Genomic DNA, 121896 nt, shown 5'->3' on the forward strand with positions numbered 1-121896 from the left:
TTTCCTCACACGTACTAGTAACTGTAATCAAAACTAGTGCGTGGTTAGGATACTCTTGGTACGTAGCACGCTTAGGTGCAACTTCCTGGTACAACCCTTCTGTGTTATGTTAGGAGCAGGGACTTGAAGTTCAGGTTTTATAGTAAAGTGTACAAATGTAGCCTGACCAGATGCAGAGCTGGAAGTATGCACAAATCTGCCATATCCCATAGCTACTGTACTATTATCCCATAAAACCTTACCATAGTCTGAAAAGTACAGTAAGCATCTGTGGCTTTATTTTTAATAAAGAAACAGTTAAAACATTTCTGACCTAGATCATTGATAATAACTTCATGCAGGTGAATCCATATTGTTTAACAACCTGTTATGAATATGAGGGTTTGAGTGACCTCCATGTTTCTACTTGAATTTTCCTGATAGGAGTGAGTCATAACAGGTGTGTTAGATGAAAGTGTGATGGGTTTTCAAGTCCCTTTTGAAGCAGCTGTGCTGACAGTGTACACATTACACAGCAAAACACTGTTAGTCAAATGGGTAGGGTATGTTTAAACTAGCTACGCTGAAAGAGGTTACAGAAAATACATCTTCCGCATTCATTTACGTGGGTGTGATTTGATATTGCTGTCACTGTTATACACAGATTCTGATAATCTCATGATGTTTTTGAATGGAAAAGTTTAACTAAAGCACCACTTGCTATGTGCAGTGCACTGAGAATGCCGTTATTGCTGAGAGAATAAAGTTTTTTTCATTTTTTTTTCTGCATCTCCTATGCTTTTTTGTCATAATAATGGCAGCAGCCACCTTGCAGTATTAAGGTAGTGTTTACCTTCACATGATACTCAGACTTTGTCCTTCCTTTTGTAAATGTTTATTATCTCTGACGCACAACAGTCTTGCCTTGCTAGTATTGAAGGTTTTCAGTGCCACAACACACACAGTTGTAACTTGAACAGTTCTTTCCCTGGGACTGTATGGAGCCTAACTGATAGATTTTAAAATGATTGCAGGATAAGCTATTTGTCTAACTGAGTGGCATTTTTACTTACTGTTAGCCTTGTTTCTGAACTCTGCAGTGATTTTGAATACATCACTCAAACCAGTCATAATACAATGATCTTTTAGCATGCCTAACATTGTGGCATGCTGGCAATAGATTTTTCTTCTAGTTACAACTTTGAATTTTATGTTGCTTAAGATACCTATGGATGTGGTAGATCAGGCACCCTACAGAATTAAATTGAAATGCAACCCAGGCTTTAGATTGTACAATCTGATGAATGTGTGTGTGTTTTATCCCTGTTGTTAAACGTGCTTTGTTGGACTGACAAGTAGTTTTACCACACAAATAAAAGAACTAGTTGCTTTCATTGCCAGGTACAGTACAGAGAGTTGTTCAGGTTAGCAGATTACAGCAGACAAGTGGACAGTACTGGGTGTTGTTCTCTATGTAATCATTCATTTATGTCACTGTCTGCCAACAGTGTGTGGGTTTCTACAGACCACGATGAAATCGAGAAGGTTGCAAAGCAGTTTGGCGCCCAAGTTCATCGTCGAAGCCCTGAAGTATCTCAAGACTCCTCTACTTCTCTAGAAGCTATCAGAGAGTTTCTTAATCATCATCAGGGTAAATCAGTAATGAAACATGCGGAGCTTTTATGTTGTAGCCCTGTAAGGATGATGCACTTAGTATTTAGAAAAATAAGTAAATCCTGTAGTAAGTTGAAGCTGGAAAGATTCTCCTTTTGCGGCATCCACTCATACCACATTTTGGGGTTGTATGTATTAAAATACTCATTGTTTCATAAATGTTTCTTTATTTTTCTTTAGAGGTTGATATTGTAGGAAATATTCAAGCAACATCTCCCTGTTTACATCCCAGTGATCTTATAAAAGTGGCAGATCTGATCCAGAAAGAGGGCTTTGATTCTGTCTTCTCTGTTGTGAGACGGCATCAATTTAGATGGAGCGAGGTAAAAAAAGGAGGTAATATTTATCTGTTTCTGGTTACAGTTGAATAAGTAAAACTTTGATTAATTTTAAGCGTTTAATGTTTGTACCTATGACATTTATATCTGGAAGGGCCTTTAGAGACATAGGCTGTCTTCTTTGGAAGGTTAAGATCACTTAAGATTCCTCTTAAGTAGTGCTGTTTTAATATTACTGATCATTGCTCAGACAATCTTAAGATGCTGAAAATGAAAATACTATTATCCTGTCTAGGCTCAAAAAATAACTTCCCTAAACTTTACATGTCAACATCTGCTTGGTGGGTGTTGATGTTTTTGTGGACATGACTCTGACGTCCTGTCTTAACTAGGGAACTGTTTAGTCTTACTGTGTAATAGCTAATAAGTAGCAAATAACGTGAGCTAAATCTTAGTCAAGACCGGATGGCAACCTCATAGCTTGGAGGCTTAGGGTTGTTTTCAGCCTGCTAAATTGTCAGCTGACTCAAGTGAGATTGCAAACTGCCTTTGATTCATAAGGAATGAAGTCAAGTAGCTTATACAGAAATTACTGTTTTTCCTAGACAAAATATTCTTCTTTCCAAGGTGACTCAGGACTGAACTTTACTTAAAAAGCTTATATGTTATCATAGCTAGATAAGTATCTTCTGTGCTTGTACTAAGAACTATTCCCTACATTGCTTCTGTTTCTGTGATTAAAGTAGAAATTTTTGCTTCCTTTTTTTTTTTTTTTTTCACAAAATGATTAGTTCAGATATTGTCACATTTTTATTTTCTAAAAATAAATATGTTACTCAGATACTAATGTTATTCTGTTGATATCTAAAATGTTTCAGATGTAATTTTTTGTGAGTTCACAAAGTGTCATGCTGTAAAAGAAAATGCGAAGTAGATGAATGTTGATACCGGAGGTATGTTGGAATAAAAATTTGGCCTTTGTTTAGAATAAACAGATAACATGAACACACTCCTTTTTCCTCATAAGAGGAGGAAAATTTATTGATAAATGTGTAAGAGGAATATCAAAATCATGGATAGAAGTGTAGGATTCGGTGGTTTGTATTTTAGATGACTAGGTGAAAGTCCACTTCATGTCTTGAGATGCTAGATGGACATCTGAAAATCTAAATCTCATTTGGATGTACCATGTGGCTTTGAAATGATGGTGTGCCACCACTTCTCCATAGGTATTTGGTAACCTGTATCGACCTCTGTAAATAACATCTATCCTCAAATTGTTACAATAAAAAAGCCTGGACACCTACCTAAAAGAGCAAATTGCTCTTTAGTGCAAAAAGATACCTGAAGTCTTTTAATGTAGCAAAAGATTTACTCAACTGCAAAGCATACATATGCGGAGAACAAGCTAAAAATTTTGAAAACATTCACAGCTTAAGGGTAAAAGCAGCTTGCCTTTCAGGAACACAGTGTTTCAGGTAACACCAATTTGCCTGAGTAGAATCTAGTTTAGTATTGTGCTCTTCTCAGACTAATTTAAAATACTGATTGTACCTCTTACTGTGTATTTCTGTTGTTCTTTCAGCATTGAGGTTTAATATTCATGTACCCTGAAAGACACAGATGTCTTCCCCTGCTTAGGAATGTTAACTTCATTAAGCACGAAGTTGTATTTATTGAACACTAAGTTCATATATATGGAAGTTTCAGGATGTTTTGGGTTTTTGAGAATACCCTCTAACTTCTTCATGGGATAATGAGACCCAATGAATTTTAGCTGCTTTGTGCATGTGAATTGGGGTGGCTTAAAAACAGAAGTCTCTGGTTGCTGGTTCAGTTTCTGCTAACAGTATGAGATCTTACAGGATCTTGCTTGTTCAAAGGCACTGCTTGAACATATTCATTTTTAGAAAATAAAAATGTGACAGTATCTGAACTAATCATTTTGTGAAAAAAATCAGTGTGGACACTGATTAAACCATATAAGAATGGTTAATATTATGTATATCTCTAAATAAGAAGTATTTTGGGGAAGTACCGAGATATTTCCACAGGCAAGATTTCTTCTATGCTCTTTTTTCACCTTTCAGATTTCAAGATGGTCCTATCAGCTCTCCGTTCTTTTAGGGTGTTTTGTTTTTTAGGTGTATGTAGCTGAATGTTTTTTTTGTGTGTTTAGCCTCTAAACCCCTTCCTATTGTGTACTAGAAAGTAGATTATGGAAGGGATATGGTATTTCCTTCACACTAGCAGGAACACTCTAGAAGAATATCCCCCTACTACTTTCAGAAATCAGTTTTAGGAGATGATAACATCTCAGGATTTTTTTTTTATTATTATTTTTATGTTGGAAAGTAGAACGTTATTTTGCTCTGCTAGAAATGCAGGACAGTTCTCCACTTCGTTACCCACAGTTCCAAAAAAGAGCAAGCAATTCAGTGATTCTTTATAAAGCTAAAAAATTAGAGATAATAATGAAAGAAGATGGTGACTGAACTGTGTCCTTAATTTTTCAACAGAAAGCTGTGTTACAGAAAGTTATTAAGTGATTTTGAACAGGGATTCTGGAAAACTTATTTTGGCATTTCTGTCTGTTAACAGAAAATAAAATGACAGAGCCCCAAAACCTGAATCCAGCAAAACGGTACCGGAGGCAAGATTGGCCTGGGGAGCTGTATGAAAATGGATCATTTTATTTTGCAAAGAGGCATTTGATTGAGAAGGGCTACTTGCAGGTTAGTGCTTCTGTTTTTTTTTTACAGCTGTTTGAAAAAATGTATCTTCTACTCTTGTCACGGAGTGTTTTGAATTCAATGATGTGTTTCAGTTTCTGATGCTATCAGTATCTACTAACTGCACTTTGACTTTAGGACAGCATATTATTTGTAATTTAAGAGGGCTGGTTGTAGTTAGGGCTGTACCAGTTACAGCCTCCTTCACAACAAATTTGTACAAATAATATTGAACCGTATATACTTATAAGCCTAAAAACCTGAGTTTCAAGTAGATTTATTGCTATGTAAGTGCATACCTTATAATTCAGTTTAGCGTTACTGAGGGTATAAAACTAACCTGCAGTGCCACAGGCTTCTCATAGAATCTATAAACTTGCATTCTTGTCAAGTTTAGACATTTTGCCTTATGCCTATTTTGTGCTGTAGTTTAAACAGTCTTTTTCCCTTTCCTGATGTTTGCGTCCTTGTGTAGTAATACAGAGCGAGCATATTTACTTCAGCTTTAATTTTGTTTGTCTATAAAAATAGTCTCTTAACTTTCTCATGCAAGATAAGTTTGCTGTCTTACAGATAATTTCCAGTATTTGTCATCACAACTGGAAAAAAGCCTAATGTAGGTATTTCCACTTTTGTGATATGAATACCTTACTAGTTATGTCAGAATACTAGATTCTTAGCTCTTTTGCAGATACATTACTAATCTAGAGGTAATAGCTTTAGTTTTCTATGCTTTGGATAGACACATGCAGCACTGGATAGTGCTGTGTGGACTTGCAGGCATTGATGCAAAGTTGTACAGTTGTGCTGAATTACACATTTTTTGAAAGTTGGACACTAACTCTCTGAGGATCAGGGCATCAGGGCTTTTAGTTTTTTTTTAAATTACACTGGGTTTTGGTGGATGTTTTTCCAGTTGAGATGAAGTCTTTGCATAGACAGAAAGCAAAAAATAAACATACTTGTATTGATTCAGTGCTAAGGTATTACTGCTTTACTGCATTAAAAGACCTATTGAATCAGTATGACCTAATGAATACTAGCCTAGTTGCACACTTCCTCTAGTTGTGCAAGGAAGATATTAACTGTGGCTTATATAAAGTTTCAAATGCTTGGTTCTGTGTAGCTGACAAAATACTGTTGTTGATGGCTCTCTAGCTTCTAAGCTAGTCAGCATGACTTCCATGTAACCAACTTTCATTACATGATACTAAATTGTAGAGTTTTGTAGCTTTATTAACCCAAGCAGAAAATTGTAATAGGTTCTATTTTATCTAGGGTGGTAAAATGGCCTACTATGAAATGCGTGCTGAGCATAGTGTGGATATTGATATAGACATTGACTGGCCTATTGCAGAGCAAAGAGTACTGAGGTAAAAGCAAGTCTCGTTCCTTCATTTCTTTAATATTGGTCGTTGTTTCAAAGAATGATCATGAGAATTCATAAAGTAGGTTTTTTTAATTGCGATTTCAGAAATTAATCAAAATCAAATATAATTGAATAATTTAATTCCATCCATCATTTTTCCTTTCTTTCTTGAAATCATTTGAATTACCTTTGCACTGTTTGTATGTGTTTCTTGTTTGCTAGTTCATGTAAGTTCAGCCTGCTTTAAGGGATTGTGAGCCTCACTATACCATAGCAATGTGTTAGTATCATTTCTGGCCTTTTTAGCTGAGTTGTCTTAGGTTTCCACAGTCTAGATTATGCTTACTAATTCACATGACTAAGAGTGCTCCAGGTAGAAGGCATGAGTTGATTACATTTTGCCTGCTGCCTTTGCAGATACTGTGTATCTCTACAAAGAAATAGCAGCTGTGAATGGGATGTGTTTATTGTACCTTTTTCATCCTTTACTCCGTTTTATTTTTTCTTGCCATAAGTGTTAATAGAACATAAGCTTTTATGCTAGGGAAATGAATGCCTAATTTTTAAGTGGGTAATATAACTGAGCTGTCTTAGATGGCTTTATATTTTTTTCATTGAAGGAGAATCTACTTGCAGAGTGAAGGCAATGAGAAAAGGCATTAGGGGGAAAAAAATAGAATTTCAAAGCTAATTCTTCTGTGTGAAGGTCACAATTGTATTTGAAATGTTTGTTTTCTGAGTGTGCAAAAACTTCCATCTAAAAAGATAACTTCTTTGTCTAGCTTTGGGTATTTTGGCAAGGAACCATTAAAAGAAGTGAAGCTATTGGTTTGCAGTATTGATGGATGCCTGACAAATGGTCGCATTTATGTCACAGAAGATCAGAAGGAAATGGTATCCTACGATTATAGAGATATTGTTGGTATCAATCTGCTAAAGAAAAGGGGAATCGAGGTAAGTGTTGTTCTAAAGCATGACACTTTATTTATGATGTGATCAAGCAGTATGATACACTGGTTCAGGGTTGGGGCAAACACTGTTTTCAGATTCTGTAGAGTAAAATAAACGTATTCTGATAAACTGATCCATTTCATTCATATCAGCTATGGCATCTTTCTCTTTTTGTCCTGGAAAAATGTGGAAAGAAATTTGTATGGTGTTTTGCTAGCACCAGTCATATTGTGTGCTCTTTAGTCTACGTACCCATTAGCTAGCAGTCAGTTTCTTGTTTATTGTGACATGTCTCTGCTGTATAAATTGTATGTTTTTCCAACAGCTTTACGAAGCAGGAATAGGTTGTTATCTCTTAGCGACCTAAGAAGGATACCCAGGCAAATTACTTGGTTTATCCTAGATGAGCCATTTTTATGGCAGAGGGAAAAATTTGCTCTGTATAAGTACATTAAAGGAGGCTGTAGCGAGGTGGGGGTTGGCCTGTTCTCCCATGTGCCTGGTGACAGGACGAGGGGGAATGGGCTAAAGTTACGCCAGGGGAGTTTTAGGTTGGATGTTAGGAAGAATTTCTTTACTGAAAGGGTTGTGAGGCACTGGAACGGGCTGCCCAGGGAGGTGGTGGAGTCACCATCCCTGGAAGTCTTCAAAAGACGTTTAGATGTAGAACTTAGGGATATGGTTTAGTGGGGACTGTTAGTGTTAGGTTAGAGGTTGGACTCGATGATCTTGAGGTCTCTTCCAACCTAGAAATTCTGTGATTCTGTGATTCTGTGAAATTAAACCCCAATTGCTTTTGTCCACATAGTTGCTTTAACCATAACTTATGTGCTCCTAAGTTGTAAGTCAAATGAAAAAAATAACACATACTGTAATATGAATGCTTTCCTGAATTATTATTATTACTAAATTCTGCTGAACAGACTATTTGCTTGCATTGTGTAAAATTAGCCTTCCTGTTATTTTCTCTTTGTGCTGCTGCTTTTGGTATAGCTAGAAGAATTTCTTAGAGTAAGAACTAAATCTTGGGGTAAGAACTAAGTACAGATTTCGGCTTCCTTCAGAGAGATGGGCATGGATAAGACAAAGATAGTTAAACCCTGAGTAGTTTGTTGAAGATTCATTTTGGTTTTCTGTTGTTGTAACAGGTTAGGCAAGATGTTCCTGATATATTTAGGTGCAGCTGGTGCTGCCTTGGGGTAGTGGAATGAAGCATGTGTTTTTTCAAAACTTCAGCTTTGTTTTATGTGAGGCAGAAGGGAGGAGGCTTGTAATGTTTGTTTTGTTGCCTCTGGGTGCCCTTTCTCATACTTATGTGACTTGGAATTTATTATTACAAACCTCTTGGGCTTTGTGCTGCACTTGCTGTATTTCTAGTGCATGGTTCTGGTGTACTCTTGCTTTGTGCACTGCTCCTGTTCATTCTGTGCTTAATGCCAAATCCTTGTTAGCATTTAACAGCAATAAACAACAAGAAAGATAAGCTTGTCCACAGCTTGGGCAAAAAGCTTGGAGTAGTTGTGTCTGAAATCCTTAAAAATCCTGATGCAGTAATCTGGTTTTAGCCTACATTGTACATCATTTCTAAATTTAAAATTTGGAATGAACTTCCAGAGATTAATGTGCCATGCCACTTCTGTCTGTTTAGTGGTCTCTTGACACTCTGAAGTCCTACTGTAACTAATGTGGTAACATTATTAGGCAGAGGAATCAGGAAAAACACTTAAAAATATTCTACTTCTACAAAAACTGCTGAAACTTTCCTTGGAAATTCTTTTATTCCCTGCTTTGGCTTAGGTTAGATGTTACTGCATTAGACGGTGAGCGTGGCACTGTACCATGATTTCCAGTATTTTTATTTAGTACATGTTGCTTTTAAAAAGATAAATGTAAACTTCTGTTTTGTGCTCAAGCTCAAGGAAGCCTACAGTTTGTTTCGCTTTCCCAAAGCAACTTGTATTTCAAGACTGTAATGTGTTTTTTGGACACAAATCACTTCCACTCTGAGTTCTGAACGAAGAAACCAGTCATGCAACACTCTTCTGATATCTAAGAAAGCCTACATCTGAAACTTCTAGTCTCTTTTTGTAAATCAACATAAATGGCTTTTTTCCCTTGTATATAGAATTAAAATTTATTCTAACTTTATTTAATAGGTTCGACTCATCTCTGAAAGAGATTGTTCAAAAACCCTGCCAGCCATGCAGCTGGAATGTGTAGCAGAAGTTAATGCAACAGATAAATTACAAGTCCTGGAAGACTGGCGAAAATACATTGGCTTGAGCTGGAAAGAAGTTGCTTACTTAGGTCAGTTTCTTTTTTTCTTGTTTTCTTTTTTCTTTGGTAGTAAAATTTCATGTAGCGTACACATGCAAACTTCGTAGCACTGCTCATCTTCAAAATCACTTTGTCCATTGCTAATACACTAAACATAGTGGGATTAGAGTGCAAATTACAATACAAAACCACCAAAAGCAAATACCTATTTGAAGTCCTGTTGGGGTACAATCTAAATATTAAATGCAATAATGAATCACTGTCTACTTTTGCAAGTAATGTTTTACCTCTTTTTGTAGTGTGATTTAGAAAATCTTTTGATATTGAACAAGTAAACAGTTGTGGTTCACGCTTTTGAATTCCTTCTGGTTCATTTCAGATTAATATTGTAGAGTTATATTCTGAAATATAAACAAAAATCAGAATTAAAACTGAAAGCTATCTAATGTACAAAATTACATTTTAGTGATAACTTAAGTGCTGCAAATGCTTACTTAGCTGCTCAAATAATTTCACTCACCTTAGTAGTACCATTCTTTTGCCTGAATATTATGTGTAAAGTATGATCAGTGTCTACATATCACTGGGATTTTCTAAGAATACATATGCAAAGTGCTGTTGAGCTTCTCAGATGAAAATTGTGGCAAGAATAGAAATTCTGAAAACTACTAATAAGTATTTTGAAAAATGATGGTTTGGCTCATTTTTCTCCTTTTGTGGTATTTTTATATCTGTCATTTTTTCTCAACAGGAAATGAAGAGTCTGATGTGGAATGCCTGAAGAAAGCTGGCATGAGTGGTGTGCCTGCTGATGCTTGTGCAGTTGCTCAGAAGGCTGCTGGTTACATTTGTAAAAGCAGTGGTGGTTGTGGAGCTGTCCGAGAGTTTGCAGAACACATATTCCTGTTGTTAGAAAAAGTGAACTCTGCAAGAAAGCAAATGGAAGATGTGAATTCAGCAGGAGAGGATACAGGGGGAAAATGAGAGCAGCAGAAGTGGAAATAAGGAATTACTTAAAAAATAACACTGCAGTCGTTCTACCCCACTTTTCATCTTCTCCATTTCCCCCTCAGTAAGCCTGAATCCCAACGGATGGCTGCCTTTCAAATTTTACACGGTAGTAGAGTTAAAAAGATGTTTCCCTCAAATTAAAGATCCCATTCTGATTAAGTGCTAGTATCCGTGATTGTATTCATGATTATTTTAAAAGCCAGTTAAGTGCAATTGAAAATACTAGAAAAAGTGGTGTCTTGTAAACCTACTCTAAATCATTACACTTGTCCTAAAGGAATGATGTATCTTTATTTCATAATACAAATATTTTCAGGGAATAATGATTTTTTATGATTTGTGGATATGTAATTCAGACTTCAAAAAAATTTGTTCTGCCAGTTGTGCAGTTATTTACATTTCCTCTATCTTCAATATGATATTGTGGTTGTGTGCTAGCTTTTCATGAGACACATCTTTAGGAAGGAAGAGTTTTAGTATATGCTGGAGAAGTTGGGTGTAAAATAACTACCAAACATTTTCCTATATTTTGAAAAGCTTAGTTACTGTAAAGCCAGCTAATACTAACACTAACTAACAAAAGCATTTAAGCATGTGTTCAATTTTGAGCTAAGTAATTAAGCAGCATTTGGAATTATGCCATCTTAACCTTTGAATCTGTTTATATTGGGTTTTATTTAAGTGCTTAAATTAACATACCTAAATGCTTTGCCAAATTTAGAAGTAAATCTCCCATTTACTTTGAAATCTTTCCTTTGCAGAAACTGTTTCTTTCTATGAAGTCTGTATTACAATCACTAATGAGTTAAAAGAAAAAAAAAAGTAAAGAAAATGTTCTTTAATGTTTATTGTATGGAAAAGGAATGGCCGTGGAAGAAAAAATCATAGCTGACATTTCCACAAATATTTATATAAAATATGTATTCAGACTATTTTTAGCATGTTAATTTAAAATTGGTGTATATGTGTATTTGTATTTATGTAAAATACAATTTTTCCTGTTTTGATTTGAAGAACTGTAAACATTTGTATAACTGACACTAAAAATATGCGTCTGTTTTCAATCCTAGTATTTACCAGTGAGTCAGGCTCAGCCTTGAGTTATACTAAAAAATAAAATAAAAATAAAATGGCACTGGCACACAGGCAGTTATTACAGAGATGAATGATAATGGTTTGTCATTTTATTTTATGACTCTTAACATGAAATTCTCTGAATCTCTTCCCATTATAACATCTACTGTTTTACTGCTCTCTGATTAACTTTGTGTTGACTTCCCTTTACAAAGCAAAGTTTTAAATTTGAAATTATTTTACTGCCTTTAGTAGTAAGGTTAACAGGTGAACAGTTGAAGGTGAATTAGCTGCACTAATCCCCTCTTAAATTATTGTTCAAATATTTCTTTCATTGAGGTTTTAGGGCTCTGCATGAGATGAATTCTGTGGATAACAACAGCTATTTTGGACAGAACTATGAACTTTGTTATAGGTAGATAAATCATTTTAGTCATATAAACTATGTGATAAATTGCAGAAGTCCAGATTGTTTGAACAATTCAGCTTTAATAACATCTTTTAAAATTAGCCAAGTTTTTAGTTACTTCACCTTCTCACAGTCAAGTAACAACTTGCAAACTTTGGTTTGAGGAACAATTTCCTGTGGATAGGCAGGCTTAGAGAAATTGTGATGAACTTGATTTCTATTCTTTTTATGTTAGAAAAAGCAAAAATATGAGTAAATGCAACTCTAATAGAAATATGAGCTATCGATACTATTGCCAGGGTTACTGTTTGAATCAGGAACTCCTTAATGGTTCAGCTACTTGCTGAATGTATTGCAAATGCGGTGGGTATACCCCAAACCTCTACATGTATCAAAAAGAAATGCAGAAACTTTAATGTGAGTGTTCATAAGGGGCAGAAAGAAAGGGTAGCTGATACATGTTTTCACTTAGACAAATTCTTGTTAGAAAAATCTGGTATAATCTTACGTCAGATGTGTCAAACGACAATGAATGATAAACTCTGCAGACAGTGCAAAATATAGGCTGTCTGAGGATATGGGAAATTCACAATCTATTGCCTGAAAGATTCATTTTTGTATTGCTCACACTGCAAGGGAAATCCTGACTATAAAGCTACAGTATCTTGAGGGATGCCTCCATTGCTCCTCGTGATTTTATAAAAGCTCTTCAATCATATGGAGGATCTTCCCAACCTGGTACGCCCCTCTGATTATTATCCTCTTTTGATAGTCCAGGCAGGCAGTGACACCATTGAAGAGAGAAGCCTGAAGGCTATCAAAAGAGACTTTAGGGGACTGGGACGGTTAGTGGACGGAGTGGAAGTACAGGTGGTGTTTTCATCCATCCCTACGGTGGCAGGGAGAGGTACGGAGAGGACACGGAAAGCACACCTGTTAAACACGTGACTCTGGGGCTGGTGCCAACGAAGAAATCTTGGGTTTTTTGACCATGGGGCAATTTACTCAGCACCCGGCCTGATGGCAGTAGACGGGACCATATCCTTTAGGGGAAAAAGGATCCTGGGCCAGGAGCTGGCGGGGCTCATTGAGAGGGCTTTAAACTAGGTAAGAAGGGGGATGGGGCTGAAGCAAGGATTGTTGGGGCTGTGCCAGGGGGAACAATGGCAAGGCCGGAGGATAAGGTAAAGGCCCAGCTGAAGTGCATCTACACCAATGCACGCAGCATGGTTAACAAACAGGAGGAGCTGGAAGCCATCGTGCAGCGGGCAGGCTACGACTTGGTTGCCATCACGGAGACATGGTGGGACCACTCTCATGACTGGAGTGCTGCGATGCCTGGCTATAAGCTCTTCAGAAGGGACAGACAGCACAGAAGGGGTGGTGGTGTGGCTCTCTATATTAGAGAGTCTTTTGATGTTGTAGAACTCGAGGCTAGGAATGACAAGGTCGAGTCCCTTTGCGTTAGGATCGGCAGGGACAACAAGGCTAGTGTCCTGGTCGGGGTCTGCTATAGACCACCGAAACAGGATGAGGAGACGGATGAGGAGTTCTACAGGCAGCTGACAGAAGTTGCGAAATCTTCAGCGCTTGTACTTGTGGGGGACTTCAACTTCCCTGACATATCCTGGAAGCACAACACAGCCCAGAGAAAGCAGTCCAGGAGGTTTCTGGAGAAAGTGGAAGATAGCTTCCTGATGCAGCTGATTAGTGAACCTACCAGGGGTGGTGCCCTGCTAGACCTTCTCTTCACAAACAGAGAAGGACTGGTGGAGGATGTGATTGTCGGGAGCTGTCTTGGGCAGAGTGACCATGAAATGGTGGAGTTCTCTATTCTTGGCGAGGCCAGGAAGGGGACCAGTAAAACCACTGTATTGGACTTTCGGAGGGCTGACTTTGGGCTGCTCAGGACACTAGTTGGTGGAGTTCCTTGGGAGGCGGTTCTAAAGGGCAGAGGGGTCCAGGAAGGCTGGGAGCTCTTCAAGAGGCAAATCCTAATGGCACAGGAGCGGTCTGTCCCCATGTGCCCAAAGATGAGCCAGCGGGGAAGAAGACCAGCCTGGCTCAACAGAGAATTGTGGCTTGAGCTAAGGAGAAAAAAGAGGGTTTATAATCTTTGGAAAAGTGGGCAGGCCACTAGGGAGGACTATAAGGATGTAGCGAGGCTATGCAGGGACAAAATTAGGAAGGCCAAAGCTCATCTGGAGCTCAATCTGGCTACTGCCGTTAAAGATAACAAAAAACGTTTTTATAAATACACCAGCACAAAAAGAAGGACTAAGGAGAATCTCCATCCTTTACTGGATGTGGGGGGAAACTTAGTTACAAGAGATGAGGAAAAGGCAGAGGTGCTTAATGCCTTCTTTGCCTCAGTCTTTAGCGTCAATACCGGTTGTTCTCTGGATACCCAGTACCCTGAGCTGGTGGAAGGGGATGGGGAGCAGGATGTGGCCCTCACCATCCACTAAGAACTGGTTGGTGACCTGCTACGGCACTTGGATGTGCACAAGTCGACGGTGCCAGATGGGATCCACCCAAGGGTACTGAGAGAACTGGCAGAGGAGCTGGCCAAGCCCCTATCCATCATTTATCAGCAGTCCTGGCTATCGGGGGAGGTCCCAGTTGACTGGCGGCTAGCAAATGTGATGCCCATCTACAAGAAGGGCCGGAGGGCTGACCCGGGGAACTACAGGCCTGTCAGTTTGACCTCAGTGCCAGGGAAGCTCATGGAGCAGATCCTCTTGAGAGTCATCATGCGGCACTTGCAGGGCCACCAGGCGATCAGGCCCAGTCAGCATGGGTTTATGGAAGGCAGATCCTGCTTGACGAACCTGATCTCCTTCTATGACAAAGTGATGCGCTGGGTGGACGAGGGAAAGACTGTGGATGTGGTCTACCTTGACTTCAGCAAGGCTTTTGACACTGTCTCCCACAGCATTCTCCTCAAGAAACTGGCTGCTCTTGGCTTGGACTGGCGCACGCTTCGTTGGGTTAGAAACTGGCTGGATAGCCGGGCCCAAAGAGTCGTGGTAAATGGAGTCAAGTCCAGTTGGAGGCCAGTCACTAGTGGCGTCCCCCAGGGCTCGGTGCTGGGGCCGGTCCTCTTTAACATCTTCATCAATGATCTGGACGAGGGCATTGAGTGCACCCCCAGTAAGTTTGCAGATGACACCAAGCTATGCGCATGTGTCGATCTGCTCAAGGGTAGGAAAGCTCTGCAGGAGGATCTGGGTAGGCTGCACCGATGGGCTGAGGTCAACTGCATGAAGTTCAACAAGGCCAAGTGCCGGGTCCTGCACCTGGGGCGCAATAACCCCAAGCACAGCTACAGGCTGGGAGATGAGTGGTTGGAGAGCTGCCAGGCAGAGAAGGACCTGGGAGTGATGGTGGACAGTCGGCTGAATATGAGCCAGCAGTGTGCTCAGGTGGCCAAGAAGGCCAACAGCATCCTGGCTTGTATCAGAAACAGTGTGACCAGCAGGGCTAGGGAGGTGATCGTCCCCCTGTACTCGGCTCTGGTGAGGCCGCACCTCGAGTACTGTGTTCAGTTTTGGGCCCCTCGCTACAAGAAGGACATCGAGGTGCTTGAGCGGGTCCAGAGAAGGGCGACGAAGCTGGTGAGGGGCCTGGAGAACAAGTCCTACGAGGAGCGGCTGAAGGAGCTGGGCTTGTTCAGCCTGGAGAAGAGGAGGCTCAGGGGCGACCTTATCGCTCTCTACAGATACCTTAAAGGAGGCTGTAGTGAGGTGGGGGTTGGTCTGTTCTCCCATGTGCCTGGTGACAGGATGAGGGGGAATGGGCTTAAGTTGCGCCAGGGATGTTTTAGGTTAGATGTTAGGAAGAGCTTCTTTACTGAAAGGGTTGTGAGGCACTGGAACAGGCTGCCCAGGGAAGTGGTGGAGTCACCATCCCTGGAAGTCTTTAAAAGACGTTTAGATGTAGAGCTTAGGGATATGGTTTAGTGGGGACTGTTAGTGTTAGGTTAGAGGTTGGACTCGATGATCTTGAGGTCTCTTCCAACCTAGAAATTCTGTGATTCTGTGATTCTGTGATTTAATGGTCACAGAGGGGCAGAGGCAATGACGATGAATGTAACAGTCACCATAAAGGTTAAAGGTGAAATCCTGGATCCTGGGCAAGTTGACAAGTGTAGTATCTATCTTGCCAAATATTGTTTTACTACATATCTGGCACCACAATTGCCCTTCACTAAAGGTGTGTAGTTCACTCAGACAAATTTCAGTGGTCATTTGTCATTTTTGTTATAGTGGGCTAACTTGGGAATAATGATGCTCGGTCATTCATAGAACTTGAAAAAATGTGCAGATTTGTTTCTCAAGGTTTTTTTTTGTGTTTCTTTCTTTCTTTTTTTTTTTTTTTTAACAGCCTGTTATGAAAATATTTCCCAAAAAGCTAATGTGGGCTGTTTATCATAATTTTCTGAGACTGAAAAAGGAAAACTACATAATTTACATTAAGCTATCTTAAAATATAGCTGGTTAACTGAAATTTGCAATAATCATTTTTCTTTAACCTTTTAGGTAGAGAATGGTTATGGAGTGATTTGTCATGCACTTGCATATGGTAAATGGTATGCTTCCAAGTTCCTGTGCCATGTGAATGGAATATTTCCCATGAACGTAGACAGATGTAATAAATGCCTAAGTTACTCATTAAGGTGCACAATCAGTTGCCCGATGTCTTGCCCTGATCTGCTGTTGGAGACAGATCTTCAGTGTTTGTGTGTGTGTGGTTATCCCCTGTTAAATAAATTTCTCCTTCGCTTGCATGTGTTTCCTATTTTCAAGTAGTCCAAGGTCAGATCTTGACATTGCAGTGTGATTTGTGCCTGTGTCTGTGAAAGGTTAGATTCATTCTTTCCAGTTTTCTGATCTGTCAGAGTTAGCCTGGTATTTCCACGTCAGGATCATCTTGTAAATTGAGCAGAATGTACTGAGGATTTGCTGACAGGATGTTCTCAGAGAAAATTCCCGTTTTAAGTATGTCTCAAGACCTCTGCTGTTCTTGACTGTTTGGTGGCTCTTGTCAAGAGTATTGAGAAGAGGGGAAAAGGCTGGATGGTAACATGTTGTCATTATGTTTGTTAATCTCTGCAGAAGGGGTATGAGTTAAACCTTCACCTACTTCTGGCTCCGTTACGTCATTTTTACCTGATCTGTTCAATATATGTTTCTGTGCCATTTCCTGTATGGTGATCCAATGTGTTCTGACTTTAGTTCATTTCAGGTTGATATGAATCTCATAAAACTTGGCCTTGTGAGTTCTGAGGTACTTTATAATGCTTGGTGATTTTATGTTCTTAATGCTTTTAAGCACATATTAGTTAACTTGCATTTTCAGTGTCCAGCTGAGAAGGCTTTTTCAAAAAATTTGTATTTTCAATTAATATTCTCTAAAAACATAAATTCTTATTTCCAGAAATACTCCAAATTAGTCTAGTTACAATGCATTATGCCCATCATGAGTAATTATCCTAAACGTCAATGTTACAAGAGCAATAATAAAATATGTCCAGTGGAACAAAATCACTCTATTATGCATGAACCCATTGCATAAATGAGCTAAAACAACTTGTCAGTAACACACTTGTCTGAAAATTTGTTGAACAGTGGTTTTGGTTCTCCTTGCTCTTGGATGGGTTTGTCTATCCCCGTTTGTCATCCTAGGTATATTTATATATGTGGGCAACCTAAATAAGGTTGCCACTATCTTATTTTTGCAGAAGGAAGGATTTTGGGTTTGTTTATATGAAAATGTGTTAAAAGGAATGAGCAGTGAGCAATAAAGAGGGATGATACCAAGTTATTCAAGTTAGTAAAGAGCAGGATGATGAAAATGAATAGATAAATATAATGGAATAGCTGGTAGAAAAACAATCCTAATTTCATGTATAAAAATATCCATTTATATGGAGGGGTTATGATCAAAGAAAATACCTATTGGTTAGAAGTGTATTACTAACAGATAAAAAGCAACCAGGTTTTGGGAGTGATTAGGAAAATGGCATAGTACAAAAAGGACAAGAGTCGTTATTCCACTGTATTAATCAGTGATTTTTATGTATCTTGACTACTGGGTGTTTTGTTTCTTACATATTAAAAAAGCTGTAAAACTCTAAAGGCTTGTAGGAGGATAAGACAGGTGGTGAAAGGAATAAATCAGCTTTTGTGTGAGCAATAGCCAAGTAAGAATTCTTCATTTTGGAAGGATGACTGAAGAGAGTTGTGTTACATATCCATAAAATTAAGAGGAACAGGGAGCTAGGAAAAGACAACTGAAGAAATGAGCAATGACCAAAAGCAGATGTCAAAGGAATATAAATTTGCCATGTTGTGTTTGACAACTCTTTCCTGTTTTCCTGTGACCGCCAAACATCTATGACTCATGGATTTCTGAGGCTGAATGTGGCTTTCAGAGATTTAGTAAGCCTTGGCACACTTAAAACAGCCTTTGTCCATGTGTTCCATGGGTTTGACACCTGTTATGTTTCCTCTGGTTCTGAACCTTGTTTCTTTGTGTGGAAGATTCCCAAGTGCATTTTTATGCTTAATTCACAATATGTATCCATGGTTCATTCTAAAATAACTGTGTATCTCCAACACAGTAAAGAACAAAACATGGCATTGCTATTACTATCAGGAATTCATCATTTAATCGGCAAAACAACTCACTGAAAATAAGGCAAAAAAGAGCACAGAAACTACGTAAGAACATAATGACATCATCTAAATTGGGATCCATCAGTCACAGATACTCATGGTAAATTGCATATGGAATTTTCAAACAAAATGCAATTGGAGGTTTGAATAATATTCAGGTGAGTATCATGTGCTTGTCCTGTTTATTCACGCACTCTTGCAGGCAAATTTTTGGTCTAAATTCTGGTCTACATGTACATCTGAGCTAGTGTGCTTACTCTTACACTGATGGTACATGTGGAGATAGTGAAAGGTTTTGTCCTCAGAGAAACTAAGGTTGTTGTTGCACAACCATTTTTCATTGACTGTACAGACCATTAAAAAGTTTGATAACTCTTATTTCCCACCTTTTTTTCTTTATTACATCTTGTTCACATCAACACAGTGTCAACTTGGAAGGAACTGTAAAGAACAACAAGCTAGCTGTATCTGTGCTTTGAAGTGTATCTGTACTGCAGTTTACTGATGCATCTGCCAAGAAGCAGGGAAACTCGCTCTAGACTGCTTCAGCTAAACTGCTGTCTGAGCTTGGATAGCAGTGATATGTGAGCTAGCTTTATACTGCACTTCATTCACCTGCTGATGAGTCCTTGTCATGGTTTTGGCAGGGACAGGGTTAATTTTCTTCATAGAGGCTTACACAATGCTGTGTTTCGGATTTGTGATGAAAATGGTGCTGATAATGGGAATGTTTCAGCTGCTACAGAGCAGGGCTCACACAGAGCCAAGGCCTTTTCAGCTCCTTGTGCTGCCCTGCCGGTGGGGAGGCTGGGGGTGCACAAGATGCTGGCAGGGGGCACAGCCACCACAGGTGTCCCAACTGGCCAGAGGGACATCGCACTCAGCAATAAAACTGGTATAAAGAAGGAGAAAGGAGGGGGGACATGCAGGGTGATGGGGCTTGTCTTCCCCAGGGACTGATCTGCATGCTGAGCCCTGCTCTCCTGGAGGAGGCTGAACTCCCGCCTGCCCATGAGAAGCAGCAACCCAATCCCTTGCTTTGCTTTGCTGGTGTGCCTGGCTTGTTCTTTGCCCAGTGAGCTGTCTTTATCTCAGCCCAGGAATTCTCATACTTTCACCTCTCCAATTCTCTCTCCATCCCACCTGGGGAGAATGAGCGAGAGGCTGGATTGTGCTCAGCTGCCTGCTGGGGTTAAACCACAACAGTCCTGCTATGGCATTTTTTCCTATTGTAATGTAGGTAAATCCTTAATTTAGCTGGTAGGCAATGCTGTAAACTGATTAAATTCCTCACGCCTCCTAAAAAGACGTAGACAAGTAACTGTAGTTTGAGCAGCATACTGATACCTGCTGGCTCTTGGATTAGGTCTAAGTAGTTTACCAAGGTCATAAATGACAAACAACAGACCCCAGTTGTCCTTTTTTTGTAAGGAAAGGTCTTGCAGACAGAAAAGTAAAATCTACTTTTATTGCTCCTGGCCATTAATATTTGCTTACACATCTGCAGTGTGTCATCCCCCCACCATTCCTTCTTTGTGTCTGCTCATAAATTCTCAGTGGTGCAGTCTGGTCATCCCCAGATCCTGGCAGATGCTGGCAATCAGAAACGAAGGACGTTTTAAAACGCTGTGCACAAGGACTGTCATTAGGTACCTGGAAAACAGGCCTCTTCCCTTCAAGCCACTGCCTGATTCTCTTCACAGCCCATTTCTGCTTTTGACCTTCAGAACATCCTGTGAAAATGAATGCCCATTTCTGGTGCAGAGCTTCGCAGCTCAGACACTGCAGTCAGTGTACATGTACGTATATGAGGAACAAACATTTATGTTCCTTGCTGCTTCCCTCTTTACCAGCAGAGAGCAGACAGGTCTCTGGCACTCTGGGTTTGCAGTCGGTTCCCAAGACCACCATTTCTCCACTTAGCGTTGGCCCGTGGGACCGATTTCGCCAGAATCCAAAAAGAGGCATGGCAATGCAATTTGTGCCTTCATGCTTTTCCGTCGCTGTTTCTCACTTAAGCAGCTGTCAGAGGTTCTTGCTCGCTCTCTGTCTGGGCCACAAGGTGCCGCCACTCCTCTATGCTTGGCCTGGTGGAAGCGGCTTCCTAGGGAGCCACACAGCCCCGCCATGTTTCACTCTTCTGTAGTACAGTTCGTCCACTGCGGCATGCAGGACAGGCAAACAGATTCAGGGGAAAAAGAGGACTTTTTCTATCTTCTATCAAAGTTAATAGAAAAGTTACCGCAGAATCACCTCTCGTGGTTGCTGGTCTCTTCAAAAATGAAGCCAATTGTGGTCACCTGTGAGGCTGGAACTGGTGGGAGTGACACAGCCACTTACAGTCCTTTTCTCCCCCCTCTGAACATCATCTTGCAGCAATCACCTTCACCCCCACAAGCCTTTCTGTCAGGCTTAATTCCTCCCTTCCCGTTCCCACTGGGTCTTTAAAGCACGAGCACCACTGACTCTTTGCAATTTGTGACTCTCTCCTCTCTGGTCGGCTGGCAGTGAAGAAAACCCCATGGAAATTCCTCATGGTCCTCAATGTTTTCTATTCTAGGTGACAGATGAATACATGTAAGCCCTCATGTTGATCTCCTGAGTACATCTGCTGTATTTAGACCAAGTGCACAAACCCACCAACTGATCTCCAGCCCTTCTCTCCACAGCCGCTCTTCCCATTCAATCCCCCACCTTTCCTCAGGCAAACTTGCCTTTTGTACAGGATGTTCCTGAAGCTATTCCAAGAGATTCCTCACCACACAGTTTTCCTCCAAGAAACTGCTTTAGGCATCAAACTCCTCGTATCAGATCTAATGTGAATGAAAGTCAGGCTGCTAGGGTATTTGCCTTTTCTTCTCCAGCACAAACATCTCTTTTTGAGAACTACCTTAAAAGTTGATTGTGTGATGTTTCTGGGGAAAATGTCTTTGAAGCAAAGCATGGAATCCATGTGTTCTTTTCCTTCTTAAATATTTTAGTCATTCAAATACTCTTGCTCTCATTTTCACCTGACCCAAAGGCCATGTAAGTCTGGGTAGCAAGCAAAGCAGGCTAACTTTGACACGAGCAGGTAGAATCCTCACAACCCAGCTCTGATGGCATAAATTTTTAATGCTGTCCTCACTAATTAAATCAGTCTCGAGAATCAGTCTTCTCTGGTGAAATATATTACCTGAATAGGAAGCAATGTTGTACCCATTTACTGTAACAGAGATTGCACAGGGTTTTGTTTCTTCCAGATCCGGTATTGCTGCAGTCTAGGTACATTTTGGACCAGTATTTTCCTATTTCTCTCTTTTTCCAAAAGTTTTAAATTACATAGGGGAAAAGAAAGAAAGAAAGGAGGAGAGGAGAGGAGAGGAGAGGAGAGGAGAGGAGAGGAGAGGAGAGGAGAGGAGAGGAGAGGAGAGGAGAGGAGAGGAGAGGAGAGGAGAGGAGAGGAGAGGAGAGGAGAGGAGAGGAGAGGAGAGGAGAGGAGAGGAGAGGAGAGGAGAGGAGAGGAGAGGAGAGGAGAGGAGAGGAGAGGAGAGGAGAGGAGAGGAGAGGAGAGGAGAGGAGAGGAGAGGAGAGGAGAGGAGAGGAGAGGAAGGCAAGCAGGAAGGAAGGAAGGAAGGAAGGCAGAAAGAAAAGAAAGAAAGAAAGAAAGAAAGAAAGAAAGAAAGAAAGAAAGAAAGAAAGAAAGAAAGAAAGAAAGAAAGAAAGAAAGAAAGAAAGAAAGAAAGAAAGAAAGAAAGAAAGAAAGAAAGAAAGAAAGAAAGAAAGAAAGAAAGAAAGAAAGAAAGAAAGAAAGAAAGAAAGAAAGAAAGAAAGAAAGAAAGAAAGAAAGAAAGAAAGAAAGAAAGAAAGAAAGAAAGAAAGAAAGAAAGAAAGAAAGAAAGAAAAAGAAATGGAAGAGAAAATTTTTATAACATCTTGCTATGGAAGTTTTGAAGATTTTAGAACATCTCCACAGCTGGCAAAAATGCCCTGTGGAACCAGATTGATGATTCCTTGAAAAATTCAGTTTGAATCTCTCTTGATGGTGGTGGGATGCTACAGCCATAGGAAGAGGAGTGGGAATAGCAACACAGTCGGAAGAGCAAGAAGAAAGAGAATGTAAGAAATGGTAGGCATAGCAACTGCTGGCAGACCCTGGTTGCCAGTAGCTACCAAGACATGCCCCCATCCTTCGGTAAGTGCCTAGCCTAATATTCCAGACCTCTGACATAGGCCAGCTATAAGAAGGACACCTGAAAGGCATCCACGGACAACAATGATTCGTGGCATTTTAGAGTGCGAGAGACTTTAGTGTCAGAGGAGCAAAGGTACAAAATCAAGCGTCTGGTTTCCAAAAGGGTGATTTGCATAAAACAGTGCTCAGAGCAGCATCTCCCTTGATTTGGGCTGAATTGCTAAATGGCAAGAGACTGCTGTTGCATAGGCTTTTCTCTTACTTATGTACTCAGCATGTAACTTCCTGTATCATTTGTGCAGATGCACAAACAGTTGGCATTGATGTCAGCTTGCAGCAGTAAGATATTAAACAAAAGGGCTGTGTAGCTAGTATGGCTGGAGAGAGCACCTATATTCACTACCAATAAGGTCATATCATGTCTTTTCAGAAACAGCTCACCCAGAGGATGAGCTTGCCTTACAGATATGTGCCTGCAAAACACACAGGAATCACAGCAGAGTAACAGTGCTTGTCTGCATTAGTTTATTTTCAGTCAGTTTTTGCTGTTTTTTCTGCCTGTTGATGTGTTGTAATTATGTGGTTGGGAAAAACAAGTTTGAGAGAAGAGTACTTAATGCTAGCCTGCAAGGCAATTTGAAGGTGTGGACAGAAAACACATCATGCAGTAAATCAGAAGAAATATCTTCACTGCATTCTTAGAACAGTCCCTAGGATGTGAACACGGACAGCTAGTTCTTAGAAAACCTGTCTTATCAGAGCAGGGTAAATATGTCTTACTCAGATTAAACTGTCTCCAAGTACTAGTTTATTTGCTACACTGGAACTGTTGAATTCTATTGCACAAGGACTGTGAAGTTAAATGGAAACTCAAAACACTGGAAATAGGAATTTTGCAGGGAGAAAGTCGAATGAAAAAAACTTCTATAGTTTCCCAACATATGGTACAGAAATCTGAAAGAATATATATCACTTACATTTAAAACACAAGTATTATACAGTACAACCCAGAAATAAATTACAAACAAAACCTATGCATTGTGAAAGAAGGAAAGGAAAAGAAAGAAGGGAAAGAAAGAAAGAAAGAAAGAAAGAAAGAAAGAAAGAAAGAAAGAAAGAAAGAAAGAAAGAAAGAAAGAAAGAAAGAAAGAAAGAAAGAAAGAAAGAAAGAAAGAAAGAAAGAAAGAGAGAGAAAGAGAGAAAGAAAGAGAGAAAGAGAGAAAGAGAGAAAGAAAGAGAGAAAGAAAGAGAGAAAGAAAGAAAGAAAGAAAGAAAGAAAGAAAGAAAGAAAGAAAGAAAGAAAGAAAGAAAGAAAGAAAGAAAGAAAGAAAGAAAGAAAGAAAGAAAGAAAGAAAGAAAAGAAAGTTAGTTTTACAAACAAACCTCACTGCAAATCTTCAAATGTACTGCTACAGTTTTCAATTTCAGTATCGATAATAAAGTCTGATAAGACAGGTGCTTTCCAAATCATGGTAGATGAGAATGGGTTGAGTCTAAAGTCAAGTCTTTGGTCATTTTGTTATGATGTGTTTTTAGATTTTTTAAATATACAGTTTATTAGTGGATTTATTTTTTTTTCTTAACATGTTATCATAGAAAGGTTTGAGTTGGAAGGGGCCTTAAAGATCATCCAGTTCCAACCCCCCTGCCACGGGCAGGGATGCCACCAACTAGACCAGGTTGCCCAAAGCCCCATCCAGCCTGATGTTGAACACCTCCAGAGATGGGGCATTCACAGCTGGGCAACCTGTGTCTGTGCCTCTCCACCTTCTGAGTGAAGAAAACATCTCAGGTAAGAACATTTTAGGTAAAATTCCTAAACCAGATCTAAGAATTCCATTCATGTCACTCTAGAGCAAAATAAAATAAAAAATAAATAAATGATAAAGTAGATTTGGTTGTAGAAAAATTAGTCTGACACTTAATTGTAAAACAACATAAATCTGCCCTCTGATATTGGAGTTCAGTCCTGTCCTCAAATCTCCATCTTACAATCCTTCTTCACACTTCTACTGCTTGACTAGGTGAAAAGTAAGGCTGATAACTGAGGTAAATTTATGTAAACATGCTAAATGAACGTGATCAGTCAGTGCTGCTTCCATCTTCAAGGCATCAGTTCCAAGAGCAGCGCTGAACTTTTTTTAACTTTTACAGTCTATTAGCCCCATCCACAATTTCCCACCAGTTGCTCTCTCTGTATTTGTAATTTGATAATTGAGTATTGTTCTGCCCATGGAATCAGAATTCATAGGTGAGTCTTTTTGCCATTTTGCTGAGCTTCATTTTCTCATTAAATATTTCCTCAAACTTTAAATTCTGTTTTGGAGTGAAATGGTTCTTCCAATCACCAACAGTACCTAGAAGAGCAGGGGCAGAAAAATAAGATTGAGGCTAGCAATATATAGTGCTGAAAACATTTTAAAGGCAGACTAGTTTTATTAATGCTGCAGATGGCATAAATTATTACTGTGTCATCAACCATAGTCTCAGTAATAGCTCATAATCATTTTCCCAGTCTGGTGAGACTCTGATGGAAACAGCTGAATCATCATCCATAAAGGCTATTAACGCCTCAGACTGTTTCTCATTGTGTGTCACCTGACAATGCCAACAACACTAAGTGGTACATGAAGAGTAGCAGGTTTCCAAGATGGAAATAGAGCTCTTGGTCATCTTGGCGGAGAGGCATCTTGCCTCACCTTAGGTGTTTACAGTTAAAGGTCTCCATTTAAGCTCTTTCAAAGTCAGTAGAAGGAAATGTTTGCTTCCTGGCTGAAATTCATCTAATCATAGTCAGTATCTAAAACTCATCAAATGAGTTGTGCCGAAAAGGCAGCTACGTCTCTCTACCAAGTAAAGACGACTCATAAAAAAGGAAAGCAGAGTGACTTGATCACATGAATTGCACCCTCACACCTGCTCCTAATTTTTAGGGCTTTCTACAGATGAGATGTCCCACCACTTAAGAGGTCAGTTAACTACTTCTTGGTGACCATGCACATTTGTGTTCTGTTGAATGTGTTTATACAAGTGTTTCAACAGTTTTCCATCTCATCAGAAGTTTGAACAAACATGATTTTTGTTTGTTTGTTTGTTTGTTTGTTTTTAAACTGGTATATTTAAATGAGAAATGCTCAAAATTTCCCCTCACGTGCACCCTCTAAAGAAGTGTGCATCATCTCAAGGCAGTTGACTAAATAGTATTCAGGATAGCAAGGAAAAGAAAAGAAAGCCTGAATAATAATAATAATAATTATATATATGTATATGCATATACACAAAAGTCAAGCTGATTGAAATTTGCTAAAACCTCTGGATTTGCATAGAAACTACTTGGAAATAAAAATGTTGAAATTATTCAAGTTTTTCAACATAGATTTGTCAAAAGTCACTGACTTAGAAAGCTATATATGTTTTTGTTGTTGCAGGTTTTGTTTGTTTGTTTGTTTTGTTTTGTTTTTTCTGACATTGTATTCTGGCATTTACTTCAGCTCATTGGTAAAAACATTCTGCTGAATTAGTGAAATGTAGTTTCCCTATTTATAATTGAGAACAAGTTTTTCTTAATTGAAATGACCCTAATTTTTGAATTGTCAATGATTGTTCAAAAAATAATTAAAAATAATGAAAATCCATCTAAACATGTTGGCTTTGATTTAGTTATTATTCTAATCTGAAGAAGCTTCTGAAACATCAGTAGCAAGAAAGCAGCTCCTTGAGGTATTTTTAAGTCACATTCAAGCTAAGTCCTGTTGAAGATTTTAGTGCAGATTCCAGTTTGGCCAAGGCCTTAAGGCGACCTCTTAGGTCACCCGGTGGTTGAGTCATCCATTCTTTTGTTGTCGTGGTCAGCATATTTCTTTTTGGGAACATTTCAGTAAGATAACAGGGAGTACAGAGGATAAAGGCTACCAGCAGACTTCTTCAGAAGGAATGTGTCTAGCTCTTTTCCATTCTTGCAAACTAAATGACCTTCACTAGTGATTTGAGAGGAGACTCTGGGGCTTGTGAGAGACTGAGTGTAAACTTTTAGATACAAATAGGCAGATAAACAGCAATGTTTCATGAAGCTTTCCTTGCAGCTGCAAAGCTCATATGGAACAACAGTTAAACTGTTTAAGACTCTCATGTTTTTCTAGCACATGCATACATTTGCAACCAGAGAACTTGGAAAGTGGTTTTTAAGGGGGCTTCAGATTGGAAAATCCTGTTACTGCTTCCTAGGGTGGACCCAAAACATCATCCGAGGCAGGGAGAGACCCAGGCTGCTGCTTCTAAAAAGGTTGTGGTTGGTGCTACCATATTAAGCTAGGAACACTGAATTTACCTTTTCTGAAAATCAGCTTCCTGTTGGATGTCAGGGCACAGACGGTGTGACTGGGGTCACTGTTTTCTTTTTCAGTGTCGTTTTTCATCTCTGAGAAGGATGACTTCTTGCAGATGTCTTGAATATCATCATCACTGATGTCTATGTCCAGGAACACACTGATTTCCTTCACAGTCTTGGGGAGATCCTGAGATACAAGAATAATATATTTTTTATTTAATTTCTGAGCTGATTATAAGATTTTCAGTTGATATGGAAATTATTATTTTTATTACTTAACAGGTTTGTCCCATTTATTTGCTTTCTAGCAAAGCTAAACAAGTCTTTGGACTGTATACATGACAGATACAGTAAACCTGATTCCCCTCTTATTCATACTCACATAAATGAGTAAATGTGCAATCATATAGAATTACATGGCAAGGTAAACTCCCAGTTTGTTCTGTTTCTCAGAATGATTTCACTGGGAACAGAAATACTCAAAGCTCAGTCCCTGTGTAAGGAGCTTATTTTGTTGGAGGTGCCATATCTAGAGATCTCACAAGTGATTCCAGATTCAAAATGGGCTTGGAATTCCTCATAGTGGAATTGCCAAAAATAAACAGAACTATTTTAATGGAAACACTGGAAAAAAAAAAAAAAGTGTTTGCTTCATAACAAAATAATAATAATAATAATTCTCTGAAAGCTAAAGTATATTTGATACTAGAGGTTTTGTTGTTGTCTAAGAATAGCAAAGCTGTTTCTGCATAATAATTTTCCTTTGTCAAATTTTTTTTTCCTACCTCCACACCCGCCTCTAATTTTCTTCTTTACTGGGCACACTGTTCCCACTGACCATGTCTAGTGCTGTTGCTTTATATCATTTTCTGAAAATTTCACCTGAGATGTCAGGTATAACAGGTTAATGTGTGGAACTCAACAGATGTTCTTGGTTAATTTTTCTATAGGACCAAGGACCAGGAATTTAAAATTCTTTCTGTGGCTGGGGAAAATCAAGTAATATATATCCCACTCCTGCATCTATGAAATGCAATACTCACACGATTTAAGACTTGCATAACTTGTGTAGTCTGAATTATTTAAGTAACGTGTTTCAAGACAAAAAGTCCTATGCAAATATAAAATATGCCCATTCACATTCACATTTTCTTATTTGTCCCTCTTCATTAGAATTTGCTACTTGATATTTTAATTATGTCAATTTAAAAGTAAAACATTCTGAAATAAGAACAGAGAGCATATTTACCTTCTTCATGTCTTCATAGAACAAAAACAGGATATTTTTGTCATTTTTATGTTCTTCCCAACTTAGGAAATGATCAAACCAAGATCCACAGACAACTGAAAAGAAAACCCATATAAATTCATATAAATTTGGTTCATAAATAACTCTGTATCTCACACATTTAGGGGAATGATCCCTTCTTGATATGTACCCCACATTCCTCTAAATCTGATTCAATTCTCTCCATGAAGTGATTCAAGTTTACTATCCAAAAATTTTATCATTCCTGTTGGACTTTGTTTTTGTAAAAAAGATGCAGGTACTTTTCTGAGATATAATTCTCTAGTGGAAACAGTCTCCAAATCTAGGAATAGGCCAGTAAAGAAAGAAAATGTATGGGCACAATGAGATCTGAGTATCTGAGCAAGTATCTGCATGTTCATGGTCACAGACATAAAGACTAGGAAAATAAACTAGGAAATAAATGTATCGTAAATATAAATATCACACTAGGGAATAAAATAAGGAGTTTGTTAAATGGCGCACACTATTGCTAGTTCTATTTTGGCTCAGTAGAGGAGAAATTTATATACTTTAAAAAGTCAAGGAAGAGTTGATTAAATGAATAAGTTACTATAGAAATACATCATGCAGCCAACTACATGGATAATGTACAGTTTTACATGTATAATTGACTCATAGCACTTCTTTTGTCTAAATGCTCCTTCTGCTGAACTACAGGAGGACAGATAAACTTGAGTTTTATTTTAGAAGAAAAACAGTTCTGACCCTTCTGGTTGAAAGACAAGATTGACAGCTGAGTTGAAAGAGTCCTACAAGCCATTAAGAAAGGGATAGACAGAGCAGTCACATCCACCCTTCTCCATAACTTTGACCTTGCTTTATGCTGCTACCAGAAAGGTATAATATTTTAATGTTGTAAAGAGAATCATTTTGGTTATAAACCTCAGGATGTATTTTAGGTATTTTGCTGAATGCTCCAGCCCATAGCCACCTCCTACACATAAAATGCTATCTAACTGCAGGGCACATACGCACCACAGTGTCCAACTAAAGTCTGCTTAGCCACACCAGGGACATGGCCAACAAATGCACCTGCTTTCCCCCAGCCCGCATCTGTGCAAGAAATGGACAGATCTCCAGAATTCCACTGTCTACACATAAATTTGGAGTTTCCACTGCTTTTCTTTCCTGTTTCTAGCAGGGAAAGAACATATTCATCAAGGTAGGTATCCAAAGAACCTATTTTTTTTTTCATTTAAAATAAAAATTAAAATTGAAAAATAAAAATTGGAAAAAAAAAAGACAAAAAAAAAAAAAAAAAGACAGTGATAACAGTGACGTCTTTTAGGTCCTGTAAGCTCTTAGGTTAGATCATCATTGTCTCAGCTCTCCCCAGGTCCTTTAGTTTTTCTCTCTGTGGGTTCTTGCTATATGAGTGAGCAATCCTATTTCCAATAGCTGAAAGTCAGTGACCCTTTTGGCTCTGGGGTATAGCAAACAGTCTTGGAGACTCTAGTGACAGCATAAGTTGTGTCTGGGTGTCCTTGCCTTTGTTCACAACTGAAATAACTATGCAAGAGTACTAAAGGATCTAAATCAAGCAGCACAAGCATCACACATTTCTATTAAGAGCAAAAATGGCAACCTCTCTCCCAGTATCACCTATCAGATAAATTTCTGCTGTAACCAAAATAATTTCCTTATGCCATGCATAAGCATGCAGGAAACAGCAGAAGGCTACTAATTTATAGACAAATGGGAGATGTTTTAAAATTTGAGACAGTCCTCTTTTCTGTTTTCACTGCTGAATGTTCAGAGGTGTTACTAAACAAGCCAATATCCTGCACATCACTTATGCATGTGCCTTAGGGCTTCTCTGAATGAGGAACACAAGATCTACAAGGCAGAAGAAAATTCAAACTGACTTCTAGATCTTTGATGTAAGCTCATGGTGACTGCACTGTTACTTTTCTTTCAAATTTTTCAAGGCCATCTATCATTGTTGCTGTTATCATCATTGTGGTTGTATAGCAGGAACAAGTCCTCAAAGGAGTAATAAAGCACTAAAAATGGGAGTGGATACCTGGAACACAGTCCTCCTGTCAGCTTCCAAGCCACCACTGTCATTCACACAAATCTCACTCATGTCCTTGGTCTTTGGACGCCACAACTAAGACAACAATCAGGCAGAGTGTGTGCAAGGGCACTTAGTGTGTGCAGGGGCACTTTGTGAAAGCACCTAGACTTCCTTTGAAGGGCCACACAAGGCTACTTTCAAGATCAGAAAAGGCAGTAAGCCTGCAAGTGTGGCTCTCCGTGCAGCCTGGGGACGGTCTTTCTGTGTGCTGCCCACCTTTCAGCAGGGCAGTGGAGCTCTGCTCTCTGGACACATTCAGATAGTGTCTACCCCACCAGACAGCCTACCAAGGACAGGAGGTGGCTGCAGTGATCCCAGCTGCTTTTTTGTCTGCTTGGAAGGAGCTGTGTGTACATTCCTTTGCTATCAAGGCTTAAACACGAGTTCTTGGTGTGAAGCAGACTATTAGCATGGCTCATGAGGCAAGGTCGGAAATGTTTTAACACAGGGAAATCTGCATCATAACCAACCAATTGTTGGGGTTTTCAGAGTATGTGTGGGAAGAGATGAAACCTGCAACTTGGCGATGAGAGTATGACTTTAACAGGTGTGTCAGAGGACAGCAACCTGCAACCTGCAGTTGTGCTGAAAGAATACAACCACTTGTCAAAATATCTCCTCACAGGGCTGAAGACAGCCAATTATTTGTTCTTGTTTGGTATAGCATTAGAATTTACCTTGAAAAAATAAAAAATCTAAGGCTATATAAATGAGGAGTTCAACAAGGAGTTTTCACACAGTTTGCATTTGTTAACACCTTCTGTGCATGATCAGATAATGCAAGCTGCAGGGAAAAACATAGCACTTATCCTTACCGTCTCCTTCTAAGAACAAGTCAAAGAAAGCAGTCCAGGTATCAACAGTGGGAAGGTGTGGATTCTCTTTGTAGTAATGATACATGGAAACTGCAGTATCTTTTGGATTTCTGCTGATGTAGATCATCTGTAAATGAAGATGATGTGGTTATTAGTGATAATGTTATTCCTTTATTTTAGAGGAGCTGTGTGCATAAATGTGGCATTTTCATAGGCAGTTTGCAGTGTCAAAACCCTTTCCTTTAGGATTCTTCCATTGGACACCACGTCATAAATACAGAAATGCATTTGTCCCTTTTTAGGCAGAAGAGAGCAGTAGTCAGCAAACAAAACCTTGTGGGCAGAGGTGTGTTTCCTACAGATGGGTAATGTTTACATTTTGTGAAAGAGACAGGTTCACTTTAACTCATGAGTTAAACTACCTCATATATGAAACTGTTTCCTTAACATTCACAGGACAGATGCATATGTTAATCTTGGCTTTTCACTGAAATTAGTGTTGTCCCAAAAGTCTGTATCTATCTAATCCTGAAAATTTGAACTTTTAACGTAAAATCTGAGGCCCAGAGCTGATTATTTATAGACCTCCCACATCAGCATGGGTTGACTCCCAAACTGATCTGAATCCTCCTCCTGCATTTGAATTCACCTCTGTTTGGCTCTATTTCAATATAGGGTCTTGACAAAGCTTTATAGGAGGGGCAGGGTACCTTCACCCCCAGAACATTCCATAAATACCGCAGATAACTGCTTTTTAAGCAAATGCTCCAGTCACTAGGAAATGGAGCCATGATACACACACACCACCCTCCAGTCCCTAATAATATTGAAAGATAATAGTGTTGCATTTTTTTGTGGTGCCTGACATACAAATCACCCAGTGGGAACAGTAGGGCAGGAGGAGAACTCAGTTTTTAGCCTAAGCCTTTGCTCATGCTGCCTTCAACTGCTGGTTAGCTGTGCCTCCAAAAATCAGAGCAAACCACTTCTGGAAACTGTAAGTCATTTAATATCATTTAAGAATTAACAAGACAAACTAGATTCCTAACAGACACAAAATATCTTACTGCTTTTATAAATTTTTGCCTTACCTTGCAGTTTTTATTCTTAAAATTAGAAGGCAACATGTTGTAGTCTAAGTGCGTTGGGATGATTCTCTTTGATGAGAGTTTATTCAGTTCCTCCAGTTTGGAAACATCTCCAAATTCAATGGGAGATGTTAGTGTAATTGGAGTGTTGTAAAGCTTTGTTATAACTCCTGCCAGCCAGTGTGTGCCTTCAGAAAATTATTTTTAAGGAGAAGAAAAAAAAAAAAAAGGAAGAATGAAAAAGAAGGAATATTTGTTACTGAGAAGATACATGAAACGTGCAGATTGCATATGGGAACAGCTTTCTAACACATGCAGAAAACCACCTTCTAAAAAACACCTCAAAACTTCTACACCTCCAGATTCAAGAAACTACATAACTGTATAATCCCATTGGCTCTAGATGTATAAATACTGAAAAAAAGTGTTGTTGCTGAAGTACAAAGTAATTCTATGCAAAGTGTTAATATTTGTATTGAAACAAACTCATTAGCTAACATAAAATTCATACTGCTTGTCAGCAGGTGGTTATATTGTTTTTATTATTTATTTTAGAATAATTTCTTTTGTTTTGTTCTATATTGTTATAGTAGATTGAGTCTATCTATTTGGAAGGTAACTGACTGAGCTTCCTCTTTGGTATGTGTATGAGACAGAGTCTGGGTGAGAGGGAAGAAGAAATTAATAAACGTGCAGGCAAGGGCCGTACAAATAACCTAATTCAACTCTTGCCTTGTTATAATTAAATGTAGGAAATCCTCTGGCACATCCTTCAGGTATAAATTTTGCTTATAAGAAATTTATATTTGCTTTCCAGTATGAAAATATGTGAAATTATTTTCAATTAAAGAATCAAAATTTAGACAAATGATTTGTATTTTGGGGGTAATTTTAACACTTCCTGATAGAATAACATTCTCACATATTCAAACACCCTTCCCTGTTTCTTGCACACAGGTATTTCACAAGTAAGTTAAGCAGAGAACACAAAACAAACAATTGAAACATCTTGCAATTAACATCTAAAAGTAGAACTTACCAGACTTGGGATAGGAACCCAAAAGGACATCATCTTCCCTAGCATCAAAAGTATCCAAGGATTTTAAGAGTTCTAGAGAAGACCTGGTGGTAAAGGGAATCCCCTTAAACATATGAATTAGTTCTGTCTCACTGGGGTTGGACATGTTTGCTTAAGTCTTCGATTCCTGCAAATCAGATAGCAGTGAAATGACAAGAGGATTTAAGAGTCACCTCTAAGTCAGATGATTTGAAGTAACAAACTGAAACCAGCAATACAAACCTCATGCTTTTATACTTTGTTATGCATGATGAAGTCCCTATCAGATATTGATTTTTCTAGTTAGCTGATAAAGGCAACTGAAATGTTAGAGGTAATTTCATAAATAACTGAAATGCAGAGTCATCAAAAATGTGTATCATTTGTCATTTATTAGCTTTCCAGATAAAGAAAGGGGGTGATAGTTAAAGTATAGTAATTGTGGAAAATGCCAAGACTGACCATTTTGTGTTGCCATAAAGTTTGCTTAATGCGATTATTGAACAAGTTGTACTTCCATGGAAGCAGTATCTGATTTTATGTGACTGGGATTTTCATTTTATGAAATATGCAGTGGCCTGAATGTTCAAAAGTGCAAGCTGATTCCCAGTGCTTCAATTATGTGATGTCAAGAAACCAGTTTTCAAAGTATTTCAGAATTTCAGCCTGAGGCTTCTTAAAAACAGAGGAACTTCTAAAGCACAATCATTTTTTTAAGCTGTCATCTATCTCCATAAGAAGAGTACAGAAAAAAAAAAAACCCAAATTCTAAACGGATATTTCACATTGGGCTTTATCCTACATGTTGCATGACTAGAAATGGTTGAAGATTTCAAATTTTTTCCATGGAAAATGCATAACCATAATATAAGCATAATAATAATTCAAAAAAGGAACTTGCAGGAAAGACATAGTTCTCAATTCATTGCCCATTATGAAATGTGTTTTTTGAAAAATTTTCAATCTGTAGAAATCACCATTAATGTTTTTCAACCTGAAATATAAATGGATCATATTAAAATAAATAGCTCTGGTTTGAATCAAAATATTTTCAAATGCTTAATATTTCAGTTTTCATTTCCACTGTCACTAATTTATTTTTTTAGGGTGGTGTGATTCCAGAACCTTCAGACTTTGATTTTTCACTGGATTTTTTATTATTATTTTTTTTTCATCTAGGTCTCAAAATCTCATGGGATAAGACAAACATTTGTAAACAGAGCTTCACTCTTCTTTACATTCTTTTCCCCAGGCAGCCAGTGGCTTCATTATTCCTACTGAAAACCTCCTACAAGATATTCCATTGAGGTCCTTCAGTGTATTCAAATCTGCATGCAAATCTAGTTTCAAAATGAAGTAGTCCTTTGGAAATTTCTCAAGGTCATGGTTTTTGTTTTATCATAAATAATAATACAGGTTTAGTCATAAGCTGACTACCAAAGGTACCTCCCATGATCCAGGGTAAGAAGTTAATGATGGAGATGTCCTTCCAATACTTGACCTATTGAGATTACAGACAAGGAGGAAGGACAGCTATCAGCTTCTGTACATGCTTGTTTCTAATCCAATTTCCAGAAAAATTAGTATAATAGGAGTGACTTGTTTTTCTTTCTTGGCAGTATTGCCAGTCTACTAGTCAAAGAAATGTGAAGTCAGCAAGCCTTGATATTTTCAACTGTCTTGTCTATAAAGCTGCCCTTAAACAGCTACAGCCTGAAAAATGTGCCCTTTGTCCTCAGAAAAGTCAATTATGCAGGGCCAGGTGGGGATCAGAATCATGTCAAATACACTCTGGGGACATGTTTTCTATTACTAGCAATGAGGGGAGACAGGAATCATTCAGGAGGTAACTGAGTCAGTCTTTGGGACATCTCTACCTAGCTGCTTTGAATATATACTTTTATTTCTGAGGAAGACGGAACATTGGATGGGCCTCTGCATAATGTCTCTAGCTCTTTCTTCAGGAAAAAAAAAAAAAAAAAAAGGATACAAGAAACATGAGGACACTGATGCACAGGCAGAATTTGGAGGATCTCTTAGTGACAAACTCAACATTTTTCTCTTTACTTCCCGATCTGAAGACCTAAGTTACCATTGCTTCATATTTTATGGGCTAATTCCTTAAAAGTCTATTCTCTGTCAACAGATTTCATTTCTGGTACTTCAGGTGCACTAGGTACATCTGGAGACATAATGAATCCTGCTTCTGTGGATTAGTCTGAAATTCAGAGAGATTTCAGAGGTTTGTTTTACAGTTGTGGTTCCAGCCATATGCATTTAATGCAGGTTAAGAGAACTATTACGCTGATGTAGCCAAAAAAGTTCACTGTAAAATACATTGCATATTTACTATGCCTTGGCCCTTTCACTTCTTCATACATTCCTATTATCTTCTAAGTCAGCACATTTCCCTAATCTAATCACTTGGAGCCTAATTAATCATTCACAAATGAAATGGCCAAGGTGTAAAACAGAAGCAATACAGTAGCAAGGAAAATTCCGATTCTATTACCTCATCTAAATTACTTCTTACACTAGCTTCTGTTTTCAGCACCCATAATGTAAATCCAGGGGAAGTAAACCGAAATTGCTGCTCCTTCTCACATCCTGTCTATGCTCAGAAAATAGGGCCTGTCCCTGAAAGAGTGCGGTATCCTGAATGCAGTGAGCTAAGGAAAAAGAGTACTCAGCTCCTTGCAGGACTGGGCACAAACTTCTGTTTTCAAAGTTAGCACGGTAGAAAGGGTTTAAAGAATGCCATACCAAGTCCTCCACTTTTGCTGTATTACAACACAGAATGCGGACTACAACTGACACGTTTTGAAGCAGATAAACACAGGCATGGCAAGCTAATCCTGAAGAATTTCTGTCTGTTGCGTAGATCTCTGCCACAGGCTCTAAGGAACTTCTTTCAATAGCACGTTGTCCTGTTCTCTGGCCCTGCTATGGGTACAGATGGAGCACACATTTTACCAGCAGGTTTCACAGAGATTTGCTAACAGAAGAGCAATCTTAAATTTTTAGTTTTGCCTTTCTGGTTTAAGGAAAATACCGCTTGGTAGGTGGACACTGCATTTCTGGGCTGCTTCATTCCAGCTCCTTCTACCTCCTTCTTACCTTCTCCCATCTGTATCCTTGCCCTGGTGAATGACTGCTTTCTGTTGCCTTAAATAACTCAAAAAAAGAGTGTTCTGTAACTGTGTTTATCACTGTTTCGTGTTACAAAACTTACTGTTTTGTAACTGTGTTTATCCCAGCTGTCAAGAGGTATGACTTAGCCAAAACCATTACACACAAATGGGCATTACATAGCTTTTCATTTCCCGTAGCAGATTCTCTGCCTGGTATGCTTTCTCAAAGTGCATGGACTCTTGTATGTGGGCAGAGAAGCCCTCATTCATTGTCCCATAGTTCAATCCTAATCATGTACAATGATTTAACAACTCTGATTTCAGAAGTTTGCTATCTGTAGTGGCTACACCCACATTTAGGTATACTGTGAAAAAGGTCAACCATTTGCGCAGTCATTTTTTTTTTTTTTACAGCATGTCAGATTATAAAGTTGACTGTCCTCCTTTCAACCTTTCACAACATGTCATTGCCCAACAATATTCTATGCCACAGCCACAACTGATACAGCTAATAATAACAGGGCTGCCATCAGAGCTGTATCTTATGGAGAGATTGCAGGCAAATGCCATGGCTGCAAGGTGACAGCTACTGCACCAGCTGCTGTCCTGCAATGGCATGTGATGGTTTGCCTTCAAGGAGTAAACACGTACACAACAAAGACAACAAAAAAACAAAAACAAACAAACAAAAAAAAGCAAATGAAGATTTGAACCTTCATTCTTTCATTGAGGTAATAGAGATGAAGCTGTGTAACGTGTAGGGAGGCTCAGCCAGGTGACTGGTCTACCTGGCAAGTACTTGTCTGTTAGGGTGGCTTTGAGAATTTCCCATGTCCACAGGGTGACAGGAGAGGCCTTGGAGGCATTGTTTATCTTCTGTTTATCTTTATTGTCATATCTAATATTCAGGCTTGCTGGGGTAGGATTAAATAACAGAACCTGATGAGTCACCTTTTTACTGGTAGTACACGCAATTATGTGATGCCAACTGTTTCTGTTTTCATTTGTTAGCATAACTACAGAGAAACTTGCCTGATATTTGAAGTACACTTCCAATAGTAGGTTAAAGTATTCTATAAGGAGACAGTAAAATTTCAGCAAAAAAGCCTTTGAGAGGTATGTCCGACAGAGATCAACACCCTGTGGAACATCACTGCACACACAAAAAACAGAGCTAGGAGGACTGATGGCAAATGCTACCCTGTCAACTCACACACTGTCATTACATCCAGCAGTTGAGAGAACCAGCAGCTGAGCTAACCACATCTACCTTGGTGAAGGCTTTTGGTCCAAAACTGGTGGGAGTGTACTGAGGGGAAGAGGAACCCTTGTGTCCATACCTACAGTGAGACAGCGCTCCACAAGCAACCTGTTGCACCCTGTGCCAGCTCTCTGGTGGGTCTGACCCAAATGATCTGGGGATACTGAGGTAAGAAGCAGTGCAGTTTACATCTGAGGGCATGGACTGGAAACCTCAGGCTTATAAAATGCCAGAGAGAAGCCCACCTTGGCCACCACGGACTGGAGGCCTCCAAGTCCCCATGTTGCATGAGGAGTTTGCAGAGAGCCTTACTCAGGACAGCTGACAGACCCATTGTACCACATCTCATTTGTCCATGTCCTCCTGGCAACCAATGGCCAGCTGAAACATTGCCGCACAGCAGCGTGAGTCTGGCTGTCAGTCTTGTCTTGGCTATCCCTTCATCCAGCCCACTGTGCAACTCTGCAAGCACCTGTCTTGTCCCAGGAAGAAGCCAGGCAGTGATCAACCACAGTGTTACCTCTCCCTGACCTAAGGAGGCCGCTCCATGGGCCCTTGAGCTGCACCCTATCATTTAGGTGGTATCATTCATGCCGACAGCATGGAGACCTGATAGCCGCCTGGCTGCTGGGCCTGTATCAGCAGTACAGACCTTATGTTGCAGCAAGGTTCCTATCTGTGGGCAAAAGGTCACAACAGGAAACAACAACCTGTTTCCAAGAAGGGGCACCTCTCTAGCGGCTGAGAGGAGCCTGTGATAAACGCAAACACGGCGTGACAGGTTATCAAGGACTTGTTATTTTTTGACATGGTGGAGGATTGGGACTGTTTCCTCATGCCCAGTTGATTGGCAGCACCCATACGCAGATACAAGCATACTCCTCACTCCCTTGCACAGCTTCAGACTCCTCACAGAACTGAGCTGAGCCCCACAGCCCTTCTGCAGTGCCCCCAGCCTAGCTTATTTTAAGGTTATGGCCAAAGTATCACTTTCAGCACACACTCAGTTGCAAGTTATTAGACAGGAGCTATAAAATGCTGCAGGAAAAACAGGGGGTGGTAAAAAGGAAGGTGAGCACCACAGGAGCTGCTCTGAAGAAAGATGGGTGCTTCCCAGCCAGACCCAGTATAGCCTGGTAGTGCACAGAGCTGTTAGCTGTGCTTGGGCAGGCACATTATTTGAAACATAAAGAGAAGTTACCTCTCCACTTTTTGTAACAGATTTATGTCATTTGTGATAGGAATACAAATGAGAATGCATGCCAGATCCAGACCAGATAAGTGAAAATGTTTGGTGCTTGTTCTTGCTTTTCATGCATCTGCGTAGTAATCTGCAAACTTTTATATTTCTCCTCTGTTCTTAGGAGTTTTTCATATATGAGATTTTCATACATGGCCATGTGTTATATGAACATACAAAGCATAGACATTTTAAACAGGAAAGACTTTTATTTTTCTTTAAGCAGAGTATCCATATTGCACTACAGTCCTCTCTGTTAGAGTCAGGACATGGTTAAGAACAACGGCAGAAGAACTGGTCATTCTCTGCCACATTGCATTTAAGTCTTACTATTGGCTGTGGGGTAAACAACAAAAAAACTTTTTTGTGGTTCTAAAGGAAGCTTTTGAAACAGAAGCTTTACAGCTGCATAGATCTTTTCCTGACACTGAGCAGAACTCATAATTCTCTCCTTCCATCACGCAAGATTTTTTTTTATTTTTTTTTTACAGATTTAAAGGTACAAATGGCTCCATAGATCCTATAGTCTAACCATGAGCTTAACACTTGTACAACGCAGGGAGAAAGGGGGAGATATCTGCTGAGGTGTGCAATGGGTAGTGAGCTACCAATTGCCCAGGTGCAAGGGCTAAATCTCTGTCATGCTCAGATATCCCAGATGTGATCAGTCCCTGTGGGCTCACACAGTGCACAGACTAGGACTTCAGCAGTCTCTGCCTCTGCTCCTAGGTGTTCACAGTCTATGCTGGGACTACACCAAAATTGATGTGGAAAGCAAGCTGAATTTGACCAGTCTTGTTTTCTCTGCAAGCTGACATGAACACAGTTGTAAGAGCTCTTTTCTCTAAGAGGCATTCAAAACTGGGACATTAGCTGAGTAAAATCAGTCACAAGGTGGACCACTACTAGATTCTGTTTCTATATATATTCATTAATCCATATTTATAGAGTAACTGCATACAGGTAACACAAATTACACTAGCTATTTTTTAAATTCAAGTTGCAGCAACTTTTTTCCCTCAAAAATAAAGAAAATAGAAATATTCCCTCTTCTTATCTGCTTATGGAGTATTGGCAGACTGGGTTAAGGCCAGCAGAGGGCCTCCCAGATGACCAGGGATGGAGCATATGATGGACAAGGAGAGGCTGAGAGAACTGAGTTTGTTCAGGCTAGAGAAAGGAAGGCTGAAGAGGGACGTAATTTCTGTTACGCAACTAGTGGGTGTTTGTTGAGAAGATGAGGCCAAACTCTTCTCTAGCAGTGCACAGCAAAATGATATGTGGCAACAAACACAGGCTGTGACAAAGGAGATTCAGGTTAGATATTTGGAAATCTTTTTCACCATAGGGGTGGTCAAACATTGGAACAGGTCATCCAGAGAAGTTGTGAAGTTGCCATCCTTCAATGGATCCAACACTAGAGCGGACAAGGCTCTGAGCAAATTGATCCAACTTAGCACTTTGCAGCCCTGAGCAGGGCTGCGAATAGATGCTCTCCTGAGTTCCTCTCCTACTTGAAGTGTTCTGGGGTTCTGTGTTTCAGAACTGAACAGTAGGGCCACTGTGAAAATCTGAAGCTGATAGTTTCATCTGATGAATGATGTCTTTATATACGTGGTGTCCTGTAAACAGCAAGAAAAAGTAGATGCAAAACTTCATTTAGAAGAATGGAGCTAAGATAGTGATGAGGTAACTGCCAGTGCAAGATCATATCTTTCTGAATCATATCTTAAATGCAAAATTTCTACCTAAATAAGTAATAAAAGAACAGCCAGCAAAATCCAACTAGTGTTCTACCTAGATCAGTCTTTTTTCTTCATTGTCTACTGCTTTTTATGAGGGTACCAGATAATCCCAAAAGTTAACTGATGACCAGTGATAGTGTCTTCCATTCACCATTCATGAATGATAATTTTCTGCCTTGAAAATGCAGGGTAAGACCTCCAAGATCTTTGTACCTTCTGGAATATAGTTGAAGGATCATATATTATTTGTATCCACATTAAAAAATCCATGGTCTAACAGAACTGAAATAGTTACCCTTGTTTTAAATGGCTAGAGAATCAGAATCTGATCTAGACTAACTAGACGGATAACCTTTAGAGATTGTTAGGCCAATATCCACATCAAATTTTAAATTTGTGTATCCACATTAAGAGCTCCTTAATGTCTTCTAGGTCTCTAGGCTTAATATTTTTCATTGGCTGGCTCTCTGTTTTCAGCGTTACCTTGCCAAGATACAAAGTTTACTGTGATTAAAGTGTAATGTGGAGTGATTTATTAGCTCATTTTTTTAAAAAATTGTGTGAGTCATTAGGTTCCATACCACATCAAGGCACAACCAGCTTCAATAACTTCCATTCACAACAGCATTTGTATTAACTAAGTGCATTATTTCTTCAGGTGAGCTTTAATCAGTCAACTTTTTCAAAAGTCTCTCTTCCTGGCAGGTTAGTAATAACATCATGAGATATTTTATTTTTCTCTAAAGAAAAGCAAGTGTTCCTGAAGGCCAACAGGTTAAACGCAAAATTGAGCAAATTAGTGCTAGCACTACAGATCTAGAATTCCAGCTACTTTTTGCAGAATTGCCATCAATTTCCTGCATTTTCTGATCATTATTTCTTATACTTGTGCCATTCTGTTATTATTACTAAAAAAAAAAAAAAAAAAAAAAAAAAAAAGTAGCTGGGTGAGGGATAAAAAGAAAAGTTATTGGAAGAGAAGGAATTCATTGTTCATTTCTCATTTCTGCACAATCAATTGCAGTGAAATTCCTAAAATGATCCTTTACATAACTAAAATAAAGAGAGCACGTACAAATATCACAACCCAGACTCACATTTCGCCAAGATTTCAGGCATATCCCACACTTTGGCTCAAACCCATATATTTATTTTAAAAATGTTTCTTACTATCCTACATGATTGCAAGTGTATAGTACATTGTTTCTTATTCAAAAAAATGGGAAATTCAGAAACTGGGAAATAGTACTGAGTTTAGTGGGAACAGTATGTTTATGCGTGAATGAAGAATTTTTCATTATGAGGTCTGACTAATGAGATATTTTTTTCAGAATGGAAATAAAAATACTAAATGTTACAAGCTGCCAGAATATCACTGCAACAGTTCTTGATTGCTGAATACAAAAATGAAATAGTTATATGTATGGCCTCATTAAATGTGTGTGCAGAAGTTGCATATGTATGGAAGATATGGCTTTAGAATATGGAAATGAATATATGAATATATAAAATGTCTACATGTAAGTGTAATCTCGATTTTCTTTTATTCTTAATATCAGATAGATCTTCAAATGCATATTTATGATTTGTGCAAACATCTTACAAAGTTGCTAGGTCTTTTCCTTTTCTTTTGGCTTGTAAAGCTATTTATCCTGCTTATAGTGAAATTTTATCAGATTTCTGCCCTTGTTGTCAGACAGCATAATAAGCAATGACTGCATCACTCTCATTTGATGTAGATATATTCAAATCTTCAGGTGATTTTTCCATTACTTTTGCTGCTTTTTTGGTAAAATGTGAAAGAGAAATGCATCAGAAAAACAATGCAGCCAGCCAAGAGCAAGCACTGTAATGTAGATGTAATACTTATTTATTTTTAAGACTTAAGTCTAGAAGTGTACTTTTTGTGCTGGGCAGTATGCCAGTGGTTAGTTTTAAGCAAGTAGATAATATTTTGATTGTTTTGAATTAATTTCTAATTAAGCACAAAATTAGATTTATGGCATTTATGTATTCACTTAGTGAACAGGTCAGTTCTACCATTAGGGCATATTTCTACTGACCAGCAACAAACAGAGCTCAGCCTAATAGATATTCCTTCATTTATAAATACATAAATTAAGGTGTAGTAAACAGTAGTGCTTGAATGCATTTCCTAATCTTCCTAATCAGTTTTGACCTTTACAATTTGAAGATCCTGATTTTAGATAACAATATAAATATTAAATCTGTTCATTCTCAGATTCATAGAATGATAGTAAAGTGTGCTAATGTTTCCCGAATCTGAGCAAAATCCTTCCTCAATCTGAAGGTGCTACTAGGATGGGTATAGCAATTTATTTCCATGCTCTATCTTTACTGCAGAAGTAAGATGCAATATTACATGAATCTGCACATTAACAGGAAGCAAATATGTATGTTGTGCACCTATCTTATCATTCCTCAAAGAGGGCACAGTTCGTGTTATTCATCACAGTTTGTCATTTTCTGCTACTGAAGGCTGGAATTTTACATTTTGAAAGTTGCTGGGCAGCACTGAGAAACCCTGACTCCACAGTGGTGGGATTTTCCATTAGTGAACTTCTGAGATGGTTTCTTTTACTTCCTATTATTCTTAACGGAAACATTTCCTAAGTCTATGACCTTCTTGCTAGCTGTCAATATGAAGACTCATTATGGCCACCTGATGCTGGCAATTCTATTGCAGTACACAGGCAGACCTGAGCTTTGCATCCCAGTCTCAGTATTATGCATGGAGGAGCAAAAGGAGCAGCAAACTGGCTTGCCCCAATCCATGCAGCACCCAGACAGGGTGGGGAATCTCAGGTCCTCCTCTCTCAAACCTTGTCTACTCTCAGGAAAAGAGTCTGTGCAGAGACCTGAGCGCTGCAGTGCACGTGCTTCTGACTCAGATCTGGTCTGCACTGGTGTAGCTTACAGCAGGGACAGGCTGACTTTGAGTCTAGATTCATATATTGCTGCAGGTACAGCCTTGGTCAATGCTCTCAGATCTTGACAGCACATCAGCTAGCATTCTGGTAGCTAACCGGGGGAAACTGGCATTTCTCTCTTCTTCTCTAATTTCCCCTCAATATGTACTTCCCCTCATTCCCCTTCCAGTACTTCCACCACTCCCTTGTGATTATGTGCTGTTGTAACATAAAGACAGAGAAAAAGCTGATCCTTGCTGGCTGACACTTCTCACTGCTCTGTAGGCATATCACTACTGGCAGTTTATCACAGGACATCAAATCAAACCCATAACTGCTACTTCATCTCCTGCTGACTTCATCTCTCTCACTCCGCTCCACACCTCTGAAAGATAAAAGAGCCTGTGTTCTTTTGTGAGGGAGGTAATGAGAAGTGCAAGACACAAAGTAATACAAGGCAACGATAGCTTGGATGGAGGTCTTGGAGAGGTGTTCAGAACCCTGAGGCTAAGTCCTCCGTGCTCCTATCTATAAACTCTTATCTATAAACAGGTTCAAGGTAGGTGAAGACTCCCAGACTCAAGGCCAATTTCCCACATGCAGGCTATGGGCTTCTCTTGACATCAGCATGCATGCTGTCAACAATGAAAGACGATCAGTCTTTCCCCCTCCTAACAAGGAGATGTCCAGAGTTGAACAGTAGCAGAATGAGTAGCTATGAGAGAATTATGAGTAGCAGAAGAGGACAGAAGAATTATTCACCCATGCCTCTGCCTTGGAAAGATGCTTCTAGTCACTTTCTTCCACCTGAGACCCCACCAGCTCATGCAGCTCCCTTTCCATGTCCACCAGTATCTTTCCCTCACTCTCATCTCCACATTAATCTCATTCCTACCTCTTCTACCTTCTGTCTCTAGTTACCTGCAGTCCTCATAACCTTCTTCTATTCTTCACCCAAAGCCTTTGCCAATTAATGTGCACAGGTGCAATTTTTATTCTTTAAAAAGTTCTTCAAACTTTACACATTTGAAGGCATCTGTACGTGTCAGCATTTCTTACTCTCTTTCACAGTACTGACAGAAACTGCTTGTGTCTCCTTTTCTGTTTCTACCTATCATGCTCAGGTTAATATTGTCCAAGTGTAGTTTGGATTTGATAACCCGACATAACCCCTTGAACTAGTCAGCCAATATGGAAAACAGCCTTCCAGAAACCATCTTAAAAAGTCTTGTTACACATATGGAGTATGGTGCTTTGGTATGTGAGCATTGCACACAGGCACATCCAGACAGGTTCAGTCTTTTTGCATGTTACTGTATTGGTACATAGAACCACACGGGAACTATGAAAATTATGAATGTCTAAGATTTGGGGACTACTAAAAACAAAACAAAACAAAACAAAACAAAACAAACAAACAAACAAACAAACAACAACAACAACAACAACAAAAAAAACCACAAAAAACAGCAAGAATAATTTAAACCCCTAATTTATGTAAGCAATTTTCAAGAGAATGAAGGAATTAAATCACTTAGAATTGACCTTTAAATCACATACTGATAAAAAATAATGCTCCACTGTGATACAGGGTCACAGTCATGATGATTTTGTCCTTGAAAGAAGCAAGATACTTTTAGGATCTCTTTCTCATACAGAACCTAATCTGTTGATCTAGGTTGATTATTTGAATTGTATCACATCTTTCCTGACATACCCAGGAGACCAAATCACAAGAAAGTCTTTAAAACATCTGCAATCTGACAAATGATTTGCTATATTGAAAATATTAATAAACCAAATCTGCCACGTGGCAAGACAAATAACAGAATATTTTTGCTAGCAATCTCTTCAGGATTTACAGGAGCACCAAATCCACCATCTGCTAACAATATAATTGTTTTCAGCATCAAAAATGCATGAGAGAAACAGCCAAAACACTGTCAGGAAAATATTTGCAACTTATGGGTAGTGTGGACACAAAATCCCTGAAGTAGATGAGATTCTGTAAATGGCTAATCCATTACAGCTTCTTCTGAATACTACTATACCTAATGGGATAAATTCTCCTCTCACGTCTGCTTCAACAACCTTATTATCCTCTCTTCACCCATTGTGTCTAAACAAACCAAAGAAAAAAATGGGAAGGAAAATGAGCATCCAAGCAACACTATTTCTTTGTATTTGCCACAGGTCTCATATTAAATTAGTTTCTGGAGGATGCTGCAGCTGCTACCTAGAAGATCAATCACTTGATTTTCATTAGATTTGACAGCTATAAATGCTTCTTGATGCAGAGTCTGTCAGGCTTAGATTAGTCTCCTTAACAAGTGAAACATCACACATCAATGTGGGCTTAGGATAATTGCCCCAGTCAAGATTTACAGAGGGCTAAGAGAATTTTTATTATTATTATTTGGATAAGTGGCTGCGTTTGGAAAAAAATAGAAGAGAAGAGAAGAGAAGAGAAGAGAAGAGAAGAGAAGAGAAGAGAAGAGAAGAGAAGAGAAGAGAAGAGAAGAGAAGAGAAGAGAAGAGAAGAGAAGAGAAGAGAAGAGAAGAGAAGAGAAGAGAAGAGAAGAGAAGAGAAGAGAAGAGAAGAGAAGAGAAGAGAAGAGAAGAGAAGAGAAGAGAAGAGAAGAGAAGAGAAGAGAAGAGAAGAGAAAAAATAAAGAAATCAAGAAAATAATGTTAAAGTTGGAAAATAAAAATACAAGTATCTGAGTTACTGAGTTCTGGCATAATACAACAAAAGGCAGCACAGTGAGATCAGACTCGGAAATCCTGATTCTTGGCTCCGGGAAATTATTCTACTATTAATTTGTGTTTGAGCTGTTTGTTTGTTTAGGGTAGCACAGTTTGTTTTCTTGTTTCTCTGAAATATAAAACGTTTCCAAAAGCCTACTGATCAACTGTACCAGGCAGATTTCCAATGCAAAGACATCTTCCCAAAGCCTATTAAAATCAAAAGAAAGGCCCTCATGTATTCATCTGGTCCAACATAAATATAGATCTGTTCTTTTATTTGGAGACAATCCCATATAATTAGCCAATTCAGGCAGTCCAGTCCCTTGGGTGTTAAGCCTAAATGAGCTAAGATTTTTTTTTCCATAGAATAACGTATATTACATTGGAAACCATTGAAAAGAGCACAAAGCTCCCTAGATGTGCAACTAAGGCAGCTTGAAATGTCATCATTACAAACTATTCTCTGCAATACTCTGCTGTGTGGCATTCCTTTTGAAATGCATGACAGTGATAAAGGAATGCATGGTTTAGCTGACCAGACATTGATTGTAGGTGATCTTATTTCCACTAGAAGTATCCTAGAATTTCAACACCTCTAAACTGTCTTTCAGAAAAGAGTCTAGCAATTTATTTAAAATAAATAATTAAGGCTGCAGAGAAAAATAAACAGTATATTTAATGAATATGACAAAAAAAAATCATTTGGTCTTTTTTTTTTTCTCAATATCTTTTCCAAAGAGTAAAGCATTACAGATTTTTCTAAAAAAAAAAAAAACAAAACAAAACAAAAAAACAAACAAACAAACAAAAAAAAACCGCCAACTCCAGTCAGTTACTTCACAAGTAACTGTATCCGGGTAACAAGTATCTGGGGCAGGCATTATATTCACATAGAAAAGTGAAAAAGAAAAGTGAACTTCCTTCAATGACATACGAAGTGGTCCAGGTCTGTACATAAATTAGATCAGGTACTCTTGTACAGTCTGAGAACATTTACACTGGAATTAGCCTGACTACTTCTGCTGACTACTACTAGGTTTTGATAAGGTGGTATTTTCTAGCAGAAAAAATTATCTTCAGTCTCCATTTTCATCTCCAGCGGTTCTAGTCACTTTACTTAACAGCATCCCCGTATGTAACAGGCATGTAGTCACACTACTGAGCACAAATGACATTCAAAATGCTAAGCTCAGTGAGGAATGAGGGTGTCCAGAATGTGGTCTATTGACTAATCAATCTCTGCAAAACCCTGGAGCTAAGTACGTGAGTATTTTCCTCTGATGGTGATTCAAGAAGGTGAACTTAAACAAGTGCTGGGCACTGAGCTATTAAGAATCACACTACAGCCAGTAAGAGATGCCAGGAGTAAGTGTCTTGGCTGCACAAGAGATGTTGCTGTTTGTTCGTCCTTTTCGTCCTTTCTGGTCCCACAGAAGTCTGTGGGTGTCAGTAATCCTTTCTATGGATGTGCAATCCTGCAGGTGTTATTTCACACAGCTCAGATGGCATCAGGTGCTTTTACGGTGTACTGGAGTTTGCTTAAATTAGGTAAACTAAGGTACAGTGAGGTAACTGCAGGAAAAGTCACAGAAAGGATTTACACAGTGGGTTTTATGAAGAAACATTAAAAATGCCCGAAGTCTAACCCTAAACCTAACCCTAACCATAAACCTAACCACTAAAACCTAAACCTAAACCTAACTCTAAACCTAACCGTAAACCTAATGCTAACACTAACCCTAACCTAACCCTAACCCTAACCCTAACCCTAACCCTAACCCTAACCCTAACCCTAACCCTAACCCTAACCCTAACCCTAACCCTAACCCTAACCCTAATGGATGCTGCAGCCTACCCCTAACCTTTATTAGTTAAAACTTCCATGCAGCTGTTTCAAGTAGCTGCGCATTATGTAAAATTCCATAACTGACCATGGTGGTGACATGATAGTGAGTAGCGAAAGCATCAATACAGACAATTTAACTGTATCTATGGTCACTGTAGCTAAAGTAATTTGGAATTTTTACCCATTTTAAAATACAATAAAATCCAAACTATAAAAACGGTACCCATTTTAAAATACAATAAAATCCAAATTATAAAAACGGTACCGTTTCCTCAATTGTCAAACCAACAACAGTAAAAATAAACAAACAAACAAACAAACAAATAAATAAATAATGTATTTTCTGAAGATATAAGCATTTTTTTTTCTGTCAAAAACATAGCTTAGTCTGGGTTTTTCAATTTGTGGAAGAAATGCTATCTCAGGAGTTGTTTTAAGGAATAAGAAATTGATACTGTTATCCTTTATTGTGAAAAAGGCCAGTTAAAAATGAAGAGAAAATACTTTTTCTCCTCACTTTTAGCTACTAACTACCTAAATGAAAAACATGGGCAGCAATTTTTTCATTTGCCTAGCAGTCTAGCAGCTCTCTGTTAGCTCCCATGCACAGCTATAAATCCATTAGGTTGTCTCGAAGACGAATCATAAAAAGATGAATACCTCTTTATCCCCCTTGAGATACTGTCTGTAAACTGTACTTTGAACTGGAACAGCTTTCCTTTTGAAGCACATCACTAGAGAAATACCTGCAATGACAGTATGTGTTGCTCAGCGTTGTGAAGGGAACTGAAAGTGATCACAGATGCTCTCCTACAGTAAAGCCAATTTCTAGGTGTCAGAGCACCTTGGAGGTACCCTGACAGATGGAGAGCAGACTCTTTCCTCCCCGTCTTTTGCTGTGGGCTGGTAGTGCCTCCCAGTGCCCTCAGGGCAGGTAAAAGGATGTCTCAACTCTGCCCCCATCCATTAAACACCTCATGCAGTTCATCTCTGTGTCACGGACACTGATCAAAACCAGCCATCCTGAGCTGACAGTGAGTTTGGTTCTGGCAGCCCTTGTACAACTTTTTTTTTTTCTTTTTTCTAGGATATCATCAATCTCTAATAATAGCTATGAATTTCTGACCAAGGCTATGGTTATATGGAGAAAGGCTCTGGGGGGTTGGCTTACATGAATAAGTGCTTGTCTGCAATCAGATCATTTACAAAAGTAGATGACCTGACCATTGATGCTCGTCAAAAGAAAATGAAAATTTATATTCAGGAAAGGGGCTAATAGATCTTAATATTAATCAAAACAATATATTCAGCTTATAATTTTTATACAGCCTCATCCTCCAGCAACATTTTTTTTTTCCCCGCAGAAACACTGCAGAGTTTTTTCTGCATGGAGATAATATTTTAATGATTCTCATCTAATAGACCATGGACCCTGGAAGCAATACATACATGCCTATTCAGACTGATTACAAAGTGAACTAAATGGAATAATATATATGCATACATATATATTGATTCTTGAACAGGAAATCTTGGCAGCATTCCCACATCTCACAGTTGAAACTTCAACTGCTCATAGCAACCTTTATTTTACCTTGTGCAGAAACAAAAACATAGCCTATGTGAGAGAACACTGAAGATGCCAGTCTTGAAAAACAAATATCCCAGTTGCACAAATAGGCAGCAGCAGGGACACCACAGTTTCTGAACCAAATTACTGTAATAGTAATCAGGATAGCTACTCAGAAAAGAGAGAAAATGGGGGAGGGGGGGGCAGTGTGGAAAATTTAAAGCAGAATAAACTGTGCAAAAATAAAATGAGGCCATCCAAAATGACTGATGAGAAAGATAAGAAGTGAGGACACTCAAAGCCTAACCCAGCTCACTTCTCCAGCATGAGTGAGTGGATGGATGTAGAAGATGGATGAAGGAGAATGCAGGAGCACTGCAAAACAAAAGCCAGCTAGCATCTGCAGAAAAGCAGGTGGTAGGCATGGCTGTACATTATATAGAGTTGTAAAGCAATTTTGGTAATGTCCTTGTGATACTGACGTAGCTAAGTAGTATTAGTAACGCTTACCAAAGGTTTATATAAATTCTTCTAAACTACTATTACCATGCAGACTGAAATATCAATGATCCTAAAATAAGAAGGTGTAGAGCAAACTCTGATGAGATGGTAGGAGAGGTTTAGAGAGTGCAGGCACAGGCTGAAGCAAGCTGGCACAGGCCTATAGATAGACATTTTGAGTGGCTGGTTACTCATGACTACAGGAATACAACTATGAGAGATACCAGTTTCAGGGCCTAACAAAATAAATAACCCTGCAATGCGGAAGTATGATTGTGTTAATGAAACCATTGATAATGTTATGATGAAGTTATATCAAAGGTTGTTTAAGGAGACCAGGAACCTCATGGTGAATAATTGTATATGCATCTAAAACATATAAAAACATATTACATATGCCCATAACTGATTATTTTGAACATAGATTTCTTTTAAAATGTACAAAGACTGCTACTGAAACATATATTTGTGCAAGCACCAATGCTTCAGAGTCAGCCATGCAGAAATGATCACTGTGGTACCCAGCAGTAGTGTACATGCATTATCTTAGTCAGGGGAAATATACCTGTGATGGTTTGGTCTACAAGGTTTGGCTGTAATTCGGCTGCAACAGTATGGGCTAGTAACAAAGTGAATGAAGAGAAGGTTTTACAGGTGATGAGCTATTTTGTTCGGGAGATTCAGTTTCCTGATAAGGACACAGTCTGGGCATGCAACACTCTATGAGCTTCTGCCACCCTGGTGCCTGGACCAGGGTGGGAGATTTGGGACCCCAGGCTTGGTGGCCTGATGGAGCATTGAAAGGAAGCCAGTCATTTGTGGTGTCTACTCAGAGCTCTGGCTGCAGGCTTGCTTGTTTGGATAAGCTAACGTTGACTCAGCTAGGCTGTGAATGTATAGCTCAATGGCTTACCCTGAGCTAACTTCCAAGGTGGACTCTGAAGCTGCACGCAAAGGTTTAGAGGTATTTGCAGCGAAACATAGGGACTTATTAAGTATAATTAATTAAGCCTCATGAGGGAGGCTGACGAGGCACAGGCGGAGCCAGCAGCGTCAGCGGCGGGCTATTTAAATCGGGCGCTACCGCTATTTCACTGCCATTTGCCGAGGCGATCAGCTCCGTGGCAGACGCGTTCTGCAGCGGAGCGGGAGATCGGGCCAGGCAGGCCTCATTTTTTCGGCATCGAGCCTACCTGAGGGAGCCGCCAGGACCCGGCAGCTCTCGTGAGGGAGGCTGACGAGGCGCAGGCGGAGCCAGCAGCGCCCCCTCGCCGGCCGTTCATAAAGTGCTCCTAGGGAGCGCGGCGAACAGGGAGGGCAAACAGGGCGTGGCGCGTCAGTTCGCGCAGGCAGGGCGAGCAGGCAGGGCAGAGCGCTCTCCCCCGCCCATACGAACACCTTCTGTAACGACAGCCTCCCGTTAGCTAGGCTGCAATGGTCTCCACCAGGCACGGTGCGCTCTCCAGAAGACAGTACACAAACAGACCGACTGCCCGTTCAAAAATGCAGCAGTTCAGGTCACTGGATGCGGGGAGTGTCTGAGCCTGTTGCTGCCAGCGGCGGGACGCAGACACACTGTGTGTGAGGTGAGAGCAGGTGGATGACCTGGTCCGCATGGTGGCCGAGCTCAAGGAGGAGGTGGAGAGGTTGAGGGATATCAGGGAGTGTGAGCGGGAGATAGACTGGTGGAGTAACTCCCTGCAGGGCCTCAAGGAGAGGTACCGGGGTGAGACACCCCAAATGGGGGTGGACCCCCTGCCCTGTCACCATCAGGCAGAGGGAGAGGACCTGGGAGTTGAGGAGGAATGGAAACAGGTCCCTGCTCGACATCGCAGGTGATGCCCCCCCCCACCGGCCCCACCTTCCCAGGTGCCCTTTCGAAACGGGTTTGAGGCCCTGGAGCTTGAGAGACCGGTAGCTGAGGAAAAGGTAGAAAGCCACCCCAGGAGGGGAGGGAGGGGTACTGACACGACACGAAAAGCCCACCTGATAAACACATGGCTCAGAGGCTGGTGCCAGCACAGAAATTTTGTTTTTGTTTGGCCATGGCACCCAGCCTGATGGCCGCAGATGGGTCCCTATCTCTAAGGGGAAAACGCATCCTGGGCCAGGAGCTGGCGGGGCTCATTGAGAGGGCTTTAAACTAGGTGAGAAGGGGGATGGGGCTGAAACAAGGCTTGTTAGAGCTGTGCCAGGGGGAACAATGGCAAGGCCAGGGGATAAGGCAATGGCCCAGCTAAAGTGCATCTACACTAACGCATGCAGCATGGGTAACAAACACGAGGAGCTGGAAGCCATCGTGCAGCAGGCAGGCTACGACTTGGTTGCCATCATGGAGACGTGGTGGGACCACTCTCATGACTGGAGTGCTGCAATGTCTGGCTATAGGCTCTTCAGAAGGGACAGGCAGCACAGAAGGGGTGGTGGTGTGGCTCTCTATATTAGAGAATCTTTCGATGTTGTGGAACTCAAGGCTGGGAATGACAAGGTTGAGTCCCTGTGGGTTAGGATCGGCGGGAAGGACAACAAGGCTAGCATCCTGGTCAGAGTCTGTTATAGACCGCCGAACCAGGATGAGGAGACAGATGAGGAGTTCTACAGGCAGCTGACAGAAGTTGCGAAATCTTCAGCGCTTGTACTCGTGGGGGACTTCAACTTCCCAGACATATCCTGGAAGCACAACACAGCCCAGAGAAAGCAGTCTAGGAGCTTTCTGGAGAGCGTGGAAGGTAGCTTCCTGACACAGCTGGTTAGTGAGCCTACCGGGGTGGTGCCCTGCTAGACCTTGTCTTCACAAATAGAGAAGGACTGGTGGGAGAAGCGGTGGTTGGAAGCTGTCATGGGCAGAGTGACCACAAAACGGTGGAGTTCTCCATTCTTGGAGAAGCGAGGAAGGGGACCAGTAAAACCGTTGTATTGGACTTCCAGAGGGCTGACTGAGCTGCTCAGGACACTGGTTGGTAGAGTCCCTTGTGAGGTGGTTCTGAAGGGCAGAGGAGTCTCATCTTTAATGAACAAGCTAAGCAAACTGAACTTCTTCACTGGGGGCTTCAGCCACAATGCTTATCAGTCTGTTACAGCATCTGCAATAATCCTCAGCAGCGGCAAGTACGAAGAAAACTGGAAATTAACTGGATAAGCCAAGAGCCTACTGTCAAGAAATCATTAACTTGTTTACATTGCAAAAACATCAAGGTAGATTTTTCTTTGTTTTCTTCAGGACTACATCCTGAATCCAGTTAAGGCCCTGAAATAGGAATAACTTATGGAGAGACAGAAGCTCTGACTGCTTGCTCTCCTGTGATCCATTAGATTTCCTTTGAATTCCTATAAATCTAAGGGTATCCCAACACCCCCAATCCCTTATTTTTTTGGATATCTGCTTCAGCTGCTAAGTGTCTCACTCTTCCTGCCACCTACTATTTATGATACTCTTTCAATTTCTGACTAGCTCAGATATAGGACCTAAAATAGTACTGACAAAAACTTTTTAAGGGAGCATAGCTGCACCAATACATTTTAAGCTCCTGAGTCAAACAAATGAATACTCACTGAGATTCATACCTCCAGCATATCATCTAATCATTTACTTGTATGGAGGGTGCTTATTTTGACATCTGAAGTGTGGAGCTTTCCTATCAGGACACTGTACCTCAGCGATTTGAGTCTAACATTGTGTGGTTAGGAAAAAAAAGCACAACACAACAACTTCCATTGAAACCATCTTGAAGCACCTCCATTTCTCTAACACTGCTGTCTGCATGAAGACAACAGCTGTGCCATTTATTGTATGAAGTACTGAAGGAGAAAAGTAACGAATAATGTGTTAATAGCTACCACTGATGTGGGCTGTTATGAACCATTTTAGCTGCTTGAAGTACTGCTGAAAGAGTCATTTTCTGTGAGAAACCACAGGGTACAGAGATTTAGGAAAAAGTGTTCAACTGCTATAAACTAAACCAAAATGTACCACAGGGTCTCTACTGGACACAATGTGTTGCACAGTGAATCACTGTACAGGTATGCTCTGTTGAGTCTGGAAACTAGGATTCACTGAGTAGCTTTTATTTCTCAGCAATTTTTAATTATAACAGCAAATTCTTTCAATATTTTACTTCTACTGCTTGAAGTACCTGAAGTCTCCCTGCCACCATGGCTGCCTGCCTGTTATTTTCTCCCCTAAACTGTGGTGTTTATTCATTTATATTTAGAAAAGAGCTGATATGTTTATTCCCAGCAGAGACTGGATTTAATGTTGTGAAAGGAATGGTTGTGAAAGCTGAGGATGTTCAACATTCTTCAAGAGTTGTGCTCTTTTCTGATTCTTCCCACCCTTGACCTGGGCTTGTCATATTCTCTTTCATTATAGATGGCATGGACAGAAAAGGGGAAGGAATAGTAATATCAGACAAAAGTACAAGATAGAAAGATATGGAAGACAACAGCAAAAGAATTACAGAAGTCATGAAAGCTCAAACCAAAAAGGATTTTAATTAAGCTAAAAGTATTTCAGTTGGTAATATGCTGATGCTTTATATACTTAGATGTACACACTCTATAAACATCTGTGTAAATCTCTCATCTTTTTTTATCATGTGTTCAGGTGTGAGAACAATACAGACTGGCAAAGTAATCTGCTGCTGTGGAGTGGTTGCGATGCCACATGCACAGCGACTGAGTTTCCTGATTGTGAAGGGACATAACAAGCTTTCTAAAAGTAACTGGAATTTTTCATCGGTGGAGACAAAGTTTCTTGGGGTTTCTCCTTGTAAATATAAGAAGAGTTATCTTAGACTTTGATGCTTTGGAGACTGAAACCTAGACTATTTACTTGAAAAAGAAGCAACATTTTAAGGTAAATCATAGAATTATGGAATGGTTTGAGTTGGAGGGGACCTTAAAGACCATCTAGTTCCATCCCCCCCCCCAGCATAGGCAGGGACACTTCCCACTAGACTAGGTTGCCCAAAGTTCCATCTAGCTTGGTCTTGAAAACCTCCAGGGATGGGGTATCCACAGCTTCTCTGGGCAGCCTGTTTTGATTCCTCACCACCCTCTGAGGGAAGAATTTCTAAATTTAAATGATTTAGAAGTTAAGATTTTTCTAAATCTAAATGTACTCTCCTTTAGTTTATACCCTATTTTAGATTAAAGTCATTCCCCTTTGTCCTATCACTACACTCCCTGACAAAGAGTCCCTCTTCAGCTTTCATGTAGACCCCCTTTAGGTACTGGAAGGCTGCAGTGAGGTGTCCCTGGAGCCTTCTCTTCTCCAGGCTGCACAACCCCAACTCTCTCAGGTTGTCTTCATGGAGAGGTGCTCCAGCCCTCTGAACATCTTTGTGGCCCTCCACTGGACCCACTTTAGCAGATCTATGACTTTCTTAAGTTGCAGGCCCCATAGCTGGATGCAGTACTCCAGATGGGGTCTCACAATAACAAGATAGAAAGGGACAATCACATCCCTCAACCTGTTAGCTGCACTTTTTTTTTTTTTTTTTTTTTTTTTTTTTGATACAACCCAGAATACTGTTGGCTTCCTGGGCCAAAATGCTTAATCACAGTCAGTATATGGTCACAAGAATAAAGACAGCTTGAACTAATGCTTTTAGGTTTTTTAATTATAATGGAAGAACACACTGCTAATTGTGGGAGCTCAGGTGGCTGATAGAGACTTGCTAAGCCACATCACCCTTAAAAATATATGTTCATCTATGTAGAAAATTTTAATTTCTTCTACTGCTAGTAAGAAATACAATGAATAAAAGCCTTATCCGTATGCTGCAGTGGAGTATTGAATGCAACAGCACTCTGGTTTAACCTAATGCTGGTTATATACAGATGTCCCCACATTAGTCTTTTGTATCAAAAGGAAATCACTCAGCAAGAGATTTTGCCATTGGCATGGCATATAAGCACATAAAAACACGGACAAATCATATTACCACAACCACTGCATTGCACAATGTTATGAACGTAATAGAGATGTAAATGAAATGTTGGGTCATTCTGATACTGGCAAGACTATGAACCATTTAATAAAAAAGCCCTCTTCCCCTGGAGTGCAATGATACATAAGACTGTCTACCTTCAGACAAAAATGAAAAATATACATGCAATGGAATCTGAAACTTGACCAGAAAAGCTAATGCTTACCCTTTATTTGGCAAACCTATTTTATTATGTATCAAGAGGTACTGCTCAAGTAATTCTCCTGAGCGAAGGATGAGGAAAGATGAAGTATTATGATCTCTTAAAAAGTCAGGATGGATTTTAAAAAATGTTGATGGAAAGCAATGGTATTAATAAAGCTTCACATTTCACATATAACTCATCTTTTCCATAGTCTCTAATGCATTGGTTTTCTCATATAATAAAATGATTGTAACTTTATGGATTGTGAAGTAAGCTGAATAATTCATATGAATGGCACTGAGACATTTTGCCACTAATTGTGGTGATCCAATCCTATTTTCTTCCACACTGCTATCAGAAAGTCATCAGATAATGGATTTAAATACATGCAACAGATTAAGATGGTTATATTACAGACTGTTAACCTAGATTAAAAGAAAATGTCTGTGAGTATATAAAGGAATTACATATAAGATTAATAACCATGAGGACAAAGAGGAAAATGTGTTAGTACAAATTTAATGATCAACCTTCACTCATGCATGACCGGGGCTATCATAGCATGGCAATCTGAAGTCATAACAGACATACCCAAATTGAATTTTGAAGCTTCTCATTTGGTGGAGCCCAAGACCTCCAGCCTCATAGTGGGACTCAATGCACATGTGTTGTGCAGCCATTCTGTGGCAAAGGCCTCATATATGGAGGCAGAGTAGCTGGGAACAGTGTCTGCTTCTTGCTCCTAGAATGAATAAAACCTGTTGGGTATGCTGGCCAACTTCACTAAGTATTGATTAAAGTGATTTAAAACCCAATTAATCAGACATGAATTACCAGCCTGGGGAATTTCTGAAGCTGCAACAGCTCAAGTGGGAAAGCTTTGACGTATCTTTGTAATACTCCTCTATCTAGATCTCTCTCTTTACAACAAAAGAAACCAATAAAATTCCTGAGCATCATCACAGCCAGAGAAGCTACTTTTCTCCAGCTTTTTATCTTCTTCAGAATATATTTTTCTAAGTAGCAACTTCTAAGAATATCTTATCCTGCCCAGCCCCTGATGCGTCAGCTTTGCTGAATAGGTACCAAAAGGATCATATTGTCCTCTCTTTTCAGAACTTTTACTTGAGACTTGCAGAGTTATCATTTATTACTTTTTAATAGATCGCAAGTACACTGCTTATGTGAAGTGGAAAGCATACCCTACTATGCAATCCATAAACTACCACAAAAATCTCAATAAAGAAGATCACTAAGAGCTGTGTGATTGCAGTTATACGTCTGTCATGGGACAGGATGATATGTTCACAAGTTGTCATAAGGAGAAACAGGTCATTAACCCTGCACACCACTTGCTGAATCCTACAGGAAAATACACACACACCATTATTCCCCCTCCTTACGTCCTCCCACTTAGCTACACCAAATCTTCATTGTGCCAAGCTAAACAAACATTTCAGAGAAAAAAAATAAAATAATAAGTTAGTTGAGCTGAAGGGCCAGATGCAGACCATTGGTATAAGAACCAGTGGTATGAGAAATAGTGCCTGAATTTGTCCCTCGGCTGATCAGACCAAGCATCTTTTGGCCATGAACAGAACAAATGAAAACAAGTCTCAGTAGGAAAAAAAAAAAAAAAAAAAAAAAAAAGCCTGTAGGTCAGCTTCACAGGCCTTTTATCATGATGACTACAGTCCTTAAAACACATCCTGCCTTCTACCTTTTATCTCCATCTCAATAGATGGTATGTCATGACTTTCCCTGTGGTAACTTCTCTTTCCTGAACAAATCTTGATGTATCTCTCTTGTATCCTGAGGGCAAACATCAGGACACGTGAGTTTCTTCCAGGTAGCTACATAAACATCACTCCACTGCATGGTAGAGTTCTCATGTTATTTCCAGTGTTTTCTAAAACTTAATTTCCTCTTCCTCTCTCCTTTTTCTATTTTACACTGCTTAACTGAACTTCTGGTTCCCATAGACTTCTGCCAGTCGTGGGTGGTTTGTGACACGAATTAGAGGAGTCAATCCTGAAAAAATGAAATGAAATTTCCTTCATTTCAGGCTTTTGCCAAAACAACACAAGCACCTCAGATTTTAAAAAATGTCACTATTGCATTTTAAGATTTCAGCCAATTTATTTCCTGATACGGACAATATTGTAATTGTAATTACGGACAATTGTTAGAGAATACCCAAGGATGGGCTCCAGGAAGGCAGGTAAAGTCTTGTTTTTCTCCTCAGTCCATTTAGTCAGCATCATGCTGGCACATACAAAGCTAACCTGAGCCCTGCCATGGTCAGGAAAGCTCAAAGGGCCATTTTCTCCTTCAGCTTGGTCGGCACAGAGCATAGGATGAAGCTAATACCTGTCCCCCTTGTTTATACTGACTTTGACAGGAGCCTTTTTCACTTCTCATGGCAAGACTAACATGACAAACGAGTAATTTGGGGGGTGACTTTGCCCTGTGTGAGCATATTGCAACAGGAGTGTTACTAGAGGACATTCTCTGGTTGGGGCATCTCCTCCCACAGCATTCCTCATGCTGCTTTCCAGCACAGTGTGTTGCACATGGGCTTTATCTGGAAGACCGACAAACAGTAGCTCCACATATCCTGAAATGATGCACTTGACAATATCACACTTCAGATATGTTGCGTTCCCTTGAGAGAGGTATTTTAGCATAGTTAATTAGTAGCATTCATTAGTAATAAATGCAAAGTATGGAGATAAGCCAGGGCAAATACAGATAGGAGATATTTCAGCCTCTGCATGTTTCCCTTAAGAAAGTATATCTCTGTCATATCTGTTCACCAGTGGCAGTAGCACACTGTCCTCCCCTGGAAGGAAGATTTAATTATTTAATGCCTGGGAAATTAAATAGATGGTCTTGTTCATTCTGATATACTGCATGCAGGTTTGATTTAGTAGGAAAGAGATATCTTATTATTCTGCTGAGAAATGAATATAGCTACCAGCAAAATTAATTAGCTACTATTTTAAAGAACAAGTGGCTCAAATTAATCTAAAATCTAAATTGGAGTATATTGAGCTGTGTGCTTGAATGAATATCAGTTGTGAAGTTAAGCCTCAAGTGAGGTTGGAGGTTCTTTAATGCTTTTTACTGGGGAAACTTCCTCCTCTTTGACTGATGGGAAGATAAGTCTCCTTCCTTTTGTACAAGGCCACTTGCTTAGGTCAGGTCTTATGTGGAATGAGTCAGCCTCTCTGTGCACAGCATCGAGAGGGATCCCACTCAAATCATCAATATCAACTTGTTAATAATACACAGGGAAAACAGTGAATCAGAAAGCAGCCCAGAGCCTCTAGCCCTATAGCCCAAACCAAAACAAATGCATGCTGTGTAATAAGGATGTCCACCTTACCAAGGTAATGCTAGCTTGAAAACCAAAGCACTCACATGCCTCCCTCACATGGATTACCTAAGAGAAAAAAAAAAAAAAAAAAAAAGCAAACAAACAAAGAAACAAACAAAAAACATGGTTGGATCAGGATCAGATACAGGCTTTATTCTTTTGCTAGCTACATGTGTTAACATGGATTTATGAAAGCAAAGGATCCAGGCCAGGTCCTTGAGATCTGAGAAGAACCATGTTTAAAAACTGCTCAAGATAAACAAAGTGCATAGGATCAATCATAGAATATACTACGTTGGAAGGGACCCATAAGGACCATCGAGTCCAACTCCTGAGTTATAAGTTATACCAAAACACAGTCACCAGAAATGAAAACGGAGAGTTAAGGAGCCAGATGTCAAGGTAGGGAGACAGGAAATCTGCTATTTTGCTCCTCTTTGGTTACAATGGATGTATTTCTGTCCTATTCTTTGCAATAATTGAAAATGGCCAAATAAATAAATCTTGTGCTGAAAGCATTTATTGGAGTTTTCTAGCATGTTCCTGAGATTACAAGGGTTTTCTTTACCTCCCTGCAAGAATTACCTCCTACACACCCTTATACTACAGAGAAAAGTTTGTTGCAGAAATAATGAAGAGAGCTGTTCTTATAGATCGCTTGAATTTATAAAGGTCCTAATAACTTTTTTTTTTTTTTTTTTTTTTTTTTTTTTGTGAAGAGCTCACTTCAGGGAAGCAGTAACAGGCATAACTGGATCACAGTGATTTTTAATAGAGACCTTTGATTCAAAAGTAAGCAATTACAATGTTAGCAAGGAGGTTGTTTTTTAGATGTAAGACAAGGTTTTCTCAGTACACAAGCAGGAAAGAGGTGCACAGCCAAGACAACTATCCTGCAAGTGTTGCAAATTTGCTTTTCTCCATCAAATATCTATGCCAGATTAGCGATTGGTCCGAGACCCAGATATTGAAGGCTGGGAAATGTATTCCCTTCTGAAGAAAATACAACAGAGAAAATTTGTTTCTGTTTGATATTGAGCCTATTGCAAATAGTAGTTGGCTGATCGCCTGGCAGGGTTTTATTTCAGATTCCCTATAGGGTATCTGAATACTTCAAGTTGCATCCAGATGTGCTAGACTGGCATGAAATCTTCTCCATTGAGATAAATAATGGGTATCTCTGTTATGACTAGTATGCAGGACCAATAGAGAAATTTCCTAAGTGAATGCCTGTCAGTCACTGGAGTAGACACCAAAAACTGATAGATTTTTCCTGTTTACAATTATCTGTATGTATTAGAGGTAGGAACTGGCATTATTTGATTACCTTGTGCTTCATGTAACATTTGTTTAATCTTGAAAGCACACAAATGTCATAGGGTAATAGCTTTTATCTGTAAAAACATGCATCTGTCACTGTCTGATCTCACTGAATAGTGAGTGACCACAAGAAGTGCAGGGATAGATGGACTGGTAGGACAGACCTGAGCCAACATCTTCACTCAAAGCTGGGCTGAGCTTCCACTTTGCAAGTCAGTTTAGGAAACCATCCAGTCTGCACAAGTTACAAGACATAGTGAGAGTCTGCAGCCTGACTATGAAAATGTTGTGCCGATTTTCAAGAAGGGTCAGAAAGAAGACCCTAGCAATTACAGGCCTGTCAGTCTCACGTCAGTGCCTGGTAAAATCATGGAGAAGATGGTTCTCGAACGTATTGAGGCGCACCTGGGGGACAAAGCAGTCATTGGTCCCAGCCAGCATGGGTTTGTGAAGGGTAGGTCCTGCCTAACTAACCTGATTTCCTTTTATGATAAGATCACCCGTATGGTGGACCAAGGGAAACCAGCTGATGTGATTTTTTTGGACTTCAGCAAGGCTTTTGACACGGTTTCCCATAGGATCCTACTGGACAAAATGTCCAGCATACAGCTAAATAAAAACATCATACGATGGGTGAGCAATTGGCTAACGGGCAGGGCCCAAAGGGTTATGGTAAATGGGGCTGCGTCAGGCTGGCGGGCGGTCACCAGTGGGGTCCCTCAAGGCTCCATTTTAGGGCCGGTACTTTTCAATATTTTTATAAACGATCTGGATGTAGGAATAGAAGGCATTTTGAGCAAGTTTGCTGATGACACCAAACTTGGAGGAGTTGTGGACTCAAATGAGGGTGGAAAGGCCTTGCAGAGGGATCTGGATAGGTTGGAGAGCTGGGCGATCGCCAACCGCATGAAGTTCAATAAGAGCAAGTGCCGGGTCCTGCACCTGGGACGGGGAAACCCTGGCTGCACGTACAGACTGGGCGATGAGACGCTGGAGAGCAGCCTAGAAGAGAGGGATCTGGGGGTCGTGGTAGACAGCAAGTTGAATATGAGCCAGCAGTGTGCCCTGGCAGCCAGGAGGGCCAACCGTGTCCTGGGGTGCATCAAGCACGGCATCGCTAGTAGGTCGAGGGAGGTGATTGTCCCGCTCTACTCTGCGCTGGTGCGGCCTCACCTCGAGTACTGTGTGCAGTTCTGGGCACCACAGTATAAAAAGGACATGAAACTGTTGGAGAGTGTCCAGAGGAGGGCTACGAAGATGGTGAAAGGCCTGGAGGGGAAGACGTACGAGGAACGGCTGAGGGCACTGGGCCTGTTCAGCCTGGAGAAGAGGAGGCTGAGGGGAGACCTCATCGCAGTCTACAACTTCCTCGTAAGGGGGTGTCGAGAGGCAGGAGACCTTTTCTCCATTAACACCAGCGACAGGACCCGCGGGAATGGGGTTAAGCTGAGGCAGGGGAAGTTTAGGCTGGACATCAGGAAGGGGTTCTTCACAGAGAGAGTGGTTGCACACTGGAACAGGCTCCCCAGGGAAGTGGTCACTGCACCGAGCCTGACTGAATTTAAGAAGAGATTGGACTGTGCACTTAGTCACATGGTCTGAACTTGGGTAGACCTGTGCGGTGTCAAGAGTTGGACTTGATGATCCTTAAGGGTCCCTTCCAACTCAGGATATTCTATGATTCTATGATTCTATGATTCTATGGAAGTGACTTTTGTTACTATTTGTTTACTAAAGGAGATTTATTATTTTTATGCAGCTGCAGGTCATGGCTTTGCTTGGATATCTCCTGGCAGAATGACCCGCAGGTCACACCACAGGGGACACATCTGCAGATACAGCTGCTACACTACAGTGGATGGCCTATGAGTAAGTAACACTGTAGCATCCGTACTTTGCAAGGACCTCAGCCAAGGGTTCCCTACAAGGCCTGAATTCACAGCCAGATCCTTGAAAGCAAATCTATATTACAGGCTGTACTCTGCTGAGAATTGCATAGTGTTATGACAGATCATGTTGCTGTTTTCTTTGCTCCCCACACTGCCTCAGAGTCAGGCTTCCTCTGGGAGCGGGGCCGCAGGGAAGGCTCACCTGAATGCAGAGCAGCAGGTCTGCTGCATCTTAGCAGGGGTCACTTCCCATCCACCAGAGCCCCTGAAGGAGGTGTCAGACCCATATGCCTGCCTGCAAGCATCATTCAAATGAGAGAAAGGAAAAGGAGAGCTCTCCTGTGCCAGCACAGCATGTCTCAGGTAAAATTCACTGTCAGTTTTCCCTCCCACTGTCCCACTGGATGGTGGGGGCACAAATGTGAAAAAAGGCTTCAAAAACTGTGATGTGATTTCTCTCACAGGGACTGCTACAGGCATGTCAGGGACACAGGAGAGAAATATGTGAGAAGAGACATTTGCACACTCATTCTTTGCAAGCTGCTCTCCTGCAGCCCAGTAAATATCCCCGTCCCACGCATTTTCCCCATGATGACTGCAGGTTGCTCATGTCCTTGGGAAGAGGATGGATGCTTCTTATTGTGGGTCTGAAAATGCTGCTCTTGGAAAAGAGGAGGATGAGAAATCCAGAGGGAAAGCAGCCACGTCATGGGAGCTGGTGGCCTTCCCCTGCCAGCCCTGAAAACGTCTCCTAATTGGTACCAGGGTTGTAGACACTACGTCAAAGGGAGATCAAAGAGTATCAACATAACTCAGAGCTGCTTTCAGACAGGAAAAAGCAATCATCCATGAACACTAGCTAAGTACATGTAAAGGCACAGGATCCAGGAGCTAATTCAGTATTTTCATACAAAAATGAAAGTGATGAAGTCAACTGCTATCCTGCAATTATTCTGAAAAAGAAGGAGCCTGGAGGTATTATATTCTGGAGTGAGGAATAGTCCTAAAATCTCCTTTCTCCTTTGTCAGCACTCTGTGTTTCTCTGGTATGCATGCGTATATGTATGTGCATGCACATAGAAGGAATGAAGATACTGTGGGTATAAAGCACCATGGATAGAACTGGTTAGAAATCCAAAGTGCATCTGATGAACGGGAATTATTGCTCACATTTTTCTTCCCCTTTTCATTTGAAAGTTCTGTGTTTTTGATTTGTTTTGTTTGGTTTGTTTTTTGTTTTGTTTTGTTTTGTTGTGTTGTGTTTTGTTTTGTTTGTTTGTTTGTTTTAATTAAACTGCTAAATAAAGCAGCTGGAGTCATGTGTCAATGGATGTGTGTGTTTGTGACTTTGAAATGTATCCGTATCCTAAATCTATTTTGTATGCATGAATAAATGTGTTATATATACTAACATCAACAGTAAGGGGCTTATTTAAAAACCTTTAAGAAAGATAAGCAATTAAAACTTAAGAGAAGCAAAGTATATGCACATTTTAGATCATTTCCTCTTACAATATTTTATGTTGGAGGCAAAGAAAGTGTCTTGGAATCCTGCTGAAATGCAAAGCTGTCATGTAAAATACCAAATTATATGTGCACCTCATGCCTCCAAAACTGCGCAATTTCTACAACATGCTGCGTACAATTTAATTAAGAATCTTCATGCAGGGACTGTTGTCAAAGAGCATACTTTTCTCTGCATGCAGTAGTTAATAGTAAAAAGAAAAAAAGAAAAAGGGAAAAAAAGAATAATCCAATAGAAAGTGGAAAACCTGCAGCCAGACTCCTGCAAAGCCTCAGAGATGCCAATTAAAAAAGATTAAATAAAACAGAATGTAATTTTGAGTTATTACTTCAAAAAGCACATCCATAAATTATAAAGCACTGTTCCCAATGGAAAGTGTGTAGCAGCTGCATGCCTAATACAGGCACATTAAGGCACTGGTGCCTTCACAAGGGACTGTCAAATAGGAAATAAGTGTCCTCAAAGAAAAAATTATATTAAGCAAAACCCATGACCATGATTTAAAATCAGAGTGAATTAAGCTGAAGGATGGTGAGTTAACTGTGCTAGCCACAGAAATGCTTTGCTGCTGTGAAGCACAGGTACACCACAAGGACTAGTACTGCCTCACTGTCCCCAGTTCTGACCCCTTATCTACTAGGGTTTGTTTGAGAATCTCAAGATTTTTAGCACGTAGGGTCTGAAAAGTCAGCCTCTCATATCTCCAAAACAGGATTTACACTTTGAAATTATTCAGCCGTGCTACTGAGATGGAGACACAAAACAGAAAGGAAGACAGAAAGAAGGAAAAAGAATTACTTCCAAACAAACTTGATTTTGCAACATTGTGGTCTTGAGTAACACAGCAAAAATGAAGTGGAAGCTTTCCAGAGCTGTTGGAGATGAGAGCTCTTATCCTCAAAACTGTAATTATTGATTTTTATCAATTCCCAATTGCAGTAAGTGGTACATACATACTGTATGAGACATTTAAGCACTTTCATCTAATGCTAAAAATACCCCTTTTCCACCTGATTTTAAATGCGTGACAGTTTTATACATGGAAATTACATAAGATTTTGGCCACTGCAGGACCCTTAGCAAGTATAGTTTCAAACTTTGGAGCATTCAGATAGGAAGATATCAATTACAGGCAAAAATGACATTATTTTTCTGTATTTTTTTTTTCTGTGTGTATCATTTCTAGCACAAATGTTCACTTTCACAAAGACCTCTTTACTTCAGCATCCATGCAGACAGAACAGCCTCACACCAGCAAAGCGTGGGTGGCTAAGAAACTCTGAACTCTACTTATTTGTTGTGTATTAGCATAAATAACAGTCATTACAAAAATGCAAACAATAATTTGTAAAAATGGTAAATGCTACCTCATCTAAAACAATCACAGTGACAAATCTATACTCCCTGCAGCATCTATTTAAGATAGGGCATATCAAGAATCCCAGAGTTCCTATGACATTGCATTCACAGTGATTCATATCAAATCACTGTGATACGAATAATTCAGTACATAAATCAGGAGCATCTGCTCTGAAGGAAAGGCAAATCAGGGATGTGTTACTTCTCACTTCCTTTATGAGTAAATACTCACTTTTGTGCCAAATGAATAAGGAACTATATCTTTAACTTAAATCTCTGCTGATCTGGTTTGATACCATTATATCTGGATGTATCACAAACATACAACCCACACATTCCATTTAAGTTAGGAAGAGATGGGTCGAATTCTGGCTCCCCCTGCATGATCTGTCTTGTGCTGAACATTGCACATTGATTTTCCTGTTCTCTAATTTGATGACTTTAATTCTTAATCACCCCATCCAATTATCCTGGCTCCTATTAATGTGCAGTGATGTGTTCACAGTATGTGAAGCTAGCCAAACAACTGTATAGAAAATCACATTTTTGCCATTTTTTTTCTTGCACAGAACACCCAATTGGGACACCTCTGTGACAGTGGTGTAATGCCCAGAATCTGACAAGGTGCTGCAATTTTATGCTTCGATAGTGATTGAAAACATGGAGATAAAGGACCCAGACCATTAGTTCAACTTCAGTGGAGACAGGCAACTAACATCATTGGACAACACACTTCACAGATTTCTAATAGAGCAATCTATTACAGTGCTATCTCTTGTAAAGTGTTTATTCCTCCACTATTACAGTAATGTCTCAAGGCTTTTGAAGTGTTAGATATATTTCCCCCCATAACCTGGTAAATTATGACAGTGCTCTTTGAAGATATAAAAAAATAAATAAATGTACAAGTACACTGGACACCCACAGCACTGGAGGAGTGCAGGCACTTGCATTTTGGTAAATACTGAGTATTTCAGAGCATCTGTGTCTAAGCTCCAAGAAGAAGTCTCACAGGAGCAGCACCATAAGCCTCTTTGGTGCACTCTCTTTCTTGTATAACAAGAAGTAAGTGTACACTTGTTCTCTTCACCTATTCCACTGCATTTTTTTTCCTTTTGTAACTAAAAAATTCAGACTGTTCTGATCCCAATGATTTTGAAAAAGGATATTAAAAACCACCCCATGGCAGTGGCATTTGGGGCAGAACTATTTCTAAAGATCTGATCACAAAAAGCAAAATTAATAAAAAAGTAGAATATACAGAAAACCTGCAATTTATACAGTCTACTTTGATTATATAGAAAACAGAGCCTACAATACCTGTGCAGTTTCTCCTAACACAGCACGTAGTTGTTCTTCATTAAATAAGCTTTATGACACTTCAATAAGTTAAACAATATTTTGCACACTTTCCAGCAAGTCCCAAAGCAGACTTCAGGAAAGTATTCATGTTGCGAAAGCTCTTGTGCATGTGCTTAAATAATGAAGTCAAAATGGCTACTCATGTGCAGTTAGGCATACACTTGCTTCTGTCCCAAAATGGGGCCTTCCTAGTGAGACAAGCACTGCTAAGATTCAGTAATAAAGTAAACAGAATCTTATTACCTCTTGCCAAATTACTGGAGTTGGAATTTCAAAGGAACCTACTGGAATTTGACACCAAAGCCCTACTGAACTTCAGCTTCCCATCGAAGCTACATTTTGAAACCCCACCTTAAGCACACAGCTCACCCTATGCTTTCACAGAACAGACTAAGGCATGTTCTACCTGCATAAAATGGCTTATGACAGATGCAACACAAGGTAACTTGTGGTAATATTTTCAAATATGGACTTTAAAAAGCAACAACTCTAAAAAAAAAGTCAGTGGCCTTGCAAGTCAGTAACAAGGAATATGTTCCACTGCATGATGTGTGCAACAGTCACTGCATTACCTTCCAAGTTGCACAAATGTTTCAGAAGAAATAGTCAGCAATTATTTGACTTTCCTTCATCCATGAGTCTCACGCTGCATTCAACATAGTAATAAAGCAGTCCACAAACTGGAAAAATAATCCTACACAACAGCACCAAATGTATAATACAGATCTGTATAGCTGAGATTTGGCAATACCCTTGGCAATACTTCTTGTTCTCACAAATTCAAAAGAGCAGCTACAGGTTCAAAACAATTTCTGATAGGAAGACACAGAGGCCATATTGTTTGCAGCTCATTCAAAAGTGACTGAAACAAAGCTTTTATACCTTTAGATTTATTGCTTGGAAAGCCATTACAAAACTCATTTCTCTCCAATAAATTAGATAACCTTTTAAACTATCAGATTGATCCATAGGGAGAACCCACATTGTCAAAATGTTTTTCCTAAACGTGAATGCTAAGTTCAAAGTGTTGATAATTATGACAAATGTCCATTAAAAAACAAAATCCCTATGAAATCTTGCATAGATGATCTACATGAGAAAGAAATTCCAAGAGTTTTCCAAGCTGTTCCAGCATTCCTTGTTAGCAAATGCTTTCATGTTCCCTGAAGTGAAGGATGCTAGACCCAAAACATTTTCAATGAAGACACAGCATTTGCAACATGTGGGCCTATTTGACATCCCAGATTGCATATGTGCGTTTTCGCAGACTTTGAGAGAAAGGGCTGTTTGCTATGCTGGGTTGTGATCCTCAGTCACAATCTTCCTCCCTCTTCTGCGTTGTCACTATATTGTATGAGCATCTTGGGTGTGAAGCTGAAGGGAAGTATGTTGCCATTAACAGTTATGCAGAAGCCAGGCTGTAGTTTGGACATATGAAACCTATTAGCTCGTAAATCTCCCTTGGAGACCATCCAAATTTATGATGCCACAAAGAAAACCTATGTGCTTAGACATATTGAGTGAAATTAAGACTATCAGATGTGTTTAAACAGTGGTGGAAGACAAAAAACGGAGAAAAAGGTTTAGTTAAAAGTTTATTTATCTGACAAATGACAGTCACCAAGCTTTTTGTACAGAAACCTTGTTTTTTATTATTATTATTAATACTTCTACTTGTCATTTTAACCAAAAGGTTGAAGCAGAAGGCATTTACTTTTTATGCTGTAAACAAAGTTCACAGCAATGTTGTAGGATTGATCGCCAGAAGGTAAAATAACGTTGCCTAGTATGACCCTCTAATAACTCAAACCTAAGAGTTCATGGTCAGACACAGTGGCTCCCTAACCTCCAATAAATATCTTGTGATAGTAGATCATGTGTATAGCTGTTACAGGGAACATCAAAAGGGATCTGCTAAACCTGTTTACTAATTCCACCTTCCTCTTATGGTGCTTGGAAAAAAAATAGTGAGAACTGGTGCTGGGTACCCATACATGTTGGCATTTCATGTTTGTTTTCTCATTTAATAAAATACTAGCTACACTTGGTATATAACTGTGGCACTTAGAATTCACTTTGCGGCAGAGTACTGTGTTTCTCTCTCATGCTGTGTATCACATAGGAAATCTGAGGGCTCAGATAACCCTTCAGAAGAGCTCCCTTTTAAGGAACTGTAGATAGCTTCTAAGCAACTCTTGAGTGTTTTTCTCTGCTGCAGCCTCTTGGTGGCAATAGCATGAGGCAACATGCCTGGAAATGTACCAAAGGCTGTATCTTCCTATGTTTTGTGGCAGGTAGGACTCCCTGCTGGCAGGACCAGAAGAGATGGTGGTGTTAGAAGTCTAACTCCTTGTGCTTTCCAAAATAACATATTCTTTTATTTTTTTCAAATGTCCTTCTCCAAAAATATACACGCTCTGATGCTTGCAAGAAATGTGATTTTGGTGGGGGAGGGGGATGAGAGAGGAAAGATTAGTGAATCCTCATCAATTATTGTTAATCATGCATCTAATTAACACCGTTTGGATGGATCAAAAGAAACTCGAGTTTTTTGTTTCATTACTAGGTCCTCTTGGCTTCTACTTCCACCTTTAATTCACAGGCACTAGCCCTGGATTTAACTATATATGTAGTATTCCAAATAAGTTCCTCTGAGTTTGGTTGAGGGAAACCAAATCCTTGCCACACATCCTGAGCAACTTTTTTAGATGAGAATGAGTGTGTGAGTCAGAACAAGCAATTATTTTGTTCAGTGAAGTTCAAGCCCTCAGCCCATGTAGGAGACTAACACCCAGCTGTGCTGACAAAATGTGTATTCAGCCACCTGAATATGCTCATTCATATTTTGGGACTGGATCATTACTTCCAGTTGCCTCTGGCTGAGAGATTGGAGAGCCATCTGTTGAAGCATTGAAGACGCTGCTGCAGATACTCATGTATGTTATGCAGCACCATTTAATGATGTAATTATACATATAAAGCCACAGTAACATAAACTGGCAGACTGTTTGGCCAACTTGTTATGCTCTAATTCCTTTGGTTGGACATTTTATGGCTTGAGCCCTTATAAAACTGTGTCTGACACCATTCTCTACCACAGAGAAAAGGTGATCTGCACTGTGAAACCACTCAGGTTATGGCACTTCAATCATCTCCTTGGATATTATTTCACTGTAAATACAAAGTAACTGGAATTTTTTAATACCTGTGTTGGCTCAAACCAGACCAGGTAGCTGGAAAGGCATACAAGTTCCCTAATTAAAATGGCCTAGATTATCCATGCTGTATCTGCTAGCAATGCTTAGCAAGAGATCGTAATCCCTCCATACCATCTACTATAGGCTCAGAATGCCTCAGAGAGGAATCAGGATTTGGGCTGCACAACTTCTCTGACTTCTGACACTCCATTTTTCTGCAGTTGCTGCTCTGCATTACAGCCATAGCCATCCTCTCAGCCCATTGCCATTCTGCAGGTAAGATCTCTCAATCCAGTGAATTTATCTGCTTCCTAGTGCTCTGCCTTCAGTTTTCCCTGTTAAAAAAAAAAAAAAAAAAAAAAAAAAGGGGGTGGGGGGGGTGAGGGGTGGAGGGGTGGACAGGAGGGAGGACTGACATGGAACCTGGGGCCTGTGGCATTTCTGACTTCTCACCATAGCCCCTTCGAACTCCTAGACACCTAACACTGTACAGAGAAGGGTACATGTCCCTGGTGTTAAGGCATCTTGAATCCCAGCTTGATGGCTGTAAACATGTGCTACGCATAGGGGGTTGCTTGGCTCATTCTCAGCAAGTGTTTGCATCCAACATTTTAATGGAGTGTATGTATCCTGCAGACACATGCACCTGCACCGTAAAATGAGTCTGGTTGGAAACTGCAGGTGCTCCTTAGCAGCTGTGCTAATTCCATAGTACAGTCAGTTGCATGGTACAGACTTTCTAATAAAGACAATTGCATTTTTTAATTTACTTTTTTTTTTTTTTTTAATAAGAGGGAAAAGGCAAATTCATTGTAAAATTCATTGTATGCTTGTTCAGCTAAACAAACCTGAGACTCCTCCTACACTTACTGAAATATTCCACTTGCCAGACCTGATCATTTCTCCAGTTGCCCCCAGCAGCAATTGCCAGCACAAGCTGAGTGTGATGAATAGACTATGAGAAGGACTGAGAAAGGCCTTTCATTTGACAAATGGTCTTTGCTGGAGAAATAATTTTAAAATTTAGAAAACATTTAAACCTATTGCCAGGTAGCTCAACTCCTACACCCTTTAGCTGATAGTTGTAAATGAAAATTACCTTTTTTTCCTGCACCTCAAAAGAAAAGTGTATTTGTGGAAGGCAACATATGGACCGAAACTCCTCACAGGCTTTACCAGCCGATTTCAGTTGTGGCATTCACACTTAGTCGAAACAGTGAATAGTTATTGATCAAGAATCACTGTCAGCTTTCCCAAAGTGAATTGAACATTCAGACAGTACATTTTTACCTCTGTATTCCAGGGCATTACATACAGACATATAAATTGACTTCAAGCCATAAAAAGAAGCCTAATAGAAAATATAACTTTTTTTATTATTACTGTTTCTTTTCTAGCAAGACAATAAGTTCATCAGTTGGTTAGGATTTAGCAACTGAGACGTTTTTATTGGCATGTCTCTACTTGCTTAGAATTTATTTTTACGTTAGTTGATAAAACTGCATGCATTTGTGCTTAGTGAAGATAAACAGTATTTAAAGCTTAATGTTTCTTTTCATCTTTTGCTAGTGTCATATATGTTTTAAAACCAGAAAATGATCAAAACCAATTTACTTGTTAACCTACTGCCTTATGTCTGTGTGTGAGGACACCAAAGTGAACCTGACTAGTTTGAATTTGGTATACTGACAAATTAGCACAGTCAGGTTCTAATTAGCATATTGCACATAGAAATCAAGGCTTCCATAAAACCTTCCATAGTATTACTATCATCAGTGTTTCAGGTTTTTGGCAATGAAATTATTTGAAATTACTTCAATAGCTTTAATAGTAACAACTACATGTCACCATCCAAGATGCGATGCCCTACCTAATAATTCTTGTATAGAGCTTAGGCTGAGGAAGACACCAAATCTAAAAAAAAAAAAAAAAAAGTACCCAGTCTTGATTTATAGCTAGCAAACAGTACAAAAAAATCTGTCCCCTTCCCTTTGCAACATGTTCCAGGTCACAGTGACACATATTGTTTCAAAATGTACATTGTGAACAGAATTTTCTTCTCTCATTTCTAGACACCTATGCCTGAGATAGACTCTTTATAGACAGTGGAAAAAAAAAAACACAACAACAAACACACAAAAAAGCAGGCATTGCCAAAGCACAGTTAAGTTGACCTACTTTAGATCAGCTAAAGAGTGACCTAGACAAGTTCTTTCTTGTTCTCTCTTTGATTAAAAGGGAACATTGTTCAGGCATGGAGGTGTATGTACTAGATGTATATTTATCACCTGTATAGTATCTCTGTATCTGAACTCCAAGACATATAGACTCAGGTGTGTTTCTACACTTGGAAATCTACATTTGGAAAGGTGAATCCCTCCCCCCACCCTTTTACCTGGACCCTAATTTTTCCACAATTCTGTCTAAAGAAAAGTCTATTTGATTAAGAATACAATCAACTTATGCCCTCATTCTCTCTCTGTTGAGCTAAATTGATTGAATTTCTAAATTTCTCTGTATAATGCAGATTTTCAAGCCCAGTAGTCACTTTGGCATAGATTTATGAAGCCCTCTCCAGTTTTTCAGTATCTTTTGGGGTGACGGACAGATATGTGTGATGGTGCTTTGCAAGCCTGATCCCAGCAGTGTTGTCTATTTAGGTACTGGAGTACTAGCATTGGCTAACCTGTGCCTGAGCTAATTACATGGGTGTCTCAGCCACTTACTTCAGGAAAATTATCATATTGATGTGACTATGTTCATTCAGAGCTAACTTCATTGCCTGGTGTTCCACAGCATTTGGTTTAGAAAAAATCTGATTTGAACTTCTTTCGTCAAAGAGGACAACAATGACAGCAATGAGTTCAGCTTAATATACTAAATGACAAAGGAAAAGGAAATGACAATAGGTAAAACAAATAGCTAACATATACTAAACCTAATAACGTATTCAGTTTGAAGCGTTTAAATACCAAGCAAACAAAACCAGATTGCTAACTATAGTCTAAATATTATGTATAGTCTTGCACATGCACCTTCCAAAAAACTAATTCTGGAGATGTATCACTATCAATAAAATAATTTGTAACTACATGATCTGTGTTTATGCAGAAGCTGATGTTTCAGCCCCTGGACTATATTTATATGTCTTATGCAAAACAAATCAAATATGCAATTAAGGTTCACAAGAATGCTAAGGTAAAATGAGCCTGAGCTTTGACAGTTTGTTATATAGTGCTCTAGCATCAGAGGGAGCAAATTCACACCCGGAGAAACTTGATGACTAGGGAATTCACAGCTCTCCAAACAGCGTGCATGCCACCCGCAGATGAAATTACATGGAGGGCTGCAGCTGCTGCTTAATTAACAGGATGATAAATCTCAGAGGAATGTTTGCCCTCTGTATGACAAAACAGCAGACAGCAGAGGTTGGGCACTGGCTGGGGGGAAGCCGGTCCATGCTGGTAGCCCTCTAGTCATCCCCATCTTCTCAAACTCCCCCTCATACTTGAATCCTGGCACCTAACCTGGAGCCTCACTATCTGCACTGTGGAGCAAGGGGGAAAACAGAAAAAGCTGCACTGTCAAGCTGGAAAAAGAAAGATTTCTTCCATTCTAATATAATTATCTCCCAAAATGGCACCTGTGGTCTCAACTGTCTTAAGGCCTGGCAGAATTGGACCAGTGGGATTCTTTTTTTCCCCAAGCTAACACATCTTTCCTTCACATGTTTATTTTGTTGTGCAACTCAGAGAGAGCAATGAATGCTCCATGTCTCCCCTCCCCCCACTCCCCTCCACAAATTAGTTTAAACTCAGTGAGTGCTTAGATCTCATCCCAAGGGCCTGGCAGCTGCAGAAAAGACAGAATGGGAAAAACACTCAGAAATATTTCACTGCAATATTTATACTCAGGTCTTCGTATGTCTTCTTCTAATTCATAAAGTTTGATATTCATTAACAATATAGCTTTTTTCTCACAATATTTCATTAGAAGCCCTGTTACCTTTACAGTTGTTTCCTTCCTTTTAACTTTTTCATTTTAGTCATGTAGTCATCGGGCATGATTTGCTTTCAGTCTCTGCGGAATGAATTTCATTTCTTTGTGGAGAAACTTTGCCTCATCATAATGAGGATGCCCTTGTCAGCACAATTCATTCCTAATGACAACCTGAAACAAGAGGGTACAGAGAGAGATGGCTGAGTTTTGCAGCAGGCTGAAAGAGTAATAATTAGTGGCCCCTGCTTTCAGTCGTTTCTCAGGAAGCAGTGCTCTCTAACAGTTTAGATGCTTGCATGAGAAGAAATCAATCTAGTCTCATTGTCTGGCTGGGATTCAATGGGAAAAACAACTTAGGGTAGGACTTAAGTGATTTCAGAGTGGACTTTAACAAGTATCTTAATTGTTTCATAGAATCAAAGAATCATCTAGTTTGGAAAAGACCTTCAAGACCATCAACTCCAACCATTTTTTGCTAGACATCTGGAATTCTTTAAGAAAACAACTCAGATAAGTAGAAACTTTCTGTTTTCAGAAAAGTCACCAAGGTCATAACATGGGCTCTGTACCATAGTGTTGGTTTTTTTTGTTTGGTTTTTGTTTTTTCCCTATTATCTCTAATTGAATGGTTTCTCTTCTTGTTTTATGACCTCCAGCTTTTCCAAGGTCAAACATAGGCAAACTCTGTCAACATGGAATTAGTGCAAGTGTGGCTGAAAGCTAGAGCTAGCTAGCACTCATCCTACTACTTTTCTCGAAGGTACAAAACATTACAGGCTTATTCTCTGTCTCTCTTTTTTTTTTTTTTTTTTTTCAGCAACAAATAAATATTTTTCACTGGCATTATTTCACTCATTTTCATATCTGTAGAACAGGGACATCGGATATTACATTATATATAGCATCATACACACATCCTTCTGCTGAGAATAATCCTGCTAGATCCCATACAAATTGATGTGGATTTCATTTTGATAGGGTAGCCCTTTTCAGAGATCAACTGATTTAGAGATTTAGGGAGAGTGGAGTGAGCAGTTTACAAGCCAAAATTGACAATTGGCTACTTTCTTAAGATTCCTGGTACCTTGTTCCCTGGCTGGGGTAAGGGGCAACTCATACCACAGATGTGATCTGGAAGCAGAAACCCTGATTTTTTTCTTTCTTTACAGAGTAGGAAAGAAGGAACAATTCTAAATGAGAAAAGAAGAGGTCTCTTGCCGTGGCCGCTTGGTTCTTCTATCTACTTGGTAGGTACATGGAGCCAAAGCTCCACATACGTAGTCAGCCTGACCCTCTATTTTGGCAACCCACAGAAGGCTGTGAGAGAAGTACCTACTTTCATGCATGTCTTTGCATTGCTGTGTGAGCCAAACTGTATCCTTTAGCTCTTATTTTTTGATGAGATTCTGAGATATTTTCCTTTAACAGCTATGCTTGAGTGTGCAGAGCATACGTGAGCAAGCACATCTCCCCATACACTCAGACTTTGACAGAATCAGTGCTGAGCAGCTCACCAGTGAACATAACACTGTAGGTTTGTAGCTGCTATAACAACAAACTCTTATGATCAGTGAAAATGAACAACAACAATAACAAATATCTACATTTACAGTTAATGTCACTTAATAGTAAAGTGGCACTACTTTCATAGTAAATGATTTACAGCCTTCCCTTTTCTGTGATCTTTTTTCTCCTGTCTCCACTGAGGTTGTCTTGGTAAAGGAGGGGACAACACTGCCCCATGTTGGCTTTGTTGCTCCTTAGAAAAGGGCAGTTTCAGGAGCTGATACTAAATAGAAATTACAACCCACCCACTCCCAGGAAAGAGACAGACATTTTTGTAATTTCTGGTGTCCTAGAGGAAAGAAGTGGTTCTGAGGCTGACCGGAAATTACAACTAGCAAATTTGGAGGAACCTGCTGCTTCTAGTCAGCAGGGGAAAAGAAGGGAAAAATTTAATGTCTTTTCATTAAAAATGGATACTTGCAAGTCTTAAACATACCACATGTATATGGTTGCTACTGTGTGCATGGAGATCAGATTAAAAATGCTGCATCAAAAATAGCTCCAGAAATACCCAAACCAGAATTTAAACCAGCCTGGCAAATTGGCCATACTAGAAGCTCTATAATAATGCAGAAAAGCTCCTAATGGGATAACAGCCTTGTGTGTTCTCAGTGGAGTCAATGGAAATTTTGCCCACAAGGGAATCAGAGTAGGTAACTTACTGACCAATGGAATACAAGTGATTTTTAAAGCTCTGTGTTGTTGCTAAAACTGGTGGTGCTTCCTTGACTCTAGGGCATGAGCTAAGGCAACCGGGGGAGGCCATGGAGCTGCTGATAGCTGCCACTTACTGGAAGGGAGTGAGAACCAAATCCAGGAGGCAAACTGAGGTAACGCCAGACAGCTGCAAGGGATCACTTCATGAATAATGTAATTTCATCCCTCTGCACACAGAGTTAAAATGCTTTTAATTGTTACTGCACAGATGGGACCAACATCTTCTGTGGTTGGTTTGCTGCTCCCTGGAGAGGAAGAACTCCATTAGGGAGGGATGTTATCCTAATAAAATTAAAAAAAAAAAATAAATTGAGGGCTATTAAAAGAAAATATTTTTTTTTTCCTTTCCTTATATCATAATCTTCTCACTGTCTGGTTAGGTAGCAAAAAATTTAGGGCAATAAGAAATACTTGCCAGAAATATGCGGCAGTGTTTCTGAGGACACCAGCAGGTGCTGCTGAATAATTAATTTTTAATGTATTCATTCTATTTTACTGCTTACATTGACAGCCATTAACAACATAAATAGCAGTAGATTCTCTTTTATGGAGCAACCTCTTGTCAATGTTCATTTTTAAAAGAGTAGGATAATATATTCTCCACAGAAAGAAGAAATGCATATATTTTATATTCAAATGTAAACACACATACACACATGCATACACAATGTCTTTTTTCGGGAAATGATCTTGCACTGGCAGAGAAAATCAGACTAGATATCTTAATGCCTCTTTGCCCTCTCTGAACTTTGATTTTATTTTGCATTTAAAGAGCATCTCTTCCAGTTTAACATCTCTGGGGCTAAAAGAGTGTGACTTGTGTTGAGGAGTGTGACTTGTGTTGTATAGTAATGAAGACATGCTAAGAAAGTTTATTGAAACAAAACTATTAAAGCACTTTAGAGAAAACTGTTGTGTGAGATAACTCTGTCAATACATCAATCCCTATAAGTACAGAGCAGCTACAATAGTACAATAACAGGGCAGCTAAAATAGACAATCAATCAGTGAATATCATCATATTCACTGGTGTCAGGAAAGGAACCTTGATTTGTTCCACTAGTAAATGTTCACAGATATTTTTCCTTCCAGTTAAATGAAGTCCACTATAAACAAAGAAGGTAAATATGATGCTGCAGTAGTGTTCAATAATATATGCCTGAGCAGTGCTTGTACTTGAAACTGAGGCTATTCTCCATTATGGCTGCCTCTTATTATCATCCTACAGGGTGCAAGAATTTGTCTCAAAGCTTCCAAGGAAGTTTCAGCACAAGACAAAAGGCAAAAGTGCAAGTTTTGTTGCCCATGTGACATATACGGTGTTTATTGTTTGACTCCAATGGGTACACACATCCCTTCTGAGGTTCCCCTGGAGACAGTCCAGACCCCAAGGTGTATTCCAGGCCATTTTGTTGTATCTGTTTTCATATAGAAAGTGTGCAATGTTGAGTGGCTGGTAGTGCAACCACAATTCACCCAGCTAACTAACCTGAACTGTGTTTGAAGGAAGTCTTAAACCTGGATAGTCTCCTCTGAGTTTCAAAATGAAGTTTTGTGTCTGTCAACTAGTAGATGAAAGGGTAGCACTTCTACCCTTCACATTCTCTCCACTTGCCTGCTGGGTGCCACCTCTGGCATTTTGCTGTTGCCTGAGAACATGCTTGAAGTAAAGCTGCAGCTCAGAAGGAGTGTGCAGTGTGTCACTGAGTTGTTTGGAGTCTGAGAAGAGGCTGTAAAATTTCCTACAGAGCAGCTACAGTCTCCTGGATTCAAATCCATCTAAGCTTCCCGAAGTATGCATTTAAGCATTTCACGAGCACTTGTTTACTTCAAGGGACCACAAGACCACAAGCTGTCAAGGTCAAGCCTTTGACTATGAATGTAGACATTGACTAAAAGTAGACATTTTTAACATGGATCTTTGCCTAGGAAAAGAAGCTGCTGTTGTTAATGGCACCTAAACTGCAGAGGAAGTCCTTTCAAACAAACTTATTTGCAATTTCTTGAATTCTTAAGTTCAAAATGGGTCTAAAATTCTGACTATATCAGCTGTAATGTGTGTTTGGAGCAATACAGCTCTGTACCAGACTAGCAATACCAGGACATGAATTTGCCTCTTATTATCATCCTACAGGGTGCAAGAATTTGTCTCAAAGCTTCCAAGGAAGTTTCAGCACAAGACAAAAGGCGAAAGTGCAAGTTTTGTTGCCCATGTGGCATAGATGGTGTCACAAACCCTGCACTGACAAGAAATGCATGAAATGGTCTGTAGTGCGGGAAAGAACAAAGGCTTTTAGGACAGTTCCTTATATTTGACAATGAACTTATCCAAGCCTTTAGTTCTTCTCAAAGTCCTTATTTTGTACTTGCATTAAAGGTGGTTGTTTGGTCTTTTATTGAAAAATCTGGTCCCAGAGTCAAATCCCAGATGTGAGCACTGTCTGTGTTTGAGATTTCCCTTTCTCTTCTCTCCTATGCAAGACCCAGGGATTTGACAGTTGTCTGCCAGGATGCAATTAAGGATGAAGTAAATGATTCCTCCTCAAGGCTTCTAAGCCTTTCACAGAATCACAGAATCACAGAATCTCTAGGTTGGAAGAGACCTCAAGATCATCAAGTCCAACCTCTAACCTAACACTAACAGTCCCCACTAAACCATATCCCTAAGCTCTACATCTAAACGTCTTTTAAAGACTTCCAGGGATGGTGACTCCACCACTTCTCTGGGCAGCCTGTTCCAGTGCCTAACAACCCTTTCAGTAAAGAAGTTCTTCCTAACATCTAACCTAAAACATCCCTGGCGCAACTTAAGCCCATTCCCCCTCATCCTGTCACCAGGCACGTGGGAGAACAGGTCAACCCTCACCTCACTACAGCCTCCTTTAAGGTATCTGTAGAGAGCAATAAGGTCACCCCTGAGCCTCCTCTTCTCCAGGCTGAACAAGCCCAGCTCCTTCAGCCGCTCCTCATAGGACTTTCAAGAAAACTTTGGCTGAAACATAGGATTTTTTTTGCTACCATTATCTGGATTCATATAGAACTAGAAATACTTGCTCTGGAACCACTTTGCATGTTCAGTCACTAAGGCAAACTGTAGCATCATACTTCTCATGCAACATGATGCAAAATGCTTCCGAAGTTATGGCCACTACTTTTGGAGTGCTGCAGTATCTCCAGTAGACTAATCTTCAGTCTTGCAGAATCAGTCCTGGTTAGGCCACAGAAAAACATAACCTTCATACATTGCCCTGCCCTGGAGACCTGGAATGATAAAATGGGGAAGGGACTGGCCAGACACAGCCCTTTCCAGGGTTGTTTCCCTGGTGCGATCATCATATTCCAGGTAGTACCACAAGAAGATCCCACCATTTTCATCACTTCCAACACGACCTTGTGCATCAGCCTTCACTGGGAAGAGAAAGCTCCTGATAGACAGGTCCTATCCCCATACAGATCAGATTTTCTGCAGGAAGCAGGAGAGGAAACCAATAGACTTGCCCCATACACGGTACTCTGAAATCATGCAAACAGCTTTTACAGAGGACTAAGTAGGATCACAACACCTGATGCACTCATGCTGAAGTATTTAAGTGGTATCCTCTAGCATTGCTTACTGCTCTCTTCCAAGAGAAAGCACAACATGAAATGTTTTGTTTCAATTGAGAAAAATCCTGAGTGGAAATAAAACATATTTGCACAAGCCCCTTGGGGAGCCATGAGCTTTCATGGAGCCTTGGAGTCAGTAAATTCTGCAGAAACAAAAACAAGTAGCACATTCTCTTAAATGTATTGGAAGAAAAGCATTTATTTTTCTATTACAAATGCATTGCAACAGAGCACCTCCTAAATTATTTGTACCAAGATCTCACAATAAATGCACTAGGACATTTCCAACAAGCCTGCCAAAGATTACAAGAGACAGAGACCTGCAAGCCCTCACACCACAAACTAACCACCAGACAAAAATAACTCCAAAAATCTATCAGGAAACTTTAGAAAGAGGAAAGGAAGCTATGTCTGACCTTACTGAAATGGTCAACTTTACAACATAATAGAAAAACTCCACTAAAGCACTACAGCTTAATCTTTGTTGCTTATATCAACAGTACTGCAAAATTAAAAGAGCTATTAGTCAAACTTCAAGGGACATTCATACGGTATTGTGGTAATAATGCAGTCAAAGGAGCATATACATTTTCCAAAGCAAAGTTCTATGATGCTTAAAACTCAAGACTCTGCCCTTATAAATTTTCAGCAACCCTAATCTCTAGACTGAGTTTCAATTTCAGCTATGATGCTCTCAATCATAGCTCCAAGGAGCTATGGGAGGACAAGTAAATCAGACCAGGTAGCACACCACTCCGAGATGTTCCCTCCTTAGCTGAGGAGGATACTGATGCTCTCCTTTTCTTTTTTAAAATACAGGCTACATATGGGGACTCATTGCCCTCTGTGCCACTCCACACTGACACAAAAATGACTCAACAAAGATGAGTCAGCCATAGAACAAGTTTCTGTACACATCAGCATGGTTTGTAGTAAAACAGTAAAATCAGGGCTCAAACCCCAAACCAGGGCAGTTGTGTTCTTGTGCCTGGCTCAAATGGAAAGCAATAGGAGCATCTTAATGGTACCAGGGAGACAGTTTGATCTGTGGCTGAAAATTCAGTGTTTAAAAAAAGTTACTGTACAACAGGAAGAGCATGTGTCAGAGACAGAAGAACAAGTAATCAGGTTTAAAAATCCCTTTATTATTCTTTTCTTACTGGTATGACAGGGACCATATATATTGCTCCATGATCCCAGGGGAAAGGCTGCGTGACATTTGTCAGAATTTTTACAACTGCAGCCATTGTCAAATCCAACAAATGCTTTTAGCCGAGAAGGACTTTTACTCTGGAGTATTGGGCATGAATGGGAGAGAAAGAAGACAAATTCAATGTGTCCTTTTTCAGACTCCTTGACAAAATATTTCGTTTCAAGATATGCCTAAGTCTTCAAAGTATTTCGGTAATTATAATTAAGCAAAACATTAGGAGACAGAACAAAAATATTTTGGACAACTATAAACAATAACTTTTTTTTAATTGTTTTTCTTAGACCGAAAAAAACAAACAAAAAAAAAACCCACATTGTTATTATTACTATTATTCCATTGACAAAAGAAAAACTCAGTTCTTCATTCTTTAATACTCCCGGTGTTCTGGCAAATTTAGAATATAACATTTTAGTGTCCTGCCCTTCTTTTATGCAGAGCAATTAACAGAACATTCGGATTTACACTCTTGTAAAATGGAGATGAATTTTAACATCAGACAGTATCCTAAAATCCATAGGCAGGACCTTGTTCTTATCCTATAAACTCAAATGGAAATACATAAATTGATTAGAAAGAAGGAATATTTTTATCTCTTGCACCTAAAAATGACAGTCATATTGGTAGCTCAGATTCTCTAAACAAGAGTCTTTAGGCATTATTGTATGAAGGGCAAGAAAATTTAAACCAGCTGTGACATGCTGGTAGAAAAGGAACAAGTACAGTTAGAAAGGTCCTGTAGCCATGTCACTCGACAAACTAATCCAGGACACTGCCTCCAACTTGTTTTGATCTCCCATGACAGATTTGAACAGTACTTGCCTACACAGCTGCCCTCCCTCACAGGGCTCTGGCTGCACTGCCGATTCATTTCGGGCCAAGGTTCACTGAGCATTATATCGACCCAGGTGACGAGAAGGAAAGAAAAATTGAGCCTACTGCTCAGCTGGGGAGAACACGTGTTGAAAACCAGTGTTGCTGCTGCTGCCTCCTCATGCTGCAGGTGACACAGGCTTCCTGAAGACAGGAAAGGGTGCACGTGGAAACGAAAAGGTCTGCACAGAGCTGTACAAGATTGTCCAATGTATTGCTCAGTATCCACAGAAGCGAGAGGCATTGGAGGTTTATGAAATCCCTTGATCTCAATCTGACTTAAAGAGAACCTTAGCACAAGTGAATTTGGAGTTTTTCTATTATCTTTAGAGTGCTGTCTCAGGCTCTCCAAAGGATTTAGATGAGCGTAGGTGAACAAGGCAGCTCAAAACCTTACCTTGTATAGTCGTAAAGGCTCTGTGAGCAAATGCCATCACCCCTACACACGCCATATCAGAATATTATAACTAATGACTGCAGCTTCTGTTCACATGCAGCATGGCTATGGGCAGTCTGAACATCACACAAGCAGCAAGGCAATGTATGAGAGACGAACTACTCTGCAAGTCTTAGATCAGCTGTGAAAGAGAGGGAGAGCACTGGTTTCAACTGTGATTTATCTCTGTAATCATGTTTCCCATTAGGGATTGCCTGTTAATAAAGACACAAAAAAACACCTTTATAGACTCTGAAGAAAGCACAGTTCTGAAGAAGTAATATCATGAAGCTACAACTAATTTAGGGAGGCAAACTCTCATGGTTCCCCCCACCATAACAGGATCCTTTCTGGGGAGCAATTACTTCCCAGTTCTGACCTGCTCTAGACCATGACAGGAACTGAGGAGGTGAGCTTTTGAAAATGTCCTGCTCAGGCCTCATCTGGATGGAGTAGGGAGTTGAATAGATTGTAAAATAGGTGGGGTGAATAAAAAATTTTGCCTCCTAGAAGTCTCAGAGGGTTTTGATTCATGTTAGGAAAAAAAAATATTAAAAAAAAACTGAAGAATTGGAGTAATTATATGCAGTGCTTGCCTACTTATTTCTGGGGATTATCCTCTTCAGAAGAAGAGACAGTCATTCAAAGCAGCTGAAACCAGTTTATTCACAGAATCATGGAATTGTTCTTAAAGATTAGCATTACAACTACACCTTAGGGCTCCCTCTGTGATTGTAAGTGATGGAGGTACTGTAAAACTGGAACATGAAAAAACATTAAAACACACACAACAAAACAAAACAAAACAAGTTTATTGCCTAAACAGACAGACCAGACAAAGGGAGAGAGCAGAAACAAAGATGAAGAGGGCAAGGCTGCACCATGGGCCAGTGAGAGAGGAGAGCAAAGGTCCCAGGCACCAGCTCATCACCTTATCTAGCAGTCTACATGCTGCATCTCTTGACAAAACCACAATGAACTAGAGTTGGCAAGAATGCCCCCACTAAATGTGATATTAAATAAATGAGCGTTAGATTTATTTGAATATTGGAATTAAGGTAGAAGGGTACCGGAAATCAGATTTAGAAGACAGAGAAATGTAGAAGCCTTCCACCCATGTGACTATGAAATTGATTTCAAAGGATTGCATTTTTGTAGTCCAGAAAATTGGCCACAATTATTCCAAATATAAGGTATTTACACTGGGAAACGAAACAAAACAAAACAAAACAAAATAAAGAAGAAGAAGAGGGAAGAGCAGAAGCAGCCAGATGAGCTTTCACTTGCAGCTTCTCCTAAGTGTGATGGTACACATACCTGTGTGACAAGAACAACTTTGTTTTTCAAATCCTTTCATCCACAAATCCCAACAGATGTTGAAAAATTACTTTCAACAATCCAGCTAGGAATTTAGAGAACTAAAGCCAGATAGGAATTTTTCAAAGGCCTCCAACACCACTCTTCCTCCTCAAAAAAATTTACAGGAACTAGGCTCATAACCCAGCTTGACCTTTTTACCCAGAAGTAGTAAATAAGAATAAAGACAGCAGGCTGATGAGTCATCCAGGTCAGCAGGTCTCCACACAGAGAAAATTAGATGTCAGCAAAGTCCTAGCGTTCAACATACACTGGTTTAAAACAAACAAACAAAAAAACAAACAAACAAACAAACAAACAAAAAAAAGATATTAGTCTTGAAAACTGAAAAACTCCTTTTCAGAACAAGCAATAGGTGTCACTGTATAAATAGCCAAGGCCTTTTGAAAATGCATTAGTGTGAATAGAGTAGACAAGGGTAATTAACTTACGCCAGATCTGTAACTGCATTCAGATGAAAATTAGCTTCAACCTTGCTTCTCTCAAGCATTCCTCCAAATAAGCTGGTTAAAGGCTGAATTACAAAATAAAAATTAGAAGATGAGAATGAGAGCAAAAAGGCAGCAGACATCCCCTCACAAGCAAGACATGAGAGAGAACATGAATGAAGCGAACACACTCATCCACAGGAAGAGAGGTCAAAATAGACAAATAATACTTGGACAGACAGGTAATGCGAAACAGGGACCATACACAAGGTGAGAAAATACAGAATAAAAGGCCTAGAAGAAATGTGTGATACAAGGAAATAGAAAGGATTATATTAATATAAAGAGGCATGCTACAATAATTGTCATTATGTACGGTAATTTCTTCCCCAAAGAAAAGATTAAGTCAACACAGATATAAAATGTGAAAATACCATCTGGCTCAGACAATTGACAAAGAAGCTCATAAAGTAAATTAAATATACCTCACTAATAAATTATATAGCCCACTCAAGTACATAGAAAAAAATATTAAATAAGAGTCATCTTGACATGTATTTATCAAGTTTATATACAATTCGGCATCAGCTTGTTTAAGAAAATTAGAAGAAAAAATCAGGAAAAATAAACAGACAAACAATTTACTATGTTGCAAGGTAATTCACATGGAGCAGCTGACATGCATAAAAAATACAAATCCTGTTATAATATGGGTACCCTCACCTTCATTGTTCAACTCTTGAGTGATATCTTGGATGGTGTGCTACTACCATCCTCCCACACCCTGTTTTTTCTGTTTCTTTGTTTGTTTCTTAATCATACCTACTGGGATCTGATGCCCTACTAGTTTACCCTGAGAGCTCCAATTCCTCCTGGCCAAATCAAACATCAAAGCATCACAGTGCTTGACTGCTAGAGAAATTAATGTCCCTAAGTCAGGCAGCTTTCCAAGAGAGAAAGGAATGTCTTCACTGCACAGGTGAAAAGGTACACTGCTCCTTCCCACAGTTGCTTCTTGCTCAAACTATATTAGCACCAACCAACCAATTGCCAGACTAAGACAGCAGTGATATCCAGCAAGTATCAGCTCAGCTCTCCAAGATGGACTATCAAACATGTGGAAGAGCAGTTTGCAGTATCCCTATGGTGGACTCTGTTTCCAGGCAGACAAGCAAAGATGTAATCCAGCAAACTGCTGTTGGCACAAAAGCCCACAGCAAATAGACCAAAGACCAAGAGACTCAGAGGGTTCCAAAACATGAAAGCTGTTTAGGCAAATAGAGCCTAAAACCTTTGTATAAAATCAATCATTTCCTGAACAGATGGAGAAGAGCAAGATGCTAAGCTTTATGTGTGAATTCATTAACTGATACTGCTTATATGCTAAAAAAATTTGGTCAAAAACCTGCCAACAAAGTAAGAACAAAATAGTATTTAACATAAAATATGAGAAAGGCAAACTCAGGTTCTCAGCCAATTTGGTATAATCAGTGATATCATTCCTTGGCCATTTTCTGGGATATCATGATAAATATTTTTTTTCAATAGATTAATATCAAGAAATGTCTCGTTGCTAGGTATAGTGCCATTAAACCTCTGGACACCAGCCCAATGGTATTTGAGGGGACAGTGGCAATGGGTAATACAAATCTCTTTCTATTGCCCAAACCATCTGTTCCCCCTGCTTGTCAGTTCTGACCTCCTGAAGGGACCTATGACTGCAGACCCTGCTCCACGGCCAGTTGGGCCTGGGCACCCTTCCACCAACACAGCATCGTCTGAGCCCCACCAAACCATGGGCCCCAAGCACCAGCCCTGCTCCCCTCCTGCTCAGGGTAGTAAGAGCATCCTTAAGGAGAAGGAGAGGAAGGGCAGCACAGCTGAATCCTAGTGCCTTGTGCATCCTCTCTTCACAGACTGTGGAGAAAGTAGCGGCCTAGATCCACAGAAGGATCAGGAAAGAAAGGACAAATAGAGGTGAGGCTGGCTAGAAAAAAGCAGAGACAGGGTGCCCTGCCCAGGTCAGCTAACAGCAGGATACAAAACCAGTGCCTTGAGAACCAAAAGAGCAGTTTTGCCCTCCTGCATAAAGAATGCTGGAGCTAGCTGGTCATCCCTTTTCTGCACATTGTTACTGCAATGTTACTGCAATGTGAGAGCTTCAAGTTCGAGCCCTTGAGTAATCTGAAACAAAGATTTTTTATTTTTATTTTGTTTAATGGAAAGCTTCCAAAATTCTTCATTTCACTACACAGCAAAACTGGAAAAGATTGAAATCTGAAGAAGATCCTTTTTGCCAAAACGTTTATTACCTATTTAAGTACCTTATCACAACTCATTGGAATTTCAATGTATCTCCGAGTATTAGAATTATACTGTTTTTAAAATATTGCATAAATATACATCCTAAAAGTATATTTATTATTGTTTTGTATCCCATTTTGACCTACAGAAATGATGACATTTGGATTATTCCCAAACTGGATGGATAAAGAAAACTCATACTTAATCTCACTGACTAGATAATACTGGTTTTATTGTGAGAAAATTGTAAGACACAGAAAGTTCCCTGCTGTGGTATCCATGCTCAGCAATACTAAAAATCGTTTATTTCCAATGAAATTAAAAGAAAATGTAGAAGTATATTTTAACAACACCTGCTCCATAATGCCAAGCTATCCGCTAGCATCAGGAACACATGAACCTTTCTCATCCTCATCTATGCACTGACATAAAGCCCAGAGCACATTGGAGAGTATAGTATTGGAGAATTATAGGCCTGAGATGTAAACACAGAAAATTACTTCAATCTGACATAATGAGGGCCCTCTGCCTTTTATTAAAGCTTGTTTCCTTATGATGCCTAGCACTGGCAATACATACAAATAGTAACTATGTGGCTAATAGAAATGTATACTAACAAATGCATCACCAGAAAAAGAGATCTGACAATTATTGATCCATACTGATGTGATCAATAAGAAATCTTGCATTGCTCATACGGGAAAATTAACTATTCTAAACAGCAGCAGGTGCAACAGGAATCCAAACAAATTATTCAGAAATGCCAACTTGTTTCAGATGAATAGCTAACAGGAAAAAAATATATATATAATGAAAATGAATAAATAGCTAAGAATGCCACAGATTTATCCTAAGCAGAAGTAGCTGACTGGTCAGTGGGATCTTGAAGGAAATCTACAGTAATAGGTGGCTTGAGGATCCCTATCAGATGGCTGATGACAAAATGATAATCAAGAATCTGAATTTTAATTCTACACATTCAACATCCAGATATTTTTCTATTTATTCTGTTTTCAGGGATGTTTGCAATAACTTTTTCACTTGTTCTGAATAAATTACTACAATGGAATTATTATATGAATTATATGAATTTGGTGTCAAATCTCAAGCTCACATTCACATATTTTCTGTTGCAAATATCAATATAGAGTCATATAATGTCAGCTAAAAAGACATTTTTGGGCTTCATGACACAAACCAGTTTGCTCTCTGTGAGTACAAAATCAGTACATTAATGGCTCTTCTCAAAAGACAATACCATGTAAAGGTAGTATTAGAAGGAGAGATGAGGGATGGCTTTTTACATGTGATAATTTACTCAAAGTGTACATCAAACACAAAGTCTGTGCTACTGTAAGTTGTTAAACCAGTGAGGAATTGGAAACTTTACTGAAGAATATATCTTACCAGATCGCCATTATCCTCATTTATATAGTATATTCAAGCCTCTGATGGCAACTATTAAATATACACATTTTCTAGTATTTCAGAAATGTTATATAAAGCATCTATTAATATTATGTAACAATTTCATGGTGGAGTGTGATGGGGAAACAAAATAACAACATTTAGCTGGAAGGTAGATAATGAGAGGTTCATATTGTAAGTGATAGGGAAAGCTTAGTAGTAGTCAGCTTTTTATTTCCAGTGCAGAACATCAAAAATCTTGGTACTTTCAAAAAATAAATAGGTAAATAAAATCTGAGAGTAACACACAGTCCCTCACAAAAAGGTATGTAATATTAAAGCAGATGTTCTGCTTATGGTACAGTATAACCGGTTTGGGACTTTTTCAAAGCAAAAATGGAATGACAAAGCTAGGAAGTTGCTGCAGTATATTCAACCAGGACTAAGGGACAGTTTCCAACAGCTCCTTTTTGTAGCCACCTCCTCAGGCCCAGACCATTTTTCCAGATCTACTTTTGCTGGCACATGAATACTGATATTTTTTTATGCTATTTTTACCTCTCGGGTTATAGCTACATAAATTTAAATCAAGGAGGCCATTCCTTCCTGAAATATTTTATTGACACAGTTCTCAGTCTCATCTAAGTCAGAGAAAGATGGAAACAGAAAGTGTCATATATTAAAATTCTGGAATTAAAAAAAAAAAAGCAACCTGTGGAAAGGAGACATATTAAAATATGTGGGAAGGAAGGCCACTGAGTACTTCTTCAAAACATAATGGGATACTACTGGAAAATTGTGCTTACTGCTACACTAACTTCCAGTTTATATATACATATACCAGTACAGCCACCTGTCACTCTTCACCTCATATTCGTTTTTGTTGCAAGCTTCTATAACTTTTTTATATTGCCTGAAATTACCCTAAGCTGCTACACGGATTTGAACTTTAGAACTTATCATGTGAAAACTGAGGTATATTTGAAAATCACATCTCTGCTATACTAAGCAGGTCTGTGTTTTCTGTTTAGACTGACATAAAACCTGGCCTAGCCACACTAAAGTATAGACAAACAGATTTCAAAATATTCTATATAACTGTTTCTCTAAAAAACAATTTATTCACATTCATTGCTAACATGGCCTATACCTTCCTAATAATTTAACCAGTGCCATAATTAATGTTAATTTCTATTTCCGGATTTTCCAGGCAGTACTTTCTTATTTCCAGATACCACATACTTTTGGATGTTTTCTCTTTCAGGTGTGAGGTCTAAAGAAAAGTATTACGATGATAAAGTATCAATGTTAAATAATAAATGACTCAACGATAAAATATCTTGCTAGGCTGTTAGGAACACGTTACAACCTCTGAAAATACAACGGAGATGAGATATTTTCTGATGCCCAGACATTCTCATAATGCAGTTTGGAAAAGGCAGGGAGGACTGCAGGTTTTATGTGATCCATTTTCTTCTGTGTACTGCAATAACCTTGACATACAAAAGACATTTTGCTGATAAACACAGGTCAAACTTTTCCCCAAGCAAACAGCAGGGCATGGCTTTTCTCAGAGAGTCTCCTCTTCTAGGACCTTGGAGATGGATCAGACCTCAAATTCTGATCTCTTTGGATCTAGATAAGATGCGTCTTTAAGCAAAACTTAACCAAAATTTGTCACCCTTGGATAGATGTTATTCAGCTCTTCCCACAACTTCTGAGTGCCAGCTCCCACGTCTGCTTCTGGCTTCTGTCAAAAACAGAGCCACCAGGGAACAGAAAAGTAATTTCTACATAGCTGAAGAGGTTTCTAAATGCTCTTCCCAGAAGTGCTTCATGAAATGCTATCTACAAGAAGCCAATTGAGTAAACAAAAATAGTATTGGGTCTAAGTTAAGTTAATCATAGCTTCCCCATTGACTTAAAGGAAGCAAGATCAGACTCCCACTTGCAATTATCACACTAAATGCAAGCGATATTTCACACCATCTTCTTTTTCACCTACTGTTTATTAGACATTGCCAAATGACAACAAATGGAGTTTCAGCAGTGTTTTCTCTCATCAGCTAATGTCTTAGAAAACAGTACAATAACAAAACAATAACACTATAAGAAGGGGAGGAGGACAGATTGGGGGAAGGTTGTCTTTGGGGCTCTGACATACTTTAAATCAGTTTCATGTTGAACTTACCCTAGAATAAGCTCTAAAAAAAAAAAAAAAAAAAAAAAAAAAGGGTCAAAAGGCTTTGAAACTCAAGCCAAAATGTATTCAAATAAATGTTAGAAACTTAACTTTTAAAACAGAGAAAAATTCAGAGTCAACAGATAAGGCAAAGTATCCTGGTTTCATCTGAGATAAACTTATTTTTTTTTTTCCTAGTAGCTGTTACAGTGCTATGCTTTGGATTTGTGATGAAAATAGTGCTGATAACAGGGGGATGTTTCAGCTGCTGCAGAGCAGGGCTCACACAGAGCCAAGGCCTTTTCAGCTCCTCATCCTGCCCTGCCAGCAGGGAAACTGGGGGTGCACCAGGAGCTGGCAGGGGGCACAGCCAGCACAGGTGACCCATCTGGCCAGAAGGACATCACATCCCAGCAGGCGTCATGCTCAGCAGCAAAAATGGGGGCAGTTGGCCAAGTTGGAGGGTGTCTGCTGCTGCCTGGGGATGGGATGGGCATTGGTTGACAGGAGGTGACCAATTGTATTGTGCATCACTTGTTTTGTATATTTTGTATATTTTTTAATCAATATAATCATTATTATTCTATTCCTTTTCTGTTCTATTAAACTGTCTTTACCTCAACCACATTTTTCACATTCTTCTGATTTTCTGCCCCATGCCAATTGGGGGGATTGAGTGAACAGCTATGTGGTGCTCAGCTGCCTGCTGGGTTAAACCACAACACAGACCATCCCTACTTCTAGGGCAGCCTTTAAAAGGGCGGTAACATAAAGCACACAGCACACAAATGAAAACAGTATCACCAGTCACAGGGGCACTTCAAAACCTGGTTAAAGTTTCAGGTAAAAACACTTTTTGCCTTCAGATATAGATAAGTCTCCACCCCATTTTTTTTCCAATCTGGAAGGGTTTTTGTTTCAACTTGTGTCCCAGTTATGGGTATATTCTTATCTCTTAATCACTTCAGACTTCAATAAGTCTCCTTCACTTTTGTTCCTGCACAACAAGTATTTATAAGGATAAAATGGAGGGAGAGGGTGGATACAAAACAAATCATTTTGTTATTTGATTCAGGTACACTATCAGTTTTCACAGGCAATCTTGTATAAGTACTTCAAAACAGCATCATAGGGCTGTTTCTGGAAGATATGCTATGTCTGCTATGAGTCTCATTTCTCAGCCGAGCCTCCCAAAGAAATTTCTTCTTTTCTTTTTCATTTTTTCATGAAACAGATCCCTGTCCACTAGGATCCGTACTCAAGAAGAGCCATAAAGCTGGAGAAGCAGCATAAGGAAATCTTGTGAGAGAAACATAGACTTCATAGCATACTACTTCTTGCTCAGGCAGGCACTCTGCTGGCAGCATTGCTTCCCAGACTCATCCTGGATCATCTGTGACAAGAGGCAGTCACTTCCCCTGTGAGCCTTAACTCACCTAACTCTGCATGTCACAGCTGCAGCCATGTTTCCAAGCTAACCACATATTCTAAGTAGAACAGGTAGGTTCAATTTTATTAAAGGGGCTAATGTTTGTTAAAGAACACTGTCCCATTTTTTCTCTACTTCTATTTAGCCATTGCCAAAACAATACTTGAAAGTTTTATTTTTAAAACACCTGAATTGACACAATAAACCTTAGCAAAGCCAACAGCTGATAAAATGATTGAAAAATTCAGTACAATCCAACTGTGCTGAAGAAAATGACTAATGACAATATCTGCAAAAATTTTAAATGTATTTGTTACCTATTAACTTAACACCTCTTGGTCACAACATGGGCATCAAATGTTACTTTGTCAGTTGCCTACCCCCTAACTGGCAGCAGGAAGGAAATGTGGCTTGCTCAGTGCCCTATAGCACTGCTAGCAGAGCTGCAAATAGGAGCAGAGCTGGTGTCCCCATCCAAAACTGTACACCCTTGGCTGCCCAGCAGCTCATAGGGTTAGGATTCCTAATGTTTTCTTATCCTTTAATAAATTGAATCTTTATCTCTGGTTTAGCAGGTAGTAAGATAGTAATTAGGAGAGATTTTTTTAAAGGACAAATGTGAATTAGGCATCTGTTATTGTGCAATGGATGTTAAAGGCCCAATTGCTTTGAAAATATCTTCCAATCCCACGAGTCATGGGACTGATGGTGCTATTTTCCAGCTGGGAACAAGAATTACAAAGCATAATCTGCCCAGAGTCAGCAAGTCCCTGACCTTTACCTGTGAAGAAATCACAGGGCCAGCAGAAGCGCATTCCCTGCTTTCCAGTTAGACTACACCTCGCCCCATTAATTTCATGTACTTTTTCCAATTCATTAACTAAAAGTGAGTCATTACTAAGAATGGAAAATAAATAAATTTAATTGCAGCTTTTCTGGTTTTAATGGCAGTCCTTTCCCAAAGGACAAAGCATGATGAATTGTAAATTATACACAGAAATAATGCCAGGAGTCCAAGGCTGAGCCAGGATATCAAGAGGGTACAGCACCATGGAATCTCTTAGCAGTTTAGCATACTGCCACATTTTAGTAACCACTGCTGTAAAGATAACCATCCAACAAGATGATGAATTCATATGAAATGAGGGTATTATAAAAGAGAGGCCTTAAGCATCACTATTAAGACATCTTATGTGAACCTAATGCATTTGTACATGCACAAACAAGTATATACATTGTCCAAATCTTCAGCCATTCTAAATATCTGAAGATAAAAGCTGAGTGATGCTGGATGGAAATGTAGCCCGCAGTGTGGCATTGCAAAACTGCTGGGTTCTTATCCCACTTTACTCCTCTTGAGACAAAGCAAAGCTCTCCCAGCTGCAGGCTGCCCTGGTAATGGCCTCTCATGTCATTTTGACAGTCTTGAAAGACATGGTAGGTGATTCTATTCAACCATTCTGATGATGCACACCGTACTAGTCACCACAGGTCTGCTTCCTCACTTGCTTCTGGGCTCTGCCCCAAGATCTCACCTCTCATGTGCCCCTGCTTACTGCCTGAAGGGTCCTACACCAAGCCTTCAGGAAATTCCTCCAGCCAGCCTGCGGGTCACCACAATGTCCTTTATGTCCCGTGGAGGAGCACAGAGGTGGAATTCTCACCCTGGATATTTCACAGGTCCCAGATCACCTTTATTTAAGGGATTAAAGATAGGTGGATCTACCTGCTCCAGATGGACAAAATCTGTTCTTTCAGCCTCAGAAATCTATAACTGGTAGAACAACGAAACAACCAATACTCATACCAAAAGCAGTCATATCATAGCCAGTTTCTGGCCAGCAGATAGCAAATGGTAACACGGTAGGATCTTATTATCCCAGTGGATAACTCCAGGCAAGTTGGCATTGTCATACAAGTCATGAGCGCTCTGCTGTGCTGCCTGGAGGAGCAGTGTTGATAGACCAGGAGACAAGTTACTTCTCCATGGTGGTGGCTGGCTCCCAGACAGGAGTACTGAACTTACCAGCAGGTACTGCATTTACGGTCTGGGTGGGTCTTTAAGGGACAAAATTTAAAGACTTCACAGAAAGAAACAAAGGACCTAGAAAAGGCCCAGCAATGTTGAGGACTGAGGATTTTCAGCAGAGGAGAGCAAAGACTGGGAAGAGACATTAATATTTTCCTAATGGACAAAAATATGCTTTAAAGAGGACCAGGAACATTTTCTCATTAGTACTGAAGACAGATCAAGTAGTAATGAGCTTAAACTGCAGTTGGGAAAATTTAGATTAAATGAGAGAAAAATTTTATAACCATTAGAATAAGCAGCTAAGGGAGGTTATGAAACCAGGAACCATGAAGCTACTTAAAGCTAAATAAATATGCATATATTAGAGAGAATTTACTGCCACTCTGCTCAGATTTTACTACCCTGCAATACGCTGACAAAATGGGATTGAACTTCATTTGTAAGTGAACTGAGGCCCTTTATACAAAAATAAACAAATCTATCCATGGACTCTACTTGTAGTGAAAATTCCTCTGACTATTTTTACAGAAATAACATGGGATTTACTGGCATTGGTTTCATATTGCATCTCCTAGAAAAGGGACATTGACAGCAATTTTAAAATTCAGAAATCCAATTTGCCTTGAGGCATCTCCATTGCATTTGCGCTCCTACAGCAGGCAGGAAATTGCAGCCCTGTGTGTGAAGTACCAAAAATGCCATGCAGAACTGACCAGAAATTGCTCAAAAAGAGTTAGTGAGTGCAAACACAAATAGCATAATATAAAACAACATAACACAATATAAAATGAGAGTGCAAAGGAGAGTACTCCTTTTAAATGGGGAGTAACGACCTATTATTCAAACCACAGAGATAACTGGAACTCACTGAGGATAATAGAGGGGAAGGTGCATCTCAGTCATGGAAGTCTCTTGGAGTTTGATCCCTGCCAACAAAAGTATTTTAAAATTCAGCATTGTTCCAGGCAAGAATCAGGACTGTTCAATCAAAGAAGAACACTGCAATGACAGTGTTCAAACACACAAAAGACAAATACAGTAGATGAGGATAATTGGTTCTCCAAGTTTAGAGCTCATCAGTTTTAAGAGGTAATGGGACTGCATTACAGTAAGGGGGATTTATGGTAGCCATTACAAAAATAAATAAATAAATAAATAAATAAATAAATAAATAAATAAATAAATAAAAAGCTTTCTAAACATGAAGACAGTAAACCACTGGAATAGATTTGACAGAGGTGACCATGGAGAAGAAAAATTGCCTATGTATATAGCTCAGGTCAGACTTGATCTGACTTTGGCATACGAGAATGGACCAGATGGTGCTTTCAGGTTCTTTTTCTAATACTAGCCATGTTTTTTCAAAAGCTTACACTGCCACTGCTCTTTGAGATTTTTCATGGATGAAAGCACACTTGTATAAACTGTTCTTTTTGAGCAGGGTTCAAACATAGACATTATTGGCAAGTCAATTAGCAATAAGAAGTGAGCTTATGCTGCTGTCATTCACATCCTCATTGTGCACCTGTAGTGATTTGTTTCCCACCTTGAATACCTTCCTCTCTCATCTATTAGGGAAGTGCCTGATGGTGGGTCATTAAAGTGGATTACTTTGATGCATGATGCAAAGAGATGTTAGACAGCTGTGCTGCTTTAGCTAAGTGAGTAGCCTGTTAGCTGCATCCATCTTCCCTAGGGACTGCTACTTCTGTAAGGTTGGAAGGCCTTCTTCAAGGTGATATCAAAGTTTTTGCAACTTTTCAAGGGGAGAGGGAGGTAATACTATTCCGGTCTTTGTCTATACTTAGCCATTCCCTCCCTCCTCTCATGACCTCCTGCCTCCCTGCTGCTGCTGGCATTGCCACCTTACCACATCCAGCTGCTAATGCTCATGGCAGTGAGATGGGACAGCAGGTATGGTCTGAGGAAGGTCTTTTGGCTTTGGTTTGGAATTTTCCTGTTGTATTGTTCTTGCATCTGTGGTTCCTACTGTTTCCTGGAAAGATGATGGAAATGAGTATGGGTAAGCCTTGAAAGCAGCAACAAGCAGAGTGTTATTACTCGTGTGTCACCTGGGATAGTTATTCTTGCCTGTATTAGCAGAGCCAAAATCTTCTGTAAGCGTGTGGCAGTGTTTTTGCCAGGGCTGCTGCTCTGAAGGAAAAGCGCAGGCAGGTTCTTTGCAGTGCAGCGGCTGGGAGTATGCCAGCATTCCCTGGGGATTTGGGAAGAAGCAGAGCACTGCATGATGAATGTGAGTAATGACAGTAAAAACTGAGAGATGCTTTTACTGCTTAGCAATATGAATTAAAGTACCCAGGTGCTTCAGAGCTACTTAATATTCACATGTAAGTAGCACTAGGTATGCTATCTGAGCATAAATGGGGCCAGCACAAGTTCAGTGCAGTGACCAAATCTCTTTTTGGATCTAGTCCAGAATATGTATAGGACAAATTAATTTTCTCCATCTCAGAACATTCATTTGACATTCAGCTGTTACAAGAATTTTTATTAACAAGATGACATAGATGGGGTTTATATAATGGATTGATATAGACAAAACAAACTTTTTTTTTTTTCTGAACTTGTCATTCTTGTCACTTTCTTCACTTGTCACTTTCTTTGATTCTTTTGATTTTTGATCCTTTTCTTGTGATTCTTCATCAATTTCACACATATAAAGTCCATCTTACCACTGGGTAATGAAGACCATATTTTTCTGTCTCTCCACTCTCTTCCAAAACCACTGTTCCTTTATAGGTAATATTGTTGATAAAATTCATATTTCCTCAACATTTCTATCAATATTTCTTTTAAATAAAATAAAAGAGATGTAGGCCTGTCAACAGTCTTTTGTACATCATATTCCCAAAAAGTGAGAGGTTTAGCACTATGAATTCAACCATACTTACATGTAGGTTTTTTTGTATTAGATCCATATATAAAGGAGTTAAACCTTGAAGCAATCAGTGGATTAATTCAGAACTGAATGCTGGAGAAGGAGGGAGTCTTCTAGATGTTACATTCATCTCAGACAATGTCCTATTAGTCTTATTAATGTTGCTTAGAAAAGGCAGTGTAATAACTGATAGATAAAAGTAAAAGCCAGAGAACTTCAATTAGAAAGAGGGAGAAAAAAAAAAAAAAGTGAAAGCAACTAACAACTAGTATGAAATCACTGCAGAAAGTAGCAAAATGCATTAAAACTAATCCCTTCCAAAAGAGTCCTGAATACTGTCTGGAGGTTGAGAGCTAGCTGAACATACATTGTTTGGCTGGATTCAGACCTTATTTTTCCCATGATAATATCAGAGTAGGCAGAAAACATTGTAAGGCTAGAAGATATTACCATTTGCAGATCACAGCTTTTTTTTTATTATTATTATTTATTTATTTATTTAAGAAAAAGGAAAATTCAGCATTTAGAAACTAGATCTTGGAGCTGGATTGGAATATGTGGGACAATAGTGTAAGCCAGGCATATATCAGTCCTGTTTAATGTGTCTCTGTTTGAAAAGAAACTTGCTTCTTAAATACCTATGCATGCATTTGCCATTCCTGCTTGTCCCTCTGACTTTATTCTTTCTCCAGCTTTGTTTTGCTCTAGTTCTGACACTTTCTGTCATGCATGTTTGTTACAATTGTCATTTGCTGAGACAGTTCCAGCAGCAGCAGTGTGGTAAAACATGCCTGTGGATATTCAGCGATGTTCTTTTCTCCTGGGATTTTCAAACACTGTATAATGAGCAGCCCAGGAAATGCCAGTGACACAAGAATTGCACTTTTTGAATATGCTTCTTCACAGATTTTGGATGAATAGTTCCTGGACAAGAAGTAAGAGGATTAGCACAAAGCTTCCTGTAATTGAACTAATGACAATTATAGATTACTTTATAATACACATAGAAGATTATTTTCTCCCATGCGTTTTGAAAGAACTGCATTTACTTCTTGTCTCTGGGCATTAACATCCTCAGCCTTCTATATTCTGATGTAAGAGGAACACCACTGTTGATGCGCTTTGCTTGTTTTATATTAATCACACTCAGTGGATGCAATTTCAGTATTGATTTCAGCATTCATTTAAGTGGGGCCAAAAACTCATAATACGGAGTTAATGTTCTACACTGGTAAGCTCTAAGAGACAAGTTAACATGAATGCTTTCCTTCTCTGGACAGAATTCACCACTTTTCACAAAGAACTAATAAATAAATAAATAAATATAATTAGGTCTGTTAAAATCACTATTTAAGGAGGAAAGAAAAGATCAATGGGTGAAGACCACTTCAAGGAAAAAAACTGACATGACACCTTCTGAATTACTTTGCTTTAATTCTCATTGTCTTAGTTTTTCAAATTGAGCACTGTAAGTAACCATGTATAATAAATTATCAGGACTGATAAATCAAAATGACAAGGGGATGTGCATTAAGCAATGAATAACTTAGACCTGTATAAGCACAAGAGACCCACCTGCCTAAATACCAGCAACACACAGTGAAATATGTTGATTTCTCTGCCCCCCTTCCAGAAACATAGTTTAAGGGTTAGTGCTTGCAATGCATCAGTTCAATTATTCTATTACCATATTTTTAGAACTGTGAAGCTGCTACTTTGCACTGACTGAAGTTTCTCTTCCTACATCAAAGCCTCCTATTTGTATCATAACTGAAATATTCTGCTTCTGTACAACACAGTGGTTTTGAACCATGCATTGAATACTTTTGATTACAAAATAAATGATTACAAAATGAGCTTTTGTCCTCAATATATGGACAATATATTGGATATGAAAGACTTCATGCCTTGTTACACCCATACTAAACTCATTCCCATAAGAAGTTCTGTATGTACCACACACATCTAGTGACTCAGATGTTTGAGACCTACAGAAACCTTCCTTTATACCTTTTGAGTTATGAAATCACGTGCAACATGATCAAGTGTTAAGATAAACTGGAGTAGTCAATATATTACCTCTGTTATAAGCACTAGGAAAGCTTCCAAAACTGGAAACGATTTCTCGCAGTTCTGTGATTTCCAACCGCTGTTGCTTACTAACCAGTAACAGCACAGAAGACTTGTATTTTTTTGGCTAAAACAAAATAATGTGATTATAATGCAATAATTTCAATATAAAATTAAATGTAACTTCATACACTAAGGAGCATGACTCATCTGCTCTGTTTTGTTGGTTTGTTTTTGTTTTGTAAGTAGCTTGCATTATCACTAAATTAGACCTACAGCTATTTGCACTTAAAATTGAACTTCCAGATATGGACTATTGAAAACAAGATTTATATGTGTGATAATTAGATTTCTCTCTTTCCTTGACTTAATTTTGTTTAGTAGACAGCTCATGGTTTGGTGTTAGAGAAATTGAATCATTACTTCTATTGTAGAAAAAGCTAGGTCTTTGCAAAGGAGCACATTGATCATGAGGATGTTGTGGCATCTAGGTTTTATTTTTACTCACTGATTCGGTATTGCGGTGTAGGTCTGGCTCTGTACCAAGGATGCATTAGCAAGGCATGCATCCCACCTGTTGTTATTTCATCTGTATTTCACCATGTTTCATCTTCCCTGTTATTTCTCTTTTGCATCTTGGGCACCAGGACCAAGCAAGACTTAATATATACAAACTCTATTGTTAAAAGTGAATTTGTCACATGAGCTCTTTTGCATTTCATACCACAGCTGAGTTTCAGCCGTGGCCAAAAAAAAACTGATGTTGCCAAAAAAAAAAAAAAGAGCTATGTGGGACTACAATGGCAATGGAGCCTTCCTCCAATGGCAATGGAGCTTGGTAGAAAGACTTTAAATGAGGTCTATACAGACAGGAGTAGAGGATAAGGGAAAAGCATAGCTGGTGCTCTTATATTTCCATTGATATAACTTTCCTCTAGGTTGTAACAAAAAAAGAAGAAACTAACCCAGCACCTTCCAAAGAACATTAACAGACAGAAGCACTATAGTGCTGTAACTGTCTCTGAGGAGCACAAAAAAAAAAGTCAGAAACTGGGATACAAGAGAGCATTGACTGCCCCTGTGGTGGGGAGGAATTCTCAACATGTTTTTCCACAGGGAAACACTAAGGATGTGATACAGGATCGCACAATGCAGAGAAAAAAGAGAAATGGAAAAAGAAAAAAAAAGGTAGAAGTGGTAGCCCCAAATATTTATGAAACCAGCACAATCACTCTGTCATGGTAGATTGACGCTACGTCATACTGTCAAGGCCATTTATGAACTAAACTTGGAGTATATTTTTATATCTTTATTATCAAAACCCTCTGTAAGAAATATACCAGAAAACTCATGAATAAAATTGAACCAGGTAAACAAGCGGTTCTCAGTAAAACACTCTTTAGATTCAGGTTTGGAACTGACTTTTGAGATGTGTCTAGGTGTTGAAAGCAGCAAACTTTCTGTATTTCTGCTTAAAATCTAAAAGAAAATTAATATATTTAGCCAGTAGTAGATTTTTCTAAATCTTTTTAATCTTAAAACAGTGTTGCCAGACTGCATTTCTGTCCCCTGGCTCTAGTCCCCATTCACTTACCTTTGGAAGCATGCTGGGTGCCTGTAAATATAATTTCCCACTGACTACTAGGCTTTTTTGTTCTTCCTTTTTTTTTTTTTTAAATGTAAAATCATTAGTGATTAATTCTTTATGAACTTACGCAAGCCTGCCTGTGTGGAAACAATGACCCATTGGCTGTAGGTTGTCTCATGAATCAGCGGAATTGAGGCACAGCTATAACTGTCTGAAACAGCAATTTTTTCTTCATCCCTGTCACACATAAAATGTGTTCTCCTTACATGTCAATTCATTAAGCATTGATGCCATACTCTCACTAAAGGAGAGATTTCATAAGAAACTTATTAATTTGGAAAATTTCCTGTTTCAAATGGAATTACTGCCACAAAGATTAGATTCCATGCTTGCAGCCATGATTAACAAGGAAAGGAAATTGGTAGCATTACTGTCCTGCTGCCTGCTGACATCTGTAAGGGATCAAAGTACTAGTATTGTGGCTCAGGGTGGAAGCTGGAGTTTACATCACCTGATTAGCTTGTCCTCTCCTCCAGGTCTGTTAAATGACCAGCTAATCAGAACATAAAACAATGAAAAGCCATTTTTGGGAAGAAAGTAGAAAGGTAGTAACAGGATGAATAAAATATAACATCATTGCATTAGATCTACAGCATATGTAGTAGCAGTAACATGGGAATAAGGGATTTCATTATTTGTTCTGTGACATTAGTTAAATGTTTGATATGTTTCCCGAGTATGTTTTTCACTTGAAATGACAATTAATTTGAGCCCATTGTTCCCATCTCCAAGTATCTGTTTTTCATGACAGCAAAACATCTGCATTGCTCTAGGCTAAACTAATAACAATTACCAAAAGAATTGTAATTTACCCATTTAGACAATTGTTGTCAACTGTTTTTGACAGCTGAAAAAGTTTCCCATTTTTGATTATCTCAACAGATTTGCACAGCTGACTATTGCACCATAAATTCTGTTTTACATGGAGGATCACATTGCATGGGAAAGGGAGAGCATGCAAAACAGTTTGACTAGCCAAAAGTAATAGCCAAACATCCACCATGTGGAAAATCCAAAGAACAAAATAAAAATATAATTTTAAGTTATTGGACGGAATTTCCCATACATACTATAAGACTATAAAATTGCTTATGCTGAAACACAGGCTGCTTTCTGCCCTGTGATTTTTGCCTATATTAGTGTGGCTGCTGTGATTGCACTGCAATGGTAGCAAAAAGAAGCCTGCTTAGAGTAACTGACTACATTTTAACTTAATAAAGTTTTGATCATGTTTTGAGGCCTAGGCGTAGTCTGTGGAACAGCACTGCAATCTAAACACACCCATTAAAGTTGATGTGACATTTGAGATCTATAAGAATATTAGACTCTCAGTATATGAAATGATTTAATAAGCCCTATGAAGAAGGAAGTAAAAACTTCTTCATGAATTGATGTAATTAAAATATAACCTTCTGTTAGGATAAAATCCAGACAATGATGGTTCATACTTTATTAAATCTGCATTTAGTACTGGGACAAATGATTTAGGAATACTACAAGCTGCTTTGCTGCCCACATTTCAAGAAAGCTTTTGAAAAAGTAAAAGGCTGAGAAAAAGCTATCTTGAGTTGTTAAAGGACTACAATACATACTGCAGATGCTGTTGAGGAGCTCAAATTTAAATTTAATCAGGCAGTAGGAGAATACCGATCATAGGTCTGCATATATTTATGTAGAGGCAAATAAGTACAAATATAGCTTTCTTCAACCTTACAGGCAGGCAGAGATCCTGATTTCTTCAACCTAGCAGGTGGCAGAAGATCCAATGATCATGAAATCCATGAAGTCAGATAACTTCAGAGTTAAAATGAGGTGCACAACATTATCAGTGAAATTATTTCATCACCACATATATTTCCAAGAATTATTGTTACTCTCATTGACAGACCATCTTTAAAAATACAAATATATATATATATAATAACAATAAAAATAAAAACCATCATACTAAGGTAGGGTTTATGGTTCCTTCAACCCGTCAGCTAGGACTGAGATCATAACATGATAATATAAGATATCATGTAATACCTACTGTGATGCCTTCCAAAGGTTCCGTGGCTAAAACTGGTATTGCCTCAAATAATTGCTATACCTTAATTAAGCCGTTCTTTCCTTCAGGTTTCTTTCTGAAGGGAAAAGTTACCCATTATAGTATTGGAAATAGTAAACTCACAGGTTTCCTGTTGGTTTCCTAACCGTTTTTTTATTGGTTGGTTGGTTGTTTTTTTTGAGCACTGTAAAAGACTAAAATTGGCACCAGGGATACAACACTGGGAACAGGATACTGCCTGAGCAGTGCCTCTCAACTGTGTATCATTTCTCCATTGTACAACCAGGACAAGGCTGGGGAGCATCATGTTCTAAGCTCCCAGGGGATGATCTCCACATGATGAAGGCCATTACAGACCAATTTTAAACAAAGCATCGCAATAGGACAGCAGGATCTTTCAGTGCTCATTGCCAATTTCCCTGGCAGAGATCTCAGATGTTCCTAGTGCCTTATGCAGAAGTCCTGGACAGGCAGGGATCCAACCCAACACAGGCTGTTGAGAACACTCAAGAGGTTCGGACCCCTGAAGATGTTTAAAAAAAAAAAAAAAAAAGAGTGCTTAAATTCAGCTTTTTGGTAGGCAGCAAATCAGGAATTCAAGTAGGGTGTAAACCGTGGCACTGAGAGAATAAGAGCACTGATCTATTCTGTAATGTCTGCTACAAAGAGACTGGCCAGAGAGAAAATTATAGTTGACCTTTTTCCTCTACCAAAGCTGATGTGTCACCAGCAGAGCCAGCAGAGCTAGAATTGCTGCTCACAATACTTGCACACAGCCTCTACCTCTGATGACACTACTATCTGCTCTCGTATGACCACAGTTTCTGAGACAAGAAGTATGAAGACTATTTCTGTGGCTCTGGAGGAAATACTTGGTGAGGCTTTCCTGCAACTAATCTACAGAGTAGCACAGGAAAGCAGAAGAGCACACTCCATAAACAGGTATTTGGTTTGCTTTCAGTTGCTGAGTTTATGTGTTTCACGCTAATGAATGTGGCATGTAAACTGAGACTATATTTTTATTTCAGCTGTGACCTTGGTTTTCACTGTGGCTCAGACAAACCCGACACATTATCTTCCTTCTCTGGATAATTTTCTCATTAGTAACACATAAGTAACATCCATCCTAATAAGGTTGTGGGATTTAGTCAGGAGATTTGTCTTCTCTTTCAGAAAAGCTCTCAGTGAGGGTTAAGGTGCAGGGGAGGGTGAGGAATGATCATGACATCAGCTCCTTCCTGATGTAGGTGAGCAGTCAACAGGGGTCATGCCTAAGATGTACATGGCCACCACGTTTCCGGTGTGCACAAGGGCTGCTTGTGGTCCTCCTGATACAGTTCTTTTCCACAGAGGCCTCCCCTCCCTCAAAGGGCCGTGTGGGCCTGCCGCATTCTTGCTCTTTGATCAAGTCAGATACTGTCAGCTCTCAGGTCAGCACTTTTGGTACTTTCCTGTTTGCAGGCACGAAAGGAAAACAATACAGATGATGTGTCAAGTGAACACAGTGGCACAGTCCAACTGTTTTCACACACACAGGAGGTGACCTCTAAAAGCAATTGGTTCAATACATTAAAACTAGTCAACCCTTTTCCAGACCTCTTAGAATATTTATTTCTCCCTTATAGGGAAAGTAAGGTACCCAAGTTCTTGACTTGTCAGTCGATTCTCAAAAATGTGTTAGATTGATACGCTGGTTGATTTATTGTTCTGGAACAGAGCATCTAGAAGATCACTATTTTAATAAATACCACTCCTAAGTTATTCTATCACTGAAGTTATAAAAAGTAAAAATTTCTGCAAGCTTTCCTAGTCAATGTACAATACCACATTTTGTCCAGAGGGTTCTGCTTGTTAGATTTCTCTTACTGGTTTAATCTGTTTTTCAGTATTAGCTGAAAATACATACAGGTAGGATTTACAGTCTTGACTTTTATCACTTGAGGATTTAGAATCCTCAGAGGGGACAAATCCTGGTCTGCCTCTTCTGCTATTTACAGCTGCAGAAAGAAACCCAAGAGCTATAAAATTACCTGCTGACACTCCAATTTCTTCACAGATTTCTAAGTCAGAAAATTTAATGCTTTGCCAAATCAAAAATTACCTCTGTCCAAGGGGTGCAGAAAGAGGCAGGGATGTTGGGGTTGGCTGGCCCTGCTTGAGTGTGGAGGGATCTGCTAATTTAGCCATGCAGAAACATGCAAGGCAGAGACTTTCAACATCAGTGACAGGAGAGGGGAAGATCCCACCTCCCTGCAGATCACAATCTAAGGCTTGAAAATGCCATCTGGAATGGCTACAGGAATTATTTCATTGTGCACTGCTGCACGATGGAGGTAAAAAGGGACCCCAGATAGCCCAGCAAAACATTGCCAGTAGGGGTAGGCTACATGTGCTGGTGAATGCCTCAGTGTCAACACCTGTATTGTGGGATGAAAGTCAGGGAATTATCACATCTTATTTCAGACCTCCTCCCAAACAACACATAATGAACCAAAAGAGACTCAAAGAGTAAGAATACCTGTGCAGGGGAATGTCTTGGTATACAGGATTGTCAGCTTGTTCTAGAAAGGAAATCAACAAAAACTCCTCTCTCTTTTAAGTAGGTCTTGAGACATTAAAAGAAAAAGAGAGAGAAATGAGAGACAAAAACAAATCAAATAAGTGAACAGCAGGACTCCAGGGAGTTGCAAAAGCATATTCTATTAAAAGATATATCTCGGCTGCAGAGCAAGGCATGTGAAGCTATGGCACCCAGCCTGCAGTATGTATCACTGTTTGTTATATAGTAAGAACCAGGTGCTTCTCTCATCCTCCTAGTAATGTCTGGAAAATAATAATGACTTTTCATTCTAAATTGTTCCAAAGCACTTGGCAGCCCCTGAAATACAGCACAGATGGGGTACACAAGGGCCACCAGCTCTTCCCGAAGCAGCACCTTCTCCTGTGGAGGCACTGGCACTGGGACATATAAAAGTATGTTTCCCTGAGTAGGGCATGCTATCCAAGTAAAGACAACTCCTCTTTCCCAGGATCATATGCTTACCACACACGTGCATCATAAGGATGGCATTGAACTCACATTCACAGGAACCTCACCAAGCAGCCCGGCGATCCTTAATTTCCACTGTCTTCAAGAGGCTGTTCAATGTCCCCTCCCACATTTTCAACTCTGTCTTTTAGAGGGGAGAGTAGAATAAGTGCTGCAGAAAGGCACCTCTGTGTGGGTGCTCTTGCACAGCTCCCATGAGAGAGCTGTGTACTGAGATACAGTGTCAGTCTAAACACAATAACCTCACAATAGCCTTCAGTAACCTACAGGCAGTTTGGGCCTGTGATTAACTTTGATTTCATGATAATGTAATGAATATACAGAAAAATAACTCTTTTGCTACTATTTTCCCCACTTCTACCAGGCTAACATGAGCAAGAACAAAAGAACAAAGGCTTAATTGTCCTTTGAAAGGAAGAAAAATCCCTGTCAGTCGCATGGCTGTATTTAAGTATATGATGAGAGCAGTGAAGGGCTGCTCCAGTTCACCTCTTTCTGCTCCTGCTCCAGTTCCATGTAAGGTGCTTTTCACTGGCAGAGGATGCTGATGTGGACAGGTGCTCCCCAGAAAGCAGTTTTCTCCCTAGAGATCTTCACTGTTCTGCCTATGCTCCAGTGAGGGTATTGTCAGCTGCCACATGACAGGAGCCAGCTTTGAAAAATGCCCAGGCAGTTTCAACATCTGTGCTCCAAACAGACAAAATAAAATAAAATAAAATAAAATAAAATATCTGTCTGAGCACAACTGCTGAGTTTGGATTTGGACTAGCAAAACTCGTCCTGTCTGCAACATCGGGTGGCAGTATTTCCTTGGGAGCTCCACGGCCAGGAAAGCAGCTGCAGGGAAAGGACTGAGGATAACCCAGAGGTGAATAGATGTGAAGATGTTTTATTTTTGTGCTGTAAAACATTTGACTTTATTAAAGATGGCAGCTAATTTAGGAACTGGAAGGAGGCAAATTGCAGTTCTGGTCACAAAATAAATCATTCTAGTACTACTTACAGTAGACCAGTCATGGCATGCTACAAATAAACGGACGTTTATTTATTGACAGGAAAATGGTCTTAATGTAAATTGAGATAAATAAAATAGGAATATGAATGACCAAAAAAATCCTTAGATAAATAAAATAAAAATTAAGAAGATATTTGTGTTGAAAAGCATTAAATACAGGAAAAGTAAATGAAAAGCCACAGTAGTAAACCAAAACCAGTTGAAAAGTGAAGCGAGAGAAATAATTGCACCAGATGCATTGGGACATGCATAATATCAGAAATAACTCTGAGCCTGGAACCTAGACACGGTGGAAGACTTGCAGAAAGCAACCTGTTAGTATGAAAAAATATGGGATCTACTGTTTCTGGTTCAAAACCTGGATCACATTGCTGCATCCATGGCCTCCTGTGCAGCTCCGTACCCTCACTGACAGCCACGAGATCGTGCTAACCCAAAAGCATCACCACCAGGTGCAGTTTCTGGAGAGTTGCTACCAGCTGAACTAAAGACCCCAGCAAGCAGCCGCCCACCCCATGTTGGGTGCCAGTAGCATGAGTTTGCAACCTCGGTAGCAGGGCTGAGGACCGGCTGAGGACCTCTGCTTCCCTGCAGCCTTCAGAACAGCATGCCACAGCTGTCATTCTTTTGTTTGGTTGGTTGTTTGGTTTTGTTTTTCAGAAGAGAAAAAAAATGTTTTTAACTGTAAGCTATGATTGAAGTGGATACAAACAACAACAATTAAAAACAGAAAAAAAAAGAGAGAGAGAGAAGAAAATAGTAAACCAAAAAATGAAAGAGACTGTATCTATCCACATAAAAAATGAGCTGCAGACTAAATTACAGATAGATTGACATCGATGGCATCAGCTTTGCAGGAGGGTGACTTTAAGAGAGAAAGTGAATATAGGTCCTCCTTCACTCTTTCAAAGCTAGTTAAAATCAAGCAAAAAAAGATTTCCACTGATTTTCTTCTGAGCTCCTCACAGGAATAGGATATCCTGCTACACCTCATTTTTATTGTTGAAAAAAAAAAAAAAAAGTATATTTCAGCAAAACTGAAATGTGTTGTTCTCAACTGCTTGAGATATTTTCAAGCCAGTCACTAGGTGAGCACCTCCATTCCTGAAGGATCTCTCCCTTGAGCCAGTCCTGAGTCAGCCTCAGTTGCTGACCAAAACTAGAGCCAGGGCTGACACCAGCTAGACGTAGAGAAGGAAGAGGGGAGACTCCAAAGGTGGGTCCCTGCATTATTGCTTTTCTCCAGCTAGGATATATTTGGAATATTGTCCAAATACTTATCCTCCTGATATTTTCAGTCTGCATTTCATGAAAATATATAAATAAATGAAAAAAAAAAATCATGGTGGTGATTAGACAAAAACATGATCTTCTCCAAAACAGGTTAACTTGCTCAACCATTGCTCTGCCTTCACACATTTCACTGATGCTGTTCCTCCAGTTAGTCTTGAACACACCTGCCTCAGACAGAACAGTGTTTATTAGCCATGTTTTTCTTTTTACAGATTTATCCATGTCCTTTGTCAGAGAATCTCTAGCTATAATTTCCACGTCTGCAAAAGCACAGATCCTAAGAGCTTCTTCCTGGTCACTGCTGTAATTGTGAACAGCATGACTACGAAACTAAGAGTAACCCCCTTACATCAAAACTGACTACCATCTGTAGCTACAAGTGCACACTGCAAGAGATTACCTTCATCTATCAGGTCACAGTAAATGAATGCCAGTGCAATCCTCTCATATCTACCTGCTCTGTAGAAGTCATCTTAATTGCTGCAGAAAGAGCTTCTTTCTTGTGACAACTCCGTTCTTAATGGCTTGTTCACACACTCCTAAGGCCTTTGACACTGTTCCGCACAACATTCTCCTCAAGAAACTGCCTGCTCATGACTTGGACTGGAGTATGCTTTGTTGGGTTGAAAACTGGCTGGGTAGCCGGGCCCAAAGAGTTGTGGCAAATGGAGTTACATCCAGTTGGAGGCCAGTCACTAGTGGCGTTCCCCAGGGCTCGGTGCTGGGGCCAGTCCTCTTTAATATCTTTATCGATGATCTGGATGAGGGGGTTGAGTGCACCCTCAGTAAGTTTGCAGATGACACCAAGTTAGGTGTGTGTGTCGATCTGCTCAAGGGTAGGAAAGCTCTGCAGGAGGATCTGGATAGGCTGGACCGATGGGCTGAGGTCAACTGCATGAAGTTCAACAAGGCCAAGTGCCGGGTCCTGCACCTGGGGCGCAACAACCCCAAGCAGAGCTATAGGCTGGGAGATGAGTGGTTGGAGAGCTGCCCGGCAGAGAAGGACCTGGGAGTGATGGTGGACAGTCGGCTGAATATGAGCCAGCAGTGTGCTCAGGTGGCCAAGAAGGCCAACAGCATCCTGGCTTGCATAAGAACCAGTGTGGCCAGCAGGTCTAGGGAAGTGATTGTCCCCCTGTACTCGGCTCTGGTGAGGCAGCACCTCAAGTACTGTGTTCAGTTTTGGGCCCCTCACTACAAGAACGACATGGAGGTGCTTGAGACAGTCCAGAGAAGGGTGATGAAGCTGGTGAGGGTCTGGAGAACAAGTCTTATGAGGAGCGGCTGAGGGAGCTGGGATTGTTCAGCCTGGAGAAAAGGAGGCAGGGGTGACCTCATCGCTCTCTACAGGTACCTTAAAGGAGGCTGTAGCGAGGTGGGGGTTGGTCTGTTCTCCCATGTGCCTGGTGACAGGACGAGGGGGAATGGGCTGAAGTTGCACCAGGGGAGGTTTAGGTTGGATATTAGGAAAAACTTATTTACCAAAAGGGTTGTTAGGCACTGGAATGGGCTGCCCGGGGAAGTGGTTGAGTCACCATCCCTGGAGGTCTTTAGAAGAAGTTTAGATGTAGAGCTTAGTGGTATGGTTTAGTGGAGGACTGGTTAGTGTTAGGTCAGAGGTTGGACTAGGTGATCTTCCAGTTCCGAGGTCTCTTCCAACCTAGACAATTCTGTGATTCTGTAATGTGCATCTTGCAAATATCTGAACATCCCGTGTTCTGCCCAAAGACCCTCTTGGCAGGATGGAGCAGGAAATCTAAAATCTGCTAAAAGTCTATGGTTTGCTGACGCATGTAAGGCAGGGGGAAGTGGGTAAGCTCTGCATTGACCCAATTCAAACTACAGCACTGTACTCCACGTTCCACATTGTAGTTCACGTCTGTCTAGGGGAGAAGTGCAAGAAGTTCTCCCAGCAGTTAGAAAGACACCTTTGTGTATCTTGTCAGCTCAAATACTGTTACCGTGGTACCTGCCGGTATATACCATATACTACAGAAAATGCTAGCAATATTTTGATTTTGATTTATTTTTATATTCTTTTGAGGTAGAAGGTATAATCATCTAGTTGGAGACAGCACGTGTGACTGTACAGCTTAATTTGCTCCCATACTCAGAGCACCACCTCACTGTGCCTCAGGTCCATGAACAGAAAGCCCGTAATTTTTGTGACCCCTCAGGGCTGATATTGTGGCACTCCACACCATAATACGTCAGTGTCAAAAGTTAGGCATGGAAACAATAACAAGAAAAGCCCAACCAATCTACCACTTTTTCTTCACACAAGTCCCAAACTACTTCACCTCTTTTTGTAAGTGACCCAATTCCCATGCTCTGATCTCAAAGAATATGAGTTTTACAGATGCTTTTTGGTTCGCTTATGCCTGCCATAACTACTGGCAACAATTTTCTTCACACTCACAAAGAAACTAAAAGCATTATCATTTTCCAAAACCTTTTGGGCCCAGAGACTACATCTATACCAATGAACTATGCCAAATGATTTCCCACTGGTCTTGCCCACATCCATATGAAGAAAATCCTGCCCAAAACAAGAGACTGACATGACATGAAAAATGTTTTGAGGAATGATCCGTGGATTGCTCTATTTCCTAAACTGTGCCTGGCAACCATTTGGGAGGGCCCCAGCTGGCAAAGGCGTGGGATTGTACTGACAGCTTACTGGTATGAGTGATGAGGTTCCTATGTCTGGGAGCCAACCCAGGCACCATGGTGCTTACTAGCACAGAGGCAGCCATAAAGTCTCTGGCAATGACAAACAGCAGATCATAACTCATCCTCATTTCTCCAGTGTGGGAATCCACTGAGGACAACCCAAAACACCAGAAGCCACTTTGTCTTGCTACACTTTGACCCATCGCAACCTACTGAAATGAATCTCTTACTCTGGCATCCACTGCTACCATCAAGTCATTGCAGTCATTGCACAGCTGCCAAACAGCTCACATGTGTTTAGACAAAAAGCTTTTTGCATAGCCATGTGTTATACAAACTTCCCACTGGCATTCAGATGTCAGCCAGTGTCAATGGCTGTGGATAATGGTTACATTAATCAGTTATGTGGGATTTGCCCCCCTAGACCCCTGCATTTACTAAAGTACTAACTGTTGCAGAATGATGTAAGAGCTCTGTAGAGGATATCTGGTTTTTGTTTTGTTTTTCAGGAAAAGAAAACAAATCATCATCCCCAAAGCCACCTGTTTTTTTCTTTTTTTTTTTTTTTCAGTGATTTTGGAAACATCATTTTTTTTGAGAGCTCTAGTGGAGGAACCTGTCCAAGAGCATTCTTAGAAAGAGTAAAACAGATATCAGCTGAAAACCAGGTCCCAGCAAAGCCCCAGGCTGAATTTGGAAGCTGTGCAGAACTTAGTTAAACCACTACTGGATCCTCCTGAAAACCCAGACTTTAATTTAATTAATTATTTAATATATATATTTTTTAAATAGGTTAAGATCATGTATTCACTACTCAGCTTCTCACATCTGAAAAAGGATAAGTTAAAAGAGAGTTAAAGATAAGTTAAAATAACTTTCAACTCTAGACTCCACTGATGATTTCTGTTTCATATGTGCTTCTCCAAGTCTGCTCTGGTAGTAACTGAGTACAGTTAAATCTTACTCTGGAAGTCTGTCTCTGAAGGTTAAATGTATACTAATCTTTAAAAAAATAATAATCTGAACATAACATCAATATTAAGTGCCTACAAAGATATGTATAACTCCCAGAAATTTTAACAGAAATATAAATGAGAAACAAGATCTTTCAATATATGTTTCTTGGCAGTTCCATTTCTGTTCTTTACAAATCAAACTGAAGTAGAGTTTCTAATTCTCTTGCCTTTAGATTTTTCATGAACTGAGCTTGAACTCAACTTGCATTTTCATTAATCTTGTATAATCTTTCCAGAAATCCTGCTACTCTTTAAATCCAAACCATCTGTCTACAAGTTGCTTTAGCACAGAAGTGAACTTTTGCATTTGCACATCAGATTTATATGGTTCGTGATCAATCTGAAATCAGAAGTATCTTGTTCTGTTTCATTAATCTATTCTGTTTCATTAATTGCATGGCAAAAAGCTTATGAACTATTGGAAATGGTTTAAAATATGAACTCATTCCTTCTAATTGTGTTATACCTTGAGACAGACTTCAACCATTATACTTCTTAGTGAGAAGCAGAAGAAAACATTACTCTGGCAAGTTATGAAATAGCAAATGCCCTGCTCTCTAAGAAATGTGCAAAAAGAGGTCCAGCTTTTCCTCCACACAAGGAACATATCCAATTTTTCTTCCTGAAATTTTGTTTGGTGAAACTTTTAGTTTTAACTGGATTCAAGTTCAGCATTTTCAAGACAGAGACACATCTGAGAATATACACAAAATGCATTTTGGGGACAGGAGCCAAGTGAGAGCCTTGAAAACCCAATCTTTTCAACACAGAAGGGAGACTGACTCAGAAAGTAGTTGGTCCTTGTTTTAGCTCCTTAGTAAGTCTAAAGAATGTGTAAATGATAGCAAGGCATTTAGTTAATATGAATTAAAAAAAAAAAAAAAAGTTAAAAAATTCAAACAAAAGGAAGAAGAAAAGAAGCAAAGATCTAAAGACCTTGTTTTACTTGCTTCCATATTGCCAGAGTATTGCTGGTGGAATGAGTCAAACAAGAGGTTATCGCTGTGCATAGTGGGCCATTATTTCAACAGCAAAAAGATGATTTTTTTCTGGCTTGAACCTGTACCAAGCAAAGATCACTTCAGTCCAGAAAATCAGCTACTTGAGACATAAATAAACAAATAAATAAATAAATAAAATATACAAAAATCAACCAGCTTCATATTCTGAACTGGCCGAATGCTTTATTATTAACAGCCTCTCTGTCTCATCTGCAGCACAGATACCTTCCCAAACCCTGCCTACATAAGCAAATCAATTTTACCACCAAATTTATGCTGGGGATTGTTTATTTAACCACCTCCATAAACTTTGTCTTCCTTAATCTCCAGATATTAACCTGCTGGCTCCAGAGACTATATATTATTTCTCCAGTATGATCAAATGACGCCTTTTCAGCTGAGGACTTTGCACCTTGCTTATGAGACTCTTCTTGAATTACATCGAAGAGATGGAAGAAACTACCTCTTTTCAAGTGCTCATAACCCTGGTCACAGAAGTCAGTCAAGTCTGTTACAATGTATAGTAAAGTAATGATTCCCCCATGCACTGACAGGACACTTCCATGGCCAGCAAATCCTTTTTTGCTTGACCTTTTCAAGCCATCCCTCTTTACAGAGCTGCAGTCTCTTTGATGGAGCAGTAACAACAGTGAGAGTCAGTGACAACCTTCAACAGCAGACATGAGAGACATCAATCTCTTCAAGGCTAACATTGTAATAAAAATATTACTGGCTCAACTCACTAACACACATTGAGACCACTGGGCCTTATCCAAGCTGGCTTCCCAAGCTATCTTTTGTATGTATAGCCTTTATTTGAAATGCTAATATCACTGGCATTGAAATGGGGGAGCAGCAAAAAAAAAAAAAAAAAAATCTGGTTTGGTGAAGGATCCCATGGCAACACTGTAATTATTGTGCATGGGATTTCACCTGATATGAAAGAAATTTTTATCAATGCTTCCAGGCCCCATCCTGGCTGCCTGTGACACCTCTTCAGACACGCTGCTTTAGGGGTGTCCTGGCAGAGGACATGCGCTTGTTCAACGAGACGCCACCCATGATACCGTATGATAACTGTTTTTATTTACAAGGCTTCCTTCTGCCATTGAGTATTTTATATCAGCTATCCTGCTCTGTCCAATTGGTTTGTACTGCTGTCAGTAAATACTGGAGGTGGTCCGCCTGTGCCAGGCATTTGTGGAAAAAATTGCATAATATTTGTTTTCACTTTCTAAATACATCTGCTCTGAGCTCTGTTTGGTGCCAGCATGGTTTGCAAAATTAAGCCCAGGAGATCTATGCACTCAGAACTGCACATGCTTTTATAAATATTAAGTTTTATGACAGGCTCATACAGCCGCTAATACCCATCTGGATTATGGATGGATAACAATATTTGTCAGAAGCATGACATTGTCATCATCTACAAAAGCACCCTTTTAGCAGGATCGTTTTTCTGCACTCCTCTTTCTCTCCCCATTATTAAACTGCACAGCACACTCTGGTACACACGAATTGTAGTCCTGACTCACTCAGGGCTGCTGCCACACAAGGTTACGGAGTTAGGATGAAGAGGAGCAGCCCACAGTGTAGCATAGACGTAGGGCAGTGGTAAACCAGAAACAGTATTGCTTTTCTCTTTCATGACCATTTCTAGCACACCGTATACAGACAGGTGCCTGAAATGATTTTGGAGATTTTGCTGTGAGACATACAAACACAAAAGAGAATTAAGTTCATGGTGAATGCTGAGGTGCAGCTGATTTCAGAGTCACTGGAGGAGCTCACAAGCATCAGGTGTCCTGTGCTTTTACAGCAATAGCAGTGGACTCTCAGGGGGCTTCAGCAGAAATCTCCAGACCCTCTGAGATGTACAGTACACTGGCAAGACAAACAGAATCAGCACCATCATGTGACTTTCCATCCCAAAGCTGTGTGCCTCCAGCATCACTTTCATAGCTTCGAAGTAGTCTACTTCAATGGCTGTGATCGATAACACAACCATCAAATAAAGTCAGTTCAGCCCAGGTCTGGCTATCTGATAACTTTACTTTGGGAATGGGATCACAACAGCTACCGGTGATGCTTCTTGACAGCTAATACTTCAATATATTTCATTTCTACTGATAGCTATTGATTGGGAGAGATACAGTAAGACTACAAAAGTCAGCTGGAGTATTGGTCCCAGTTACTGTTAGGTGCTATTAAGAGACACCTAATCTGTTGAGTGCCTGTGAAGAAGCAGAACTCAGTTGTGTTTCTAAGCCCAGGATATGTAGTACCAGCTATTGTTACAAGATAAAATAAAGAGCAAAATATTCTGAAAAATAAGTAAGGGCTGGGTTTCTTTTGGTGGCTAGGCTTTATTCTATTTGGAGAGAGAAGGGGGCAGATTTCCTCCCAGGGTGTCATATTTAATTTTGGCAGTTTCTGGCATTCCCAGTGTTGCTTTCTATTGTAAGGCCACACACTTCACTGAGACAAACATGAAGTGAACTTTAAAATATAAGGCACTAATGTGTGCAAGAGGAGCACACTTAATGCTGATTTTGATACACTATACTGTACAATGCTGAAAGTGTATCTGTACTTCTATTGGATAAGCTGCTTCAAGAAGTAGTAGAAGTGTCGAAGGAAGAAAATTAAAGGGACAAGAGCATCTCATGTTACACTATTATAACATTACATTAGTATTATTAAACAATATTATTTGTATTTGAGTTTCACCTAAAGATTCTGCATGAATTTCTATCACTACAAGGCTAAATCTAGGGGAGGGGGAGCTGATGAGGCTGCTGAGCAGTTCTAAAGGAGGGCAAACTCAGTGCAGAATGAAGATCAAAATTAGTCTTATCTGCTCTCATTTTCTTCACACCCTCATATGCTTGTGGCTAGTGTGCTCTCTCTTCTGTTTTAGTCTAAAGACCTGAGTACAGACTGTCAGAGAAGAGTGCATACAGATAAAACACTGCTAAGCCTTAGTATGAATAATTAGATTTGATTCACAACATACCTGTGAAATTTTATACAGGAACAGTCAGTGGATTGCATTAAGCTAAGGTTACGCATTTACCCCTCCTTTCTACTTATTATACCTGCCTCCCTAACAAATACTCAAAATTACTAATATATGTCTGAGTAAATGTACATAAAGTCATATCCAAAAAGACAAAAGACTACATTCAAAGCACATTAAATCATGAAATGAAGCACTTCAGAATAAGAAAATACAAGAATTATGTTCATCCATGTAACTTCACTCAGCTCCTTCCACTTCTCCTGTGTCTATACTGAGTTGGATAATTCTTCCTTTTTTTTTTTTTTTCGTCTGCTTTGTACACTGAATAAACAGTTATATACTTATATATGTATGTATATGTGCAGTGCAGGTGCCCTGAGCTTTCCACAGTTCATACCATCAAAATACACACTGATGAAACAGAATTTTCTTCCTTCAGGCTACTTGTGTTATTTTCCCTGTAGCATCTGGAACGGGCTGCCCAGGGAGGTGGTGGAGTCACCATCCCTGGAAGTCTTCAAAAGACGTTTAGATGTAGAGCTTAGGGATATGGTTTAGTGGGGACTGTTAGTGTTAGATTAGAGGTTGGACTCGATGATCTTGAGGTCTCTTCCAACCTAGAAATTCTGTGATTCTGTGATTCTGTGATCTGCCTTGATGTGTCAAATATCTTTAATGCAGATTGGCAGTTTTAGCAGTACCCATGGGGATCTGGGTGGAAATAAGTGGGGAGCTGAGAGGATGTGCAGCCTGTGGCCAGAGCATGGGAAGTGAGTGGAAAGTGAGCAGTGAACACAGCAAATGACAGGCAAATGGAGAATGAGCCCTCACCCACCAAGGCCCCAATCCCACAGAAACTCAGAGGAACCAGCATCTTTTCCCCAGTCCCAGCCACTCTCACACACTTTCCTACCAGCACATACTGCCCATGGAAGAGGTAAGCCACCTGATCATACTCCTCCATGTCCAGCTTGAGCAAAAGACCAGTTAGGTTTGCAAAAGTTAGGTTTGCAAAAGGAAACAGCAAGGTCCCCTAGGCTGTTGAACAGACAGTTCATTGTCTGTCAGTCTTCAACAGACTGTTGAAGGAATAGCAGCAATCCTATCACAGTTTGTTTCAACACTGATAGGCTACAATATCCAAAGAAGTCTCTTACACAAGTCCAGCTGAAATGGCAAAGAGATTCAGGCAGGCATTCTGCCCTCTTCTGTAACACTATTGGTAAAATATAGTTGCTTTGGTCTCGTGCAGTTCATGGAAAACATGAGTCCTTCTCTTGGCACAGGAACAGAGCTTGCTGTAGCACCCTACATCCATAAAAGTTTTAGTTTTTTCCTTCTGGGACCTGCTTTGTCACACAATAATATTATTGCCAACTCCACTGCTCACAGCATAATGCTGGTTGGAAGGGGTATCTGGAGCTCAGTGCTGTCTTCAAAGTTCAAGCAGGTTGCTCAGGCCTTTCCCACTCACATTCTGGATGAACATCTCCAAGGGTGGAAACCCCACAACCTGCCTGGGTGTCTGGCCCTGTGTTGGACAATGGTGACAGTGATTTTTTTTTCTTATACCTAATAGCAGGCTCCCTTTCAGCAACCTGTAGTTGCTGTCTTTCATCCTTTTGCTGTGTACTTTTGAGAGGCATCTAGCTGTCCTGCCCCTCGCTGTCCCATCAGGAAGCTGAAGAGCACCATTAACTGCCCCTACAGACTTCTCTTTTCCAGGACAAACAAAGCCACCTCTGCTCTCTTTGGGTGCCCTGTGCTCCCAGCCCATATCCATGAATTCACTCCAATTTTTAAGTATCTGTTATACCAGGCAGTCCAGTGTTGGGCACAATACTCCAGAAGCAGACTCAAAATTGCCTCACATGGGAAAAATCCCCTCTCTCATCCTCCTTACCACACCGTGATGCTGGCATTCATCATAACAAGCACATGCGGTTGACTTAACATTCAGCTTGCTGACCACAGGAGCTCAGGCCCTTTTGCTACAAAAGCTGTGCTCTAGCCTGCTGGAGTCTGTCCCATATGAAAAGCATTACATTTGCGTTTTTTCTATCAGCTGTAATGATAATTTTGCTGATGGCTGATATCTCTAACAATAATTCATCCAGACAGTTAATAATTCCAAGAGCTAAACCCCATTTGACAGGCCACATGTAATCTAAGCCAAAAGTGGTACTTCAATCCATGAACCTAAGGCCATACCACTGTCGCTCATAATTTCCTTTTGTTGTCATGTTTTTGTCATTTGCCTGTTCCCAGACATGTCTAGTATGTCGCTGAGGGTGACTTTTCTCGTAGAGCATTTGTCAGTAGCCAGTGAGTGTTTGCAATGGCAAGGGATTGTAGATTTGTTGTTAGAGAACTTGAAGAAACCCAGCTGAGAGCAAGGCATCTCATCTACATTAGATGGGTTTTTGGATTTTTTAATTTGTCTTTGCAAAAAATACATGTTCAACCTGTACCATGCTTAAAATTGAAGCTTTTTTTTTTTTTTTTTTTTTTTTAAATCATATGAATGAAACAATTTTTAAGTGATCTGTATTCTAAAAGGAACTCTAGAAAGTACATTAACCCAAGATAAAAATGCTCAGCTTTTGCATGGGATTGTAAAGGAGATTGTGATCTTTCTGTTGTTTTTCCCATGCATATTTTCTGAGTTTTATCTCTTTGCTGGAAAGTGTTACATTCACGTGATTTTAAGTGTTTTGTTTTATTTTAAAATTCTTCTTTTTAAATTTAGACACCACACACACTGATGATGATTTGGTATACACTATTGTGCTTTATTTTTAGTATTATGACAGATAATTTCTGAAGCAGCTGAATAGCTGTTCCTCATGATCTATAATGGTTTTTTTTGTAGTAAGCCTGCATAACACACTAAAAGAATGTTTTGTATCTTGTGAAACTCCTCTATGACTTACGAAACATTTTTGTATAATAAAATGGCTATAGACTAATTTTAACAAGTACATATGTATCAGCAGTTTTAATCCAAAATAATGACTACAAATTTCCAAGAAATCTATGTGTATATCCTGGCTGACATTTATCTGGCATCTTTTTTGCAATACTGAATTTTCTTTGGTAGTACATACATGCTTTTGACAATTTTTTTTTAACATTTTGCAAGTTACCTACATTGCTGGTATTGACTTAAAATTCCTACTTTTTACACTTATTTCTGGACATGTAATAAAGGAAAAATACAAAGTGGATGAATTGACAGATCAAGAATTGAAAATACTACAGGAAAATCTTTGAGAACTGGATCAGGTTGGTTTGGTAAAGACTAAAACACATTACAGTATGATTACTGTTAAATGCTACAAAATAAAAGTAGGCCTTAGCAGAGTAAACTAGAGTCAACAACTCCATCTCACAGTATCTTTCATGGTAAAGAAATTTAATCTTTCTCTTCTTTAGAAATTAAGCCCTGCAAATGTATTGATACAAAACAATTGTGTCTTTGTAAAATAATTTCTTTCTACAAACATCCAAATAGCAAATGTTTCAATTTTGATCTCTCTTTAGTCAGAAATCTACTTTTATCTTAAGCATTCTCATAGCAAAACAGGATGTGCATAGAAATGAAACAGAACATTGACATTAACGTTAAAACAACCAAAACCAACCAACCAAACAAAACAACAAAAAAGACAAAAACTTAGTTTCAGTTGATATCCTAGCAAAACTTGCAGATCTGATGTTACCAAGGAAAAAAAAAAAAAAAGGAGATGAGTAAGATGATTCGACAAACACTCAGATGAGTGAAAAGACACATCTTTAATTTAATATCCGTTGGATATTATTCTAATCCTTGCATCTCAAAAGTAAGAAGTAGAACCCGAAACAAACACAGGGAAGGGCAACAAAGATAATCAAGATTACTGGATGACATTCATTAAGAACAACTAAATAGGCTAAGGAGTCTTAGTCTGGAGAAGGATTCAGGGCCTTTGGCTTGATAGATGGAGAAAAAGCTGCAGGACATGATAAGAATATATTTACCACATTGAATGGGCAACACAGAGAAATGCTTTATGAAGAATCAGTTTAAACAACATGTTCATAACACAATCTGCTATGCCTGTAGTACACTTGAAATATTCCCTAACCAGCTATAGCAAAACAAAGTCATGGTGACTTGTGACAAGCACTCAACCATATTCAGTTTTCAAGAGCCCAATTCTCTCTTCTAGCATTTTTCAAAATATGTTAAAAATATTTTAACTTAACATCTGTGAGACTGGGAAGAATTTGTCCTTGTTGACAGACAGCAGCCATTTGACATAATGAGGTTAAACAGCATGAGGGCATAAGCAGGCAATTTGTAACAAAAATCACTGAAGAACTCTTTCTGAAGTCCCATGTGAATGTCTTCTGAAAAACTTTATTTGAAGTTGTTATATACAAAGCACCTTTCTGGCCATTAGGAAGACAACGCACTACATGCATCATCTACTACCTGATGGAGGCTAAAATATCTTCATTGCTGAACAAACTTTAACAAATGTGCTCCAGCCAACTGGTAGCTCCCTGTGCAAAAGTCTGATGTAACAACTTCCTATATCTTCAGAACAGAGTTAGAGTTAGGCAGAATTACACCAGATGGGAACATCTTTAAGCTGCATTCATTAATATCATTATACCTACACTTTAGTTCTCACTGACAGATGGTCTTTTCATTCTGAAGTGTATTTTGTACTAGACATCTAGATCAAGTAATAGAAACTGCATAACACTTCCACTAAAATGCCATGAAGAGGTGAACTGGGAACATATGTAAAGGAAACAGACACTCAGAAGTCAAAGTGCTTAAAGAACTCCCTCACCTACCTGTTCCAATCTGGAAATGTGAAATTGGGCTGGATTTCTGGGCATAAGAGATGTAAGATACCAAGACAGTTTCCTGAATTTGGCAAACTTGTCTTGTAGCAACAACAACATTCGCTATGACATTCAAACATCTCCTATTATAGCCTGATGGAGGGCATCTGAGGTAGTTACTGTAGTCGTTTTGCCTTTCCAGAGAACTTTTTCATACAAGGAATGAAAATGGGGTTATCAAGGTTAAAGGACTAGGAAGAAGAGACACAGGTCTGAAAAAATAGCTTTGTCATGGGTATAGCTAAGGTATGATTCCATTCTGGAAGGAAAACAAAACAAAGAAAAAAAATCAATTAAAAAACAAACAAACAAAAAAACAAACAAACAAACAAACAAACAAACAGTAGCTGCAAGATAAAGCTCTCAAGTAACACTTCACTAGCTGAAAGGGAAATGTAGCTTCAGGAAATGGAGGTTTGACCTAGATTTCACTGTCCAAGACAGTATTGCAAATGTGTACTAAACAAGCAAGTAAACAACAGAGAGCCCTTGTGCAGAAGCTGCCACCCACTGACAACTCACCTGGCAGAAGTCTTCGTACGAAAGATGTCATCTTGTGAGCCCCTGTTGACATTTGCCCCTCATCGTAACAAGCAGTCCCTCTACATTCTCTCACTAGAGAAATCTAGTGAGTGACCTACAGAGAGATGGTATATTCTGAAAACAGAGAAATACTACATGAGAGAAATGAAGAACTCACTTTGTAAGCAAAATGAACATACTCACTGGGTATGAAAATGCATTTAGGGAAAGTAAGTAAAAGTGCTACAGAGTCAAGATAAGTGACAGCATTACAGCATTATGTGGGGATTTCTAATATAACCATAGTCACTGGGACTCCTTCCAACTGGAAGCTGAATTGTTTCTCATACAACTTCAGTTAGCTTTTTTTTTTTTTTTTTTTTTTTGAAATAGAACTATCATAGCTAATAAACAGCTAAAGGCAAAGTAGCTTCTGTCTTCTCATCTTCTCTTAGCAAAGACCACCTTTTCTATGGATAAATCTTGCAATAAAATGAAGATAAAGAGATGATCAATTGATTACATCTACCTGATAAGAAACCCTACTCCAGCTGTTCCTGGAATGGTCAAGACCATTTCGTCATTTACCCTCCATTGGTTTTAAAGGAGGAGTGCAAATGAGACAGGGCATTTTCGTAATCTCAAAACAATCTTGAAGTCAAACTCTACCTATCTCAAAGAGGCTAGTGCACAGAAAATTTGCACTTAGAAAATTTGGCTTGAAAATCTAAAGACGTCTAAACTTGGTCAA

At 39.5% G+C, this 121896-nt stretch overlaps 2 protein-coding genes and 1 long non-coding RNA gene across 5 annotated transcripts in view; 2 read left to right on the forward strand and 1 right to left on the reverse strand.

Moving 5' to 3' along the window:
- CMAS (cytidine monophosphate N-acetylneuraminic acid synthetase) overlaps nt 1-10430 on the forward strand; it is an 11259-nt gene extending 829 nt beyond the window's left edge. Inside the window, exons 2-8 of the mRNA XM_027449995.3 lie at nt 1488-1630; nt 1834-1989; nt 4533-4666; nt 5942-6036; nt 6815-6986; nt 9140-9290; nt 10012-10430. Of these exons, the coding sequence (XP_027305796.1) occupies nt 1488-1630; nt 1834-1989; nt 4533-4666; nt 5942-6036; nt 6815-6986; nt 9140-9290; nt 10012-10244 (1084 nt within the window). The 3' untranslated portion in view covers nt 10245-10430. The remainder of the gene's footprint in view (nt 1-1487; nt 1631-1833; nt 1990-4532; nt 4667-5941; nt 6037-6814; nt 6987-9139; nt 9291-10011) is intronic.
- A 12680-nt stretch (nt 10431-23110) lies between these two features.
- LOC101801341 (sulfotransferase 6B1) lies at nt 23111-121505 on the reverse strand. 3 transcript variants are annotated; one of them, XM_072042275.1, is made up of 8 exons: nt 121146-121505; nt 74428-74592; nt 33267-33432; nt 32231-32415; nt 31140-31266; nt 28185-28279; nt 26936-27122; nt 23111-24965 (listed from the first exon to the last, which is right to left on the reverse strand). In XM_072042275.1, the coding sequence occupies exons 3-8, from the start codon at nt 33409-33411 to the stop codon at nt 24847-24849; spliced, it is 858 nt and encodes a 285-aa protein (XP_071898376.1). In that variant the 5' UTR covers nt 33412-33432; nt 74428-74592; nt 121146-121505; the 3' UTR covers nt 23111-24846. The 3 variants fall into 3 exon arrangements, with proteins under 3 accessions (XP_071898376.1, XP_071898380.1, XP_021130461.1); XM_072042279.1 differs by lacking the exon at nt 74428-74592; XM_021274786.4 differs by lacking the exons at nt 74428-74592; nt 121146-121505 and having other exon boundaries at nt 33267-33483.
- Nucleotides 74612-76820, forward strand: LOC140003169 (uncharacterized). The gene is made up of 3 exons (XR_011811269.1): nt 74612-75181; nt 75591-75668; nt 76723-76820. It is a non-coding gene; the product is annotated as an uncharacterized lncRNA (long non-coding RNA).
- Nucleotides 121506-121896: the final 391 nt, after the last annotated feature.

Source organism: Anas platyrhynchos, chromosome 1 (assembly GCF_047663525.1).
Source record: "Anas platyrhynchos isolate ZD024472 breed Pekin duck chromosome 1, IASCAAS_PekinDuck_T2T, whole genome shotgun sequence".
Taxonomy (NCBI): domain Eukaryota; kingdom Metazoa; phylum Chordata; class Aves; order Anseriformes; family Anatidae; genus Anas; species Anas platyrhynchos.

Coding starts and splice junctions, on each gene's coding strand:
- LOC101801341 (XM_072042279.1), bottom strand. CDS start 33,411: ATGTCCAACCCCAGTGAGACAGAACTAATTCATATGTTTAAGGGGATT. Junction 31,267..32,230: donor TTAAGAATAAAAACTGCAAG/GTAAGGCAAAAA, acceptor CTTCATTTACAG/ATGATCTACATCAGCAGAAA. Junction 24,966..26,935: donor GAAGCTGATTTTCAGAAAAG/GTAAATTCAGTG, acceptor CTGCTCTTCTAG/GTACTGTTGGTGATTGGAAG.